General features: G+C 34.0%; 1 protein-coding gene across 7 annotated transcripts; it reads right to left on the bottom strand.

Moving 5' to 3' along the window:
- Positions 1 to 689: 689 nt before the first annotated feature.
- On the bottom strand, positions 690 to 94,681 carry LOC105219613 (transcription factor AP-2-epsilon). 7 transcript variants are annotated; one of them, XM_029045192.2, is made up of 9 exons: positions 93,997 to 94,681; positions 93,878 to 93,925; positions 23,553 to 23,783; positions 21,847 to 22,032; positions 16,726 to 16,933; positions 4,464 to 4,653; positions 3,861 to 4,125; positions 3,433 to 3,600; positions 690 to 3,356 (listed from the first exon to the last, which is right to left on the bottom strand). In XM_029045192.2, exons 2-9 carry the CDS (start codon positions 93,914 to 93,916, stop codon positions 3,246 to 3,248), a joined length of 1,398 nt encoding a protein of 465 aa, XP_028901025.1. In that variant the 5' UTR covers positions 93,917 to 93,925; positions 93,997 to 94,681; the 3' UTR covers positions 690 to 3,245. The 7 variants fall into 7 exon arrangements, with proteins under 7 accessions (XP_028901025.1, XP_028901026.1, XP_011194180.1 ...); XM_029045193.2 differs by having other exon boundaries at positions 21,847 to 22,014; positions 93,997 to 94,680; XM_011195878.3 differs by lacking the exons at positions 93,878 to 93,925; positions 93,997 to 94,681 and adding an exon at positions 62,554 to 63,423.
- Between the last annotated feature and the right edge of the window lie 27,215 nt (positions 94,682 to 121,896).

Below are 121,896 nucleotides of genomic sequence, written 5' to 3'. Positions count from 1 at the left end.
CTTTTTTTAAATGCAGATTTCTTTACAATTTCAGTTTACATTCATTATTTGAAATGCTTCATACATAATATATGGACATACTTACATTCATACATGAAAACTTCGACTTTTTTTTGGAAAACATTAATATATTTATTTTTTGTAAAATTTAATTGAAGATTAATTAAATCTAAAAAATTACTTACAGATCACTATGGTTAAGTATGTATACACGTCTCAATTTGGAAAAAGTAGCATTGTAAGCTAGTGATCCAATTATAATTTCTTATGGAATATACATACATACATATAATACGATATACATATATTATTTTTACTACTTATCAAACTATTTGAAAACTTTTAATTTAGAATTTAGCTATGCATTCACATGGACATACCTGTAGCTTAAAGCATTTTCACTAATGTGATTAGTTAAAAATATAAATATTTATACATATGTATGACATTAGATACATGATAAATGTCTGTGAAGTAACAGCATTGCATTTCTCTCGGTCTTATACCATACGTAATTAGCGAATGTACATTTGTAAACACCTTTCTGGAGAACTTCTCACAATCACTTATATATTTTCGGACATTTAAGCAGTTGATTGTCTAAAACGTTCAAAATGTTATTCTAACTATTCAAAACATATTTCCTTAATTTCTCTTTTGTTGTTTACCATAGATGTACATAGTTTCTAGCATTGGCTGTAGTCTGCCAGTGTGAAGAAAGCATAGATGAGAATAAACCTGTTAAGTGCTTTTTCGCGTTACTGAATATTTTTCTTACTAAAGAAAGTAAATGTCCAATTATTTTCTATTTATTAATATTTTTAAAACTAAAACTTATCATGATTTATCACGAAATAAAAAACATTTGATTATAAATTATTTGCGAGAATGTTTAATATATTTTCCAAATCCAAAGAGTGTTACAAAGAACTTCGAAATTGTCACTGAACTATTTTTGATAACTGTAAATATTAAGGAAATAGTATTTGTCTTTAGTGTTTTACATACTTATACATATACATATGTAGATTCATAAATATGCATCATGTTCATATGTATAATACATGTCATATACAAATGCTGGCATGTTCACGTAGTTCAGTAAATCTGTTAAAAGGAATTCCCGCCATTACGACGGTAAGAATGAATTAGTGAATTGTGCTACCGAAATCATATATTACAAGTAACTAAGGAATTCACGACACTAAGGTATTCCAAGGGATCAGTTGTTGCTGAGGGAGAACGAGAGTATTATAAATAGGAGAAAAACAAGGTTTTAAGAGGTCAAAATAGATAATTTAATTTAATAAATTATAAATTTAAACTCAAAAAGGTAATTTTTAACTTCCAAGAATCAAACCCAATTACCATTGACTCAGAGCTGGATGAGAAAAAAATCCGTGAAAAAATTGTAACTTGATTATACAGTTGAACTTCCATAACGCGAAATCTTGAACTGGCAATTGAAGTCAAATTTCATGCAAATTTCTTCCATAAATCGAACTTTTAGACCAAGGCATAATACAAAATTTAACTCTCGAGCCAACATTTGAAATCGTATAGAGGCGAACGAAAATTACAATTATGGATTGCATAAATGATGTAACAAATGCATGGGATACAGATGTCAAGAGCCAAAAAATAACAAACTGCAACAAATAAATTAAAAATCTATATTTTAGAGCTTTTTGAAAAATTTTGTGTTTTAATGAAACTTTCTATAACTCGAAGTTTTTCTGTGGGTTATGGTGATTTAAGTTAGGCAAGTTCAACTGTATTTAGAAATGTAAAGAAATTTTAAAATAAAGTGTTTAAAAAAATTAATATTTAAACAAAATGTGTTTTTAATTATGCACGGTACGCAACATAGTAATTATAAATAAGTAGTTTGTAAGTAGTGAGATAGCTGAAAGTACTGAAATAGGTTGTGAACTCTCTAGTGAATAATGTTAACTGGTTACAACCAATGATAATCGGGTGGGTAACAGTGGTGGTTACCAATAGCTAGTGAACTCACTAGTGTTTCACTGTTTCCAAAAAAGTTCAAAGGTTTTGTTGCTATATTTGTAACTTGCATTCTGACTTTTAAAACAAAATAAGCTCAAAGTGTTTAAAATTCAAAAGATTAAAACAATTCGCACATTGAACGTGAATAGTATCATAACTCAAAAATAAAACACGATTTTTAGGTGGAGTATGCAGAAATGTGGGTAATATCATTGTCCATATTGTGTAAAAATTGCGTAGAAAAATAAACAGTCGAGATAAGAATGTATCGTTATTCCACTTGTTTTTGTCGCATCATTTTTAAACACATCTCAGTTGGCCAGAATTGTCATGAGTAAAAGTTTGATTTTTTTTTTCAGGAAGAACGACGTATTTTGTGTTATAACGATATTGGTGCAAATGTAATTAAATTTTTCATGTTGATTTTTCTCAGCAATAACGACATGTTCAACTTATGACGTCTAAATTTATATATGTACATATATTTTTAACAAATAATTCAAATAAATCATAATTCAAAATGGATTGAACACTTTAAACCCCTCTCATTAAAATCGACTTTTCTGATTAATGACACTATTCATATAAATGAGAGATTTATTCTGGTTCGTAACTTTTATGGCACGAAGTAATAACCTCATAGAGTTTCAAACTCTTTCCATAGAGCCTATATTATTTCTTGAACATTTCCTTTCATTTAATATGTTACAAAAATGTTATAATTACCTTGTTGTGTCAATACCTCATATATTGTATGTAATCCTATTTTTCAGAATACATCAACAAATTTTCCAGGAATGGAACATACTTACAGATGCATCTAGATGATGCTTATTTTAATGAATATACAAATGTACATCCCCACATATATGTATAAGGGATCACTGCAAAGCTGTGTTGGCACATTTGATTGGGTTTCAAGGGAAAGTATAATATCTTGTGGCCAAATATGGGTTATGTATAATCAACCTATGCAATGGATCATACATACATAAATAGATACATGTCGGTATGTCTCTGAATTCTAAGTTTAATAAATGGATGTTATCATAGCATATGCATAATCATGTACATACATGTGTATTTATAATAAAAATAACAGATTAATAGATACATGTTATAATTAAAATTACGCTCGGTGAACTTGAATTTGTTTATTCCTTAACATAAACTTATACTTTATTTCGTTTAAAACGTTTTTGTTTTTGTGTTTAATAAAATAAAGCAAGTCCGGCCTATCATTTTTTGTCACTATCAATCTTGTTTTTGTCCAGCGAGGAGGACACCATACCTCCACTATTTGAGGGATATAATTTATCTAAATAGTTGAGTGATTCATTGAGAAAAGTCTGAAATTTGTTAAATTACTTTGTTAGAGTGCTGTTGAATTATTTTTATATTTTTATTGCAATGATAGTTAGTTACCTGGAAAGCATGCAGAACTGCCATTATAGCTGGAGATCCAAACCCATGAGTAATTAGAGAGAAGTGCGTGAGGTGACGCTGCATTGATGGTTCGAGTAAGTGCTGTGATCTCGTGCCATATTGTGTTGTACGATCTTGGCTAAGTACTTGCATTAGTTCCTTTGTAATCTATACAATACATATAAGTAGCACTCATTAGAATATATTTAATAAATAAATATAAAAGGGTGGTAAATAAAAAATAATAGCGATTAAGCTTCTCATTTTGCAAATCAAAATATAACACGAGATATGTATGTATGTACATATGTACATCATTGTATTATATATTAGGAGCCCCAGAAGATTTCAATTTGACAATTATAATTTTTAATTTAACAACTGAGAGTAAGAAGCATTTTATGCACCATTTAAAATTGTGAAATTACCTGCTGGGAATGAATAAGTAGTTCTTTTCTGCGATATGATTCTTGGGGCTCTGTTTGATGTCTAATGACGTATTCGGCTAACTGACGAGCTGGAAATTCAGTTTCACAAACGAAATGAAAATCTTTTGCCAGATGAGTAGCTTCCCCTTCTACTAACGACGTGAGTAGTGTAACATTGGCAGCCTTTCGTCTTCCCGCAGGTAAATTTAAACCAATTTTTTCAAGCTTTTCTCTTAGTAGGCGTCCGCCGTTCTTGCTCTTAGCTCTATTAGAGTTAAATAAAAAAAATATAATTATATGTAAGTACAGTGGAACTTCTCTAACTCGAATCACCATAATCAACAAAAAAACTTCGAGTTAGAGAGAGTTCGAATTACAGAAATTTTCATTAAAACATAAATTTTTCAAAAAGCTGTAAAATACCACACAGTTTTTGTTATTTACTTCGCAAAAAGTTTTATTTAAATACATTAAAACATGTAAAACACGAAGAATCATACTCATTGTTATGCCTAAGTTTTACTCGATTTATATCTAAATAAAATAAAGATCTTCGACTTATGGAAGTTCCACTGTATTTAAAAAAATATTTTAGTTACTAACCTTCGAAGAACTCCACCAAGTAGAGAAGCATTTAAGCATTCTGGAGGTGATAACCTTCGTTGAACTTCAGCTATTGTTACTTTGTATTTGGACGTACTGGAAAGAAGACTAAGTCGTCCAGGAACAGCGCAAAATACCTCACTGGGTGAACCAGATCCAATATTACCCAGCTCTTTCCCACTTTTAATACCTTTAATAAGAAATAAAGAAAACAGTTAACTTAAAATAATAACCTTTAGTAGTAATGTAGCTATTTTAAAAGGCATATATTTTTAGACTCATATTTCATTAGTAACATTTATACTCTTATGTTGCACAGAGTATAATAGTTTTGTTCGCCTAACGATTGTTTGTGCTAACTAAAACTAAATAAAAAAGTTATATATATGGTTATTTACAGTGATTCCGTATAATCGGACACCATTTTATGAAAGTAATTGTGCCATATTACTACTTACATAGAAATCAACTATATCTAATTTTTTTTGCATTTAAACATAGTTCACCTTTTTATCTAACTGATAAAATAACAAAAAATTTACATTTAATTTTATAACCTTTTTTTTGGTGAAATACTAAAATAAGTAAAAACAATTAATTAATATTAAGTTGCAAATCATTTGCTTCCAAAACAGCTTGGAAACGCCTTTGGAATGATATAACGAAGTTTTGCCACACTTCCCGATAAATGGGATTCCAGATTTCTAATAAAACCTCTTTCATCTGATTAATATTATTATATTTGGTTTTGTAGACTTTCCTGGCCAACTCTTCCCAAAGATTCACAACTAAATTGAGGTCGGGTTTCTGTGCAGTTGTTTCAAGTTGTTTTAGGCAGTTGTGAATCAACCAAAACTTTTCTATGTCTGAAATATGCTTTTAATCATTGTCCTGGATGAAAGCCAATTTCTTGGCAATCCCCAATTCCTCTGCAATATGCTTAATATTTTGCTTTAAAATATTAAGGTAGGCAATATTATTGATTTTATTATTGATAAAATTTAAATTGCTTACTCCTGCACTTGACATGTAGGCCCAAACCATGGGCCTTCATATTTTTCTGAGTAAATACAGTCTTTGGCTTATGTCACACAAATATTTGTTTATACGATATGTACAAATTAAATTGGCATCTATGAGTGAATAACCTTAAAAGGAATGTAAAATACAAAGTTTTTTATTTACTTATACCCTTGAATTACTTAATTCTAAAAATATGGTGTTTTCACTAAGCAAACCACACTCCACAGTTTTTGTTTTTATGGCTTATAAATAGTGTCCGACCAATACCTAATTTTTGGCCGAAGCCAATGCCGATTCTTTCATGAACAAATTTACTTAGTAAACTAATAAAATCACAAAATTAGTAAAAAATCAGCTCATATGGAGGTGTTTTTTTAATTCAATTAATATTCAGAATTAATAACTTATTTTTATAATATATAGATAGAAAAAAATACTTTTTTTCTTAAAACAAGACGTAGCAACAGCAATATAGCTTTTTTCCTTTATGGACAGAAAGAAAGCTTTTTTGGGAGGATCTTTTACACACACTTCATAGTCCAAATGATTATTAGCTGTTCCTGTCCTGTCTAAAGAGATACTTTTAAAAATATACTGTCCCAGTTTTTTGCCAATAGAATCAAGGTTTTCTATAAGAGTGACATTATGAAATTATCTTCAAAACCTCAACAAATTGTTGAACAAAACTGTGTATATTTCATAAATCAGATCATTCTACATAAATAATATATTGAATAATTTAATACAAAAATAATGAAGTTCTTTATACCAGACTTAATATTATCATCGTGTGGATTGTTTGGTTTATACTACGTTCGGACCGAGATTGAAAACACAATTTTTTGATTGTGGAACCAAAGTCGTTCTGATCGATTTTGTTTTCGATGCGTTTTCACTGACAATTCACAAATTTATTTGTTTGTTAGCATTTTTATACTCCCGCAACCTGTTGTTAAGAGAGTGAGTTTAGTTCTCATTTTGTTTGTAAGTCATAAAACAACGAGTTAGATATATGATCAGGATGACGAGACGAGTTAAAACCCGTCCGTACAAGCCATAACTTGAGTAAAACTTATGATATATTAATGAAACTTCAGGAATTACCATATCTTTCATATACTATATATAATATAATGATTTTTGTTTTCTAGTGGACTTTGTGCCGAATAAATGAGTCGAATTGCATGCAATTTTAAAGTGTTTTGCTTTCTCAAAAAATTTTTGCATTTATTCTGCCCTGTACTCTGGTTTCCAAATTGTGTTGATCAGCATATTAGGGTGACATTTATTTGTTCTTTTATCATGTAAAAAACGGAGCAAACGTTCAAAAAGGTAATGCAGCATGTGTATAATGTTGAAATATAAAGAGGCAGCATTCGAGAAAAGAAAAGAAAACTCATGTTTTCAATGCCGGTCCGAACATAGTAAATGGTGATTTTTTAAGAGCTTGATAACTTTTTTTAAAAAAAAAACGCATAAAATTTGCAAAATCTCATCGGTTCTTTATTTGAAACGTTAGATTGGTTCATGACATTTACTTTTTGAAGATAATTTCATTTAAATGTTGACCGCGGCTGCGTCTTAGGTGGTCCATTCGGAAAGTCCAATTTTGGGCAACTTTTTCGAGCATTTCGGCCGGAATAGCCCGAATTTCTTCGGAAATGTTGTCTTCCAAAGCTGGAATAGTTGCTGGCTTATTTCTGTAGACTTTAGACTTGACGTAGCCCCACAAAAAATAGTCTAAAGGCGTTAAATCACATGATCTTGGTGGCCAACTTACGGGTCCATTTCTTGAGATGAATTGTTCTCCGAAGTTTTCCCTCAAAATGGCCATAGAATCGCGAGCTGTGTGGCATGTAGCGCCATCTTGTTGAAACCACATGTCAACCAAGTTCAGTTCTTCCATTTTTGGCAACAAAAAGTTTGTTAGCATCGAACGATAGCGATCGCCATTCACCGTAACGTTGCGTCCAACAGCATCTTTGAAAAAATACGGTCCAATGATTCCACCAGCGTACAAACCACACCAAACAGTGCATTTTTCGGGATGCATGGGCAGTTCTTGAACGGCTTCTGGTTGCTCTTCACCCCAAATGCGGCAATTTTGCTTATTTACGTAGCCATTCAACCAGAAATGAGCCTCATCGCTGAACAAAATTTGTCGATAAAAAAGCGGATTTCACATTTCGAACCGAACACTGATTTTGGTAATAAAATTCAATGATTTGCAAGCGTTGCTCGTTAGTAAGTCTATTCATGATGAAATGTCAAAGCATACTGAGCATCTTTCTCTTTGACACCATGTCTGAAATCCCACGTGATCTGTCAAATACTAATGCATGAAAATCCTAACCTCAAAAAAATCACCCGTTATTAGGCAAATATGAATCAAACTGTGTTTTATTTTATTTTTAGGCTTTTAAGCAATCAAGAAAGTCAAAAAAAATTAATGGAAATGTAATTCAAAAGAAATAGAAAGAATCAGATAAATTTGGACGATGCCGATTCCGATGCTAAATTTTTTTGCCGATGCCAAGGCCGATTAATCGGTCGGACTCTACTTATAAATGACTTTTTTCTTACTACTCTTCGATTATATGTACTCATATTTATGCAAAATATGCGAACGGTACTTAACCATACACCCTTTCCAGTGCGACTAGATAAGGATATTATTAGTTCTTTTGCACTTTTGAACGAATATAGACTAACTCATAACACCGATCACTCTTCTCGCTAATGACAATAAATATATTTGTTACCAAAATATGCGCAAAAAATTTGGTAACATTCATGTTTATGTTGACTTATGAAGTTGAAATTATATAATATTTTGTTGTATTTATATTTATGTGATTATTCTTTATATTTAAATATATATGTATTTATAAATGTATATGTTGGCGTAATATTGGATATGAAGTTTCTAAAAAGCGTAAATTGTAAACCAATAAATACGCAAGAAATCTAATAAAAATCTGCACACTTATGTTTTCCCCTAGTGGCAACATTGTCAAATGTTATAAAAAATGCGGACTATGACAGGTCTCTCTCGAATGAAAGAGTTTCGTATCATCAGGGATAAATTATTATCTCTGGTATAATGTTATCTATGCTACTCGTTGTATCGGTTTAATCGTAGTTTGCATCCGTTTGAAGCAATTTTAATATATTTTTTTAATATTTATTAGTGCAAAGTGATATTTACATACAAAGTTCAATTCAGAGAGAAATTAATTATTCTGTGCTACCGAACATTTTATACCCTCGCAATTTATTGCTATATTTATATTAAGATAACACACAATTTGACCCATATATTCGACATAAAGTCCAATATAAAAACGATAATTCCCCATAATATATACTATTTATATAGGTTGAGGTAATTCCAGAACCGATTTCATTCATTTTCATCACAAATGGTTTTACTGTTTACTCGTATTTACTGACTTATTATCAGTACTCAAACAAGAAAAAGAGACACCACTGTAGATACATACGAACTTGTTTTAAATATATTAAAAAAATGATTTTTCTGAGGCAATACTTTTTTCGAAATCGGGCTCCAATTGTTGCAAATTCGGGCGAAAATTCAAAGTTTCGGCTTCAATTTATGCGAGCCAACTGCGGCAGTAGCTTGTCCGAAATCATTAAAAAACTCTTATATTTCTAATTAAGCCAAATTCTTTGTCATAATATTAAATTATATGCTTCATATTTTTTCTTGACCACAAGCCTTAAAGAAACTCCCTTTAAATATGTTCATTCTCACCAAGTCGTTATTCCTCTTAAGATTTTTTTTAATATATGGTATTAATCCTCTTGATAATATTGAAATATCCAAAAATCCAAAAATATTTAGCTAATAAAAAAATGAACAAACAAGATAAGCATCCGAGATTGTGTTTAAAAATTAATCAGTGCAAACTTTGTCAAAAACTTTTGTCTACATATGATTAAAGTTTAATCAAGCTTTTCGATGCACTTTCGCCGTATTCTAAGTCATTTTAATACGGGTTTGATCTCTAGTTATATAGATAAATGTGAATAAAAATTTTAAGTCTTACGGTGAAAAACGAAATACAGTATACTCTCGAAAAGTAAATTCTCAGAAAGTAAATAATCTCGGAAAAGTTAATCACCTTTAAGATTACACATACACCTCGAAAAAGTAAATTTTTTAATTTACTTTTCAGAGAATGTGATAAATAAATAAATTCGAAACGAAGCAAGCAGCGTTTTTTACGATGTTGCAAAAACACTTACTCAATTGTTTATCGCGTCTTTTTAGTAAATAAACTCTCCTACTTGATCCACTGGTTTAAAAATGAAAACGATGCAAATCAGGTGTCAGACTTTTTGAATTGTCGTACAAAAATGGTCAGAAAATATATTGTAAAAGAAAAAGAACAAAAGAATATTCAAGATTTTTTCTCTTCATAGTAAATATGTACATATGTATGTATGTAAATGTAAATATGTTTTTCATGTAAATCCATATGTTTTATTGAAGCAAATAAATGAATGAATTTTTTAAGTTTAAAAATGCATTTAATATTATAAAAACAGATAATTTATGTATATATTTGGAAAAGTAAATTACTCGAAAAAGTAAATTACCCAAAATACCAATCGATTTACTTTTCGAGAGTATACTGTAATATATAATATCTACAACAAAAGTATTATTATTAAATTATCTTTTCCAAAAAAAAAAAATAAAATGAAAAATAATATTTTAAAGATTATTAACAAGATCGATAATCAAAGTGAAGTTTTTGAAAAGTGGGGTATATATTTGCGGGAACTTAAACTTTTGTATAAAATATAGCAGACCGCTCCGGATTCGCACGGGTTTAAACAAACATTTCAAAATTAAGTTATAAGTTTTTACACACTTATACATACTCTCCCATACATATGTATTGAACAAATTCGAACATGAAATTATATTATATTTCCAATGAGCTAAAACTTGATTATGACCTCTAGTCTTTGGTGTTCGTTGTCTTTCTCTCTGATTATGAAGATGTTGGGAATGCTTAGAGTTGGACGCCATAGTGCGAGCTTGTATATTTCTAATATTTTTTACTCGACTCTCAAGCGCGTACTTGGGAGGTTTTGAAACTGTGTTCAGCAAGCAGCTGCGAGCGTTCGTTACTAGACTCTCTGGTACGCGATTGCGATGCGAAGAGAATGACTTGCACGACGATTTTCAGTTTCTGATGAACATTCTCGGAGTTTTTTGATACTCTCATCTAGGAACTATTTCCAGAAAGTTAAGTTTGTAGCAATAAATATAGCCTATGTTACTTTGGGTGAGCTTTCCAATGGTGAAAGAATTCTTGAAATCGGCACAGTAGGTTTTAGTTTATTCAAACATACAAACAAATATTTCCTTTTTATAATAGTAGTATAGATTAAAATATCTTTGATTCGAGTTTTATAAATAAATATAAAGTTTTGAGTTTCAAGTAAATTTTAAGAAGATTCGTGTTCCGTTAATTACTCAATGCGTGATTAATTTATAAGTGAGGATTTCAAATTTTCCGTCCGCGATGAAATATAAATCAACAATGTCATGTGACAATTATATTATTTCTAATATGTTTGCAGAATTCTTCAAATCCAATTATTGTTCAAACTACCCTATGAATGTGCCATATCATCAAGTGTTATGTCCGAGTACTGTAATTAATACACCAATTATTTCTGAAACAGATGTCTTAAATTATTTAGTTACGTTAAAAAATTCGTTTAAATATGGCCCTGATATGATTCCCTCAAGCTTTCTTAAAAATTGCGCAAAATATATCTATCTGCCCTTAACTAAGCTTTTTAACCTATCTCTTAAACAAGGCATTTTTCCGTCAATGTGGAAAAACTCTTTTATATTACCTTTGCATAAAAGTGGAGTTAGATCATCTGTTGAGAACTATAGGCGGATAGCTAAAATGTCAGCTATACCCAAACTTTTTGAAGCTATTGTCACTGACCAAATAACTTTCTTAATCTCTCCTTTAATTTTATTCTCTCAGCATGGATTTTGTAAAGGGAAATCTACAGTAACTAACTTGCTTGAATTTGTAAACCATGTGTCAATGGGTTTTAGGGATAATAAGAATACTGATGTTATATATACAGACTTTAGTAAAGCATTCGATAGAGTAAACCACTCAATTCTTTTGCAAAAACTGAATCTTCTTGGTTTTCAACCAAGACTTCTTGAATGGGTATCCTCATATCTTACTAACAGAAAACAACAAGTTTTATTTAATAATACATTATCCGATTCAATTAGTGTCACTTCAGGGGTTCCACAGGGTAGTCATCTCGGCCCGATTCTGTTCTTGTTGTTCATCAATGATATACCTTCAGTAATTAAGTTTTTATTATATGCGGATGATGTAAAACTTTTTAAATCATATACTTCTCATAACGAAAGGACTGAGTTGCAATCGGATTTAAATAATTTAGTTACTTGGTGTCACAAAAATGATATGCCACTGAATCTTAAAAAATGTAAAACGATGTGCTTTTCCCGTAGAACTGTTGATCTTTCCCCCTATGTAATAAATAACTTCAGTTTAGAGCAAGTTTTTAGCTTTGTTGATTTAGGAGTTAATATGGACCCTAAACTAAATTTTAATTCTCATGTAAATTCAATTGTCTTAAAAGCTAAAGGTGCTCTTAGCTTTGTTAAACGTTGGTCTAAAGAATTTAGTGATCCGTATATTACTAAAATTCTTTTTACAACATTGGTAAGGCCTATATTGGAGTATGGTTCTGTGGTATGGAATCCTAGCTATCAATCCCATTCTGATAAGCTTGAGTCCGTTCAAAAACAATTTTTACTTTTTGCTTTAGGCCACTTACATTGGGATTCAAGATTGAATCTTCCCCCGTATACTAGTCGTTTAAAACTTATAAGTCTTCCCACACTCACTAGTCGCAGAGAAATGCTAGGTATAATTTTTCTAGTAAAACTTCTGAATGGTTTAGTTTGTAGTTCATTCCTTTTGTCTGATATTAAGTTTAATGTCCCATTGCGTTCATCCAGGCAGTTTAGACCATTATTTCTAAAATCTTCTAGAACAAATGTTGAGTTAAATGAACCATTCTGCCGAATATGTCATGATTTTAATTCGCATTCCAGCACATTTGATCCATCTGACTCAATATTTAGCAGCAAAAAAACTATTTTGTTTTCTCTTAATAAATAATATTCAGAAATTTTTAACTTTTTGTTTTTATATATTTTTAAATCTCAGCTGTTGAAATGTTTCTTTCTGTAGCTGAGCAGTTTGAGAACCGGACGCTTAAAAATCTCTTGCCTTTCTAGACTCGGCAAATTCCGCTCGTATGCGGACTGCGCCCCACGCGTCGGTTGGGCGGGAGGAGGGTAATCGTTTGGGTTAATAATAAAATATAATATTTTTGGTAAATTTATTTATTTATTTTCCTTTTTTCATAGCACATTAAGTGTTTTTGTAAAGACTAATAATACACTTGTCTAGTAAAATTGATAAAATATTTCAAATGCGTAGATATTTAAGTAAATGTTCTCAATACCAAATTTTACTGGAGTAGTAGTATCAACAAAACTTTATATTTTCAGTAAACTTAAGCATTTCTAGAAAATCTATTATAGTAAAAGGAGTGGGATTAGTTTATACCTTAGAGCAAGATAAACAAATATAAATCCATTCATTTATATATAACTATTTAAGTGGTAAGTGTATGTACTTATACTAATACAGTTGTTTTCCGTAATTACGAACAGATTAATTGGAAGGTCTGTTCGTTACATCGAATTTTTCGGTAATTGAGTACTCGAATTACTTAGGGGTACGTTTTTCAATAAAAATAAAAATTAGTTAAATATCCCTAAATTGCAATTTAATAAATTGTTTTATTAAATTATTTGCTCAAAAAAGAAAAACCATAACAGTACAATTCAAATATTGCCCTAAAAAAGTAATGTGCTTAGAAAACAAATCCACATTATACGAGAAGAAAATATTTTTGTATTAGTAATGCTCGTAAATTTCTATAGCAATTTAAAAACTTGGTTAATCGGCGTTAGAACCGTTGGAATACAAAAATTATGTTTAATAGCTCTTTCCTGAAGTTCAATCAATACAATAACTTTTTCAAAGTTGATATTGTTCAACTTTGTGCCACTTAGGTTGCTGCATAAAAGCCAATCCTTTCACCACTACGGGTTGTTTCCTTTTTGTTGCAGCAGCTCATATTTGTCGAAAAGGTTTACCTTATTTTTAATGTAGTCGAAACGATGGGAACTTTTAAATTAATTTTTTTACACAATTCCGACTTTTACTTCTTGGTGCTGATCAATAATTTTAAGCTTTTATATCAAATTCAACTTTTTTTGTCGTACTCATTTTTTCAATTTGGAAATTTGTTTTGAGTTTTTTCAAGTTCTCTTTTAACTGTTTTTACCACTATTTTATTTGATTTTTAACTCTTTCTATATATGTCTTCGTTAAACCGAGTACCTACAAAACCACGATGTTCGTTATTTAACTCAGTGTAAAAAATTTACTTGTACGTTATAAGCGGTTTTCGTTAAAACGAATATTCGTTATTTCGGAAAACTACTGTACTTGCATTATATGTATATAAATTTCTGAGGATATGTTGAGTGGTAGAATGCAGTGATCACAGGGATGAATTCACGAAATTACGAACAGTAGTATAAATAAAGATCCATTGTACATAGAAACGTATAACAACAATTGAATAATATTCGGGGCGTTTGTTTAAATATAATTATGCCAATTACGAATGTGCGAAGATCGGCAGGAGTTCCATTACACAATACTTGTGAAATATGATGCAAAAGGGAATCTAACACCAGGTGTGTGTTTTTTACTGATCTTTCTTTCGTTCAAATGGCATCCAAGTTTAATGGACACTAACAACATAAATATATAAGGAAGAGAGAATGCAAGTGTGTTATTACGGACAATATATCGGATCTTATTCCATTTATATAATGATTTCGATGTGTTAAATTTTACACTCTTGGATATTTAAATGAAAATGAGATTATATGGTGTTAAATAACTTAAATTAGCATCCAAAGGTTATTAGCGGTGGAATTTCTTTATATTTCGGAATGCTAACATCCGTCTTTCTACAGAGTTTATTATTATAGAAAAAATTGTTTATTAATATTTAATATATTTAGAAAATTATGTTGAATATTTATTTATGCATAATAGAACAGTGTCGGTGTGTTTGGTTGATTAATTTTAGAATAAATTGTTTTATAACGATTCTATTTATTTATTTTATATTCAACATATGTATGTACTATGAAGTCTCACTGAATTACTCTGAACGAAACACATGTTTTCATCTTTATGCTATCATTCCCAAATACAAAAAAATTTATATTTGCAAACAAACATATCTATACTACTTATGTATATAAAGAAGAAAGATTTGTATGTATGTATGTTTGTAATGAATAAGCCCAAAAACTATTGCTAGAATCTCAACTTTCTGGAAATAGTTCCCAGATGAGGGTATCAAAAATACTCCGTGATGGAGAACCTTGATCTGAGACTGAAAATCGTCTTGCAAGTCATTCTCTTCGCATCGCAATCGCGTGCCAGAGAGTCGAGTAACAAGCGCTCGCAGCTGTTTGCTGAACAAAATTTCAAAACCTCGCAAGTATGCACTTGAGGGTCGAGTGTGGAGCGTGATCAGCGGCTTGAAGAACAAAATATTAGAAATATACAAGCTCGCACTAGTGAGTCGAACTCTGAGCGTTCCCAACGCCTACATAATCAAAGAGAAAGACAACGGACACAAAAGACTAGAGTGAAGTTGTGCGAAGCCGGAGCGGCACAATATGCGGAGCCGAAGACGTACAAATATGTATATATAAGCACTTCACTTCAGAATCGGTTACATATGTATGTATGTTTATAAGTCTCGCAGGATACTAATAGCCTCACATTTACTAATAATACACATTATCTCATAGAAACCCCCGGTCCAATTAGTGGAATAGTCGATTTTCACAAGCTTCGATTAAAGTGAAATTTTCAGCAAAATATCGGGTCAAAAATATTCGGTTATCATTGAGAGATTCCCATTCACAGCAACGTGCCGGTCTTGATCATCACGGAAGAAGTACGGCCCAACAACGTAGCCGGCCCATAAACCGCACCAAACCGTAATTTTTTTCGGGATGCAAGGGATTGTTGCCTGACCAATAACGCATATTTTATTGACGAAGCATTTAGCCAGAATTTAGCCTCATCGCTTCGTAGGACGTGGGAGAGCAGAAAAAAATATGTCGTCGTTTGCTGTCCCCATCGGTTTACTTTTGTAGCGTCCCTATAGAAAACCCCTTTATATACCCTTTATATACCTTTATATAAGTCGGTCTAGATTTTACAGCGATAAAGAGCTACAACTCTCATATCATTGGAAGTGAGAGTGGAAATCAATTCCTCACATTTACAGTTGTATGAATTTTTTTATGTTTAGCTATTGGACTAGATTGAAATGCTAGCCCCATATCCCTAATACAATAAATTTCGCGCATTTGGTAGATTTTTCCCGCATGTAGCCAATATTTATTTGTCCCTTTGGTAAATTTTATTAAATATTTGAGTTATAAATAAAATTAAGCGAAACTATTTCGATTGAAAATTTAAACATACCCTCTCACAGTACAATCCATTCACTATTCCATCAAATATTCTTTTGCAAAATTTAGTAATATGTATAACGTTTTACCATTGCCTGGAAATATGTCGTTGCCTTTAAGGGATTCAAATTGCGAGAGTATAAAATTATCAGTTATACCCGAACAGGGCTAAGTTACTTGTGTACAAAAATTTAATCTTCATAAAGTAAGCTTAAACTATAAGTATATTTATTCGTTTATGTTTTTTATATTCTTATATAATTCTCTATTACTTTTATGTACTTCATTAAAACAGACGAAAATATTTACATACATTTTCAAACTACTTAAATTTTTTTAACTTAAAAATTTAACTTTGAGATAGTCCACACCGTTTGATAAGTGTTAATATCTTTAAAGAGCTCCCTTAAGGTCCGACAGTTTATTAAATTCTATTAGGTCTTATTGCCTGATTTTGAATAACTTCACTAATTACATAAGTAGTTAATATGAGGGAATAATTGCAATTTATCAAACACTTAAGGAACGGATCATAATAATACTTACTTTTAATAAGAGGTAGATCTGACATAAACGTGACATTGTCATCTATACCGGGGTTTTGGACATCATCAACAGCATTCTGAAGTGCTTGATGTAAGGCTAAGGGGTCATGTTCGTGGGCAAGCCTACCACCATGTGCGGCCGCTCCTGATATTGTGCTACCATAATCTGCTCGTCTATCTGTATACGGGAAGCCATGAGAAAGCTGCGCCTGGAAAAAATAGGAATGTTTTCAAAATTGTAATTTAAGAAATATACTCTGCATTTAAAACAACGATATCATTTTCACAAACAACTAAACTGTATAATATAATATTTAGAAATAATCACACATTATTTTAGTTTTTTCAGATATGGTTACAACTCTTGTTATTCCATCGGTATACAAACAGGAATTCGTCCTAAACTTTGTAAATAAAAGCAGAAATCTTTTTATATGACAATTATATTATTGAAATACATAAATCTCAATTATCAAACTTTTTATCACACAAAATATGAGATTTAAAATTGTCTGCTTAAATGACTGAAGCAATAATAGATATATCAAAAGATAGTTCGGCATAAGCAGTGCTTTCTATCAAAGAACTTCTTTACAAGCCATTGCCTTTCCTAATGTGAGAATTACCATCATTTCGGATGATTTTATATCTTAATGAAATTATATGTAAATTTTTGCCGTTTTTGTCACCATTTGATATTTAAGAAACCTTCATGAAATTATTAAGCAAACTAAATGAATTTCGCGTTGAGGTACTTTTCTATTTATTAATTTGTAAGGCCGTGTAACTTTCAGTTATTTGATAAATGCAACTTATTTTCACACACATTATCATACATATATGTATGGATATATGTATATGTGCTTATTTTTATGAGTGTATATTTATTTCTAAGTTTTCATATTTGTGTAAGTAAATACCCACTTGGCGGTATTTGGTGGAGGAATTTTTCTAAAAAGTAGTATTATCAAACTTGTGCTTAAGATTAAGGGTTGCTAAAACTGATTTACCAGCCAATCCCGCTTAAGTAGCTGTGATTGTTTTGTCTTTATGAGTGTTGCAACGAAGTGGTCTCGAATCGAGGAAAGTAACTTACCCCAAAGGAAATTCCGCAAATAACTTGTTAATAAGTATGAACCTTAAAATGGAGTAGGTAAAAATATTTGAAGTATTTTGTTTGGAATGTTTTCTTCCAGCGTAAAATGCAACTCCCAAAAAAGTATAGCAGTCTTCATGCTTTGAGAATAAGCTTAAGTTCACTGCATAAATTTTTAAATATACATATGCATATACATAAAAACATATTCATACATACATATATAAGCACGCATATCTAAGCGTAACGTAACATGATTTCAAAATGGAACATATTATGACTATGAAATACATATGTAATTCCAGCAAGCGAAATTCGAGTTGAAACCCAGATGTATGTCTGCCCAATTGGCAAAATATAGAATCAATGAAAATTCTTAACATAGGTGAACGGTGCAATGAAGAGAATATTAGGTAGTGACTGAACAACGATAATGAAGAGGAAAGAGATGATAAAGAGGCTGAAATTGAGGATGTACGTCAAGTGGCATCTCACGCAGAAGCTTTTTGAAGCTCTAGATATTTAAGTGGTTTTACAGGTCGAATCGGATCCCATACAGTTTTTACAATTGAAGCACATCACGGAGTTGGCCGCACTGAAAAGATTTCATTTATTACCCCACAGATCACATGTTATATTTAACTAATTATTTTAAATTACATAGGTATTTATTTGATCCGGATAAGCGGGATTCTACCGTATTACCGATGGGCGAAATCGACTTGAGCTTGCCACCATACAGCATAAATGCAAAAAATCCGATAATAACCACGCCCGACCTCATATAAAGATTATGTTAGTAACTACTAAAAGTGCGTTAACTCAAAAAAACGAAAAAAGACAAAATCACTAAATTTTATATAAACAAGATGGTAATGGTACCTCTTTATGATCAAAACATTACCAAGAGTGGAGAGCGTGCGCGAGGTCGCTTAATTTGTTTGTTAATAACCATATCTGAGTAACTTCTCGAAAAATCCAACGGAATTTGGTACATAATCTTTTTAACACCCTGATGTTACGGATCGGTTTCCATATTTTCATATTACACAATTTTTCAATATATAACTATAATTCAAGAACAAATAAACATATAAAGTAATTTTGGGTTGCTAAAGCCGTAAATGATAATAAAACAAGTAAGGAAAGGATAAGTTCGGGTGAAACCGAACATTTTCTACTCTCGCAATTTATTTATGTAATTTTATTAAGATAACACACAATTTGACCCATATATTCGGTATAAAGTCCAATAGAATAACGAAAATCATCATATGTGGTATATGAGGGCTGATATAATTCCTAAACCGATTTCACTCATTTTCCCCACCAAGCTACGCTATATACAAGACTATATGCATACTTATTATATTATATATGATATGATTATTATACGATATATGCGGAATAATGGTCGCACATAATTAGGTATAGGTCCGATTTTAACAATTTTTGGAGCACACAATTAGGAGAAAAAAATTTCCTCTGAATCAAATTAAAATATCTGAAAAATTTGCCGGTATTTTCGGTGAAAAATTACTCTTAGGTACTGAGTTTTTCATGTAGATATCCGGGGCCTTGAAAAGTTATAATCCGATTTCGAAATTTTTTTCATAAGTGAAGCAAAAGATGATACCAGTATTTGTGTCAAGTTTTCTTCCGCTATCTTCATCGGTTCCTTATGTACATATATATTATAAAATGAACGAATCAGATGGAATTCAAAATTGAGTTATATGGGAAGTTGGCGTGATTGTGAATCGATTTCGCCCATTTTTCATCCGTGTTGTCAGGGTGTCAATAAAATATTATATACCGAATTTCATTGAAATCAGTTGAGTAGTGTCTGAGATATGGTTTTTGACCAATAAGTGGCGACGCCACGCTCATTATCAATTTTGTAAAAAAATCGATTCCATCTGCCATTTCTTATGTAAAATTTAGTGTTTCTGACGATTTTCGTTAGTGAGTTAACCCACTTTAAGTAATTTTCAACCTAACCTTTGTATGGGAGGTGGGCGTGGTTATTCTCCAATTTCTTTCATTTTTGGACTGTATAAGGAAATGGCTAAAAGAAATGACTGCAGAAAGTTTGGTTTATACAGTTTTTTTGGTTTGCAAGATATATACAAAAAACTTATTGGAACGCCCACTCTCCCACAAAAATTACATCGAAATATGTCCCTTCCTGTACGAAATTTCACTTTCATAACTTTATTTATGGCTTAGTTAGGACACTTTATGTGTTTTCGGTTTTCCCATTTTGTGGTCGTGGCAGCGGACCGATTTTGCCCATCTTCGAAAGCAAACTCCTTCTCAGGGTGACAAGGAATATGTGTTCCAAGACACGGACAGACATCCGGATTTCAACTTCACTCATCATCCTGATCATTTATTTATATATAACCCCATACCTATCTCTTTTATTACAAACAACCGTTATGTGAACAAAACCACAATACTGTGTGCAACATGTTGCGAGAGTATAAAAACAATGAAGTTATATTAAATTACAGCGTGTATCAAAATAACTTGTGTTCATAATATAATTGGGTGCTAGTATTTAAAACGCTTAAACCTGAAACAGTTCACTTTTTTCGGATCATAATCCAAGTGACGAAATTCTGTATATTAGCACTAACTGCCTTCCCTAAATAAACTTTACGTCAAATATAAAATGTTTACTTTATTTGTTGTTGTGAAATTTTATTGTACAGAGAAACTTCGTTTTTCACAGCCAACTTTACTTCTTAACGCGCTGTCAAAATAGAAATTTTCAACCGCTCAGCGTCGCAGTCTTGTTATTTAGGTATGCGCCATACAAATTGTATGGGTATGAGATTTTTTTGACAGTCATTTGACGCTGCCGCTTTTATTTAGGGAAGGCAGTAAGAAGAAGCTCGCATACCTAGTTTAAAAAAAAAAAATTAAAACGTAAATATCCCCTTTTGAAAAGTCACTCCTCATATGTAATATTTTAGTGAAGTGGACCTTTTCTTCGCCGCAATGCATAATAATATGTTGAAAACTTCTAAAAAAGCTTTAATTAAGTAAAGAAACAGTACAGAAGGGCTGCACTCAAATTTGTATACACAATTTAAATTACGTATGGCTCCGCCCACTTATGGATCAAAAACCGGCGGTTTTATAACCACGCCAGCAATCTATAAATTAAGCACCAGTGAAGATATCAGAACAAAACTTTGCACTAAAACTTTATTTCTAGTGTGGTATACTGGTATAAAAATCACATAAATCGGACTATAACTCTTCAACGCTACATATATTGAACATGAAGACCTCGAAGTGTACGGCTAATTTTTTATTGAAAATATCGGTAAATCTCTCAGATATTCCAAAGTACTTCAAAGGAGATGTGTTCATTCTAATAATGTGTGTCTATGCCAAAAATGTGCAAATCAGGCAAATAATTCCTTAGCCTCTAAATTTCCGGTGTACTTTATACTGTATATATCGGTTAAAAATTGAGTTATCTTAGCAAAATTAAGTAAACGTAAAATCTATTTATTTTTACATAAATATTTCCGATCTTCTTAGGGTTTTCCGCTATGCGAGGAGAAAATGAATTCAATGAATATACATACATATTACGTACTGCGCAACATCAGATTAAGCCCCAAGCATGCTTGGTTGGTATCAAACATTATCCATAACATTTTAGGCCCATCAATTTTTTTAAATTATTTTCCAATTTGCCTCAGATCTAGCGATGGAATCACAAACTCAATATAATGTTTTATTGTATTAACAAACAAAACAATACATTCATGAAAGGAAGGGCTAAATTCGGGAGTAACGGAACATTTTATACTATCACTATTTATTTATTTGTATTAGCATAACATAGGACTAGTCGTTAAAGGCATTAGTGTCAATACCATTTCAAAGGTATTCTGTTTACAGTAATATGTCACAGTTGCATATTTATACTATGATAAGTATAAACGATCATTTAATTTCTAAAAAATATAATATAGTAAAAAGTATGATTTACAGAAGACTTACCACATGGCCTTGTAGCTCCGCTTCCCTATGAGATCTGTGTATACCAAGCTGATCTTGAGTTGTTCGTAAACCCGCTAATTGATTATAATGATGCAAAGGAGCATGATGCAGTGATGATAACGGTTGTCCGTATGGATCTGTACCCAAATATTCTAAAGCTCCATGGTTCTGTAAATATGCAGGTACCTAATCAATATTAGATTAATTATGTGCTTTCGAATTAAATCTCATTTACTATGTATTATACTACAATATCTCTCATTATTAGTATTTTAATAAGATAAAGTAAGGCTAGGAATGTTATCACCTCTATTGCAGTAAATATGTACCATGTTTGTGTAATATACAATTAATTTGTTGCATATATACCTATGTTGCACTTATATACTTATATATACGGATATAAGTATTGAACTTTTTCATCGTCTTCTGTATTTCTATTTATCAACCGATTTCAAACCGACGTTTTAGTATTCGTATCTCACCGCTTTATATTTGTATTTAATTCTTAAGAATTGTTGACGCAAATTGAAACAAACACAAATTGGATGTATGGTATTCAACTGTGGGATACGACCTGTTCAACCCACATTGATATAATACAGGGATTCCAATCTAAAATGCTAAAAATAATCACTAGTTCACCATTGTACATGCATAATGAAAATATCCACAAAGATCTTGATTTATCTATGCTAAAAATTAAATAGGTATATTCTCCTTGGTATATTCCTGCAATCAAACACGCCTAAAAATAATAAATTAACTAATCAAATTAATAATGAAATGTTGAAAACAAAAATTATAAACAAATTTGATTAAGATGGTTAACAATTTATTACAATCTTCAGTTCAATCTTGGACCTATTGTAGAAAATTTCATTATTAGACAAATGAATTATTGTTAAGTATGATATATATAAGTACTTTATATGATAAGAAACGATTTGTTCGCAATCTTGTGGAATAAAAATATATTTGCCACTATATGTACGCATATCATTCCTTTTTTATAATAAGTATTGAAGTTTTTTTACGGATATTTACGAAATTTGTTTTGGTACCACTGAAGGGAAAAAGTAGTATTTAATTCGACTGACATTTTATGTTCTAATGTCTATTATGCAAAAAAAAAACTGAAATATCGCTAAACAATGGATTTCTGCAAAGTTTGAGACATAATCCTTAAAAAAGTAGTATGAGTATTGTTCAATACTAATTGGTATGATTTCAACAAATTTTCTAAAAAAAATACACGTTTAATTAAATTTCTTTAAAATATCTCAAATGACATATTCGACATACAGTGCGGAAGTTTACAATACATGGTAAACTGGGCTTAGGGAAGACTTGGACTTATGTTTGGTATTAAACTAATATCCCCAACTTGTAAATCTTACGAAACAATTTAATCTAAAACAGAAAAATTTTCGATCATGCGATTCAGTCTACATTCTATCGCTGAGTTAATATTTCTGAAATGATATCTTGGACTGTTCCTGACTTTTTAAAACTTTTGATCAAAATTGTTGTATAATAGTTGAGCGTATTTAGTAACAGATTTGATAATGTCCACACTAGTGTTCGTATATATAGTTCGTAAACAGTTTACATTGAACATATTAGAGTTCGGAACAATGATGTTAATTTTTTTATCTGAAAAAATACGACTACAGGCTTAAACAAATGACAATTACATGTATTACCTGTTGTTGGGGCGGACTTTGAGTTGAATGATGAAACGGTGGCGGAAAGTAGGGCGGTTGAAAGTCTGATTGAAGAGATTGGTGATGCATTGTTGCTGCAGATCCATGAGTACTGCCATGACTGCCGTGCCCAGAAGAAGGTCCTCCACGACCACTGTGGCCGCCCGTGTGTGTAGTGTAAGCAGGGCTACTGCTTGATAATCCCAAGCTGCCATGACTAGTTAGGCGTTCCTGAAAAACACATTTTGATTAGTATAATATTAAAATAATTGTTTGGTAAATAATACCATTATCATATAAAATAACACTATGTTATATGTATTTAATACAATACATAAAGATTAAATTGAATCAAGTTTATAATAAACTCAAATCAAGAGTATCTTTTTATAGCCATAAATTGGTGAAAGTTCAGCTATATGTCTGAAAAGCCCCGCAGAATAGAGGCTTTAATGTTTCTAAGGTAACATTATTGAAATAGAGAAAAATCTTGTTTTACACGGTCTTTTTTACACGATTTGGAAATAACACGGTTCGTCGAGAAGAAATTTAAAATTTTTGTAGACGTTATATTTGATTTAACACGAATTCCAAAAAAAATATAATAATTTTTTACATGATTTTCCGCATCAAATAAACTTTAACATATATTTTAGATTCAGTGGAAGAAATAAAATTTAATGTTATGGAAGTATGGATAAAGTTTAATATTTTGGATTGCATTACACATTTTCTTTTGCCATCCAACATTTGCGACATTCAATTTTAAATGCTTGTTGGGAAATACATTTTACCAACCTTCGTTCTAAGTGGAACTTCGGTGGTGCAAAGATCAGAAATTCGTTCTTATATTATAAGTCTTTCAAATAATATAGGCAGCGGTGGGTTTGCTAAGATCCAAACGACTTTCATCGATGAATTAATGCAAGAAGGTCCTATGACGATTCAATTGAAATTATGGCAATCAATGAGAATAAAGATCTCGACGAAGACGATGGTGTAGCGAAGATTATCTGTACACTTTTTCCTATTTTTTTGTACTTATGGATTGAACTTAAACTGTATTTTCTTGTAATAAATATGAATTGTTTTGTTTTATTATTACTTAATGAAGTTTGATATCACTTTTTTACACGGTTACACAAAATATTTGATAATTTTTCATTTTACACGATTTTAAAGGTTTTGGAACAGATCCCCTAATTTATATATGAATCGTGTATTTTTGACACGATTTTGATTTATACGACTTTCTTAGGAACGTAGCTACCGTGATGGAAAATGGAAATTAGGTCGTTTTTAAAGGCAAAATCAGATTATTAATGACTACTCCCAGATAATTCACTTTGGATATATTTAAACAAAGATAAATTTAATTATTTGTAAACATCCAGGACAGCCTTTTTTGTTTATTTAATGGCACGAAAATAAAATAGAAAACGTATGAATTTGTTTCTCGCCAAAATGGTTCAGCGCTATTTAAAATTGATCGATCTGTTTAATTGATATTACAATGTTCTCGCTCGACTTAAACTATCATACATGCAGACCTGTCGAAAGGAATACATTCACTGAATATACATACATATATATGTACATAAGTATATACGTGTGCATGTATATTCTTTGATTCTTGCTTTACAATTTATTAACTGTAAAGTGTGAGCTTGTCCAATGCAGCGGCTGAAATTTATATTTTTACCTTTATTCATTAAAGAAACGCAATGTAGAAACTCTAAATCGATTTTAATCTTTTAAATATATGTTATGTATAGGGAAACCCATATTTCAGTTCTATTATAGTTTTCATTCGACGTTCCTTCAAGTATGCAGAAATTTTATTACAATAAAATAAATAAAATTTGAATGCTTTTAAACTGAACAAATAATGAATTTTCTATAAATTCAAATAAACAATATATAAAATATTGTGATATGCTTGAAACTTTACAATAATTATAAAATCGACAGACGCTAATAACTTAAAATTCATCTTCGAAGTATTTTCATGAAATTCTACAAAACTTTAGCACTGGCTATTGTTGACAATTTATACGCCGGCACTAATATGCTACACGGTCTTTAATTGAATATGGAAATAATTAATTTCGTCAAAACAAAAAAAAAATATTTTACTGTCTTCGTCTGTGTTTGGTTGAGTTACCGATTCAAAACTCATACTTTAAAAACTAGAATTTTGCATTATTTTATTTATATCCATAGGTTTTGCAATTGGCTTTATTTTTACCTGGGCATTTATAACTGTTGGCATATCGATATAGGCTAAGGTCATATTCACATTTTTTATTTTGATTTCAACACTTTTTTTTAATATTTTTTTGCTTATATATTTGCATAAGTATTGGCACTTTAATAGATAAATTTATTTGCAATATAAGCTTTGTGGTTTAATAATTTAAAAATATTTTGCTCATGGCCGCATTTAATTCTAACAATTATCTTCAGTTACACTAACAACACATTAATATTTGTTTAGATCAAATTCTGCTTATAATGCGACACTATTCCACCTTCACGCATTACGCGGCAACTACGAATAAGAGTGCGTTAAAAATATTTGCCTTCTTACACCGCTCAGCATTGAAACAGGCCAAAGGTGGCCAAACGACGCAAACGCGTATTTTGCATTTTGAAAAAAAAAGTCAGCAAGCAATTCTATGTTATAGCAAAAAATTATAATAGCAACGTGGTATAAGAACCATAGAAGAATGGTGAGTTGTGAGTGCGCACACAATACACACAAAACAACACGACAGCTTGTCTGTTTATCCCGGCAGCATTGGGTTGCCAACGACCATGAGTCCCAGCTCGTTTAATGCAATAGTTCGTCGTGGCGTTCATCCACTCGTAATATTCGGGTGTTTCGTGTTGAAATTTAACTACCATTAGTTACTAACTGCGTGCGCTGCTACGTGTAATGTGACAGAGCGGCAAATGTGAATAGCGCACACTCATTTAGACACATAAATACATATATTTTATATGTTGCATACATACATACATATACTTATGTATGTACTTAGTCATTGTTTTGCTACCGTGTAGAGGTAGCAAATTGCAAGTATTAACGATATAATTCGATATATTTAAATAAAATTCGTCAATTCTGTTCCAGCTTGAACTATTAGTCTAAATTGCTATTACTGATATGTCTCTGAACAATTTTCACTGTTACTTGTACCTCATACATAATCAAAAACAAGATTGTTGATTAATTGTTTATTATTATTATTATTAACCCAAACGATTACCCTCCTCCCGCCCAACCGACGCGTGGGGCGCAGTCCGCATACGAGCGGAATTTGCCGAGTCTAGAAAGGCAAGAGATTTTTAAGCGTCCGGTTCTCAAACTGCTCAGCTACAGAAAGAAACATTTCAACAGCTGAGATTTAAAAATTTATAAAAACAAAAAGTTAAAAATTTCTGAATATTATTTATTAAGAGAAGACAAAATAGTTTTTTTGATGCTAAATATTGAGTCAGATGGATCAAATGTGCTGGAATGCGAATTAAAATCATGACATATTCGGCAGAATGGTTCATTTAACTCAAAATTTGTTCTAGAAGATTTTAGAAATAATGGTCTAAACTGCCTGGATGAACGCAATGGGACATTAAACTTAATATCAGACAAAAGGAATGAACTACAAACTAAACCATTCAGAAGTTTTACTAGAAAAATTATACCTAGCATTTCTCTGCGACTAGTGAGTGTGGGAAGATTTATAAGTTTTAAACGACTAGTATACGGGGGAAGATTCAATCTTGAATCCCAATGTAAGTGGCCTAAAGCAAAAAGTAAAAATTGTTTTTGAACGGACTCAAGCTTATCAGAATGGGATTGATAGCTAGGATTCCATACCACAGAACCATACTCCAATATAGGCCTTACCAATGTTGTAAAAAGAATTTTAGTAATATACGGATCACTAAATTCTTTAGACCAACGTTTAACAAAGCTAAGAGCACCTTTAGCTTTTAAGACAATTGAATTTACATGTCATGAATTTACATTTAAAAGTCAGAAGCTTTGATATTTATACATATACATACCTACATATGAATATTTATGTAAGAGGAGCTTGTGGACAGATCAATTACGTTAAAACGATATGGATTACTGAGTAAAACTTTTGGAAAAGTTATGCACACGAATTTTGATTTGTTTGAATCCTAGAAAAGTCTACGCTACTCTAACAGTCGTACCTAAATTAAATTTGAAAAAGTAATCGATAATAACAGAGCGCCATCGTCGAGCATATGATATTTTAAGATCTGACCACTTTCAACGCTTTGAAAATTAGCGCCGAAGACAAGAATAAGTAAGGAAGGTTTAAGTTCGAGTGTACCCAGAATTTTATGCTTTCTAAATTTCTTTAAAAAATTGTCCTTAGACTCAAAACAAAGTTTTGATCTGATTAAAGACAAAAGTTTTGATCTGATTTCTAAAGCTTTAATGTAATTTTAGTGCAAAGTTGTATGTATACCGATTTCTTCATTAGTTATTGATTTATATATTGTAAAGAGTACCAATCAGATGAAATTCAAAATTGTATTATATGAGAAGTAGACTTGGTTGAGGACCAATTTCACCCATTTTCCTAGCGTCTTTTACCACGTTTTTATACCAATTTTAGTGCAGCCTTTCTGTACCATTTTTTATGTAATATTTAGTGATTGTGACGTTTATCGTTAGTAAGTTAAGTTAACTTTTAGTAATTATCCACATATCCTTTGTAAGGGGTGTCGTGGTTATTATCCGATTTCGGCCATATTCATAGTGTTTGATGGGACACTAAACAAAAATCGACCTAAAAGTTTGGTTTATATAGCTGTGGTAGTTTTCGAAATACATACATATTTATATGCAAAAAAACTTATTGGGAGGCGTTTTTCAAAAATATTGCTTCCGTAGTATAATTCTTTCTACTTTAATAAGTCACCAAAAATTGCTAAGTAGCGTTATGAAATTGTAGGTCTTCAGAAAAAATTATTAATGCCTCATTCGAAGTCAATGATTATGCCATACTGACACAAAGAAAGTTGTGTTCTAACTTTACACTAGTAAAAAGTGTTTCACATTAGGGGCCATCCATAAATTACGTCACACCTTCAAGGGGGGGAGGGTATCATTCAGAAGTGACATTTTGTGACAAGGGGCAGGGGGGGTCAAAAGCTTTTTGATATCACATTTCAAAATTTAGGGCTATATCGTTTCCCGCTCTGCTGCGCTCCTGGTGCTAGACGATTGGCTGCTCTGTACCACGCCGCATGGCACCTCTCAGTCGCGAACTTACTGGTGTACTATTAAAACATGATGCTTTTGAGTCACATCTTGATTCAATTAATCGAACTACTGACTTAGATCTAGAAAAACGAAACTTCGAAAGTGCTGGCAATGTGTTGGGTGAGATTTGGAGCAAGTTAGTCATTGATAATTTTCCAGTCGTTGCTGAATATGTTGCACCAACTGTTACTGGACTGGATGTTGAACAGGCTATGATGTTGAAAAATAATGCTACTTGGTATGCTAAACATGTACGTGAGTCACAATATTTTTTACAAGTAGTTAAATGTAAAACTATTGCATGTTGCGGTGTAAGACGTTCTAGTCTTTGGAAATTATTAAAAGAAGGATTTTTACCACCACCTGTGTTAATTAAACAGAAAGAAGGTTATGGAGTCACAGGGAGTGATAACAACGACGCTAAGTTTGCTCCATTATTACTACAGATATTATTAAATCTCCAAGCATCATCCCATCTGAAACAAGTTCATATGATAGTTATTGTCCTAGTGTCGAGTCATACTTATTTAAAAGATCGTGTAACATATGTGGCCTATATTTTTCTTCATATAAAGCCGCTAATCAACACAAACAATCACATAAAAAACAAGAGCTGTTATCTATCGCGAAAATTCGTCCTCAAAGAATTGCGGCTAGACGTGCCCGAGATATTCTCTGTTTAATTAATGATGACGATGCTTTATGTATGGAAGAAGAAGAGGAGTATGTCAAAAGTCCATGGACACAAGATGATTAAGTTTTGTTTTTTTAATTAGCATAATTAAGTATCTATTATTTCTTGACTAGTCATTCGTTGTCTCTGTACTTTAATATTTAACTAAATGTTGATTTTATTAAAGATTATTTAATACATATTAGAATAAATAGTATAACCATTTTTTTTTTATTTAATGATAAATCCATAAAATTGGAAAATGGGTGACGTCACGTCAGTTCAAAATGTGACAAAGAGGAGGGGAGGGGTTAAAAAGTCCTTAAATTCGTGTGTTGTACTTTATGGATGGCCCCTTACATTTACATTTACGTGCCCACATACATACATATACATATATGGTTACTTGTTGCAAATGTATAAATAGTACGAAAATCCAAAGAAAATTCGGTACCTTCAACAATCTCTTATTTAACAATAGCAAACTGTGTGAAAGGAGTAGTGATAATATTATCAAAATGACATTATACATCCTGTAGGAAAGCATTAAGCGCTATTCGCTTTAAACAGTATTAAGACCAGGAAAGTGTTACACTCGCTCACTTCCGTGTTGGTGTAAACATTATGTTTTGGAATCATTGATTTTTTTGGCATATGTGCACATACACTGCATATTTACAAATATTCAATTTTTGGAAATTGTTCACTTTTTTAATTGTGTCGATTTCGGATCAAGCTACTTGTGACCAAAGTGTATTCAACAAAGTGAACTAAGTATTTGACATACCCGCTTTTGACAATATTTACTTGTTTACTTTTGAATTTCAAAATTTGAATTTTTGAATAAATGTATGGGTTAAATCAATGGCAACAAACATGTCGAATTCGGGTAAAAAAAAATGAAATGTCATATACCTGGTTCACTTTGTTGAATACACTTTGCTTGTGACATGACTGCAATGGAAAAGCTCTTACAGAAGGCTACGAAAACCGTGGACATCATTGTGTGAATATCGTCATGCTTACAGTGGGCTGACGTTTCTGCTGCATAAATTCAGTAATATGTGTTTGCCTAATCATTCATTATCATTATTCATACATATGTATATCTATTATTCGAATTTGGGAATGCACGAGTTCATTGATACTAATGAGTTCATTGATAGCGATTTTCGGCTAGAGAAATGATATTGAAAGAAATCATGTCAATTATTGGGCAATATACTCTCTGATTGTTGTCCATTAAACTCAGATTTCTTTTTGGTCTATGGTAAACTATTTCCATCTGAATTTATTGGTATTGCTCATTTCAAATTGATGATTTTGTGCGCATTAAAGTTCATTTCTTATTACCTTATTGTTCTCTAGAAATATTTGGATCCATCCGTGATCGGACTAGAAATACAAAGCTTGTCAAGCATTTTTTGTTTCATTAATTGATTTAACGCTATGATAAAGTCGGCTCCAATGGCATCTGTAAAGATATGTTATCGACAACAGTTTTTATGGGTACAGAAAGCAGCTCAGAGACTATTGAATGACGTAATGATGATCCCGATGTACTCAGACGGGCAGCGATAAATGTTTTGTTAATATGTTTTATACTAATCAAGTCAACATTTTATAATATATGTACTTATAAACACAGAATTGACAGTAGTTTGACAATGCTTCACATTTATGCCCGGTTTCACAGTTCGTACTTAAGTTGTGCCCAAATAAAATCTTAGCTAAGCATTGTTGTTGACTGAGTAGTCATTTGCGTTTCACAGTCGATGCTTATTTTCTATAAAATTCTATTTTGATATATGGCAGCACAATGAAAAACATTTGTTTACAAATACCATCTGATAAATTGAAATTATTGTTGATGAAAAATAACTTTGCGACGAATAAATTTAGAATCTGGGAAATGGATGGAAACAATAAAAGGACACCGAATTTGACCGCAAGCGAGTGGGGGCACCTATTGCAACTCGCAGGAAAGCATATAACCGTCATTGAATGCAAGAATTTCAAAATTTTTTTTTTGACAAATAAGTCAATATTCAAAACAAAAATCAGCTGTTACTTAAGCACTGCTTAAGTCTCCCATTTTCAGTACTTAAGCAGAACTTATGTATGAACTGTAAAACGCAATATTTCTGTTTTATCTTAAGCACAACCTAAGCACTGACTGTAAAACCGGGCAATAATGTATTAAATGAACTAGTTTTCACTTAAGTAATTCTCAGATGATGTTGTGTAAACTGATAATTATGTATATTATATTAAGGGGTTAGGTGGGCTTAAAAATTTCAAAAATTGAAAAAAAATGTGTTTTCTAATTAAATAGTACAACATCTTTAAAATATAATCCAAAAATAGTATATCTATATATATTATATTTATTGTAAAAGATATACACTTTGAAAGTTCCGTCCATCAGGCCACGTTTTTTATAATTTAATTACAACTATTTATTTCGAGCCAATAAATGGTGAGAACTTGAATAAAAATGTGTGTTTTTCGTTAAAATTCTGTTAAAAATTCAAATTTTAAAAATTTTTATTTCCTTTTTTCGTTTATTATCCTTATACTATTGAAATATTTTTGGTTTATTGATTTTGAATCAGCCACGGCAACAGTTTTTTTGACACGTTATGGGAGATTAGGTACCAACGGCTGAGTTTTCGGAATTTGTAAATAAAAATTTCACAAAATACTGTTTGTCTCATTGAGTAGTTATTTTAACTATAAAGTTGTTTTGCTAAATTCATTCGTAGGGAACTGATTACTATGTACTCGTACACGATACAAGCTTCTGTAGTATACATAGTATAAAATTAATATTGGTATATAAATGAATATATGTATATAGTTGGTGCCGGTTAGTAATATATGTTGTGTACTTATTTATTAATAACAAGTAAGGAAGGGCTAAGTTCGGGTGTAACCGAACATTTTATACTCTCGCAATTTATTTATTTAACTTTATTTATATTATATAATACACAATTTGACCCACATATTCGTCATATATATTGTATAAAGTCCATTGAAAGTTAGCAACCCTAATATTAGGTTAGAAGTACCGAGGTCCTCATGTTCGCTATATGGGGCCTTGACAACCTATGGTCCGATTTCGGTGATTTTTAGAATGGGGCTGCCACACTATAAACGTAGTATTTGTGCAAAGTTCTGCATCGATATCTTCACTAGTGCTTACTTTATACATTGTAAAGTTAACGATTCAGATTGTCTTTAAAGTTCTGGAATATAGGAAGTAGGCGTGGTTGTGAAGCGATTTGGCCTATTTTCACAACATATCATTGGGATGTAAAAAAACTATTACAAACCAAGTTTCATTGAAATCGGTCGAGTAGTTCCTGAGATATGGTTTTTGACCCATAAGTGGGCGACGGCACTCCCATTTTCCATTTTGTAAAAAAATCTGAGTGTATCTTCTATCTGCCATTTCTTATGTGAAATTTAGTGTTTCTGACGTTTTTGGTTAGTGAGCTAAGCCACTTTTAGTAATTTTCAGCCTAACCTTTGTATGGGAGGGGGGCGTGGTTATTATCCGATTTCTGTCATTTTTGGACTGTACAAGGAAATGGCTAAAAAAACGAGTGCAGAAAGTTTGGTTTATATAGCTCTATTGGTTTGCGAGATATATACAAAAAACCTATTTGGGGGCGGGGCCACGCCCACTTCCCCAAAAAAATTACATCCAAATATGCCTCTTCATAGTGCGATCCTTCATACCAAATTTTATTTCCATAGCTTTATTTATGGCTTAGTTATGGCACTTTATGTGTTTTCGGGTTTCGCCATTTTGTGGGCGTGGCAGTGGTCCGATTTTGCTGATTTTCGAACTTAACCTTCTTATGGTGCCAAGGAACATGTGTTCCAAGTTTCATTAAGATATCTCAATTTTTACTCAAGTTACAGCTTGCACGGACGGACGGACAGACGGACGGACAGACATACATCCGGATTTGAACTTTTCTCGTCACCCTGATCATTTTGATATATATAACCCTATATCTAACTCGTTTAGTTTTAGGACTTACAACCAACCGTTATGTGGACAAAACTATAATACTCTCGTAGCAACAAAGTTGCTAGCAACTTTGTTGCGAGAGTATAAAAATAAAAATACTAAAAGAAATTCAAAAATTATTTTTTATGACTACCTATGACTACTGTATGTGCATTCAGCACCGACGTATACAACTCTGGCCTGGTATACTAAAGCGTGGCCGCCTTTTAACTGTGCGTTAATAAGGTTGTCAACTTAGTTACAGCATCCAAATCTAAACAACTACTGAAAGATGGAAATACGTGCTCTTGCCTTATTTGGATTGGAGAAAGGATTCCTGCAAGCAACTTATTAAAATATTTCGCCTTAATACAAAGAAACTATTTTTAGTCTCTCAAATTTAAAACTTGCCGAGTGACTTATCAAGCCGTTCGTCTTATGCTTACTATACACATATGTACATATACATTCGTTCATATGTATGTATGTATGTGATTGGCGTTGCAACCGTTTAGCCGGTTATAGCCGAATCGACGATAGTGCGCCACCTCTCTCTCTCCTTCGCAGTTCGGCGCCAGTTGGAGATCCCAAGTGTAACCAGGTCGCTCTCCACCTGGTCCCTCCAACGGAGTGGAGGCCTTCCCCTTCCTCGGCTTCCTCCGGCGGGTACTGCATCGAACACTTTCAGGGCTGGAGTGTTTTCGTCCATTCGGACAACATGACCTAGCCAGCGTAGCCGCTGTCTTTTTATTCGCTGAACTATGTCAATGTCGTCGTATAACTCGTACAGCTCATCGTTCCATCGTCTGCGGTATTCGCCGTTGCCAATGTTCTGAGGACCATAAATCTTACGCAAAATTTTCCTCTCGAAAACTCCTAGTGTCGTCTCATCTGATGTTGACACCGTCAAAGCTTCTGCACCGTAAAGCAGGACGGGAATGATAAGCGACTTGTAGAGCTTGATTTTGGTTCGTCGAGAGAGGACTTTACTGTTCAATTGCCTACTCAGTCCAAAGTAGCACCTGTTGGCAAGAGTTATTCTGCGCTGGATTTCGAGGCTGACATTGTTCGTGTTGTTGATGCTAGTTCCCAGGTATACGAAATTATCTACAACCTCGAAGTTATGACTGTCAACAGTGACGTGGGAGCCAAGACGCAAATGCGCCGACTGTTTGTTTGATGACAGGAGATATTTCGTCTTGTCCTCATTCACCTTCAGACCCATTCGCTCCGCCTCCTTATCCATGCGGGAAAAAGCAGAACAAATGGCGCGGTTGTTGCTTCCGATGATATCAATATCATCGTCGTACGCCAGGAGCTGTACACTCTTGTAGAAGATTGTACCTTCTCGGTTTAGCTCTGCAGCTCTTATAATTTTTTCCAGCATCAGATTAAAGAAGTCGCACGATAGTGAGTCACCTTGTCTGAAACCTCGTTTGGTATCGAACGGCTCGAAGAGGTCCTTCCCAATCATGACGGAGCTTTTGGTGTTGTTCAACGTCAACTTACACAGCCGTATTAGTTTTGCGGGGATACCAAATTCAGACATCGCGGCGTAAAGGCAGCTCCTTTTCGTGCTGTCGAAAGCAGCTTTAAAATCGACAAAAAGGTGGTGTGTGTCGATCCTCTTTTCACGGGTCTTCTCCTAAATTTGGCGCATGGTGAATATCTGGTCAGTTGTCGATTTTCCAGGTCTAAAGCCACACTGATAAGGTCCAATCAGTTTGTTGACGGTGGGCTTTAGTCTTTCACACAGTACGTTCGATAGAACCTTGTATGCGATATTTAGGAGGCTGATCCCACGGTAATTGGCGCAGATTGTGGGATCTCCCTTTTTATGGATTGGGCAGAGCACACTGAGATTCCAATCGTCAGGCATGCTTTCTTCCGACCATATTCTGCAAAGAAGCTGATGCATGCACCTTATCAGTTCTTCGCCGCCGTATTTGAATAGTTCTGCCGGTAATCTATCGGCCCCCGCTGCTTTGTTGTTCTTCAAGCGGGTAATTGCTATTCGAATTTCTTCATGGTCGGGTAATGGAACATCTGTTCCATCGTCATCGATTGGGGGATCGGGTTCGCTATATCCAAGACTATACGCTTACTTAATTTAGCTAAGATAGCTCACATATTAACCAATACATATATACGGAATAAAGCTCACCGTATTTTTGAATAACCTATAATTAGGTATATGGGAGCTAGGAGACGATACTTTTGAAAAACCTACAATGAGGTATATGGAGATGTTATGACCCGATTTTAATAATTTTTGGAACAGAGACACACTATTAGAAGAAAACAATTTCCTCTAAATTACATTAAATTATCTGAGAGATTTACTCATATTTTCGGTTAAAATTTATCCTTATGAGTTTAACATGTTCGATATCTGGGGCCTTGAAAAGTTATAGTCCGTTTTCGACAATTTTTTCACAAGTGAAGCCAGAGATGATATGCACTATTTGTGTAAAGTTTTATTCCGCAATCTTCATTGGTTCCTTAAGTTTACATTAAAAAGTGAGGGAATAAGATGAAATTCAAAATTGAGTTATAAGGAATGTAGTCGTGGTTGTGAACTGATTTCGCCCATTTTTTACGCCCATTTTTTGTCCGGGTTATCAGGGTGTCAAGAAAATATTATATACCGAATTTCATTCGAATCGGTCGAGTAGTTCCTGAGATATGGTTTTTGACCCATAAGTAGGCGATGCCACGCCTATTTTCCATTTTGTAAAAAAATATGAGTACAGCTCCCTTCTGCTATTTCTTCTGCAAAATTTAGTGTTTCTGACGTTTTTCGTTAGTTAGTTACCCACTTTTAGTAATTTTCAACCTAACCTTAGTATGGGAGGTGGGCGTGGTTATTATCCGATTTCAACTATTTTCATGGTGTGTGGTGGGGTACGTAAGAGAACCGACTGCAGAAAGTTTGGTTTATATAGCTTTATTGGTTTGCGAGTTAAATACAAATAACCGATTTGTAGGCGGGCCACGCCCACTTCCCCAAAAAAATTACATCCAAATATGCCCCCTCCTAGTGCGATCCTTTATTCCAAATTTTACTTTTATAACTTAATTTATGGCTTAGTTATGATACTTTATGTGTTTTTGGTTTTCGCCATTTTGTGGGCGTGGCAATGGTCCGATTCCGCCCAACTTAACCTTCTTATGGTGCCAAGGAATATTTGTGCCAAGTTTCGTAAAGATATCTTAATTTTTACTCAAGTTACAGCTTGCACAGACGGATAGACGGACGGACGGACGGACAGACATCCGGATTTCAAATCTACTCGTCACCCTGATCACTTTGGTATATATGACTCTATATCTAACTCTTTTAGTTTTAGGTGTTACAAACAACCGTTATGTGAACAAAACTATAATACTCTCTTTAGCAACTTTTGTTGCGAGAGTATAAAAAGGTATGAGAATAAATAAATTACTTTACAAAAATATTTGTAAGTAACTAATATTTCGAATGTAATGGCAATTGTTATAAAATTTACTACCTCCCCCCTTTATTCTATGTGTAATCTTTTATCAATCATTTCAATTTACTGTTTGTGTAATAAAATAATAATTTAACATTGGTAATGTTAATATCCAATGTGATATATGTGCATAACATTATATTTAAATTAAACCAAAGTATAAAGTATATACATAAAATACATATGTACATATATTTACAAATAAATATAAAATAACATGCTAAAAACTGAAGTTAAAAGGCAACATGGCTTTTTTTTAAGATAATTTAACAAATAGTTTAGGATTAATAACCTCTTATTAGCTGCTTATAGCCGATAAAGCAATATGTAAATTTAATGTTTTGACCAATGCGCACGAAGATTGTCCAAAAACTAATTGATTTTTGACTCTCCAAGGAAATATCTTAATATCTATCACAGTTAAGCTCAGCTATACACATTAATATCCATACATACATATAAGTACATATATGATTTAGGGATTCACAATCTCGGTTAATATGACATATTCGAATAAGTTTCTAAATTTTTAGAATAATCAAACGTATTGTTGTTACTATCCATCTTAAAAGAACGCTAAAAAATAGTACTCCGTAAGATATTTTTGTGCAGTCTGTCACCGACAAAACAAAAGAGACTTATTCACATAAGTTGTATTAGTTGAAGTTGTACCACTAAGTGAATCCACGTACATAGTTCGTGTGGAACCTAACAAAACAAAAATACTTACATTAGGTTAACACAATTTCTTACGATATTTATGTACTGCAGAACGAAATATGGAAACACAAAATTATATATTTTTGTATTTTTTATTATTAATGATATAGACTATTTTGATAATCGTAAGAATGTATGATGGCCTGTTTAACTTGCTTGTTTTTATTTTTATTTATTGTTTATAAATTAAATTATAAGAATTTTTTTCGATTTGCAAATATATATATTTGACGCCTAAGGGGAATAGCATCGTAACTCTACTCAACTGCAAAGCACTATATACAAATATAATCTACACCGGTACACAGAGCAATAGGGTAGCCACTATTGGACCGTACAATTTGTTCACAAATGTGCGTTTTATGACCAACCTAATATATAGATTTACACAGACTTTTTTGAGTTTTTTGAGTTACTGCCTGTGCGTTTCACAAATTAAAATAATTTTGATTGATTACTTTGGATTATCTTGTCATTCACCAACATCAAATGGAATATTTATCAGCTCTAAACCTGTTTATTTTGTATGTTTATAAAAAAATCACTTGGCCGTTTTTTTCATTTCTTGGCTATATAAAGTAGAAGCTAGTGAATTACATAATTTGGTACCTAAATACTTCTACATTCGATACCTTTCTGCAAATATATATACATACATGCACGCATGTATGTAGAAGTATATGTAAAGATTTGCCGTGTAAATGGAAGCCAGAATTTTATTTGTGCCACACTCGCAATCAGAAATCGTTTTAACATCATCCAATAGTGTTGTTATCTTTTAGCTATAAGTTTACTTATAAAAGATAAAGCGTATTTTCTGTTGATTTAACTTGACCCTTCCACTTGAAATTTATTTTCTTTAACATTCAGTTCATTATTTATACAAGCTTGTGTGCATATGTATGTGTTTTGACCGACAAGTAATCGTTGTACGTATGTCGGATTTGTATTGTTTGGCATGAATATGCTGAAATTCGAAATGAAATTAAAACTGGTCAATACTCCCGTAATTTATATTGGAAGCAGAAGGTTTTGAGGTGGTCGAGCTTTTTTCTATTTCTGCAGTAATGCTTAATTTCATGAATCCAGTTTTAACGCAAAAATATTGTACACGCGCATTTACATAACAATATATACAGACTACATACTGGAATATGTACAACTACATATCCAACCTTTTTATCTATTATGCACTCACATTATGACTTTTCGTCATTTTACTGATATTCAAATGAAATTTTATCCACTTGCCAATGATCAATTGTCATTAAGAGTTCTTTGACTCTAAATCTGGTTATTTCTATATCATTGCACAAAATAAAATGTACATGTGCAAATGAATACACTCACTTACCACTTTAACACTTAAATATTTTTATTTATTTTCTTTGAATTAATATTTTTGTAATAATAAACAAACATACTTACATGTGCGCATGTTTTAAATGAAAATAAATAAATTTATTAACATTTGAATATACATATGTATGTAAATGTGCACGTACAAATTATATATAGTATATATTAATGTCCTGCAACTTATCGCGGCCGGCAGCTAATTAAGGATTATTAAAATGTTACTTACATAAATAAATAAATTTTTTATTAATTTTAAGGCCGTTTAAAAATGTTGCCATCGAGTATGCTGTTGCCTCTATCCACGCTTTATGCAGTCAACTCGGTCTTTCGCTTGGACTATGGCTTTCATTAACACTTGAAATTATTTTTAACTATTTGTTTTTTTTTTATACCGAAATACTATATATTATTCGCTTACCAATTGTCTAACATAAAACCTACAGCTGTGAAACGTTTCTTTTGAATATTTAGTGTAAACACACTCTATTAGACTCGATTCCAGTAGCGCCCTGTCATAGAACTGACAATCTCTCTAGTATATCAAAATGGTTGGTATAAAGATACGGATTACTAAATTTAATAAAATTTAATAGACATGTTCACTCCGAAAAGGATGATATCGAGCGGACGCTTCCAAAAAATGTTTGTGGATGTGAGTTCCGCAAACCGCAAGAATATAGTTATACATTCAATTGATTATTGTACATACACTACTCGCTTTATGCAATAGGGGTGTAAGTTACAATACGCGGATTTGGTATAGAGTGTGATAAATGTGAAATAAAAAAAGTATTATTCATACTTCATAAACCAGATCAAATTCAATGACAATATGTGATAATAATAATTATTACTAAATATTATTTTATAGTATAATACAATGTGAAAATGGTGGTAATCTTGTAACAACTACACCCACAATCAATTTAAGAAACTTAGTTAGAAGCTATAAAAAGTGCGATTACGTAAATGACGTTAAACATTAACGAACAAATCTTATTATATATGTATATGTTGACCTATTCGAAACTTATACAATTAGCGTAACACCGCCAATATTTAGGAGTAATTCCATAACCGACGATCTATTTTACTGATTTTAATCGGTAAGAACTTTTATACAAGATTTTCATAATTAATTCTGTTTGTAAGTGAGATCTTGTATATAAAAAGTCTCAAACTGAATTAGAACTACATTTTTTAACAAACTATGAATTTTTATTTATTTTTTTATTGAAACGTAATTAGATATATCTTTACATTTCAAATGATTGCAACTAGTGAAACAAAACAAAATTGTACTAACAAGCAAAATTTTTCTAATTTAAAAAGATAAATACAATATAAGCGTTTTTTTTTCAGAAACTAAATATTACGTAAAATACTTTTTATTTTCGTATAAGTTCGTAGAATGTTGTTCGCTTTAGTCGACGCCTGCTATTTCTAATCTCTCCTAGTCGTCGGGCTTCTGCGTTTATTTGATTTTGCAACCTCGCTGAATGTTTCAATGCCGTCTCGTGAATAACTTCCCGGACCATTTTTATATGAAGATCACGGCCCAGGTCTGAATTACGTATATACCACGGGGCATTTACAAATTTGCGTAGGACTTTATTTTGGAACCGTTATATCGCTTGAATGTATATCGTTGCAGCGCATTCCCACAGTTGAATTCCGTATGTCCAAATAGGTTTCAACGTTTAATTATATACGAGAATTTTATTTGATGTTGTTAGCTGCGATTTGTTACCGATTAACCAGCTTATTTTGCTATATCTTAGATTTAGTTCTGCAACTTTTTTTTGTATGTGCTCTTTCCATTTCAGCTTTGCATCTAGCGTTATGCCTAGATATTTCGCAGAGGTGGAGTATGGGATTGCCACATTACCAATATGTAAAGGAATATATCTAGCACTTTTGTTCGTGTAGTTTACGTGTATTGATTTCGTCTTGTTTAAAGTAATGTACCATCTCTGTGTCCATTCCACTATTTCGTAAATTCCGGATTGCATTCTGTTGGCCGATTCCACTTCGCTTTTGCCTGTCGTTATGATGCAGATATTATCAGCAAAAGTGGCAATTGTACAGTTTGTCGACGTAGGTATGATACTACCTTGGGGTACTCCTGTTTTTATTGGTTGCAATGTGGTATATGATTGTCCCTGCTTGATTCTGAAGTAGCAGTTGCTCAAGTAAGATTCCAGTAAGTCAGTTAGATATTGTGGTAAGAAACGTCTTAATTTATAAAGTAAACCATGGTACCATACTCTATCGAAAGCCCGAGATACGTCTAGAAACACAGCTGTGCAAATTGGTTTATTTTCCATCGCATCTTCTATTATGTTTGTTATGCGATGTACTTGATCGATTGTGGAATGTTGAGTCCTAAAACCGAATTGATGAATTGGTATGATATCTTTTTCTTCAATTATGTTCTCAAGTCTTTTGATAGACAAAATAGGCAACAATGAGATTGGACGATATGACGAGGCTTCATGTGCACTTTTCCCAGATTTGTGTACCATAATGATTTCGGATACCTTCCATGACATTGGGACGTATTTAAGATTTAAGCAGGCGTTTATTATCGATGTAAGCTTTGTTAATGCTAATGTTAATTAAGTCGAAGCCGGGAGCCTTTTTAGGCTTTAATCTAATTTTGATGATATTTTCCACTTCTTTTTTGGAAGTTGGTTGAATTTCGCTTACATATTGCGTTGCTTCTGGCTGCGGTAAACTATCATGGAACGAAAATGGACTAAACGTTTTAGTTAGTTTCTCTGAAAAAACTTCCACTTTTTCTTCGTCGCTTTTAGCCCAGGATCCGTTGGGCTTTCTGAGAGGAGTATTAGCCAATATTTTTTACAGCTTTCCAAAGAGAATAGTCTGTATTTTTGTTTGGCGTTAATTTCTTAATATAGCTCGAAATGTTTTGAATTGTATGAATTAATAACAGAATCCAATCGAAAAAACTATCCAAAGAATGGTGGAGAAATTCTTTAATCCGAGAAATTTTTTTTTTCAATTTCTTTGTTTTCCACACCTTACGCTTTCTTTAAACAATTATAATTAATTTCAAGTTAAAATTTATAAAAAGAAAAATTATTTGTATTGTCCTGTTTGACAATTAGTTCATAATTTCGCTTAACGAAGAATCATACTCATTGTTATGCCTAAGTTTTACTTGATTTATATCTAAATTTCAATAATATATTATTATACAGTGGAACTTCCATAACTCGAACTTTTGTATTGGCAATAGCGTTTAGAAATAAAATTTCATATAAATTTCCTTCCATAAATCGAACTTTTCGACCTGGGCATAATATAAAATTTGAAACTTTATTATGGAGGCAGAATATTAAAAGAGTTCATCTATATGGTATGGAGGCGAACAAAAAATATGATATTACCCTCATGGATTGCATAAATCATGTAACAAAGGGATGGGATACAGACGTCAAGAACCAAACAATAACAAAGTGCAACAAACAAAATTACAGAATACATGTTTTAACGTATCTACATAAAACTTTTAGCGTAGTAAATAAATAAAACTGTGCATTAATCCATATTTTAAAACTTTTGGAAAAACTTTATGTTTTAATGAAAAATTCTATAACTCGAAGTTTTTTTGTGGATTATGGTGATTCGGGTTAAAGAAGTTCCACTGTATATTGATGACTACAAAAGTGACAAGCATTCAGCTAATATTCGTCATTTTATTTATTGGAATTAAACCATAAAGTATATGCAAAATACATGCATTTACAATTTAATACAAATCCCTTCGTATGAATGTATATTATTGTTGCTAAATAGTGTAGGAGCAGCTATGTATTTGCGTAAGGATAACGTCCGAATTATCGGATATACTGCTGAACACATAGACTACGAGGAGCGACATCTTTCAAATATTAAAATACACGCGTTCTTATGGGCACAGCTTTTTAGACAACAGCACGACTTTGCGACAAAAGGGTTGAAGTCTTTGCTGTCGACAAATTAGAAAAGAAAAAAAGAAAAAAAATTTGCCGACGACAATGGCCGCTGTAGAGCTGCCAATAATATGTGAATTCTAAAATTATTCAAAGTTCTAACATGTATGACGTTATTTTGCCAGCAAAAGCGTAAAATAGCTTTGATATATCATTTATAATAACAATCGATTATTTAAAACAAATAAAGCGACCTTTTTTTCATTTTTTGCACAAATAATCGCAATATTATTGAAGGGAAAGATTTTAGTACTGCAACAATGAAATTGCTGTTTGATATGTCGCTGCCGTCTTCAAAATGTTCAAGACGCTGGCTTCAAAGCGTCATTTGTAGTCAGCCGACGTTACGTAGTGTCGTGTCGTCGTCTTTGTGTTCAGCACTTATTATTGAAGAACATCATGAGCATGAACGTCATTTATATTCTACGGATTCATTATATATCATTTGCGCAATATTTTCTCTTAAGATGTCACTGTAGTTATCGCTAAATCATCGCTAGATGGCGCATTGCATGGGTAAACTGCTATGCCGACAGATAATTTAGCAGAGCTCGAACCAAAGTACATATATATAATCATATATACATTCTTTGCTTACGATAATTGTGATTTTAACCCAATAAGCTGTATTATCGTTTTAAATACGTTGTTGACACTGAGTTTTTTTACTTACTTTGATAATCTTCTCAGTTGCCACTTTATATATATATATATGTTATGACCGTGTGTACATATGGAATGGAATGTATTTAGTGAAATTGTTATTTATTTCCACAGCGATTACTAAATTTCTTAAATAAGATTATTAAGAAGTTGTAGATTTTCGGTTTAATTAGTAAATATTTTTAAAACTTTATTACATACATATGTACTTCAATTTATATTGATAAAGGACGTATACAAAATATGTATTAACCATTGAACTCGTCATTAAGTTTCGGCAAAGTTCTTAAATTTGGTATAAGACTCAATGTTTATTAATAAAGACGCCATATTAACTTAATTACTATTAAGTTAACCAAGAGGAGTAAAATATTTAAATGAATGGGGCTATAAAATACTCATCAAAAAGTTATCATAACACCATTAGAGATTTTGGCAAGCAAACCGAATCTCCAAAAGTATTTGTAGATAAGTGTGTAAATTTAGTCAAGATATCAAAGTTTTTACTTGCCTTTAGACGAAGGGACGGAAGTCGATTCCCTTCGGTTTTTATACTCTCGCAACAAAAGTTGCTAAGAGAGTATTATAGTTTTGTTCACAAACTAATCGAGTTAGGTATGGAGTCATATATACCAAAGTGATCAGGGTGACGAGTAGATATCTGTCCGTCATAGAGATAGCTTAATTTAATTCAGAGGAAATGTTTTTCTTCTAATAGTGTGTCTCTATATCCGAAATCAGGTCATAACTTCCCCTAGCTCTCATATACCTAATTATAGGATTTTCTAAAAATACGATGGGCTTAATAACTTATAAATCGGTTAATATGTGAAATATCTTAGCCAAATAAAATGAGCATATAGTCTTAGATATAATGTATGTATCAGAGAACTGCAAAAATCACTATTTTCTTGATTTACTCATACGCGAACTTTTTCATTCAACTCAACTCACTGAAAAAAACAGAGTAATGAGTAAAAATCAACTCAATTTGCCGTACACATCATTCTTTGGATTTTGAGTCCTCGGTTCAAAATTTCTCACTCAATTCAACTCACTGAACAAAAGTCAGCGTTCAATAAAATGAGCCTGTGTTGACGAAAGCATCATTCGGTTCAATTTGAGTTGATCGATTATGAGTAAACAATTAGCGACAAGACGACACGATGTGAGCGTTACGACTGCATGTACCGTAACAATTTCTATGCAGTTGTTGTTGTAGCTTGCCTTGTTCTTCTTCTCACATTTCATCTGTGCAGAAAAAGTGCCGCTTGCTGCGCGCATGAGTAAAATCATACTTGTTGATTTTTGCGAGTTGAGTGTTGTTCTTGTTCAAAACAATGATTGTTGAACCGAATGAGCAAGCGCCCGAAATCATTATATTGAACACGAGCCGAACAAACTCGGAGTGAAACAAAAAATCGCACACACACGAGTGAATTTAAAATCAACAACGAAAATGTGAGCTCAGGCAAGTTTGATCGGCTGATCCGAACACTGTGATTATTCGGCTGTTGAGCGCGTACGAATGTTTTTCATTCAGCAAATGCCGTTCTCTGGTATGTATGTTGGTGGAGGATGGGATCATGTGTGAAAAGTTCACGCAAGTGAGGAAAGTTTTTGATTGTCACTCACTTGGGAGTGGCCAGAAACGATTCTTCTCCACATGGTTCAAGCAGCTCACGACTTCCGGTTTTAGACTAAGTATCCTCTGGGTAGCCAACAGACATCCGTTTGAAGGCGAGCTAAAGTGAGAAGGCGAAGCCCGCTTATGCGGTTGTGCGTACGGTTTGGGACCCACCACATAAAAACACCCCCCAATGAAAAATCTACGAAAGCCTCGGATGAGACACCCCCCTTTTTATGACGACCCCTGCAAACGTTTTAAGGATAATGACATAAGGGCATGCACCTGGAATGTCCGGACCCTTAATTGGGAAGGTGCCTCTGCCCAGCTGGTTGATGTCCTCATATGACTTAAGGCTGACATCGCCGCCATCCAAGAAGTGCGATGGACGGGACAAGGACGGAAGAAGGTGGGTCCTTGTGACATCTACTACAGCGGCCATATAAAGGAGCGCAAATTTGGTGTTGGATTTGTGGTGGGAGAGAGACTCCGTCGCAGAGTCCTGGCATTCACCCCGGTGGATGAACGGCTAGCCACAATCCGCATCAAAGCGAGGTTCTTCAACATATCACTGATTTGCGCCCACGCCCCAACGGAAGAGAAGGACGATGTGACCAAAGATTCTTTCTATGAGCGCCTGGAACGCACCTATGAGCGCTGCCCCTGCACCGATGTCAAAATCGTGCTTGGCGATAAGGTGTAAGAAAGAAGGTGCCTTTGGCACAACAGTCGGAAAATTCAGCCTCCATGACGAAACATCGCCAAACGGCCTTCGCTGGGGCCCGAAATGTGGTCGTCTGTGGTACCAGATTCCAGCATAAGAAAATACATCAAGCTACTTGGCTGTCTCCTGATCGAAACACGCGGAACCAAATCGATCACGTTGTGATAGACGGAAGACATGTCTCCAGTGTTTTAGACGTGCGTACGCTCCGAGGACCAAATATAGACTCGGACCATTATCTGGTCGCTGCGAAGATACGCACCCGCCTCTGTGCAGCAAATAACGAACGTCTACAAACACAAGGAAGGTTCGACGTCGAAAAGCTGCAATCGCAACAGACAGCCACGAAATACTCTACTCGACTTGCACTCCTGCTCTCTGAGAGCACTCATCAGCATCTCGGTATAAGGGAACTGTGGAACGGCATCTCAAACTCACTGCGTACCGCTGCAGCCGAAACAATTGGTTTTCGGCAACGACAAAAAACAAGCTGGTACGATGAGGAGTACCGTCTCGCAGCGGAGAGAAAACAGACTGCCTACCTCGCAACGTTGCAAACGACCACAACACGTGCGGGATGGGATAGATACCGAGAGCTGAAGAGGGAAGCGAGACGCATCTGCAGACAAAAAAAGAAAGAGGCCGAAATGCGTGAGTACGAAGAGCTTGAGAAGCTGGCAGACAGAGGGAATGCTCGAAAATTTTATGAAAAAATGAAGCGACTTAACGAAGGTTTCAAGACCGGAGCATCCTCATGTAGAGACCAAGGTGGTAATCTGGTAACCGATGTCCAGGGCATACTGGGATTGTGGAGGGAACACTTCTCCGACCTGCTGAATGGCAGTGAGAGTACAACACCAGGAGATGGCGAACCCGATCCCCCAATCGATGACGATGGAACAGATGTTCCATTACCCGACCATGAAGAAATTCGAATAGCAATTACCCGCTTGAAGAACAACAAAGCAGCGGGGGCCGATAGATTACCGGCAGAACTATTCAAATACGGCGGCGAAGAACTGATAAGGTGCATGCATCAGCTTCTTTGCAGAATATGGTCGGAAGAAAGCATGCCTGACGATTGGAATCTCAGTGTGCTCTGCCCAATCCATAAAAAGGGAGATCCCACAATCTGCGCCAATTACCGTGGGATCAGCCTCCTAAATATCGCATACAAGGTTCTATCGAACGTACTGTGTGAAAGACTAAAGCCCACCGTCAACAAACTGATTGGACCTTATCAGTGTGGCTTTAGACCTGGAAAATCGACAACTGACCAGATATTCACCATGCCCCAAATCTTGGAGAAGACCCGTGAAAAGAGGATCGACACACACCACCTTTTTGTCGATTTTAAAGCTGCTTTCGACAGCACGAAAAGGAGCTGCCTTTACGCCGCGATGTCTGAATTTGGTATCCCCGCAAAACTAATACGGCTGTGTAAGTTGACGTTGAACAACACCAAAAGCTCCGTCATGATTGGGAAGGACCTCTCCGAGCCGTACGATACCAAACGAGGTTTCAGACAAGGTGGCTCACTATCGTGCGACTTCTTTAATCTGATGCTGGAAAAAATTATAAGAGCTGCAGAGCTAAACCGAGAAGGTACAATCTTCTACAAGAGTGTACAGCTCCTGGCGTACGACGATGATATTGATATCATCGGAAGCAACAACCGCGCCATTTGTTCTGCTTTTTCCCGCATGGATAAGGAGGCGAAGCGAATGGGTCTGGAGGTGAATGAGGACAAGACGAAATATCTCCTGTCATCAAACAAACAGTCGGCGCATTCGCGTCTTGGCTCCCACGTCACTGTTGACAGTCATAACTTCGAGGTCGTAGATAATTTCGTATACCTGGGAACCAGCATCAACAACACGAACAATGTCAGCCTCGAAATCCAGCGCAGAATAACTCTTGCCAACAGGTGCTACTTTGGACTGAGTAGGCAATTGAACAGTAAAGTTCTCTCTCGACGAACCAAAATCAAGCTCTACAAGTCGCTTATCATTCCCGTCCTGCTTTACGGTGCAGAAGCTTGGACGATGTCAACATCAGATGAGACGACACTAGTAGTTTTCGAGAGGAAAATTTTGCGCAAGATTTATGGTCCTCAGAACATTGGCAACGGCGAATACCGCAGACGATGGAACGATGAGCTGTACGAGTTATACGACGACATTGACATAGTTCAGCGAATAAAAAGACAGCGGCTACGCTGGCTAGGTCATGTTGTCCGAATGGACGAAAACACTCCAGCCCTGAAAGTGTTCGATGCAGTACCCGCCGGAGGAAGCCGAGGAAGGGGAAGGCCTCCACTCCGTTGGAGGGACCAGGTGGAGAGCGACCTGGTTACACTTGGGATCTCCAACTGGCGCCGAACTGCGAAGGAGAGAGAGAGGTGGCGCACTATCGTCGATTCGGCTATAACCGGCTAAACGGTTGCAACGCCAATCACATACATGTTGGTGTTGAAAATGAGTGAAATCGGTTCAGGAATTACCCCAGCCTACATAATATATGTACTGATTTTCGTTTTTCTATTGGACTTTATACTTCATAAATTGTGTGTTATCTTAATAAACATGTAGCAATAAATTGCGAGAGTATAAAGTGTTCGGTTGCACCTGAACTTAGCCTTTCCTTACTTGTTATTTTTATAATTAAAAAAATTACGAGTATACCACAGAAAGATGATGCATGGTCCTCATTTTCAGAATTGTCAAATGGAAAACGGAAATGTAAAACATAGTGAACCACATTGAATAATATGTAGACAAAAATCATAATGAACGAGTTTCATAACATGATCTAATATATTTTAAATTTAGAATTTTAGATAATAATAATGCACAGCCGTTCACTTTTACTATTTGTCTTGGTTTTATTGTTTTGTACTACCGTGCACTTCAGCAGTTTTTCTTTCGTTTGCTTGTTTTGCTCGCGTTTCTGGCGATAGTGACGCCACAGGAAATTAAAACACAAAAAAATCATAATCCATCATTCTTGGGCTATATGTATATATGTATGTATATCAAAATTTTAAATCGGGATGTAAAGAAATAATTAGAGTTAAAATAGTACATAAAGGCAAAATCAGACCATTTCCACGTCGAAGAAATGCCGTTGTTGGGGAAAATATAGAGTACTATAACAAAGTCACAAATCTTGAATTTCGTTTTGGGTAAGACATCAGATATCAGAGTTCGTTCGTGTCATCGAACATAACACATCGGATTAACGGCGCTTTTAATCAATTCCAAATATGTAGGTGACAGCAGCAAAGCGAGATATAAACTCTCATAACAGCTGATTGGCAATAATATTTCCATTTTGGCAAAATAAAATTGGATAGCGGATAGCGGTTGTTAGCCGCACAATTAGTACAAAAGCACTAATTACTGAAAAAATATACATAAATACGTTATTATTAGAACTTCCATTTTAGAAACAAATTAGCTATTGCATTGCATGTGTGTTTTTGTTTACATTTAATCGAAAAACAGCTATCAGTATTGCATATTTTCATTCACAATAGGTTAAAAGCGGCCATGTTTAACAACTGAAATTAACTCTCTAAAACTTTGAGGATTAAATGGGAGTTAAAAAACGGAGTTAACTAAGACAACTCTCGAATTAATCCCGATTAATCCGAATTAACGCCTCCGTCTGTCAGTGGTATTAAGCACGTCAATTCCCTTGACGTTGAAAAAAAAATAACTGTAGACAACATAGCTAATTTAAAATTTCATCTAAAATCAAAATAAATGACTAGATATTGTTGTTTCAAAATGTGTGCAAAATGTGAACAAAATCGCTTCAGAACTTTTCGTGAAATCGTGTCCACTGACTTAAAAAGATGAGTTTTGAGATATGCTTCCATATGCCTACGCTTTCAAGTAATAGGGTAAAGACAATGCCCAAACGTTGTCTCCTCTCCTCTTCTATTGCTTTCATATCGTGCTATAAATTAAAAGAACTTTTGCAAGTTTTAAATCTGCAATACTTCTCTTATGTTACAATACACAAAATCACGAATATATATATACTTGCATATTATGACATATGTATATATGAAAACAATATTCATAACAAAAGTAATGAATTAAACTAAGAATACCTCAGACGAGGACGATAATCGATTTTCATATACATTTGTATGTATTATGATTTTACTGTGCTGTGTTGTCCAGTCTGGAGTTTTACGAATGGATGCAAATTGAAGAATTTTTAATGAAGTAGTAAAATTCATTCATAAACGCATTCACTGTCTCTGGTAGCATGCCTGAACCAAATTGCCTATAGAAGGAAATCTCAGTGAGACACTCAGAGATACCAATGCATTATTGTGCATATGTACATATGTATATGTTTATTTCTCGCTTCTGTATGCATGTAATATGTATGTATGTGCTCTGTATAAATATGTTGTATGTATGTACATATGTGTACACCCATAAGAGTTGCATCGTGCTACTACTGCACTTGGCTTATACCTTTAAGCTTGTGTCAGATCAGAAAGTTTACAGGCTATTTTTTTGGAATATGAGTCTTGTATGTAAGTATATATTCATGTATGTATATTTGCTCAGTTTTGTACGCACTTGTATATATCGGTATATGTGTAGATATGTATGTGTATATCCCTGCTGGTATTTTGTAACACTTCAAATTGCAAATACAACCTCTAATTTAATTTGATGTCAAAGGTAATAACACATACACACTATTAGAAGAAAACAATTTCCTCTGAATTACATTAAATTATCTGAGAGATTTACCCATATTTTCGGTTAAAATTTACCCTTAGGCTCTGAGTTCAACATGTTCGATATCTGGGGCCTTGAAAAGTTATAGTCCGTTTTCGACAATTTTTTCACAAGTTAAGCCAGAGATGATATGCACTATTTGTGTAAAGTTTTACTTTGCTACCTTCATTGGTTCCTTATGTATACATTATAAAATGAAGGGAATCAGATGGAATTCAAAATAGAGTTATAAGGAAAGTAGTCGTGGTTGTGTACCGATTTCGCCCATTTTTATCCGTGTTATCTGGGTGTCAAGAAAATATTATATACCAAATTTCATTCGAATCGGTCGAGTAGTTCCAGAGATATGGTTTTTGACCCATAAGTAGCCGATGCCACGCCCATTTTCCATTTTGTAAAAAAAGCTGAGTGCAGCTTCCTTCTGTTAATTTTAGTGCTTCTGATGTTTTTGGTTAGTGATTTAGTACACTTTTAATAATTTTCAACCTAACCTTTGTATGGGAGGTGGGCGTGGTTATTATCTGATTTCAACTATTTTTATAGATTTATATTTATACAGAAAATTTGGTTTATATACCTTCATTGGTTTCCGAGATATATACAAATAACCGATTTGGAGGGGAGGCCACGACCACTTCCCCAAAAAAAAATATCCAAATATGCGCCTTCCTAGTGCGATCATTTCTTGCAAATTTTACTTTTATAACTTTATTTAGGGTTTAGTTATGACAGTTTATGTGTTTTTGGTTTTCGCCATTTTGTGGGCGTGGCAATTGTCCGATTACGCCCATTTTCAATACCAACCTCCTCAGGGTCCCAAGGAATACGTGTTCCAAGTTTAGTTAAGATATATCAATTTTTACTCAAGTTATTCGTTGCACGGACAGACGGACAGACGGACGGACGGACGAACAGACAGACATCCGGATTGCAACTCGTCTCGTCATCCTGATCATATTGATATGCATAACCCTATTATTATTAGTAAGAGGCTCCATTTGTTTTGTTGTTTGTACGGAAATCTCTCACTAAAACAAATTATTGTACTACCTATCAAGTAAATAATCACAACGACATGCATATATATTAGCATCTCTTATATATTTGTAGCCTCTTTCCTACAGGGATATCTTCCCTGCATTCATGGACGCAAATGCGTATGAAAGGCACGAGCTCAACACACGTTTATGTTTTGAGTGCGATTAATTAAATTTCATCGTAGTGCTTCAACTGATTCGGCAAATGGATATGCGTATGAATGCATTGGCATCTTCAAAAACCAAATTTATTTTTGTAATTAGAAACGATTCTAAAATATATTCATTTATGACGGCAGGAAATTACAATTTAGTTTATAGAATTGGAGTGTCAAACCACATTAAAGATGCACATATTGATTAAAATTGAAATTATATTTTAAATAATCATGGAATCTATGCTTACATATATTAAAACATTTATTTATGCATAAATCATGTATAATGAAAATATCATAACTTATAGATTTTTTAATGCATTTTTAATCAATTGAATTCAATTTAAAAAAAATTACGTTCTAGTGTTTAATTTATTAATTTATACACTATTGTTCCACAAAAATGAATAAATTCCCGAACAAACTTTCTCTCTATGAAAGTATTTACGCGAATTTAATGCTTCAATTAAATATGACTTTAAAAAAACCGAATAAATAACTGTTATTGAAGATAAAATTCCTTTCATTTGACGTAAATTGCATCCTAAATACTGTTGTACACAGAATAAGAAATATGTAGTTCAGGCGCTAAATGAGGCGGATGTGATATGTTGATTTTACTTCAGTTTTGTACTAATTTAGAGGACCCTAAATCATCAGGATATATCACAATTTACATGAACATGACATTGCATTGCATTGATCAGTCAGCCTTTCCCAATTATTGACTGGATTTTACAACACGATAATGGTCCAAATCATAAAGGATCGTTACCTACGAAACTTTTAAGTGAAGCAAATCAAGTTGGTCTCCGCATAGACCTAACCAAAACTATAGTCAAATATAAAAGGACAATTGGTAATGACCAATCTATTGTCTTAAAAATTTAAATATAAAATAAATTTAAATATCAAATAAGGTAAATTTTTGTGTGTTATATAAATAACATTTCATACTAAACATTTACTTTCTTGCAATAAACGCAAATTACAGTAAAACTACTCTGAGTTTATTTATTCAGGTGCTAATGAATAAATGTATTAAATATGTATGCATGGATATACATCAACCTTTACGCAAATTGAACTTATGCGGTTCACTGGGTAAAGCGTGTGTGCGAGTATCATCCACCCCCATTCAATTAGTCAAATTATAAGGTAACAACCTTTTTGGTTCTCAGAAAGTGGTTAAGAATTCGAACTATATAACGCATCGAAACTTCGGTCTAAGCAGGTACTTCGACAAAAAGAAGTTTTAAAGGAGAGCACAACGAGGTAAAGTCATCGCCTACAAACTTAATAAATAAGCAGTTACTACAAAATAAAAACAAAACCAACATGTTACTAAAAACTATTATACTGTGCGCAACATGTTGCGAGAGAATAAAATAAAAAGTGGCAATCGAAAGATTGAGTCGCGTGATGCGTTGCTAAATTTAATTTATGGGAATTGAGCGTATACGGTTTGCGTGCAGTGGCATTATGTGGGATGCAAAAGCAAATTGCCGAAAAAAAGTAAAAAAAGGATCGGAATTTGCTTAGCAAAAAACGGACACAGTTCGGCTTGATTATTTTAGGGAGTACGCATACCCTTTATTATTAGTGCAATTTTCCCATAAAGTTCCCTCACATCACATTAATATGCAAAATTATTCAAATTACAGCTGTGGGCAGTCCGATGCATCAACTGCACCAAACACTGTAAAACATCAAACACCGTCGCTCAACACAACATATCACTACTAATAATAACCATAAATAATAGCTGTGCTAGAACTTTATTACATAATTCATTTGACGAATATTTATATTTGCAAGACCTTTTTTCATAATTCAAATAATTAATAATAAACTCAATCAACGCTTATTTATTATAAAGGAAAAAGAAATAAAGAATACTAAATATGCCCTTAAACAAATTTATAAAAATTAATTTTGCCGAAAGTGACTATACACATAGTTATGCTGAACACCTATGTATACAAATTATTGTAGTGTTAAATTATTTTCATAAGGAAATTTATTTTTCAAATGGTTTAATGATATGTTGTGAAAATAGGCCAAATCGCTTCACAACCACGCCTACTTTTTATATACCAGAACTTTGAAGACGATCTGAATCGTTTACATTACAATATATAAAGTAAGCACTAGTGAAGATATCGGATCAAATACTATGTTAATAGTGTGGCAGCCCCATTCTAAAAATCGCCGAAATCGGACCATAGGTTTTTAAGGCCCCATATATCGACCACGAGGACCTCGGTGCTTCTAACCTAATATTATGGTTTTCAACTTTCAATGGACTTTATACAATACATATGACGAATATGTGAGTCAAATTGTGTATTATATAATATAAATAAAGTTAAATAAATAAATTGCGAGAGTACAAAATGTTCGGTTACACCCGAACTTAGCCCTTCCTTACTTGTTTCATATTATTTTTCTTGGTGTGCTGTTATTTTTATACTTATGTTATCACAAATTTTTGTTATGTGCGTCTTTGCATTTTCAATTCCCGCATCTTTTTGCTGAGTCACCCTTTTTATCGTGTTTTTTGGCACTATAGTTTGTTAGTATTGTAAATTGGCGAAATCGAACCACTGCCACGTTCAAAAATGGCGTTAACAGAAAAGCTATTAGATCACTATACAAAGGGCATATGTGATAATTTTTTTTTAAATAGTGGGTGTGACCCTGTCGACTAATACAATCGCAAATTACAAAAGCTATATCAACAAAGTTTAGAGAACACAATAATCTTTGGAACCATCATTTTAGATCAAGAAAGTAGGATAAATCGACTAATAACCACGCCAACGTCCCATACAAAGTTTATGTTGAAAAATATGTTCTAAAAATGTGTTAAATCGCTAAAAAAATAACAGAAGAACTAACTTTTATAGTGAAAATGGAGACTGGGCGTGACACTGCACACTAATGAGTCAAATACCACATATTAGGAACTCCTCGACCAATTTGTTACGGTGATGTTCACATACATATAACACAATTTTGGATCCCATCTGAATCATTCACTGAACAATATATAAACCAAGCATCTGTGAAGATATTAAAATATAACTTTACACAAATACAATAAGGACACATTTATCGGACTTTGGGACCAGATTGCCTGTGATTAATTTTTACCAAAAATAGCAGTAAATATCCAAGATATCCTTGATATGTGAGAAATCTTAATTAAATACAATACGTTCATTTAATTGTATAGTCTTGGATATAATAGCTTGTTGAAGAAATTTAGTGAAATCAATCCATGTATTACCCCAGCCCTCATATACTGTATACATATAATGAGGACTTTATGCCGAATATATGGGCAACATTGTATGTTATCTTAATTAAATTAAATATATAAATTGCAATAGAATTAGCACTGATTCTAATTCTAATAAAAAAATTATAAATCCTAATATGACCTATATTTATGTAGTTATGTAAATGAGTCAATTTATAAGTAAATAAGTGTAATAAAACTAAATAGGCTCTAACAAAAAAAAGAAGAAAACAAAATTCTAAAATTGCAGACAAATATACTCAGTACGCATAATATTTTATTCTTCCGGAGACAAAATATCTTAAACACTTGAATATATCCTTTATTGTCAAAATTTGCTCATGTCTTATTAATCAATCATTTTATTGTTTATTCATATTTTATAATTTTGATTTAATTATTGAGGTTGAGCTAACTACTCAAAATCGATTACATACATATTTCATACCTACTGAAGGAAAATCTAGAGCTACAGTAGGTTGGCTTCCCGGTCAAAATAATTAACTAAAACTGTAAAAACTAACGGAGGACACAAATTAAAAAGACTATACGCATAAACGTTGGTTATTTAAAATAATTTGAACCAATACGAGTATATATATTCTAATCAGGGACCGTAATCATTATAAGTTTTATAATAAAAATCACAAAATAATCATTATATATTGATTTTTATGATTTTCTTCACCGTTAATGACTAATTTTGAGTAATTTGAAAAAATCATAAATAATCATTATTTTTGAGCAAAAAATATATAAATCATAAATAATCATTATAAATGATTTTTATTTTTTTTTGCTCAAAATAAAACTCACTTTTGGATTACAGGTTTATTATTAAGTTTTTTGATACTACTTTCTCATGTCCTTTTATAACATATCTGACTATTTGGATGCCAAAAAATTTTATTCGAATTTCGTTGAAATTGGTCCAGTAGTTCCTGAGATATAGTCCACTTAGAGCGGCGTCACTTTGTCTACAATAACTCTCTTTTGAATAACTTCCATATTTTGGACCTGATAGAGATAAAATTTGCAAGGTATGTGCAAAACGGTTATCCAAAAAGGAGTTTTATTTTGAGCAAAAAAAAAATAAAAATCATTTATAATGATTATTTATGATTTATATATTTTTTGCTCAAAAATAATGATTATTTATGATTTTTTACAAATTAGTCAAAATTAACCATTAACGGTGAAGAAAATCGTAAAAATCTGAATTTTAAAAATCATGGGGGAAATGGATAGATCGTCCAAAAAGGATTACAATGACATTATCCTTTTGTTTGTGTGACGATTCTAAGTGATTGATTTTTTTATTTACAAATCGGAACGATAATCATTATTTACGGTCCCTGATTCTAATTGAGTTGCACCACTGCACTTTTAACTCATTGAGCATCGAGTTGAAAATGTCACCATATATCAATCATCCAAACTTCTTAAATAATACAACTGTTAAATACTGATTTTTAATCATGGTTGAGACACATTTCATTAACATTTCCATATAAAGACGGGGTACTGGTGTTCATTTGGTCTAGCAAATCCAAAATTATAATTAGGTATAAGCGAAAACTCATTCGTCTCGGCTCTATTGCCAAATTAAACCCGTTTTGGCGGCGCAAAGAGGCATGTTCCGATAAGTTTTGTGGAATCGCAAACATTACAAAGGACATAGAATAAATTATTAAATCGATTATCCGGATTTTCGATTATCCGGAATATCCCTGTTTTTATTTGATTTTCAGAAAATTTGGTTCCATTTAGATAAAATCATAGTAAACAAATACTCAAAAATTTCAAAACTTTTTGTGAAATTTGGAGTAGTACTATATGTATATTCCACATTTTAACTACTTTACTACTATATAGCTTCTTAATACAATATATATTTTACTATTCTTAACTGATACATATTATTTTATCTTAATTTTTATACAATTGATATATACTATGACCAAAATACAGTGCTAAAATGTGTATGTCAATAAAATATTTGCTTAATTGAATGCTCTCTAAACTTTAAATTTAATAAAATATTCCAATAAATATTATTAAAATTTTTGTAAAAACAGGATTAGGATACGATTTTTTAAAATTGCATGTAGATTTTCCGTAAATTAAATAAATGTGAATGAACTAACAACACTTTAATTAAAAAATGTATTATTTTAATAATAGTTAGAATAAATAAAGGAAAACTCGTAACACACTAAACTAATCTTTTAATAAACTAGCTGAATGGCTGTTTTAAATATTCCATGTCATTTTTTTCTTGCGTTATATTGTACATGCATAATTGGTATAATTTATGTTTTAATGCCTGAAAAAGCAAGAAATCATTAATTGACACATCGTTGAGTTTTTGTCCTCAGAAGAACCAAATCTTTATTCTCTAAAGTTGATAAATATAGTTAATAAGTAAGTTAAAAGGATACGACCCGCTTAATTACCCCATAAGAATTGTTTTTTTAGTCAATCAAACATATACAATTTCGTTGAATCCCCAATAATTTTTAGAATTAAGAAAAAATTATATGTGCAGAAAAAATATAAATTACAAAGAGCGAATTTAAAGACTTTTTTGGAACGCTAGGTCATAGATTTCTAGTAGATGGAGATTACAATGTAAAACATTGTGTGTTGAAAAGAAAGTGGGCCTAACATCTCATAAAACGAACTGGGTAAAATACAAAAAATACGTGAGTGGCCACATTAATATTGAATCCAAAATAAATACAGAAGGAGATATTAAAAGTATAAGGGAACTCAATGATATAATTATTAACGCAGCGGTCTTAGCAACACCAAAGAAAAACTATAAGCCACTTGGTCTCAGAAGAATCAGTAATAGAGAAACAGCTTGTAAATGAAAAAAGACTTGTACTTGTTTTGCAAATCACCTAGAAAAGGTATTTCAACAAAATTGCCCAAAGAATAACTTTAAGTTGTCAATCTTACCTAACAAAGCAAATGAGTCGCCCGAGTCCTTTCAGACTTCTTCTGAAATTATTAACATCATAAGAACTTATTCCAAAATAGTCGCCAGGACATGATAATATCACTCCAAAATTGCTAATTGAGTTACCAAATATTGCTGTAGAGGTGCTCTCTTTGCTCTTCAATGCAATTCTAAATTTTGGATACTATCCAGTTTCGTGGGAAAGACTTGACACAACCGTCTTCATACAGACCAATCAGTCTTCTACCCTGCCTCTCTAAAATATGTGAAAAGGTGATACTATCAAAGATGTCTTCTTTCCTCCACGAAAATAATGTAATACCAACGCACCAATTCGGGTTTCGTGCAAAACATAGTACAATAGAACAAGTAAATAGAATAACTAACGAAATAAGAAAAGCATTCGAGCACAGATAGTACTGTTCAGCTATATTTCTAGACGTGGCTCAGGCGTTTGATAAAGTGTGGCGTGAAGGCCTTTTATATAAGATTAAAAAGATTCTACCTTTAGAATTGTATAAAATATTGGAGTCTTATCTAAAAAATAGACAATTTTTGGTTAAAGTAGGAGATTTCATATCTGATGAACGACAGATAAGGGCTGGAGTACCACAGGGCAGTGTTTTAGGCCCAACTCTATACATCATATATACAGCTGATCTTCCAACTGCTAATAATGTCTTGACATCAACTTTTGCGGATGACACAGCTTTAGTGAGTCGTAACAAATTCCCCATTATAGCATCAAGAATATTAGCGGAGCACTTAAGTTCTGTCGAAGAATGGCTAGCAAACTGGCGTATAATAGTAAATGAACAAAAGTGCAAGCATGTTACATTTTCCCCAAGACCAAAAATGTGCCCGGCAGTAAAAATGAACAATATTCTAGTGCCTCAAGCGAATGAAGTTACCTATCTTGGTATTCACCTAGATAGAAGGCTTACGTGGAGAAAACATATATCTAGTAAAATAACGTGCATGAAGATAAGAGCTTCAAATTTAAATTGGCTTTTAAATAAAAACTCTAAACTTAGCCTAGACAACAAAGTGCTTTTATACAATGCGGTCATAAAGCCGATTTGGATGTATGACATTCAACTGTGGGGTAAGACCTGTGCAACTAATATTAATATAATACAAAGGTTCCAATCGAAAATGCTTAGATCAATTAAGTGCTCACCGTGGTACATTCGCAATGAAAATATCCATAAAGATCTTGGTATCCGTATGGTAAAGAAAGAAGTAGATTACAGCAGATTGAAATATATATCTAAACTCCGTGATCACCCAAACCCATTGGCTAATGCTTTAGTACATTCCTGCGATCAAACACGCCTAAAAAGAAGGGATATGCCTGCGTACTAAAAAGCAACATTTCACCAATACAGCTGAATCACTTGTTTGAGCTTGTCTAGTTTTTAAATAGATTTAAGATTTTATAACTTATTGTTAGGCTTAAAAACAAGCAGATTCAATAAATAAGGAAATATTGAAAAAAAATATATATAGTAAAATGCAGATAAAACATCCTTAAAAAACGAATGCCAAAAACTTGTCTTAAAATGTGATAAACAGTCTTACTCTGCAATATATTTTTCATTATGTACTTATGTATTTGTACGTATTTAAACTAAATTTAAATACAGTGGAACTTCTCCAACTCGAATCACCATAATCCACAGAAAAACTTCGAGTTAGAGAGACTTCGAGTTATAGAATTTTCATTAAAATATACAATTTTTCAAAAAGCTAGAAAATATAGATTTATACACATTCTTGGCTCTGGCCGTCTGTATTACATGCCTTTGTTACATGATTTATGCAATCCATAAGTGTAATATCATATTTTTTGTTCGCCTCCATACGATATAGAGGGACTCTTTTAAAATTCTACATCGATAGTAAAATTTTAAATTTTGTATTATGCCTAGTAAAAGTTCGATTTATAGAAGGAAATTTGTATGGAATTTGCCTTCTATTACCACTTCAAGAGTTCGAGTTATGGAGAACTTCGAGTTAAAGAAGTTCGAGTTATGGAAGGAAATTTGTATGAAATTTGGTGTCTAAACGCTATTGCCAACTCAAAAGTTCAAGTTATGGAGATCTTCGAGTTATAGAAGTTCGAGTTATGGAAGTTCCACTGTATACATACTATGTATTATATTATATATATGTAAGTATAGTTGAATATATCCTTTAAGTGGCAGTAATTGTTTTTGCGTGAATTGAGCTAATAGACTGTGTACATATCCATTTACATCCGAATTTAAGTGTCAATCATTGGCATTGACGTTCATATATGGTTAATTTGAACGAAATCGTCTACGAGTGATGTGTGCAATGAGTTCTGTTGAAAGATAATTGCAATTGGTTTGCGTAGAATGTATGCATATTTATTACATATTCTCAGAGGTAAATGCTCAGTCCTCACTGTAATAGTTTTATTCATCTCGGATGTTTTACTAATCGTTCGTTCGTCTTTCCAGACAAGTGATAACTTCAACTTTGCACAGAGTGACCCAAACTGGTGTGAGTGTAAATTTGCATTTCACATAAAGTGGTTTGAAAAATTTAATATACCAAGCATGCTGATCCGGCTAATTAAATTGTAAATATATGGAGTATGAAAGATATCTTAATAAAATTATTTGAGAACATATTTTACGGAATATTTCGTATTTTATATGATACAATCTCAACAGAAACATCAACTCAGATGAAATGCAAGAGTCTTAATATGGAATAGGATTTTTCGCAATAAATCAAAATGAAAAAAGTAGGCTATCTTGATGTACTCGAGAAACTACTGGACCGCATCGAGTCGGACTCGTTATTCGGAATACAAATCCAATATTCTCATCTTTGATAATACAGTGGAACTTCTCTAACTCGAATCACCATACTCCACAGAAAAACTTCGAGTTAGAGAGACTTCGAGTTTTAGAATTTTCATTAAAACATACAATTTTTCAAAAAGCTAGAAAATATAGATTCATACATAAAATTTATGTTCATACGTTAAAACATGTATTGTAATTTTGTTGGTTGTAGTTGGCTATTGTTTGGCTCTTGACGTCTGTATCACATGCCTTTGATACATGGTTTATGCAATCCATAAGTGTAATATCATATTTTTTATTCGTCTCCATACGATATAGAGGGACTCTTTTAAAGTTCTACCTCGATAGTAAAATTTTAATTTTTTGCCTAGTAGAAAAGTTCGATTTATGGAATGAAATTTGTATGGAACTGCCTTCTATTGCCACTTCAAGAGTTCGAGTTATGGAGAACTTCGAGTTAAAGAAGTTCGAGTTATGGAAGGAAAATTGTATGTAATTTGGTTTCTAAATGCTATTGCCAACTCAAAAGTTCAAGTTATGTAGATCTTCGAGTTATAGAAGTTCCACTGTATTATAAAAATTGGAGCGTTGAGAATTGGAAGCGGGAAAATTTGGTCAAGTGAAAACTAATCGATTTCAGTCCGACGGTATAAGTTACTACTGGCATAGATCTATCGATTAAGACGAGCCGGTTATCCCAACAAAGTTTTTAGTTAATGGAGTGGTTCGCACAATCCCATGAATTTGTGTGAAAATTAATCGATTTCAGTCCGACGGTATAAGCTACTACTGGCATAGATCTAACGATTAAGATGAGCCGGTTATCCCAACAAAGTTTTTAAATAATGGAGTGTTCCACACAATCCCACGAATTTGTGGGCGATATTGAAAATGCGGTTAGGAAAACACTGCTCTTGGCAGAGTGTTCAATACGAGGGAAGCAAATTCCTGACAATTTACTTTTAAATCTAGTTGAAAGCATGAGTAAACGTGTTAAAAGTCTCATTAAAAATAAATGACTGCGGTATAAATGCTAAAAATGATGAACTAATTTTTGCGGGGTGTGCAAAACTGAGACAATGAAGTACATATTTCTAAAGTTTCTTACTTATTATCCAATTATATTTCAGTTTTTAAGTTATATTGTAAAATATTTGTTTTAAAATTAAATAAAGAATAAAATACTCCAAATTTCATTGAATTTGATTGCATTTTATGATTTTTGTATAGCTTTGAAATAAAACTTTAATTGAACATTCGCATAGTTTTGCAGTTCTCTAGTTATTATTTATTAAAAATAATGTTATACAAGGACTATTCAGATAGTTCTTCACTCACCATCATGAATTTCTGGTCCTCAAACTGGTGATCACTGGTTCGATGTAGGATATGCATTTGTAAATAGGTTTAATCTTCAATAACAGGATGAAGTCGATTAATGCACTTTTACAATATTACGAGTGTAAACAATAATTACAGGTACGAAGAATATATTCTCTTAAGTTTTATGATACACTAATGGCACTAAAAAAGGCAACTATATGATTATTCATATTGTGAATTAAATGAAGATTGCACATTCATTTTCAGATATCATTCAGTTACCAATGCAAAAGGAATCTTATTTCACACAAATTATAACTGGAAATCAGGTTTTGCACTTCACACTATCGGTATCGACGGCTTTCACACAAATTGATATCTGTTTGTAAATATAATAACACAAAATAACATCCTTAGGTGACTGGTGCTAGTTGAAACTTTAAAACTTTACCAGTCTATATTGAAAGACTTTGTTCGCTCCTTATGTTTATAAAATTATGTGTGTACATATAGAATTTATGTTTTGACTTGCAGTTGCGTATTCCGATTTTGTCACATGCTTGAAAGTTTACTTGATAACGATTTTTTATGCATCCTTTTAGGAAAAGCGAAAGAAAACAAAAACAAAACGCGCCACACTTGAATAGGTTGGCGTTGAATATCAGCAACAACCCGAAAACAACATTTACCCTTGTGCAGTCAGAGACGGTAGTTTTCGACTGAAACTAAATTTTCTGGTTGGACGTAAAAACCTTTAGGGTATATAGGTAAACAACTACTCCTTCTGTTGCGTTGATGCCATAGTAGCAGTCGGGCAGAGAACACAGATGCTGTTGCGTTGCTTTTGGCTGCATGCCGCAGTTGTTGTATATATATTGTTTTACTGGCCAGTAGATCTCCATCCACGAGCAACTTCAACAATGCCACTGGGGTGAACATTAATTCGCATGGCTTGTTCGTAGCAGCTTCAAGCTGACACACAATGAGTCAGATAAGGCACGCGTACAGTTGTCTCGCTTTCGGCCGTTTCCATAAAATGTACAACTGTAGCCTGAAAGCGCATTCGCTCTTTCGACTGCATGGTTTTGCCTGAGGCAAAATCTCATTTGTTGAAACCATCTCTTTACAGTTTCCTTGCCTTGTACTATTGCACATTATGCTTTTCATTTACTTTGCCAGGTGCGGATGCTTCGCTATATAACCTAAAGAGGCCGTCATTCGCTCTCTTTCTAAGATTATAAAAGAGCATAACAGTTTATATATGACAATACATAAGAGAAACCTGAAAGCTTTACAATGTAGATAAAGTATGTATGTATTTAAGTATGTATCCTGCTTTTACCATAAAACTTTAAACATTTTAGAACTTAGAATTTCAAAATGGTAAGATACATATACAGTAGTTTTCCGAAATAACATATATTCGTTTTAACGAAAACCTCTTATAACGAACACCCAAAATTTTACGTTTAGTACCTTAAATAACCAAATTTTTGGCCGATGCCGATGCCCATTCTTTCATCAATAACTTCATTTAGTAAATTAGTATAGTAACAAAGAAAAAAAAAGACAAATAACATTAGAAAATAAGTAAATAACTAGTTCATATGTAAATATGAAGTTGTTTATTCTTTTAATTAATATTCAAAACTAAATAAATTATTATTATAATATATTTGTACATATGTTGATAGAAAAAATAAGGTATTCACGTTTTTTCAAAGCGAATCAGCAATATAGTTTTTTTCCTTTAAGGGGTTACAAGGGTCTCGTGGATTAAAAAAATCTTTTTTTTTTTGCTTATTAATTTATAATATATCCTAAATTTTCTAGTCGATCCGAATAATAGTTTCGGAAATATAGCCTTTGGAAGGTGTGCGCTCCAAGTCAGTTATTATTGTTCCTCAAACCTTAAACGATGTTTTCAAAGTCGGTTGTCAAGTGTTCTCGAAAACTATTCAACCGATATTGATGAAATTTTGCATATTGTGTTGGAAATACAATTTACTCGTGCTTGAACGAAGAATTTCTTCTTTTTTCAATTACATCTATTAAAAAAAAAAGTCAAGCAAAACAAAATGCTCTTTTTTGGAACTACCGATATCGGACCACTATATCATATAGCTGCCATACAAACTGAACGATCGGAATCAAGGGCTTATATGGAAAACTTCCGCATTTTACTACATATCTTCACGAAATCTGGTGTGAGTTATTGCTCATAGAAATAATTTAATCTCCGAAGAAATTGTTCAGATCGGTTAACTATATAACCTTAATGTTTCTAGCAAACAACCCGACTAAAAAGAATTAGTAAAATTATTTCTTTATTTTTTACTTACTTTTTCTTACGTCTTTAGATTTGCTTAAACACATAGTTACTAAAAGAAATGCACCTGTGAAGGGTATATTAGCTTCGGTACAGCCAAAGTTAATGTTTTTTCTTGTTTTGTCTTTCCATCGTTCAAGCACGAGTTTGTAATGTTACCTAGAACATTTATTTTTGTTTTTTAATTTTGTATGATCTTGTCAGGAGTTATGCTGACAACGCGGACGCACCTTTTTTCCGAGGGGTCACCGAAAATGATGCCTCAATGGAGGAGTTTTAATTTTTTTTTTTAATTTCAGAAATTATTCTTTAAATATGTGTCTATAAGACAGAAAAAAGTTTGAATTCTATAAATAATTGTTTATAAAAAATATTGAAAATAAGCCATTTAATCCCTTAAGGACAAATATGGCATTAAGGCCAATATTCGAAAATAGTAGGTCTAGTAAAAATAATCCATTATTTTCAAAGAGATGATTTTTGTCATTTATATCTCGCATTGTGAAAGGCGTCACATAGTGATGACTCGATAGAAACTTGTTTGGAAGCTTGTTTAGCGTGTTCTTTTGCATGCACTTTATGGTCCAGGACAGCACCAAGTGATTATTACGTGATCCTGTCTATGACGAACTTTTAAAAATAGACTCTCCAAGTTACGAATGCTTCTATAATAGTGGCTTTATGACATTATCTTCAAAATCTCAACAAGTTGTTAAACAAAACTGTGAATATTTGACATAAATCTAATCTTTCTAGCAGTGCTAAATAAAAATTCAATTTAATGCAAAATTGAATTTCTTTATACTAGACTTAAATTATCATCGTGGTGATTTATTACTTTAGTCAACTGTGTTTTATATGGTAAATAGAAGAATTCAAATTGTATGCTTTAAAGAAATCAAAAAAGGAAAAAAAAATGTATTTTAGTGTAAACCGAAAAAAGTAGAGAGAATCGGCCAAATACGGCCGATGCCGATACCGATACCGATACCGATACCGATACCGATGACGATGCAGACGGACATCGGTGATTTGTAGGTACTCGGTTTAACGAACAACATGAAGAAGACATATGGAGAAAGAGAAATCAAATTACATCGAACCATAAATAAAAATAAAACATGAAAAAATTCAAAAGAAAAGTGCAAATTGAAAATATGTTGAATTTTAAAAAAAAAGCTTAAAATTATTGATCAGCACCAAATAGAAGTGTAAGTGTCAGAATTGGTCCATTTTGGAAGAATTTATTGGATTTAAAATGTTTGTTATGGTTTTTATTTTTTTAACAAATAATTAATAAAACAATTTATTAAACTGCAATTTACGGATATTTAACTCATTTTTATTGATAAACGTACCTCTAAGTGAGTACTCGAATTAACGAAAAATTCAATGTAACGAACAGGCCTGACTATTAATGTGTTCGTTATTTCGGAATTCTTCTGCATGTTGCCTTTTTTAATATGAAAATTTAATATTTTTAATGAAATTTTGTCGGGTACTGACTGTTTTAAAATTTTAATTAACATTTATTGCATTATGTTCAAGTTTTGTAATACACCACTGAGAAAGTATGATCTATTATTTAAATTTAATTTAATTTTTAACCTCTCTGATTGTTTAAATTGGTATATACAGCTGGTGGCAGCTAAATAGAAATAGATAGGCGCTAGATGAGAATAATAATAAAATAAATTTTTTTAAAATTATCGTTATGTACATTATTCTATTCATTCTATTTACTACTCAATGAATTACTATTAATTAATTGAATTACTATTAATATTTTCCAAAACAGTAAGCTAATTAGAAACAATTATTCAATGACAAAATTTTCGACACGTTGCGCTTCTTTATACCTTGAATTTCATTTTTGATTTGTATAAAAATTATTTTCCTGAAGTGTCCACTGAGAAAAAAATGTTCTACCGCAAAAGTCAATATGAATATAATGTCCGTCAGGATAGCATGACAGAGCAGCATTGAAGAATCCCATTCTACTTATGATGCAACGAACACGATGCATATACTCTGTGGTATTGCAAATCAATGAAAGCATGTCATTTGGAGCGGTTAACCACACAGGGTCTGATAGTTGAAGTACATACATATGTTGATATCCAATAGCTACTTCGCTTTGTTTCACGTGTAGTGAAGAATGGTGGTGGATGTGTTACACCAGCATACATCATCTAAGTTAATAAATATTATCCATTAACTTTTATTCATATTAGACGTTGCTTAATTTCTCCACTTTTATATGCACCTACATTAACAGGCATTAGTTTGAATGTCAATCCAAATTACATAATTAAATATTAATTTTAAAGCTTTACAACGAAATATATGTATGTTTATTATACGTATGTATGTATATAATGAATTATTAAAATCACTATTTTGATCAAAATGTTTCTACTGCAAAATTTATTCATATGTATACATACATACATACATATTTATGTTATTTCATAAGTTTCGAAAGAAAAATCTTTGACACATGTTCACAGATATTTATTAAGAGAAAATGAAATAAGAGAAAAACGAGAGAGAATTTGTAATCTCTTAATATTTCATACGTACGTAAATGCTGGTTGGACAATTCATATTGGTACAAATAAAAGTTTGAGTTTCTCTCCAACCATTCGAGGTTGATCTCAAGCCACGCCCTACTTACTATTTTCTGCTGAAGAAGGCTGGACGTTTGTGTTGGCTGCGAAGTGTGCTTACAGCATTTAAAACATTGAAGGCCTACGGAGTCATACACATACAGGGGAGAATCACTAAACCACTAACGGCCACGGCTACGAGTGATTTTGCGCCGGCTACCGATCAATATAAACCGACCCGAACATGAGGTATGTAGATGCATATGTAGGTATACAGAAGAGATGCACACAAACCTATCTGGCTTACCAACCATTATGTGTGTATGTATGTGTTTATGAAGGCATACATATACTTCATCTGCTCATGGCTTGGTGTGTGCTCTACAGGCGTAGTATTACAGCGATTTTGCCCTAAAGGGAGGTGGTGGCATTGGCTTGCGCTACTGGCAGGGTTGTAGCAATGGGCAGGCAACTTGGGCGTTATTTTCGTTTTGTTTCACTTGTTTTGAGCGATGATTACACCTAAGTATCATTCGTAAGCTTCATCTTTAGATTTTCGACAGCGAATCAACAACGCAGAGCAGTTCTATCTATTGTGTGGACAATATGCTAACCGTGAAAGGGCTGTTTTGTTAATTTAATATACATATATATGTATGTAATCTCAGACGTATAAATATTTAAATTAATATAAATAAATAAACGAAAACGATATCTACATATAATAGTTGAAAGTTGTATACGTATAGAAACTTATGTACTTACATACATATGTATATGGAAGCCGCAATAAGATTTTTAAGTAAATTTTTACAGCAAAAACTATCAAAGTGAAGACAATATTTTAAAACTTAGATGAGACCTAAACATACGCAATACTCAAGAAGTTCCTCAATAACATGTCACATATATGAGAAAATTTGAGCTTTCTGAAAGCGCCATTATAGTACGAAGCTACTAAAAAAATAAAAATATGGGCATAATCAACCTTTTCTTCTCATTTCAATGGTTTATAATATTTTTCGACCAAGCTGTCATATAGATCATACAATAAAATGTATGTATCAAAAAAATACTGGCACAAATTTTATTAAATTTTTGTATATAGCGTAAACACGCTATTCGTATGCATATTTCTTCTCATTTAGAAATTTATTTTTTTATTTACACAATTGTTTCTCTCTGAAATATTTATACTGAAATTACTTACAAATGAATATTCACATAACAGGAGAAATGTGGTGTCAAAGTTCAACAATAAAATGTATGTATCAAAAAAATACTGGCACAAATTTTATTAAATTTTGGTATATAGCGTAAACACGCTATTCGTATGCATATTTCTTCTCATTTAGAAATTTATTTTTTTATTTACACAATTGTTTCTCTCTGAAATATTTATACTGAAATTACTTACAAATGAATATTCACATAACAGGAGAAATGTCGCTAAAGCACATACATAAATACAAAAAAAAAAAACAAAATTGGTCCAGTATTTTTTGAAATATCAAGTATTCTTTTGTTTTTAGAATCTGTCATATAACCTTTATATAAGAGTAATATAATAAGTAAAATCATTCGGATTCTAATAGATTTTCGCAAGAAATGAAACACGTATTTTCTATTTTTTTATTTTTTCTTTTATATCATTAAATTTCCGTTTTGTCTAATAGAAGTGCGCATTTAATATTATGTGCTCCAGATTAATTCGATTTAATCGATTTCTAAACAAAAGGGTTTTATGAGCACAAAAATATGTTCATTACCTTAAACAAAAATCTCGGAACTTTTTTTAAGCGGAATAGTGCACTTGTGTTCACTAACTTCACCGATATTTAAATTGTATAACGGAATCCTACGTGTTATAAAAATAATTAAGCTGCAATTGTATAAAACGCTTAGTACGAATGATGTCACAAAAAGTAAAAATTAAAAAACTTAATTTTTCACCGAATTGAGTGCTCGGAAGAGGTTTGTAACATATCTGTAACATGATGTACTCAATCTTCTTGTTATGTTTCAATCTTCGGAAAAAAATTAGTTATGTCCAATGCACATCCCAGTGTTGTTCAATCAAATCAAAGGAGTCGCATCAGCATCCTCTTAAGCAATATTCAACCGTCTGTTGTATTTCTATACTTTTAGAAGCGTTTAAGTTCCACTGTTCATGTTTTTCTATTCACTAATCATCAATAAAAGAAAATATAATATTCAATGTGGAGTTTAAACTGATAAGTCATACGTTGGGGTACGGATTTCCTTGTTACCTACTGTATATTAGTAAGCTGAGATTAAATTTTTTTTTACTAGTGTATATTTTTACAAATAAGATAGCTCATACAATTATCAACGTGCGGCATAAGTTAAAATAAAGCAACAATATTTAAAAAGACTTTTTATTGGCACCCACAAGGAGTATGTAAGTACACATGTATGTTTACATGTGAGTTCATATAGTAAGCAACATTTATATAGACACATACATACAGATTTATACAAACTAGTTTTACCTTTAATCTGGTTTATATACATACATATACATGTGTACATATATATGTCTTCCACAACAAATCTTACGAAAGTAGATGCAAACTTATTACGGTGAAAATAATTTGAGAAACCACACTAATTTTAAGTTAGCTTGGGAATACCAAATTTGTATTTCTCTTATAATAATCACGATATCAGTACCTCAATGAGTGCGGCCTGTAATCTTATCTGCGAAAGTCTGATTGAATACGAATGCTCGTACACGAAGTTGCTACTTTAGTGGGAGCTATGAAGGCCCGCGGTATATCACGAGTTTAGCTGCCGGGTAAGACAACAATATACTTAAAATCGTATTAAACAGGTTCATGCACGAACAATCGAATAGCAGAAATCCTGACAGTTTACCCTAATAAAAATTCTACTTCTGGCTATTTCAAAAAGTTGAAGAACTTACAGACTATACATACATACATGGAATTTAAGTACATGTTCTCCGTATAGTAATTATTATCAATGTATGGACATATGCATGTATGCAGATTATGTGTAGGGCATTGTTATGTATGTACACACATAAAATAAAATGACTCTTTATGTGTAGAATAAATATATTCGTTGTTTTGAAAACAACAAATTTTACAGAGAATCATGATTCATGAAACTTTCAATTATTTATTATTGTATACAGCTATTACAATGTATTTGATAATAACCAAGTCGCGACATGGTGATATGTGTATTTGTATGGGATTTTCCTTGCGGAATTTTCAAATGCTGGATATATTATCCAAAATAGATTTTAAAATATCCCTGCAAATGTATAATATACCTCAGCAATATTGATGTTTGTGTACTGTTATTTTTCTCAATTTTATTCAACCTTTGCATATTTTTCCATGTTTAATTATTTTTGTTAGATGTTAGTAAGTAGCATTTAAAAAAACGAAAACATATACCATACTAAAAGAAAAAGTAACCAAATTAATAAAACTTCTTTTTATACCATAGAAAAGCACTATTTGTGCAAATATAAATTTTTAATTAGGTATTAACTTTTAAATAGGTAAACAATTTGAATGAAATGTTTTCGATTTATTACGATTTATTTCTGGCCTAGGCAACACTAAGTGTTGCTAGGTGCAATCTGACATTTCCATTGGAAAGTTTGACATTTTTTAGCATAACATCACTCAGAACGTTTTGTCATTTAATCGTGAATTGTTTTATTTACAGGGAATTAAAAAATTCATCTCGGCCAAAAAATGGAATTAACTCGTGAACATTTTCGTGCGATCATTTTTCACAACTTTCGACGTGGATTATCGCGACAAGAGTGCATCGATGAACTAAAATCTTTGTATGGCTATGAAGCACCATCCTATAGCACTGTGAAAAACTGGTACAACGAATTCAATCGTGGCCGACGCTCGCTCAAAACAACAAACAAACGAAGGTCGTCCAAAAACAGCCGTTGTGCCAGAAAACATCGATGCCGTACGTGAACTGATAATGCAAGACCGTCATGTAACATACTTTCAGATAGAGGCATGCCTATGCATTTCTCCCACCAGCATACATTCGATATTGCATGAACACTTGGCCGTAAAAAAGGTTTGTTCTCGTTGGATCCCGCACAATTCGACAATCGCTCAAAAAAAGGATAAAAAAATGCTTCGAAAATTGGTTTGAGCGCATGCAAAACTGTATAAATCTTGATGGAGAATATTTTGAAAAACAATAAAACCATTTTCGTTGATAAATATTCCTATTTTCATTATTAGGCCAGAAATATATATAGCAGCCCTCGTAATATGAAATTGAGCTCCCGTTCTTGTTTTTTTTCAAAAGTTTTAGCCAATTTCGTGGAATTGGCCAACTTTTACAGTACTGAAATGTTTATCTTCACCCATTCCTTCTCCACTCGGGACAAGGCAAATGGGAGACTTATCTCTGGCGCTAAGTGCATTAGAGATGTACCACCATGTTTGCGCTTATATTAAGTATGGCGGGGGTGCCGTATATCCCTACAAAACTTATGATCCATCTAAATTTAAAGTTTCCTCATCGCTAAATATCAAATTTTGAAACTCTACTTCTTAGAATTTGTATTTTTCGAAAAAGGATACACGCGTTTTTGTGGAGATTACAAACGCGGGTTTAGACACTTTGGATTCATTTAAGTCTCCTTTCAAATTTGTTGTAGACGTTATCTTGACACTTTTAGATCAAATTCGCCATTTGGTACGTTTATTTGTAGAAGATTTTGGTCCTGTACGCTTTTGTTTTTTGTATTCATCGGTGTTTCTAAAAAGTTTCATATGGGTTTTCGATACCACATTACTTCAGCAGTATTTACATAATTTTTTAAAACATATTCATAATCTCAGTCTTAATCCGTTCCTCAGACCACATTCGATTCCAAGTCGCATTTTTAACTAAAATTAAAGTTTGTAGTTGTTTTTATATATGTACATGAAATTATTTTTCATCCTCGTTAGTTGTTATTAATACACTTTTATTAGCTTCAAATGTATGTATGTATGTTTTTAACTTTTTCCAGTGGTACTGATACTGGAAGAAGCCGATCAAAAGTGTGAGCAACTCAGCAAGAAAATGCGCTTAAAATTATGCAACATATGTATGTGATTGGTGTTGAACCGTTTAGCCGGTTATAGCCGAATCGATGAGAGCACGCCACTCGTATCTTTCCTTCGCAGTTCGGCGCCAGTTGGAGATCCCAAGTGTAACCAGGTCGCTCTCCACCTGGTCCCTCCAACGGAGTGGAGGCCTTCCCCTTCCTCGGCTTCCTCCGGCGGGTACTGCATCGAACACTTTCAGAGCTGGAGTGTTTTCGTTCATTCGGACAACATGAACTAGCCAGCGTATGTCAATGTCGTCGTATAGCTCGTACAGCTAATCGTTCCACCGTCTGCGGTATTCGCCGTTGCCTATGTTCTGAGTACCATAAATCTTAAAGCAGAAATGACTGTTTGTTTGATGGCAGGAGATATTTTGTCTTGTCCTCATTCACCTCCAGACCCATTCGCTTCGCTTCCCTTTCCAGGGGGGAAAAAGCAGAAATAACAGCGCGGTTGTTGCTTGCACGCCAGCAGCTGTACACTCTTATAGAAGATTGTACCTTCTCTATTTAGCTATACAGCTCGTATTATTTTTTCCAGCATCAAGTTAAAGAAGTCGCACGATAGTGAGTCACCTTGTCTGAAACCTCGTTTGGTATCGAACGGCTCGGAGAGGTCCTTCCCAATCATGACGGTGCTTTTGGTGTTGTTCAGCGTCAACTTGCACAGCCGTATTAGTTTTGCGTGGATACCAAATTCAGACATCGCGGCGTAAAGGCAGCTCCTTTTCGTGCTGTCGAAAGCAGCTTTAAAATCGACAAAAAGGTGGTGTGTGTCGATCCTCTTTTCACCGGCCTTCTCCAAGATTTGGTGCATGATGAATATCTGGTCAGTTGTCGATTTTCCAGGTCTAAAGCTACACTGATAAGGTCTAATCAGTTTGTTGACGGTGGGCTTTAGTCTTTCACACAGTACGCTCGATAGAACCTTTTATGCGATATTTAGGAGGCTTATCCCACGGTAATTTGCTCAGATTGTGGGATCTTCCTTTTAATGGATTGAGCAGAGCACACTGAGATTCCAATCGTCAGGCATGCTTTCTTCCGACCAGTTCTTCGCCGCCGTATTTGAATAGCTCGGCCGGTAATCTATCGGCCCCCGCCGCTTTGTTGTTCTTTAGACGGGTAATTGCTATTCGAATTTCCTCATGGTAGGGTAATGGAACATCTGTTCCATCGTCATCGATTGGGGAATCGGGTTCGCTATATCCTGGTGTTGTACTCTCACTGCCATTCAGCAGGTCGGAGAAGTGTTCTCTCCATAATCCCAAACCGCACCTTGGTCTCTACATGAGGATGCTCCGGTCTTGAAACCTTCATTAAGTCGCTTAATTTTTTCATAAAACTTTCGAGTATTACCTCTGTCTGCCGGCTTCTCAAGCTCTTCGTACTCACGCATTTCGGCCTCTTTCTTTTTTTATCTGCAGATGCGTCTCGCTTCCCTCTTCAGCTCTCGGTATCTATCCCAGCCCGCACGTGTTGTGGTCGTTTGCAACGTTGCGATGTAGGCAGTATGTTTTCTCTCCGCTGCGAGACGGCATTCCTCATCGTAACAGCTTGTTTTTTGTCGTTGCCGAAATCCAATTGTTTCGGCTGCAGCGGTACGCAGTGAGTTTGAGATGCCGTTCCACAGTTCCCTTATACCGAGATGCTGATGAGTGCTCTCAGAGAGCAGGAGTGCAAGTCGAGTAGAGTATTTCGTGGCTGTCAGCTTTTCGACGTCGAACCTTCCTTGTGTTTGTTGACGTGTTGACTTTGCGGCACAGAGGCGGGTGCGTATCTTCGCTGCGACCAGATAGTGGTCCGAGTCTATATTTGGTCCTCGGAGCGTACTCACGTCTAAAACACAGGAGACATGTCTTCCGTCTATCACAACGTGATCGATTTGGTTCCGCGTGTTTCGATCAGGAGACAGCCAAGTAGCTTGATGTATTTTCTTATGCTGGAATCTGGTACTACAGACGACCATATTTCGGGCCCCAGCGAAATCGATCAGCCTCAGGCCGTTTGGCGCTGTTTCGTCATGGAGGCTGAATTTTCCGACTGTTGTGCCAAAGACACCTTCTTTACCCACCCTAGCGTTGAAATCGCCAAGGACGATTTTGACATCGGGGGCAGCGCTCATTTGTATATACTCAAATACATATCCTTAAAGAAAGTATACTTTTATAGAAAATCTGTGCATACTTACATATATAGCGGGCAATTTAAAATCCAAAGACGCACATAACAAAAATGTGTGATAACATAAATATAAAAATGAAAGCACACCAAGAGAAATAATACTATGAAATTATTCAAAACTATTAGCTTTCAGGTAATAAAATTTAGTTTTGTAATTGCAAAGCTAGTTTTATAATTGGAAGAACTTTTGGTGATCATCAAAACAAGAGCTACATTAAACACTTCTGAAAAGCAACTGCAATAGAAAAGTCGTTTTTATACGTTTTTCCACTTGTATCTTTAAATGGTTGTAACTTTTTTTAGTGATACTGAAACTTAAAATATTTGAGCGGCACTGTAAGGAAGTGCCCTAAAAGTATGTAACGCCTACCTATAAGTTACTTGAATAACATATCGCTCATTTACTTGAATAGTGTCATAACTCAAAAAACGCATTTTTTTGAGTTGAGTATACAGAATTGTGCGTAATTTCATCGTCCATATTGTATAAAAATTTCATTCCGATGCGTAGAAAAATAAATCGTGATATAAGAATGTGCCGTACTTAAACTTGTTAGTTGTATTAGTTTTTAACCATAATAACGACACATTTCAGTTGTTCCAGAATTAGTTATAATTTTTTTACGAAGTAACGACATATTTTGTGTTCCAACACATATTGTGAAAAGGTGAATTTGATTTAATTTCAGAAAGAACGACACATTTTGTATTACAACGATATTAGTGAAAACTTTAATAAATTTTTCATATTGATTTTTTCAACAAAAACGACATATTTGACTTATGACGGAGAAATTTATTTATATTTTTCATAAATAATGACATAATTCAAAGTGGGTCACATTTATGTCCAAGAAAAAGCATTAGTTCACTCTATTTGGTCAATTTATGCTCAACATTATTTTTAATATATTACAGGCCACTAGATTTGTCAATAAACTATTTCTATTATTATTTCTATATTTTCTAAATAAGAGACAATTGAAAACTTTAAATCGCTCTCCTGAAAAATCGACTTTTTTGAGTTGTGACACTATTCAAATATATGAGCGATATGCTCATATGTTCCAAAACATCTCTATAAAAGCCAATTAGTAACAGAAAGAAGTAAAAACTTAATTCTGCCTAATTATCGATTTTGACATTTCCCCTTTTAGCAGAACTGTTTACAGCTTAACATCAAACTAAAAATTTGAAAATAAATACAGTTTAAAAAAATCTAGAAAACACGCTTTTAAACCACATCCAGCTAAAAAATTAAAAATAATTCTTAATATAACTGACAAAAATAATTAACGAAACATATTTGTATTTTTGGTTAAATAGCGTGGGTGCTTTGTATTATATTTTTCTCATATTGAGCAACTCACGATTTTAAACCTAAAATACAAATATTTTTCGTTAATTATTTTTGTAAGCATATACAGTGGAACTTCCTTAACTTAAACTTCTATAACTCGAAATTCTCCATAACTCGAACTCTTAAATTGCCAATAAAAGTTAAATTTCGTACAAATTTCCTTCCATAAGTCGAACTTTTCGACCAGGGCATAATACAAAATTTAAAATTTTACTATCGAGGCACAATTTGAAAATTGTTTCTCTATATCGTATGGTGGAGAACAAAAAATATGATATTACTCTAATGAATTTCATAAATCATGTAACAAAAGCATAGGATACAGACGTCGAGAGCCATACAATAACAAAGAGCAACAAACAAAATTACAGAATGCATGTTTTAACGTCTTTAAATAAAACTTTATGCGAAGTGAATAAGTAAAACCATGTATAAACAGCTTTTTGAAAAATTTATGTTTTATTGAAAATATCTATAACTCGAAGTCTCTCTAACTCGAAGTTTTTTTGTGGATTATGGTGATTCGAGTTAGAGAAGTTTCACTGTATTAAGAATTTAGTTTGATGTGGTTTAAAAGCGTGTTTTTTGGTATTTTTAAACTATATTTATTATAATTCTAATAGTCGACTAATACTAACTGTATTATGAGCAAGGTGTTGCGTCGATTTTTTGTGCGGCAAACAGAAATAAAGCATTAATAAACATAAATGCATACTCAGAAGGATCGCACTATGAAGGGCCATATTTGGATGTAATTTTTGTAAGTGGGAGTGAAATAATAGGATTATCAATGGAATTCGGTATATAATATTATCTTGACACCCAGATGATACGTGTGGAAAATTGATGAAATCGGTTTACAACACCGACAACTTCCCATATAACTCAATTTTGAATTCCATCTTATTCCTTCACTTTATAATATATACATAAGGAACCAATGAAGATAGCGAAATAAAACTTTGCACAAATACTCTAGCGCCCATAGATCATAGTGGCATCACTTATGAAAAAATTGTCGAAATCGGACTATAACTTTTCAATGCCCGGATATCGAATATGAAGAACTCCGTGCCTTATGGTAATTTTTCACCGAAAATGTCGGTAAATCTCTCAGATATCTTAATTTAATTCATAGCAAATATTTTTCTTCGAATAGTGTGTCTCTGTACCAGAAATCGGGTCATAACTTCCCCTAGCTCCCATATACCTAATATTAGGGGTTTTAGACTTTCAATGGACTTTACACTATATATGTATATGCCGAATATGTGAGTCAAATTGTGTGTTATTTTAATAAAAATATAGCAATAAATTGCGAGAGTATAAAATTTTCGGGTGCACATGAATTTAGCTTTTCCTTACTTGTTTTCTTTTGAGAATTACAAAAAAATGTTTTGCACAAATCTCAATTTTTCTGATGTTATACATATGAACAATATAGCAATATTACTGTTGACAAATCAATGTGAATAACAGATTGTACTCAGATCAGCAAACTTATTAGTAATTGCCTTTTTTTATTATACTATATATTTCTATAGCAATAAAGTTGTATATGAGAAAATCTTTCATATCGCTCATATTTACATTTATTTCATTCATTATTAGTTTTTAACTAGTATATACATATTTTTCCACAATTGGGTGTGACGTTATCCGACAATTGGAGACATCTTCATACTTTAGGCCGACTTCGAACTTGTAATTTACTTTATGAGAAGATTTCCATGTGAATAATTTATTATATTATACAAATTAGGTTTCTTCAAAATTGTTTGTATAATTTTTCATGTCTATGGTAACACAAGTAATGAATTAGTAGCACACCATTTACATATCTTAGTATTCCGATGGTATATAACTGAAGGTGAGCAGAATAGAAAACGATAATAAAAGCATAACTTTTAAGTACAAAATTTTTAAAAATTCTAATAGGCGTTTGTGAAGTTTGCTTCAACTAATTTATTTGCAATTGTCTGGCTCATTGTTTAGGGAGCAACAGTGAAACAAAGTTTCTGAAATTATGGTACTCAAATTGAATAAATAATGTAACCAAAGAATTTCCAGCATGAGAAAGTTTAAATATTCTATGAGTAGTGGATAAAAAAATGTATTCACATAATATTTTGTGAAATCTCGTGCTGTTGCCAATGAAGTTCCCGTTGGAGAGCGGAACGCCTCTTTAAAAAGAAACCCATCCATAATATTATCTTTTCAGCCAGTTGATATGCTAAGTACATAATATCTAATTTTCCATATTAGTCTCTACCGTGGTAGTCCATACTAGAATCGAAATTCACTTACGCACAAATAATTATCAGCAACCGTGATTTTACAAAAATAACTCTTGCTCGAGTATCCGCACTTGCTGAAAGATAAATTCAAACCAAGTTTGTGCGAATAGACGAAGAAATCAAACGACAATAACTGAGGACAGCAACTGCAATTCAAAATAACTGGGTGGTCCATATTACCCACGTGGTCCACATTTGCCTACTTTACCCTATACATAAGTGGTCAAAATTTACCACAAGCCCAATCTATTTGTTGTTGTTTTTAAACGAATATTTCAAATAACAAGTTTCGGTGCTGAATTATGCACTTGTGTTTAATCCATTCATCCTATTACACATGAGAGTCCTGTTTGATAGTAAAAGTGTAAAATTGCCCTTATTAGTCTACAAAATTGGGGTGTAATTTATTGAGAATCTAGGATCAGTCAAGGATACTCCTATAAATTAAATATAAAGTTATAATTAAATTAAAATCACTAAAATATATCGGATTGTGTAAGTGTTTAACAGTTTAATGCTCTAATTATTATCAAGGTAAGGCAAAATTGCTATTGATCCAATTTATATTAAGGATTCTATAATTGCAATTTGTAGAGAATAGGATCTAAATGAAGGGAAATGTGTATAAGCCATTGCGGCGAATGACGCATGAGACGAATGTTAACCGTTTGTAGTAAAAATGTATTTAAATACAATAGTTTTCCGAAATAACGAATATTCGTTATAACGAAAACCGCTTATAACGAACAAGCAAATTTCTTACATTGAGTACCTTAAATAACGAACATCGGTGATTTGTAAGTACTCGGTTTAACGAACAACATGAAGAAGATATGAAGAAAGAGAAAAAAATCAAATATCATCGACCCAGAATTCAAATAAAATTGAAATAATGTTGAATATTATAAAAAAGCTTAAAATTATTGATCAGCACCAAATAGAAGTATAAGTGTCAGATTGGTGCATTTTGGAAGAATTTATTGGATTTGAATTGTTTTGTTATGGTTTTTCAACATACCTCTAAGTGAGTACTCGAATTAAGGAAAAATACGATGTGACGAACTGTCAGGCCTGTTAATGTGTTCGTTATTTCGGAAAACCACTGTACCTACATATAAATTATAATACAGTTTTTGATTATATGTGTATTCATTTGTATATAATCACTTTTGTGCCTATGTGTGTAAGCATACTGTTATCTGTTAATGTATGTACATACATGTATACATATATACATGGGTACCCGTATGTAACATTGTATTTATGTACATATGTATATACGTGTGCTTGTATGGGAACAATAAAAAATCCTTTTGGGTGCTGGTTTGTGCCTCTTTAATCCGTTTGCTCTATTTTCACATGCGAAAATAAAAAGCAAAGTTCAAGCCGCAACTAGTAGGCGCATATTGCATCCGCTCGTATCTTTGTATGCAGCAAACTCATATAAAAATATATTGCTATTTTTTTAGAAACGGTGGCTTTTGCATTCTTTCGTTCGATCGGTTTCAGATGCGGTTCATGCCTCGGGCTTGAATGCGATCAGCGGAAACATCTGCATCTGCTCGTTATTAATACATATGAAGTTAATTCTTTTCTTCCACAAAATCGGGTTTGCATATTTTAATTTAAACATATGAACTTATATATATATATGTATGTATAATATCAATATATTTGCAAGTTTGAATACATACATGCATGTGGTACCTATTGTTTTTGAAACGTACATATGCTTTTATATATGTACATTTATTCATGGTATAACTCGAGGATTGTGTATAATGTACATAGGCCATTTTAAAATATATAAAATTTGTTTCTTACATCTATTATTTTATTATTTTGTTTCACTTGGAACAGCACTGCGGTCAATAAACCTTTGCGAAAAATTTGATAATTTTACATGTTTAATTACCAAGTACTTTGAAAAGTCCACATATTTTTATATTGTTAACGTGGGTGCATCTAAATTAGTAGGAGAAATATTTTCAAGATTATTTTTCAAAAGCTGATTATTTACATCAAAAAGTGACATACATAAATAAATGAACATAAATAAATTCAGCTGGGATATTAGGAATTTAGCTTACTATAAAGTAAAATGTTTGCCATTAGTCTTAGAAATAAATAATAAATTCCAGCCAACCACCTTTTGCAGCAATTGGGGCCGTTGGTCAACAGTAAACATTGTTCGGGAGTAAGTCTCTTCATTATGAAATCGCAAACCAAACGAGTATGAATCAAGTGCATTCGATCAAGTGCACACGTTATTATTTACGGAAATATATTTTAGACGTCAAATAGTAGTTTCGGATATATTTCTCTTGCCCATCATGTGTTTTAACTAACTGTGAATCCTGATACGCCCCTGAAAGTGCGTTAACATCAGCATTTTAATGCACCCGCTTTAGTCGTGAATTCAAAGCGGATGTATTCCAATATCAAGATTGTGAAGAAAGTTATGCGTGGGTGAGCAATGGTAAATGCATACAAAGGCATAAGTATCAGCACTTTACAATCGGTTGCATATTGTTAAAGTTGCATATTTTCACACATTTAATTAGCTTCCTCTGCGTTTAGGCTTAAGTCCTACGGAAAGCATTCATTAAATAACTAGCGTAATTTTTTTTAACTTGTAGCCTTAAAGTATAATAGTTTTATTCGCTGAAAGGTTGGTTGTAACACCTAAAACTAATCGAGATATTTATATAGTTATATACAAGAAAGTGATGAGGATCACGTGCCGAGTTGCAAATGTTATGTTGAAAACTACTAAAAGTGCGTTAAATCGTTAACGTTAATCGGCAGAAACATTAAACCTCGTACATCTCAAGAGTTACTCCACTAATTTAAAAAAATATATAAAATCAGTTCAATATTTCCCCTAGCTCCGGTTGACTTTATACCATAAATTTCGGTCAATATGTAGGATATTTTAGTAAAATTATGTGAATGTACTAATGTACATGCGAAAATAACGGAAGCTAATGAACGAATTATACAAACATTTTCGTTATATAGGATATTAGAGTCAAATTGTGAGTTATGTTTATATAATTGCGTGGCTATATCTTTTAATTCATTGTTTTGCACCTGACCGATTCCCTCCCCATTCCTTACTTGTTTAAAATAAAACGTTTTATAGTAATAACTGTATGTATGTGATTGGCGTTCAACCGCTTAGCCGGTTATAGCCGAATCAATAAGAGCGCGCCATTCCTCTCTTTCCTTCGCAGTTCGGCGCCAGTTGGAGATTCCAAGTGTGGTACACACTTGGAGGAGTGGAGGCCTTTTCCTTCCTCGGCTTCCTCCGGCGGGTACTGCATCGAACACTTTCAGAGCTGGAGTGTTTTCGTCCATTCGGACAACATGACCTAGCCAGCGTAGCCGCTGTTTATTCGCTGAACCATGTCAATGTCGTCGTATAACCTGTACAGCTCATCGTTCCATCGTCTGCGGTATTCGCCGTTGCCAATGTTCTGAGAACCATAAATCTTGCGCAAAATTTTCCTCTCGAAAACTCCTAGTGTCGTCTCATCTGATGTTGATATCGTCCAAGCTTCTGCACCATAAAGCAGGACAGGAATGATAAGCGACTTGTAGAGTTTGATTTTGGTACGTCGAGAGAGGACTTTGCTGTTCAATTGCCTACTCAGTCCAAAGTAGCACCTGTTGGCAAAAGTGATTCTGCGCTGGATTTCGAGGCTGACATTGTTGGTGTTGTGGTGTTGTTGATACTGGTTCCCAGGTATACGAAATTATCTACAACTTCGAAGTTATGACTGTCAACAATGACGTGGGAGCCAAGATGCGAATGCGCCGACTGTTTGCTTGATAACAGGAGATATTTCGTCTTGTCCTCATTCACCTCCAGACCCATTCGCTTCGTCTCCTTATCCATGCGGGAAAAAGCAGAACAAACGGCGCGGTTGTTGCTTCCGATGATATCAATATCATCGGCGTACGCCAACAGCTATACACTCTTGTAGAAGATTGTACCTTCTCTATTTAGCTCTGCAGCTTATTAACATTAACATTATTATTTTTTTCAACATCAAATTAAAGAAGTCGCACGATAGTGAGTCACCTTGTCTGAAACCTCGTTTGGTATCGAACGGCTCGGAGAGGTCCTTCCCAATCATAACGGAGCTTTTGGTGTTGCTCAACGTCAACTTACACAGCCGTAAATAACTAACTAGACTAATAATTAACTAGATTAACATTTAATAAACGTCTATTGTATTGTAAAGATGTCATTTTAGTATCTCATAAAGATGAAAAATTTATAAATGATTAGTTAGAGTTCGCTTAGTGCGCTATTACATGGGTCAACTCCTGTTGCGGCAATTCCTATTTTATAGAAGAGGAAGACGAGGAGAGAAGAATCGCGCCGAGACTGCTGGATTCGGCACCACGCTTTGCGTTCTTATTCGTAACAGTTCGCTGCTACGTACAGTGTTGCATTTGCGCGCAGTTTAAAATTAATGTGTACAATATATTTTAAAATTTGAATGTAATAATTTATAATAAAAATAAGTTAGAAAATTTTTTTATTTTTTTGTTTGGAAACGATGCGTACAGGAATTTGAGAAAATAATATGAAAGATAATGAGAGAAAACCCTGAACAGAGTTGTCGAACACAAATTCCTCCCAATGGGCGACAGTAAAAGAGAATCGCCCGAGAATTTGCATCAGGAGTTGATGCGTGTAATTGCGCACTTAAAAAAAATTGTAATTCTTATCTAAACTTTCTTAACTACAGCTTGTTTGCAACATATACACATACAGTCACCAAGAAAGAAATTCTGCGCTAATTGTTTTAGCTAAATAAATTGGAAATAAGGTAATATGAACTTTAGTGTTCAACTTGATAAATAAAACAAAGTATCGATTGACCATCAAGCATAACGAAAAATACTAGACATAAAAAAATGTTGTCTTGATGGTATTATATAATTAGTACATCAAGTAAAATTTTACCCTTCTAGTAAAATTCTAATAAGGTTGATTACGAGATTTACGATTCTATTGATCTGAAAGCTAATAAATCCTTGGCTCTCCTTATTTTGATATAATTATATATACATATTTAATTTTCTTAAAACTCCGAGTTCTTATAATTATGGATACGATTAGAACACAAATGCGAAATTATATAATACGTGCATAAGTATGTCAGTTTGTATGTTCTCATTTGCGCAAATTGATATGTTGATTACTTCACAAATAATTATGTACACACACTTGCCGACATTTTATTGAATACATTTGACTAACGCTCGTTACGGCTGTGCTAAAATTGTTATTAAACAAGTGTTTAAGCATTTCAGCAAGCATTCCAAACGTATGCGAACACCGCTGTGGAGACTGAACACTATACATATTTACTTTGTGGACTCTTTAACAACTGAACATGGCACTCGGCGGGATGCTATTCAGCAACCATGGGGGTTCGTCGTACTGCCACCTAGACACTTACGTTCATACTAAATACACATATCGCTGTGAGTTCATCTCTGCGCATGCCTATTCTGTTTGCCGGCGCACTATCAGTTGCGAGTTCCATTTGCATTGGACGCAGTATTTAGAACGAAAAGCGAACTAACTCTTAGTTTAACTTGAAGATTTATTGCTGTTACTTTTAATGTAGTCTACTTCGCATGTCTGTCGGTATATTGGTCGAACCATCGGCTGGCCACCGTCACCATATTCACTGAATCATCGGAACATTAACTACAGCGCATGCGAACTGAAAGAATTTGTATGAAGTTGTGTCTGCAATTGCAGCGCGTGCCGACCCCCACTGACAAATTTGGTTTACATACAGCCAAAACGAGCTCAGAATACGCGTGAAACATGATATGCATCCATTAATATAAATCATTTACAAAGATCACACAATATTTGGACCGAACTTTTGGCACACGCCAATTTTGTATAGGAAGTGGACATGGAATATAATGCACCGAATAGTTTTCATTGACAAAATTAGGTGTTGATTTATAGAATCTCGATTTGAAGCTCTTTATAAAATTATATACACACAATTTGTAATTATTGCACTTCTTTGTATTTACAATCACTTAGTATGATGATAAATATGTGATGAAATATACAATTTATTTTAATAATATACATATGTACATATATATTTTGATATTTGTATTCAATGGTTTGAATACATAGAACGTTTGTAAGTCATAATCGCTCAATTGCATAATGGCATTTCAATGTGTGCAATCAATTAAATGTGCATTTCTCATTTGGAAAACCGGTTTGTAGTTATGGTATGTATGGTACACATAATTATGAGCATGCTGTCTTTATTTACGTGCATTATTCCTTCACTATTGAGACGTCATGCTGCAAAAGAATATCCCACTAACAAGAAGTCCTGGCGAGTTAAAAGCCGACATGCGGTTTTGAACGTGACAATTTCTTAATTTTATCGAAATTTTACCTTAACTCAATTGGTTAAAAAATGCATCGGTTAACTTTGTAAAGGCAACTTATTTCAAGCTTGTATGAAATATATTTTTTGCTGCGATTTATTGAATTGATATTTTTTAAAAGTTATATAGTACGCAGTTTTATTCCTACTGAGTTATATGTTGCCCAAGTAGTAGACTGTGTCAAGAAGGGAAGATTTAAATTGGTTTTACATATATTCCATAATTTTACAAAAATTTGGTTCAAATTAATTTAGAAGAATTTCAATATAAATATTCAAGTAGCAGTATAAGCACAATGACAATCACCATCTTTAAGCAGCAGCTTGGACGGACATAAATCATATTAGGGCTATGTCCATTTTCTTATAAGTTTTGAAGTACAGATGTTCCTACCTAGTATTATCTTCTGTAGCGCTTTAAAAGAATAATTTGTGGTATGGTTTTATGTACATTACCCATATAAAATGCTAATCTCTTCAGAGTGTGAATGAGAGCGTGCATCAAGCTTTTTCGAGCCCCACGTCACACATGTCCCATGGACGTTTGGACTTAGATTTCTTCGCTCTCCTGAGCAGTCGACCGTTAGTTTCAAATAAAGCGAGGAACAAGGCGATGGTAGGGATGTGTAAGAGGGCGAGCCGAAAAACACACGTTTTTTTGATACGCTATTGGTATAGTCTTTAAAAGGTACTATTTTGGTCACTTATGATAGGAAAAAAACCTGTCTCTTTGCAATAATATCTTCAGTCTGCGGAATCTGCTTAAATGATTGAAAATTAAAAGGAAAATGTCATATTCTAAAATTTTTAAAAATACTTGTAAAAGTTGAGTTTCAGTATTTATCTGTATGTATTAAAAACATGCGACAAAAATGTTTATTGACGAAAAATTCAATTTGGTGGCAAAACCGCCTCCGAAATTGTTACCGCTGTTTCAAAATCTTAACAAGGCTTATCTTCAAAATACGCAAAAGACTTCTGCATATTTTCAACATAAAATTTACGCTTTCTTAGATGCGGCCTAAGGTATTCGTGATATTTTTCATGTAAGTGCCTTAATTTTGTTAAATGTTAGTGCAAAACGAAAATACCACCTATGGAGCATACGTTTAGATTTTAAAACCACTTGTGGCAATAGGTGGAAGATCTATACCAAAGAGAGAAGGTTAAAAAGCTTATAAAAACGAAGAGATCTTGGAAATTTTGATATGCCGTCAAGTAGAGACGCCAATAAAAATCTGCTGGATGATGAAGATTTTGCTATAAGAGTACCTGGAAATATTATCACAGAAGAGAAGATAAGGGGCAATCCGGTCCTTCGATCTATTCAAATCTCTCGGCACAGAAGGAATGCAGCAAAAGACACTATCGTTAGTAGTGTCGAGGCTAAAAACGATTAAAATAATGGTTGCGCATATTAGGGGCGTAGTGCTTTTCAGATCCGTAGAGAATATACTCCTTTCACTGGTATTCAACTTCAAAAAGGCTCCAAAATATAAGGAATATGCTCTGGGATTATTACTGGATCATTCAACAAAGTGTCTACAGAAGTCTGCAACACAATGGTTTGTCAAAATGCTCTTGATCTCCAGAAGGATAAAAGCAGACTGAAACGATGCCAGAATGACTTAGGAGACACCCCGCAAGGTGGAGTGTTATCTGTGCTCCTATGGACATTAGTGATGAACAACTTGTTAAAGAACCTGGACGGCAAAGTCGCCAAGATAGTAGCATATGCGGATGATATTGCCATTTTAATAACGTAAATGAGTCTACTCACCATTAACAATATCATGAAAAACACTCTTAATTTAGTCCAAAATTTGACAATGCAAGCGTGATTGGGGTTGAATGCGGAGAAAACTGATTTTCATGTCCAAGTCCCTACAAGTACCTACCTGTTCTTGTCTATGGTGAATCGTTTTTAAATATGTTTCCAAGACAATATTTTTAACGCATTTCATTCGTCTCGAAATATTTCACACGCCTTTAACTCATACAAATTGCAAAAATGGTCCACGCAACGTACTACATTACACATTTTTATTCAGACCATCAACCACACATATGTACATACATAAGTGCAATAGCAATATATTTGGTATCTTAATAAATTCTCAGTGTTTCCCACCAACGAATGCTAATTTTTCTAGTATTCAGATGTCATAATCTTGCGGAAATGATTTCATTATTGGATAATGTAATTACCTGCACTATCGCGCTCCGTGACAGCCATACTTAACACATATACATACGTACATATGTATGTACATTTATATCTCATATTTACATTTAGATATACAAATTGAACAATATGATGTCCATACGCTTCGAAACTGAGCATCGAGTTGGTTATAACATCCTTAAAGGTTATTTAAATGCCAATTATGCACGCCTAAAAGGATTTTCGCTTATGAAATATCATACTATGCAGCGATATCTGCTTATCCAATGTTCTGGTTAGGCTAATAATTCGCTATGTTAATATTAAGCGCACTGACATGGCGATGAGGTGAAACGCTAGTGTGCAGATACGAGTTTCAGTGCGACGGCATCACGTTGCACGCCATATATTATCAACCACTAAGAGGCAGCAGCTTACCCAGCACGTGACCTTGTTTATATCCTTTGAAAGCATTCAAGAGCCCTATTGCCGTGCTAAGTGATGAATTGTGTTCACTGAACTTGAGGCCGAGGTTATTAGAGAGGATGTCATCGTATTTAAAAGCGAAAAGCTAAGACATGTTAGTGGCATCGAGCGCCGTTTGGACGTGATGCTGGTGTTTTTTTATGATCTTCCGTCGATACGTTGAAAGGACAAACAACGCCGCTTGTTAGTACAAGTATCATGTACGACCGCGTCAGAAAAAACCGACGACGTAGGAGACACCTGAATTGGTGGGCCATAATGAAATTCCATCCATTGTCAGATATTTAATGCAATTCTTGCGCGAGTGTTTATTTTAGGGTTGTATGATGTACTTTTCATATTACTAAACTAAAAAAGTTACCACATTCATAAACGGATACATTACGTTGGTCACGTGCTCGTTGTTTGTACAATATTTAATTAATTCCATAAAAAACGAAGAAAACACTTCACTATTACTACCTGGATGCATGCATGCATAGATGTACATATACTTATACATATGTATTAGTGATGTACATATGTGTGCATGCGTTTATACAGATTTATATTATTTTTTCCTGAAGAAATATTCGCCTGTTTTGGGTCAGCGCACACGGCCCACATACACAGATTTAACACAATTCAGTATTACTAACTATTAGAACACTACAACAACAACAACTTTTCAAAATATAAAATGGCGAACCAATATGTTGGACATATATTTAAAATTCGCTATATTGCTACCGCCATTTTGAATTTTGAAAAATCGATACCGGTTTCGTAATTATACCGGCCCCGAAAACCCCCGAATGAAGAGTTCCAAGCGAATTCAATGAAGCTTTAAAAACTCTGTCCGCCATATTGGTTATCTCGGGTTATGTCAAAACCCTGATCAGATTAGGTTAAATAGACCTCGGATTCGGATCCGAGACCCCAAAATCATAGGGACCCATAGTAAGACCCCCAAGTCATGACACATGTTTCTTGTGGGTGTGTTATTGTTATAGCTCATGTTTTTATATCGTATTATCTAAACGACGCATGTAACCCATTCCAGAACAAAAATTTATTAAAATAAAAATATGTACGTATTATGTTAAAATTTAGATGACACCAGGAATTATTTAGGATCCTTAAAATCTTGCATATTGTCGGACCATATTATGCTCACCCGAACTTAGTGTTACAATAATTTATTTTGCTGCATACTTTTTAATTGGAATTTATGAAGATGTATTTTATATATGCATATATACGTATCAAAAAGAAATAATCAGCAGACAAGTTAGATTTTCATTTCATACTAGCTGGAAAGCTTTTATTAAACTTGACCCGTAATATGAAAATCACTTTGACATGCAGTTGCAGTTGTATCGCCACGTAGGCTTTACTTGCCCGTTTCATTAAAGCCTTGAGAAACTGATTAATAATTCTTGACAAAACAAGCAGAAAATAATGTTCAGTTTTGATTACACATCGACAAACAAGAGCTGGTAAAATACACAAACACACTTGCATACATAGCTCTGCTTATGAAAGCTATGAATTTGTAAAACAGTGCGGTTGAAAGTGTTGAATGGAAAAGAGTAATCAACTGTTGTGGATTTGTCACCCCCAGTTAAGGGCGTTTGATGTATTATTCGGTTCATTTGGTCGACAGGTCTAGACAAACATTACACGACTACGGGAGTACTCTTAATAGGGGAAGAACATAAGTGGCAAATGTACAAACAGACCGAATTCAATGCCACACTGTCGCTTTTGTAGAAACGATGAACTCTGCTTCTTATTTACAATAGAAATCTTACTACTCTTCCTTTTTTCGATATGATGCAGATGTAAGTATGTAGGATTATTTGTCACATATGTATGTGTGTATATAGTTTTTTCTGGCCCATTTCTTATCAAGCAACTCTAAAATTGCTGTATCTGCTACATATAATATGTGCGAGTTATGATTAACAATCATATTTCCGTAAATTCTGGAATTATTATCTCAATTAAAGGGTTAGGTGGGTTTCAAAATTTCAAAATTTGAAAAACTTTTTATTTTGTTATTAAATAGTGCAATGTGTTTAAAATTATCCAAAAATATCAAATTCATCTGAGTAATATTCCAAGACTAACTTTCTTTGGAAGTTTCGTCCATCAAGCCACGTCAGTATGAATGGAAAACTTTAAACGCATTTATCTCAAAACTCAATTTTTCAAGTCGGTGGACACGATATCTCGAAAAGTTATGAAGCAATTTTGATAAAAATTTGCACACTTCATTAGAATAACATTATCTATTTAATAAACGAAGAATTTTTATACTCTCGCAACAAAGTTGCTACGAGAGTATTATAGTTTTGTCCACATAACGGTTGGTTGTAAGTCCTAATATTAAACGAGTTAGATATAGGGTTATGTATGTCAAAATGATCAGGGTGACGAGAAAAGTTCAAATCCGGATGTCTGTCTGTCCGTCCGTCTGTCCGTCCGTCCGTGCAAACTGTAACTTGAGTAAAAATTGAGATATCTTGATGAAACTTGGAAGACGTATTTATTTAGAAGGTTAAGTTCGAAAATGGGCGTAATCGGACCACTGCCACGCCCACAAATTGTCGAAAACCGAAAAAACATAAAGTGCCATAACTAAGCTATAAATAAAGCTATGGAAGTAAAATTTGGTATGAAGGATCGCACTATGAAGGGGCATATGTGGATGTATTTTTTTTGTGGAAGTGGGCGTGGCCCCGCCCCCCTAGGTACTACCTTATACAGTCCAAAAATGGAGGAAATTGGATTATAACCACGCCCACCTCCCATACAAAGGTTATGTTGAAAACTAATAAAAATGCTTTAATTCAGTAAGGAAAACCAACAGAACCCTTAAATTTTATTACAAAGAAGGTGCAAAAGAGGTGCATTCAAAATGGTACACAAAATTTTAAATGGGCGTGGTTCCGCCCTCTTATGGTTAAAAGACCATATCTCCGAAACTACTCGACCAATTTCAATGAAATTCGGTTCATAATATCTTCCTACCTTCCCAATGATATGTTGTGAAAATAGTCTAAATCGGTTCACAAACACGCCTACTTCCTATATATCTGAAGTCGGTTGAATAGTTTACTTTAGAATATATAAAGTTAGTAGTAGTGAAGATATCGGAACAGAACTTTGCATAAATACTGCATATATTTTCTACCTATATATTTTCAAGGCCCCTATATATCGTTCATGAGGACCTCGGTGCATTTAACCTAATATGCTTTCAACGGACTGTATTCCATATATATGTCGAATATGTGGGTCAAATTGTGTATTATATAATATTAATAAAATTAAACAAATAAATTGCGAGAGTATAAAATGTTCGGCCACAACTGAACTTAGCCCTTCCTTACTTGTTTATATTGCTATTATAACTACTTTTTCAAGCCAAATATATGCCGAAATTTTACAAAGAAAGTGAATTTTTTGGTTTAAATTGTGTTCGTTCGTTAACTAGATTTATCCATGTACTATCGAAATATTTTTGGTTTGTTGTTTCTAGATGAACCAACCATGAGTTATGGTGTTCACCGCAAGACCTTTTATTTGGACACGTAATGGGAGATGTGGTGCCAACGGCTGAACGTTTTCGGAATTTTAAAATAATAATTTTACAAAATATTGTCACAATATGTCAATTGTTTAAATGAAATATATGATTATATATCTAAACTACTATTATAAAGAGGAAAGATTTGTATGTATGTTTGTAATGTATAAACTCGAAAACTACTGTGCCGACTTCAAAAACCTTTCACAATTGGAAAGCTACATTCACCCCGAGTAACATAGGCTATATTTTTTTGCTAGAATCTCAACTTTCTGGAAATAGTTACCAGGAATGGAATAGTTAGCAGGGTATCCAAAAGACTCCGTTATGGAGAATCTCAATCTGAAACTGAAAATCGTTTTGCAAGTCAATACATATAAAATATAATTTCATGTTCGAATTTTCTTCATTTTACTTTTTTTATATGAACCCACGCAAGAAACGAAAAAGTGCATACATATGTAATGTGTGTATAAGTGTGTAAACACGTATAACTTTTGAAATGTTTGTTTAAACCCTTGCGAAGCCGGAGCGGTCTGCTAGTATTAAAATAAAATTGTAAAAATACCCTTGTTTTTAGCCACCGAAACCCACCTAACCCCTTAAGACAAATAGAAAAACTTTTAACAAAATTGGTTTAAATTGTACTGAATATTTCGCAAAACTTTGTTGTAAAATCTGTTTTCACCACACAACCACTTCGTCATCTTATATTCTTCTTCTTCTATTCAAATTAATTTTGAAATCACCATTGGGGTTAAAATTTAGCCACACATTTCTGATCTTCAATTTGCTATGTAACTCTATTATTCCGCCTAAACGATAACGTTAATGACAAAAATATAACCCCCAAACATGCGTTTTAAAGCGAAAGGGCATTTTCACTTCAATCGAGACTAAATTTTACAAGTAAATTGTTGCTGAGATGTACATACATACATACGTATATATGTATGTATATATACAAATGTATGCATATTAATATACAAAGCTTATATAATTTCGCATAAGTAACTGAAATTACTCAATTGAGACTGTTGCTAAGCACAAGAAGAGATCGCAGAATATTTGGGAGTCACTCAAGTAGCATTTGAAAATATTAAAGGAAGCCGCTATACATTCAAAATCAAGGAAATTCCATGCTATATGAATTTAAGACAAAAAACGTACCAATATAGTTATAAACTTAATACCTAAATGACACAAGTGCATGCATTCTTTTAGAAGTTCATAAAGATAGCTGAATAGTTAAAAAATAGCATTTGTTAAAGTAATGCATAACGTTTCGAAAAAATAAAAATTATCATGACCTCAAGTGTATAAATAACTAGACTAATATTTATATACCTACAATTTGAAACAGAATAAGAAGAAGGGGAGAAATTTTCATTTGAATCATATCCTCAAAATTATGAAGAATTAAAATTTATTAAACACCCGTTTTATTTAGAATACAAATTTTCTTTTTGATTTATATAAAATTAAAATCAAAGTCTTCTTCTTCACCTTCTTAAACATATTCATATTTGACTGATGTCAAGTATAAAGTAATATCTTATTTTTGCTTTAAATTGGAGGTTAAATTTAGCATTCATTCAGAATGATACGATTAAATTTTGTATTATATTGAAGATAATTCCATAACTCTCATAGAACCCCTCGTTATTATTGCAAAAAACAGACGGACGATTTTTAAACATTTCTCTTGAGGCAAATTTTTCACAAGCAACATCATTCGGCATAAACAGGAACTTGAAAGTAAACCCGATCTATAAGGGAGTTGCAAAAGAACGTCAAATGCTTGCCTGGTAAATGGTATCGCCATCGACCAAAAATTGGGAATCGGTCGGACACTACATAATCCCCAGATGTATATTATAGAATATAAACTATTGACCATTTGATGATATTATAATCTCGAATGGTACCATATGACAGTAGAATTGAAAACCAGATGTCGGTCTGTCCATACGTTCATGCATGCCATAACTTAAATACAAATTGTGCAATCTTAATAAAACTTAGTACACATGTATATTAACACCATAACAAGGTTGGTATTGTTGGAAATCGGACCCTTTTGTCCTTAAAGTACAGTGATCCCCGCTTAAGTGACTTCCCGCTTATGTGCCTATATTTTAAGTGTATATTTTAGTATTTTTGTTATTAATAAGAAATAAATGAATTTCATTCAAAAATAAAAAAAAGTTGGAGATCGAGGTATTTGAGAAAAAGTTTGGTAAGTACCTCGTGGCACTTAAGCGGAATTAATTTAAGTGCCTTCTCCGCTTTTGTGCCTCAAAAGTGTTACAGTTTTAGCAGTGGGTCTTGCGCGGGGGTTACTGTATATAATTTCCTCATAGTATAAAATAAACGGATTGTATGATCAAAATGATTGTAGCGTTCGCCACTCAGTATACATTATCAAGCTCTATGGCATATCACATTTCACGCAGACTTCAAATATATAACTCGCAAATAATTATTGGCTGTTGTTATTAAGTATCTGATACCTTTGTTGTCATAATTTATATTTTAAAATCAGAATTGGTTTTATTTGGATGTATCCCACAAAAGTACACACATTTGTATTCGTTTTGACACCGCTAAAATATTCCGTTATAACCAAAACCCGTCGGAAATTGGTATATAACTTCGAACACATTCCATTACATACAATAATAACGGAAATCGTCTGTTATTCGGTTATTTGAACACGTTGCACATTAAAAGTGTTTTTTATATAATTTTACCTGCCAAGCGTTAGCATCCAATGTTGCAAGGAATGACATGTCCAATTCCTGCAATAAATACCATTAATTGTGATTAATACCCATATAACAGGTTTTAGTATTTGTATTTTAAAGTTCACCTTTCTTCGAAAATTGCTCGGGAAATCCAGAGTGGAAATTTGTAATGAACTGGGAGTATTATTTTAATGTTTTTCCTTGGTAAGCACGAGTGTTCGTTCATAAAACGGTATATGTATCACAAGCACTTACACTTCATTGATTTGACGTTTCCACCGACGGAAATCTTTCTGATTTATGTGTATCTGTATACTAAAAATGGCTGTTAAGTTTTCACAAAAATTTAATTAAACGTTTATGTGCATACATATAAATCATGCACTATTTTCGAAAGTCGTAAAAGATGGACAGTATATTTCAGAATTGAGTTACACAAATTTGAAAAGGCCCTCATCCGGTGAGTTAATTTCCGTATTGTTTTACCGTCCGGTTCACTTTGTCTTTTCAGCAATTTTTTTACTTATGCATACTCCAGTTATACTAGATATTCCCTGCAAAATAATGCGCCGAAAAACAACAAAAACTTCCGAATCCCCCTTGTGGTTTCGACCACAGACTCCAGCAAACTTGCAAGCGTGATGATATTCCTGGGTGATTGCAGCGAAGACCCAGCCTTTGGCTATGTACTACCTGGGGGTGTACACTTCGCAGCTTCTGTGATCGACTGTGTTGTACCATATTGGGTTGATGTTGTTGTTGCTGCTGCGGCTCTTGGTAACCATTTTCATGCGTATGAGCATGAATGCTGACTATCATCGTGCGAGTACACCTACTCGTGCCGTAAGATAGCGAAGGCTTCCCAAAACGGAAATCTCTTGTAGTTACGTTGCGTATGTACACCGTGTATATATTGCACATACATGCATATGTGTTTGAGATGGCAGCGTGCATGCACTTAAATGCCAGGGGGTTCGCAAGTTTTGTAGTGGTCGCGCACTGGCTACACATGTGAATCTCGGCGTTTTCCCCACCCTCACCTGATGAGGTAGTCAACGTCGTAGAAAAGATACGAATATGCCGGCCATGTCAAGTAACCATGTACAGTACATAAAGTACATAGTACATGTGTACTCGGGGCTAAAGAGATCAATATATACGCACATACATATATGTATAGCTTAGCCACATAAAAGTACATACGCCATGGGCCATCCTGCAAATGGATTTGCATGTAATCTTATGCTCGTTTAAGTGTAACGGTATATGTGTGTGTACATAAGTATATTCACATGAATCCTCTACCTTGATTTAATATTTGCAGCTGGAGCAGAAACAGAGCGCAAGCAGGAACTTTGCTTTTTTAAGCCTCAAGGCAGGCAAACTTTCATTCAAATACCCCTCGCAGACTCAAACATACATTCCTATATACTGTACCTTGGCAATTACAACTATTGTATATACATACATACGTACATTTGTATAGGATATGCTATATAAAAAAGCATACAGTAGAGAGAAATTCAAGTACGTTGTTCTTTAAATATTGCCTTTTTGAATGACAAATCATAATTATCGATTTCAGTATCACTATAAAATTTAATAATAAGGAGAGTTTGAACATGTCCTCACAAAAACTACATTTTTTCCAATTAAAACAATATTTGTAATCGAATATTTAGTATTGTACAAAATTTACATATATTAGCAAATATCTATCCCCATCTGATGCGTAAATATCTATGTATGTGTTTGAAGAGCTAACATTTTTAAATGACATTTTAAATTGTTTTTTCAACTGAATTAATTCTAAAAATATTCCGTGGAGCTAATATTCGATTATAATTGGTTATTCCTTCACAGTTGGCCCCTAGCTTTAAAATCTTTCCCGTAAAATCGTATATATCTAATCAAATTTTATATACTGTTTTGTTTACTGATGGGTGTATAGTTTTTAAACACATTTTTCTCCCTAGCATTACAACTTACTCCACGTGGAATTTTCCGACTTAGATCATAGCAGTAATTTATAGTTTAAAAATGTCTCACACAAGGATTCCCCAAATTAGCAGTTAGTTAAACAAATTTAATTGACACAACTTATCTACTAGGTTTTAAAAAACGTTTTTTAAACGTTTTATTTTTAAATATTTTATATTCCGAAAGTGGCTAATAGTTTTAAAACATAATTGGATCAAATCTGTCACTGCACATCAGTTAATTTTAGAGTACTTATTGCCTCATGTGGAGTACATTTTCCATGACATGGAGAACTCGCAATTCTCGCAGGATCTACACAAACGCATACAATCACAAGTTGAGTACATAGGCGCACATACACATGAACTCACTGATATGGCGTTTATGTACTGGTAAATCGTACTCCCACTACATCATGAAGTGCCAAAATAATGCTTTTTCTGCCCGAGTACATTTTGCTTTGGGGATGATTCTGCATTTTTATTCCGCTGCCCTTCGTGGAGCGACATCATTGGTACTGTAGCTTATGAACTTTCCTACCTTGCAATCTATATATGTAGTTATATACAAGTATATCACACAATTCAGTATGTAACAAATTGTACATAAATATATATGTATATAACAACAACGATTATCCCAAAGCAAAACTTGAGATGGCGAACCAGTTCACTTCTGGGGCATTAATCTACTATTTGCACATACCATGGGAGTAGCTGCGGACTTACGCCGGTAGCATTCAGCTATGTCCAATGTTAAAATGCTCTCCAGAATTCAGCAAACCTTTCAGCGCATGTACGGTAGTTTTCTCTTTAATAAAATGATTTTTCAAAGCTTTTACTCGTGTATTCTCAAATAAATAAAGTGAGATTTTTGAAATGATGTGGATGGAACTGCATCATCATTCAAACGTGATGCTAGCAGTGCGGAAAAACTATTCTTAATAAAAGTAAGCACAGTTCCCTATTTATAGAACGGTAAAGTGCAATCCAGATAATCGAAATTATAGTAAAAACGTAACCTAACATTTATTACACGGCAGTTCGAACATGTGAAAATAAAAAGTAAACGGAAATATGAATGGAACTTTTAATTTTAACTGCATAAAAATGATTTCAAAAGTTCCAAATAAAATTAACAAATTAACAATTAAAATTATATTACATAAATAAATTTATTTAATACGGATTCATTTACTTATCTGATTTCATATGTGCAGAAGTGAAAAGTTGTAAGAAAAACTATTACGATACGCCCCCTCAATCGGCACAACTTTTGAAATCTTAACATATTAAAAACTATTAATAAATAGGATATAAAATATTTAAAACATAAAAATAGCGGATTATGTGTTTAAAAGTATCATTTAAGGGAAATTATTGTATGTGATTGGCGTTGCAACCGTTTAGCCGGTTATATCCGAATCGACGATAGTGCGCCACCTCTTTCTCTCCTTCGCAGTTCGGCGCCAGTTGGAGATCCCAAGTGTAACCAGGTCGCTCTCCACCTGGTCCCTCCAACGGAGTGGAGGCCTTCCCCTTCCTCGGCTTCCTCCGGCGGGTACTGCATCGAACACTTTCAGGGCTGGAGTGTTTTCGTCCATTCGGACAACATGACCTAGCCAGCGTAGCCGCTGTCTTTTTATTCGCTGAACTATGTCAATGTCGTCGTATAACTCGTACAGCTCATCGTTCCATCGTCTGCGGTATTCGCCGTTGCCAATGTTCTGAGGGCCATAAATCTTACGCAAAATTTTCCTCTCGAAAACTCTTAGTGTCGTCTCATCTGATGTTGACATCGTCCAAGCTTCTGCACCGTAAAGCAGGACGGGAATGATAAGCGACTTGTAGGGCTTGATTTTGGTTCGTCGAGAGAGGACTTTACTGTTCAATTGCCTACTCAGTCCAAAGTAGCACCTGTTGGCAAGAGTTATTCTGCGCTGGATTTCGAGGCTGGCATTGTTCGTGTTGTTGATGCTGGTTCCCAGGTATACGAAATTATCTACGACCTCGAAGTTATGACTGTCAACAGTGACGTGGGAGCCAAGACGCGAATGCGCCGACTGTTTGTTTGATGACAGGAGATATTTCGTCTTGTCCTCATTCACCTCCAGACCCATTCGCTTCGCCTCCTTATCCATGCGGGAAAAAGCAGAACAAACGGCGCGGTTGTTGCTTCCGATGATATCAATATCATCGGCGTACGCCAGGAGCTGTACACTCTTGTAGAAGATTGTACCTTCTCGGTGTATCTCTGCAGCTCTTATAATTTTTTCCAGCATCAGGTTAAAGAAGTCGCACGATAGTGAGTCACCTTGTCTGAAACCTCGTTTGGTATCGAACGGCGCGGAGAGGTCCTTCCCAATCATGACGGAGCTTTTGGTGTTGCTCAACGTCAATTTACACAGCCGTATTAGTTTTGCGGGGATACCAAATTCAGCAACTCCTTTTTGTGCTGTCGAAAGCAGCTTTAAAATCGACAAAAAGATCGACGGTGGACTTTAGTCTTTCACACAGTACGCTCGATAGAACCTTGTATGCGATATTTAGGAGGCTGATCCCACGGTAATTGGCGCAGATTGTGGGATCTCCCTTTTTATGGATTGGGCAGAGCACACTGAGATTCCAATCGTCAGGCATGCTTTCTTCCGACCATATTCTGCAAAGAAGCTGATGCATCCACCTTATCAGTTCTTCGCCGCCGTATTTGAATAGTTCTGCCGGTAATCTATCGGCCCCCGCTGCTTTGTTGTTCTTCAAGCGGGTAATTGCTATTCGAATTTCTTCATGGTCGGGTAATGGAACATCTGTTCCATCGTCATCGATTGGGGGATCGGGTTCGCCATCTCCTGGTGTTGTACTCTCACTGCCATTCAGCAGGTCGGAGAAGTGTTCCCTCCATAATCCCAGTATGCCCTGGACATCGGTTACCAGATTACCACCTTGGTCTCTACATGAGGATGCTCCGGTCTTGAAACCTTCGTTAAGTCGCTTCATTTTTTCATAAAATTTTCGAGCATTCCCTCGGTCTGCCAGCTTTTCAAGCTCTTCGTACTCACGCATTTCGGCCTCTTTCTTTTTTTGTCTGCAGATGCGTCTCGCTTCCCTCTTCAGCTCTCGGTATCTAACCCATCCCGCACGTGTTGTGGTCGTTTGCAACGTTGCGAGGTAGGCAGTCTGTTTTCTCTCCGCTGCGAGACGGCACTCCTCATCGTACCAGCTTGTTTTTTGTCGTTGCCGAAAACCAATTGTTTCGGCTGCAGCGGTACGCAGTGAGTTTGAGATGCCGTTCCACAATTCCCTTATACCGAGATGCTGATGAGTGCTCTCAGAGAGCAGGAGTGCAAGTCGAGTAGAGTATTTCGTGGCTGTCTGTTGCGATTGCAGCTTTTCGACGTCGAACCTTCCTTGTGTTTGTTGACGGGCGTTCTTTGCTGCACAGAGGCAGGTGCGTATCTTCGCTGCAATCAGATAATGGTCCGAGTCTATATTTGGTCCTCGGAGCGTACGCACGTCTTAAACACTGGATACATGTCTTCCGTCTATCACAACGTGATCGATTTGGTTACGCGTGTTTCGATCAGGAGATAGCCAAGTAGCTTGATGTATTTTCTTATGCTGGAATCTGGTACTACAGACGACCATATTTCGGGCCCCAGCGAAGTCGATAAGCCTCAGGCCGTTTGGCGATGTTTCGTCATGGAGGCTGAATTTTCCGACTGTTGTGCCAAAGACACCTTCCTTACCCACCCTGGCGTTAAAATCGCCAAGCACGACTTTTACATCGTGGCGGGGGCAGCGCTCATAGGTGCGTTCTAGGCGCTCATAGAAAGCAGCTTTGGTCACATCGTCCTTCTCTTCCGTTGGGGCGTGGGCGCAAATCAGCGATATGTTGAAGAACCTCGCTTTGATGCGGATTGTGGCAAGACGTTCATCCACCGGGGTGAATGCCAGGACTCTGCGACCGAGTCTCTCTCCCACCACAAATCCAACACCAAATTTGCGCTCCTTTATATGGCCGCTGTAGTAGATGTCACAAGGACCCACCTTCTTCCGTCCTTGTCCCGTCCATCGCACTTCTTGGATGGCGGTGATGTCAGCCTTGAGTCGTATGAGGACATCAACCAGCTGGGCAGAGGCACCTTCCCAATTAAGGGTCCGGACATTCCAGGTGCATGCCCTTATATCATTATCCTTAAAACGTTTGCAGGGGTCGTCATCAAAAGGGGGGAGGGGGGGGGTCTCACCAGAGGCTTTCGTAGATTTTTCATTTGGGGGTGTTTTTATGTGGTGGGTCCCAAGCCCTACGCACAACCGCATAAGCGGGCTTCGCCTTCTCACTTTAGCTCGCCTTCAAACGGATGTCTGTTGGCTACCCAGAGGATACTTGGTCTAAAACCGGAAGTCGTGAGCTGCTTGAACCATGTGGAGAAGAATCGTTTCTGGCCACTCCCAAGTGAATGACAATCAAAAACTTTCCTTACTTGCGTGAACTTCTACACATGAAATTAATAAGTCTACTTTTTATTTTGCTTCCGCCGTTTTTTTGTAAATTTAAGCGGATGAATATACAAAAATTATGAAAAAATACTAATATTTGATACAAGTATATACCCAGCAAATTAATAATATTTGAGTCTTCCGAAAACCAACGTGACATTTGTGACAAGCACTAAATAAGATAACATGTCTTGCTGAACGAACCTTATATTTCGTAGTATTAAGTAAAATATTCTGTAACAAGCTGGCAAAAATGTCCTGAGGTCTGAGAGCATATTCCGGATATCAATTATTACTGCCTTCTAACGTTACAATAACTTGATTCTTCGTCAGAACGCCACAACTGCTGATTGTTACCTTCCTCCGTCTTTGGTTCGTTTCATTATGTGCATTCCACTCAGATGAGTTCTCTCAAACCCAATGAAGATATGTCCAACATGTTGCTTTGGTACCCTTATATTGTCAGCTAAGTTTCTCGATCAAATACATTTTACGGTCATCTAAAACCGTTCAAACTTAGTACCTCTCATAGAAATTATACCAGCTTTCCTGGTATTTAACGCTCAACAGTAAAACAGTATATAGTACATAACATAGAATTCTCTATAGAACGGTAATATTGAGAACCTTTCGAATTCAATTTATTTAAAGGTTCATTAATAGCTAATTTGTTAGAATCTTAAGTTTGTTTATTGGATATGCCATGTGATATATGACAAGATTAGAAAAGTGTTAAATACCATTGTTGCTCAAACTTTCCAATGTCTCCATTGTTTGGTTTGGTATGACATTGCCCAGAAAGTATTGATGCAGGTAGGTGAGGCGATAATTTCATAAAAAAATCGTTGACAATTTATCACAACAGTTATTTTCTTCACTATTTGGTAACGATTTCTTTCCATTCAAATATCGGAACTCATCTGATTCTACAACAAATTCTCTTATAAGTATAATTTCATACCTTTATTTTTTTAGCATTGATCTTGTCCACAATATCTATGCAATTGGTATTGAACATTTTTGAATCACATTTAGGAGAACAATAAAAAGGAGCAGAAGGACAAAGAAATTTTAGCGGAAAGAGCGGAATATAATTCTAAAAGATCTCTCAGAGGGGAGAGAAAGTCTATTCAGCTTAATCAAAATGTGACAGCTCACTCAGCACAGCTTCAGATTGAAGAGAGCTTTTCCAAATCGGTCTCCGAGGATACGGTACGTCGTGATATAAAAAGGCGGACTACCATAGCACAGTCGCACGTAAGAAACCCATGATTTCATAAGTCAAAAGGCAAAAGCGTCTACATATCTTTTACTAATGAGTTCATCACAAAGCCAACAGATTCTGGAATCATGTTATATTTTCTGAAGAAAATAAATTCTATGTGTTTAGAATCAAGGGGAAAAGATTTGGTATACAGGAAATTCGGAGAAGAATTAAAAAAGGAAAATCTAGTTGTCTAGAGTGTAAGTCTACGAAATGTTAGTGGATGCCTCGCAACTTACGATCTTCTGCTTTCATATTACTAAAAATAATTCAATTTTCTTTTTAGAATCATCTATTTATATAAGAAATTATTTTAGAATTAAACTGCCAAGACTGGCGGAAGATTGTGATTATTTACTTTTGCGCAAATGAGTTCGAAATATTCGAGTTTTAAACAGTATCCAAACACGAAAAATTACATCAATGGCAGCACAAAATATTGATATTTTAAGAATAAAAGTAAAATACAATTTTCCCGTATTTATTTGTTTAATTTTTCACAATATTTTGTTTGTGTATCTATTCAAGTGCAGCAATAAATCAAGTGGTGGTTTTACAGTTGTAAAATACCGTTTACTAAAATATTATTTCGTAGTGTGCATATTTTTTACATAATAAAAGAGCCATTTGCTGCTAAATCAAATATAGTAGTTGTAAACGACATTTTCTTCCAAAAAAATTAGTACCTCTAGTCAAGTGAACCGCACTGTACATACTTATCTGTAGAATTATGCACTATAAGTAGTGTATGTGTATGAATGAATACTTGAGTCTGTTTTCGAAATTTATGTTATTAGAAAAAGGTATACCGCACGCCCCTTCAGCAATTGAAAACGATTAATATTAATGCAATTGTATTTTTGTTCAAAACACATAATTAACAATTGACCAATAAGTTTAAATGTTGCATTATGTGACTGCAACGCTTCTCTTGTCGATGCTCCTACACACATGCATGCATATATATTGCACATTTGTATATGTGTACTACAAATTGAAGTCTTCAATGCCGTTGGCTCTGGGACTGCTTCCAAACAGTCTCGGCACAATCACTCGATTTAACAACGATTGATACAATGTATGTACATACATACATACAGTACGCAGTATAGGTAGTTTTGAACATAAACAAAAAATGACTATTTTAGGTATTCTGAGTCATTAAACTTACTGAAATTTTGAAAAATTGATAATAGATTGGAATTTAATGGCTTTTCTATTTTCAGGAGGTTCAAAATCTGAAACATTGTAAATCCGCATCTACCTTCAAGCACGTGCGCCTTTGCCTCTTTGATTATTACACCAAACAAACACAACAGCAGTATACACCATATAATTTATGCTTTTCGGATAATTTGTTCATTTTTACTAATTTATTTTTAATAATTTATTTTGAAGGCGCTTAATTATTCATATTGATTGCTACCAAAATGGATGAACCTACATATGTACATCGATCATATGTAGACGTTGAGCTGTGAGACAGAATTGCCAAAATCTCTATTCCAGCCTAACAAAGTGAACAAGTTCACCAATACTGTGGCATGCGCATTGTTTGTTGGTTTACTTTGATTCATTTTGAACACATTTTTATATTCTCGCAACAAAAGTTGCTAGAGAGTATTATAGTTTTGTTCACATAACGGTTGCTTGTAAGTCATAAAACTAAACGAGTTAGATATAGGGATATTGACGAGATTAGTTAAAATTCGGATGTCTGTCTGTCCGTGCAACGGATAACTTGTGTAAAAATTAAGATGTCTTGACGAAACTTGATACATATATTCCTTGACACCCTGAGTAGCTTGGTATTGAAAATGGGCGAAATCGGACAATTGCCACGCCTATAAAATGGCGAAAACCAAAAACCTATAAAGTGTCACACCTTAGCCTTAAATAAAGTTATAAAAGTAAAATTTAGTATAAAGGATCACACTAGGAAGGGGAATATTTGGATGTAATTTTTTTGGAGAAGTGGGCGTAGCCCCGCCCCCAAATCGGTTATTTTTATTTTTTTTGCAAACCAGTAAAGCTATAGAAACCGTTGGTATCGGATATTAGCCACGCCATACAAAGGTTAGATTGACAAGTAAGGAAGGGCTAAGTTCGGGTGTAACCGAACATTTTATACTCTCGCAATTTATTGATGTAATTTTATAAAGATAACACAAGTCGACCCATATATTTGGTATAAAGTTCAATAGAATAACGAAAATCATCATAAATAGTATATGGGGACTGAGGTAATTTCTAAACCGATTTCACTCGTTTTCACCACCAAGATACGATATATCGAAGACTATACGCTCACTTAATTTAATATTACTTATAATTAGGTATATGGGATCTGGGAGAAGTTATGACCCGATTTTTACCATTTCAGGTACAGAGATAAACTGTTATAAGAAAAAAATTCAGAGGGAATAAATTACATTAAAATATCTGAGGGATTTACCAATATTTTCGGTGAAAAATTAACCTTAGGCACTGAGTTCTTCATGTTCGATATCAGGGGCCTTGAAAAGTCATGGTCCGATTTTGACAATTTTTCCACAAGTGATGTCACAGCTCAAATACAGTATTTGTGTATAGTTTTATTCCGCTAGCTTCATTGGTTCCTTATGAATAGATTATAAAGTGAACGAATCAGATGGAATTCAAAATTCAGTTATATGGGAAGCAGACGTAGTTGTGAACCGATTTCGCCCATATTCATCAGGGTGTCAAGAAAGTGTTATATACCGAAATTCATTGAAATCGGTCGAATAGTTCTTGAGATATGGTTTTTGACCCATAAGTGGGCGACGCCACGCCCATTTTCCATTTTGTAAAAAAATCGTAGTGCAGCTTCCTTCTGCCATTTCTTACGGCAGATTTGGTGTTTTTGACGTTTTTCGTTAGTGAGTTAACCCACTTTTAGTAATTTTCAACCTAACCTTTGTATGGGAGGTGGACGTGGTTATTATCAGATTTCTTTCATTTTTGGACTGTATAAGGAAATGGCTAAAAGAAACGACTGCAGAAAGTTTGGTTTATATTGCTTTATTGGTTTGCGAGTTATATACAAAAAACCTATTTGGGGGCGGGGTCACGCCCACTTTTCCAAAAAAATTACATCCAAATGTGCCCCTCCCTAATGGGATCCTATTTTCCAAATTTCATTTTCATAACTTTATTTATGGCTTAGTTATGACACTGTATAGATTTTCGGTTTCCACCATTTTGTGGGCGTGGCAGTGGACCGATTTTGCCCATTTTCGAAAGCAACCTCCTCAGGGTGCCAAGGAACATGTGTTCCAAGTTTCATTAAGATATCTTAATTTTTACTCAAGTTATCGCTTGCACGGACAGACGGACAGACGGACGGACAGACATCCGGATTTCAAATCCACTCGTCATCCTGATCATTTATGTATATATAACCCCATATCTAACTCTTATATTTCTTGGTGACACAAACAACCGTTATGTGAACAAAACTATGATACTCTGTGCAACAGGTTGCGAGAGTATAAAAATGACTAAAAGTGGGTTAACTCACTAACGGAAAACGCCAGAAACACTACATTTTGCGGAAGAAATGGCAGAAGGAAACTGCACTCAGATTTTTTTAAAAAATGGAAAATGGGCGTGGCATCGCCCACTTATAGGTCAAAACCATAACTCAGGAACTACTCGACCGATTTCAATGAAATCCGGAAAATATTACAATTTTCTTGACACTATGGGCGAAATCGCCACTACTACTTCACATATAACTCAATTTTGAATTCCTTATGATTCCTTCACATTATAATGTATACATAAGGAACCAATGAAGATAGTATAATAAAACTTTACACAAATACTATATATCATTCACTTCTGGAAAAATTGCCCTCGGCCCTCATATACCATATATGATGATTTTCGTTATTCTATTGGACTTTATGCCGAATATATGGGTCACATTGTGTGTTATCTGAATAAAATTACATCAATAAATTGCGAGAGTGTGAAATGTTCGGTTGCACCTGAACTTAGCCTTTCCTTACTTGTTGTCTTTTTATAATTTACATTGAACGCTGGTCGACAAAGATAACCGAATGGTACAAGTACGTAAATACATTATCATATAATCATATATGTTTGTAAGTATATCGAAATGTTCTTATGCGACTAAAATCACATATATATATGTATGTAGTTAGAGGATTGTATTTGTAGGCTGAATTGTTGCAGTTCATTAATATGTTCAGACGATCGAATACGCTTTGGGTTACCGTTTGTTTGTGCTTTTATTGTTATTGTAGTACACGCTTAAGTTTATGTTGGCGCTGATGCTCATACCGATGCCGAAGCCGTTGCAACGCAATCCACTAATGTTAGATATAAGTGCACACTTTCCACAGGTTATTGCGCTCAGACCTGCCGTCGGCACGCGATGCTTGGCTGCATGAATGGATATGGTAGATGGATGGTGATGCTGCAAATCGACCTGACGGTGCGCAAAGCGTGTGCATTGCCTCACAAATGACGTGTCTACGGGAATTCCTCGAACGCGACGCATAATTGCTATTTGCATTAAGGCAACCGTAATAGGGGATCTATATAATTACGACCAAAGGTGGATATGGAAGGCTGAAAGAGTTTTTTGTTTTTTTGCCTGCGAATGGGTCGGTGATTTTAATAGTACTTTATAACCGCTAAGCGCTCACTTGTGTTTGCGGGGGCTGCAATGTGGCTGTATGCCACATAACCTTAAGAAGACCAGTCTTGTGAATGTTGGCATAGATATTAACAGCAGTTTTACAACTTTGAGGTATTTTAACCTTAAATTATGCACACATACATACAAAGCTATGCAGATACTTATACGAATAGATTGTGCACGCACACTCATTTGTTTATAGCGTCGCTAACAAATTCGGAGACAAGTAGGAATGCCAGCGTCGAGCTACATGCACCAAAAAAAGGGCAACAGGTGGGGAGGTCCCAACATATTGCGCTAATGTGCAATTTGAAGTTGAGCTACAGACGTGGTGTCGGGCAAAGTCGGTTTGTCAAACATGCCAACCAGTGAAGAAGACGGAGGTGGTGCATAAGCTGTTACCTCATGCCTGAGCCGCCGCATTTGCTAAATTCTGATGTACACGTCAATGTGGTGGAAACGGTTAATCGTTCCTTAGCTCTTGTTGTGTTGTTGTTGTGGCAAACATAGCTCTTGTGATCGCGTTTCTCTGATCCCGAAAAGGAGGAGTAGCGCACATAGCGTAAGGACTGTCCCATCGAATGCCACAAGCAAAAAGTGGGAGTTGCAATAATTGTTTAATTATAGGATTTGGCGCACACGGTCTACTCTCTTTTCAGTCCCTCCTTGTTTCGATCTTTGTTCCACATTGACCGCACATGCTGTTGTTGCATTCTATGGCTGCACATCATTATGTACAGCTAACAGCCATTCGCATTACGATTGTGCAGGAGTAAACGCCAAGTTGGGGTGGCACCGCAAAGCGCGCTCTTGTTTATGCATGGGCTATGCACGTACATACCATTGCATTCATATACATGCGCACTTATGTATTCGGTCATCAAGTTTATAATGCTTCCACAGCAGCCAGTCAGCAACCGCCTCAGCAGACGGCAAAAGACACGACCGAACCTCACCATTTTTTTGTTTTGCTATTTTGTCATGTGCAATAAGTAAGAGTTTGCATAATGCCACGCTTTAATTTAGTTCGAGGACGAGTGGATGCCATGCGCCTGTATAATACACTACGCTCTGTCTTTGCACTCCCTTTCGCGCAATAATGCTCGCATAGAGAAGACGAGGTCGTTCATAAAGATAAATCCGTCGAAGTTATCTTTATATAATCTATATTCCATATTTAGAATTAAAAATTGTATCTAAAGCATTCAACTATGTCCTAAAATGGTTTGAAATAAATGGGCATTAAAATCAAATCGTATCTTAAAGTTACAATTTTTCATAATTTACTACTGCATTTATTATGTGAAAGTACATTTTCGATGCCTGAATTTTTTAGAAGCCTTCAAGAAAACTTTTACCCAAGTCATATTTCATTAAAAGTTAGAGGCATTGTAATTTGTAGATTTAAAGAATATACAAAAATATTTTTTTTTTATTTTAGTAATTTATAATAATGTAAGTAAATATTATTAATTACTGTAAAAGTATGGAGCTAATTTCGGGTGTCACCGAACATTTTATACTTTCGCAATTTATTTATTTAAATTTATTAATATAACAGGCAAATCCTCACATATCCGGCATATATATGGTATAAAGTCCATTGAAAGTTTGAAAACCGTAATATTATAGTATATTATATAGTCTTTCACACAGTACGCTCGATAGAACCTTATAGACGATATTTAGGAGGCTTATCCCACGGTAATTGGCACAGTTTGTGGAATCTCCCTTTTTATGGATTGGGCAGAGCACACTGAGATTCCAATCGTCAGGCATGCTTTCTTCCGACCATATTCTGCAAAGAAGCTGATGCATGCACCTTATCAGTTCTTCGCCGCCGTATTTGAATAGTTCTGCCGGTAATCTATCGGCCCCCGCTGCTTTGTTGTTCTTCAAGCGGGTAATTGCTATTCGAATTTCTTCATGGTCGGGTAATGGAACATCTATTCCATCTTCATCGATTGGGGAATCGGGTTCGCCAACGCCTGGTACTTTCTGTCAGTTACCAGAATACCACCTTGGTCTCTACATGAGGATGCTCCGGTCTTGAAACCTTCGTTAAGTCGCTTCATAAAATTTTCGAGCATTCCCTCTGTCTGCCAGCTTCTCAAGCTCTTCGTACTCACGCATTTCGGCCTCTTTCTTTTTTTGTCTGCAGATGCGTCTCGCTTCCCTCTTCAGCTCTCGGTATCTATCCCATCCCGCACGTGTTGTGGTCGTTTGCAACGTTGCGAGGTAGGCAGTATGTTTTCTCTCCGAAGCGAGACGGCATTCCTCATCGTAACAGCTTGTTTTTTGTCGTTGCCAAAATCCAATTGTTTCGGCTGCAGCAGTACGCAGTGAGTTTGAGATGCCGTTCCACAGTTCCCTTATACCGAGATGCTGATGAGTGCTCTCAGAGAGCAGGAGTGCAAGTCGAGTAGAGTATTTCGTGGCTGTCTGTTGTGTTTGCAGCTTCTCGGCGTCGAAACTTCCTTGTGTTTGTTGACGGACGTTCTTTGCTGCACAGAGGGGGGTGCGTATTTTCGCTGCAATCAGATAATGGTCCGAGTCTATATTTGGTCCTCGGAGCGTACGCACGTCTTAAACACTGGATACATGTCTTCCGTCTATCACAACGTGATCGATTTGGTTACGCGTGTTTCGATCAGGAGACAGCCAAGTAGCTTGATGTATTTTCTTATGCTGGAATCTGGTACCACAGACGACCACATTTCGGGCCCCAGCGAAGGCCGTTTGGCGATGTTTCGTCATGGAGGCTGAATTTTCCGACTGTTGTGCCAAAGGCACCTTCTTTCTTACACCTTATCGCCAAGCACGATTTTGACATCGGTGCAGGGGCAGCGCTCATAGGTGCGTTCCAGGCGCTCATAGAAAGAATCTTTGGTCACATCGTCCTTCTCTTCCGTTGGGGCGTGGGCGCAAATAAGCGATATGTTGAAGAACCTCGCTTTTATGCGGATTGTGGCTAGACGTTCATCCACCGGGGTGAATGCTAGGACTCGGCGTCGGAGTCTCTCTCCCACCACAAATCCAACACCAAATTTGCGCTCCTTTATATGGCCGCTGTAATAGATATCACAAGGACCCACCTTCTTCCGTCCTTATCCCGTCCATTGCATTTCTTGGATGGCGGTTATGTCAGCCTTTAGTCGTATGAGGACATCAACAAGCTGGGCAGTGGCACCTTCCCAATTAAGGGTCCGGACATTCCAGCTGCATGCCCTTATATCATTATCCTTAAAACGTTTGCAGGGGTCGTCATCAAAAGGGGGGTGTCTCATCCGAGGCTTTCTTTTTCGATTTTTCATTGGTACTCCGTTTTTATGGGTTGGGTCCCAAGCCCTACGCACAACCGCAGAAGCGGATTCGCCTTCTCACTTTAGCTCGCCTTCAAACGGATGTTTGTTAGCTACCCAGAGGATACTTGGTCTAAAACCGGAAGTCGTGAGCTGCTTGAATCATGTGGAGAAGAATCGTTTCTGACCACTCCCAAGTGAATGACGATCAAAAACTTTCCTCACTTACGTGAACTTTTGCACATGATCCCATCCTCCTATGCTTTAATTGAGTAAGGAAAACCACCAGAAACCTTAAATTTCATTATAAAGATGGCACAGAAATGCTGCACTCAAAATGGTATACACAATTTTAACAATTTGCCTCACATATTCCGCCCATTGCATTTAAAGAGTGGCATCGCCCTTCTAAAAATCGTCGAAATCGATCAATAAGTTTTCAAGACCCTATATATCTTATATAAGTACCTTAGTGTTTCTAACAAATTTTTTACCGAAAATATAGGTAAGTCTCTCAGATATTTTAAACGAATTCAGAGAGAATATGTTTCTTCTAATAATATGTCTCCGTGCCAAAAATTAGTGAAATCGGGTCATAACTTCCCCTAGCTCCCATATACTTAAACTTTCTCAAACTTTCAATGGACTTTATACCATTTATATGCCGAATATGTGAGTCAAATTGTTTGTTATATTAATAAAAATAAATAAATAAATTGCGAGAGTATAAAATCTTCGGCGGCACACGAACTTAGCCCCTCGTTACTTGTTTATATGTTGAATAACATTTGGAAAATTGTAATTTTCTTTAAAGCATGCATTTTGTGAATATATATATATATATATATATATATATATATATCGACACAAAATCAACTAGTGTATCTATACGCCTTATTTAATTAAGATAGGCTTAAACAGAGCGTACTAATTTTATAGCGACAGCACTGCGAAATGCAATTAAAATCTATTGGGGAAAACCGAACTACATATATACACTCTTCGAATATGCTTACATTTCTGTTACATGCTTATCCGAGCTTATCCTTTCATTTGTCGTGTGCACATTGAGAATATATTATAACAAACATACAAATTTATAACCGATTTACGGATTTTATGAGAGAATCTTTCATTAGTAACAATATACACTTCGGCCTGTTGTTATATACAGAGGAGAGTCGCATTTTGGAAAAAATTATTTATGTTGATCGAAACTGAGATCGAACTCAACTATAGGCGATTATATTAACATAATATCGCTATATGTTGAGGTGCGGGAAAATTGTGAAAATTTTGAATTTCTGTAGAGGTATGTCCCCATATTTTAATTCAATACTTGGTATACGTCGATTTTTTTTCGACAATTGAAATTGGAAAGTAAAGTTCTCTCTCGACGAATCAAAATCTAACTCTACAAGTCGCTTATCATTCCCGTCTTGCTTTATAGTGCAGAAGCGTGGACGATGTCAACAACCGATGAGACGACACTTTGAGTTTTCAAGAGGAAAATTTTGCGCAAGATTTATGGTCCTCAGAACATTGGCAACGGCGAATACCGCAGACGATGGAACGATGAGCTGTACGAATTATATTATTGTGGTGTACTTGAATGATTCATTGAAAGGAGAAAACATTTTCTGCAAACGGGGACAATTTTCTCAAGAAAACTGCTTTTTTCATCTAATGAAATGTATTGAAAAATGCATAACATTGATATGAAAATTTAAACGAAAAAATTACGAACAATTTGAAAAATTAAATCGGTTGAAAACTCTTTCGGCAATCCAAATCACCGCAACGAAGTTTTGGGAAAAGATGATTTCGAAATAATCGCGTTTAAAGTTTCAAGTACACTGTAATGGAGAAGCAAAATGAAAAACTATAACTTCGCTTCTTCTGCTTAATTATCTATAAAAATTTGAGATGGCATTCTTAAGAAGGTATACCTTACGATAAAATAATAAACAAATTTTCGATTTTTGACCGACTTCAACATATATAATCTCTTATGAATGTATGAATTTAGTTTGTGCTACAATATTTACCATTATAAGAAATCCTGCAATCACTAGCATCATCTGCAGCAAACATTACCAAAAGCTCGCATACAAATTCTTAACATTTTTCAGTGAATATAGGCGGCATTGTAGCAATCGACTTTAAAAATTATGAGTGATATTATGAAGCTTCCTCCGGCTTCGTTCACCAACATGTGCGTCCGGTAACATCCTTTAAAGTGTTCACTGCAGTTGCATTTTGGTCGTTCCCGGTTGCCGATCGCTTTAGGGCAATCGTGTTTGATCTCGCGACTTTGTTATATCGATAGAATAAGACCGCTTATAATGGTAGTAATATTTTACGCAGTGTCCACTGTACTGTACTGTTCTAAATTGTAGCCACGTCAGAAGCCATAATCACGGCCGAGAATCTACACTTGGCTTAATGTAGCGACGTAATCGAAGGTAAGGCATTATCATAGCGTTGGAGTGTTTGTTACCATCATTTACGAGTTCATCTTTGAATCAACGGCAAATGCATTGCAGAGCAACAAAAGCGGCGTAACAAATGAATTCAACATGCCACGTAAAGGCTCCATATGCACTAACATAGATACACACGAGCAAATGTTTGGGTGTATGTGTGTATAAGAAGATACTTATATATAGCGTTTGAAACATTTTATTTAAGAAATTAATAGAACAATCTATTGAAAGCAGATTGATCTTGCCAAATGTCAAACGAATTCACTAAATTTACTAATTTGTTTGCGAAAAAACCTATTTACAATTAAAAAGTACATCAATTCATGCATTTGATGGTATTTATTTCAGTGTAACCAACTTAACACCTGATTCTCGTTGTTCATAATATTTATACATATATTTATGTAGAATTGGTGTACCTTAAGACTATCGCAACCAACAACACATATAATTCTCTGGGGTTTCCTTTTCATTGGACGGCCTTTAGTACGGCCGTCTTATTCTCTTGTAGGTGAACTCCAATTTAGTAGCGTCCGCAACATGCAACCCCTCTTCCTCCTTCAAGCAGACGTGATAAGAATAATAAATCTGTTGAATATCTGTAACCCAATGAATTTGACGCGGATGCAAATTTTCGAGATTACACTGTGATTACGTGTGGTTAAGAGGTCTTTATCCAATTTGCTTGTAGATTCTAACATTTTATTTATTGAAGAAGCCAAAGCACTCAACTCTCCTTGCCTCTCGTGAATAAAATTATGAATCCGTGTCTGTATACTTGTTTTGCACAAGTTCAGGAAGATGTATGCGAGTTAGTTTGCCATGTGCCATACAGAAACATAGGGCCACCATTGAAAATGCAAATTTTTAAACACGATGTTATGGCCGATTAATTTTAAAATTTACTGCTTATCAATATTTCTTTCAATCTTAAATCTTTTATGTGATTAAAAATGCATTTGTAGATAAATATGTCTGTGTGCATATGAACCTTAGAAATTTGTTTTAAACACGAACTGCAGAATCACTATTAATTTAACTTAAAAGTAGTTCGTGAATTAGTTGCAAATAACGACATGTAATAACATACTAGCCAGTTCTTTATTGCCAGCATCGAATTGTGGTAAAAGTCTTCCTAGAAGAATTTTTTTTATAAATTTGTATAAATATATAAATAAAAAATAATAGCTGTCATCACCACATTACGATCTTCCTGCTAGTTACAGTTTTATTATAACAATTTTATTTTTTTCCACACAAAAAATTGAAGGTTCATTGGGATTATGAAGTGGATATTTGCATATAAAAGATCATTCCAATATATATATGGAATTAATTGACAAAACGTAAAGAGATATATGTATGTAACTCAATCAGCAATTAAGCTACGAAACGAATATAGTAAAAAAAGACCCCGGTGGGGAGGGGCAAGTGGGGTTTTTAAAGGCTTTTAAAATTGGCGGATATTTTGATTTTGGAAGCTTCTTTTTTTCTAATTCAAACTCGGGAAAAATTATTTGATTCAATACCCAGAAAAACGGGACAAAGAGTCAAGATGTGGAGATGCTTCTGTGATTTAAATATTTTGGGAGCTTTGTGTATCCTCCAATCCTAGTATATTTTATTGTCAACAAAAAATAAATGAAATCAGAACCGGTTTTAAAACGTCCGGTTTTCAACTCTGTTTACAGTTTTACTTTAAAAATAAAAGAAATCGGCCCAGACTTTAATCTCACCACACATTTAGTATAGTAACCCCGCATCCGCTTCGATCCTGGAAATTGATGAAATCGGTTCATACATTTCTCCACTTTTCATTGACGTTGATATGGACTACTGGGTTAGTTGTTGTCATTAGTATCTACCTTACTTATTTGCAAATGTTTAAGATACTATTATGTATTTATTTTATTGATAAAGTTTAGAGCTGTTATTGCACTTTTAGCATACCAAATACTGATATCGTATGTATATGTAGGTCAGTATGTAATGCGTCAAAACCGTTTACGATGACCGAAATGTTATCTTAACTCAGATGAGTCAAAATTAAACCTCTTTTGTAGCAACTGCATGTCCTATATAAGAAGGAGAACTTGTGAGCGGTTCAAGGGCGAATATTTTCAAACAACAAATACTTTGAACCGTCAACTGAACCCTGAATTGGGAACCATTTTTCACGAGCCGATGTCCTTATTTTTGCTAAGATACCTCACATTTTCCAATATATGCTGTATAAAGCCCATCGTATTTTTGAAAAACCTATAATTAGGTTTGCCTTTATGCCGCGATGTCTGAATTTGGTATCGCCGCAAAACTAATACGACTGCGCAAGTTGACGTTGAGCAACACCAAAAGCTACGTAATGAATGAGGAAGACCTCTGCGTTCGATACCAAACGAGGTTTCAGACAAGGTGACTCACTATTGTGTGACTTCTTTAATTTGATGTTGGCAAAAATAATACGAGCAGCAGAGCTAAATAGAGAAGGTACAATCTTCTATAAGAGTGTACAGCTACTGGCGTACGCCGATGATATTGATATCATCGGAAGCAACAACCGCGCTGTTAATTCTGCTTTTCCCCCCTGAAAAGGGAAGCGAAGCGAATGGGTCTGGAGGTGAATGAGGACAAGACGAAATATCTCCTGCCATCAAACAAACAGTCATTTAGGCGCAAGATTTATGGTCCCCAGGACATAGGCAACGGCGAATACCGCAGACGGTGAAACGATGAGCTGTATGAGCTATACGACGACATTGACATAGTTCAGCGAATAAAAAGACAGCGGCTACGCTGGCTAGGTCATGTTGTCCGAATGGACGAAAACACTTCAGCTCTGAAAGTGTTCGATGCAGAACCCGCCGGAGGAAGCCGAGGAAGGGGAAGGCCTCCACTCCGTTGGAGGGACCAAGTGGAGAGCGACCTGGTTACACTTGGGATCTCCAACTGGCGCCAAACTACGAAGGATAGAGAGAAGTGGCGCGCTATCGATTCGGCTATAACCGGCTAAACGGTTGCAACGCCAATCACATACATACAAACATATGTAGCTAGGGGAAGTTATGGCCCGATTTAACCATTTTTGGATTCTCACTGAATAACACTAAAATATCTGAGAGATTTAATGATTAACCTTAAGCACTGAGTTCTTCATTTGACAAGTTGAAATTGACAAGTTATCCACAAGCTGAAATCAGAATTTTATACATTACAAAGTGAAAGAATCAGTTGGAATCAAAATTCTATTATATATATCAGTTGTGAACCGAATAATTTATCGTTTCTTATGTTTTCCTTTAGTAAGTTAACGCACTAAATTTTCAACATAACCTTCGTATGGGATGTGTGTAACGGAGTATTAACCCTCTCATGCCCGATGTTGCCTATAGGCAACATTGTCTTTATGAGCGCATAAGTACCGCAATTTGAATTTTTTTAGTGTGAGATCTTTTGCAAAAATGTCGGTGTATGGGTTTTAGATCATTTTAGTTCTCATGTACGTTATAATTTTCGCGCGTGTTCATGCAGTGATCGATCTCCGTAAACGAAAATAAAAAAAAAATAAGTAAGGAAGGGCTAAGTTCGGGTGTAACCGAACATTTTATACTCTCGCAATTTATTTATTTAACTTTATTCATATTATATAATACACAATTTGACCCACATATTCGTCATATATATGATATAAAGTCCATTGAAAGTTGGAAACCCTAATATTAGGTTAGAAGTACCGAGGTCCTCATGTTCGATATATGGGGCCTTGACAACCTATGGTCCGATTTCGGTGATTTTTAGAATGGGGCTGCCACACTATAAACGTAGTATTTGTGCAAAGTTCTGCATCGATATCTTTACTAGTGCTTACTTTATATATTGTAAAGTAAACGATTCAGATGGTCTTAAAATTCTGGTATATAGGAAGTAGGCCTGGTTGTGAAGCGATTTGGCCTATTTTCACAACATATCATTGGGATGTAAAGAAACTATTACAAAGTTTCATTGAAATCGGTGGAGTAGTTCCTGAGATATGGTTTTTGACCCATAAGTGGGCGATGCCACGCCCATTTTCCATTTTGTAAAAATATCTAAGTGCAGCTTCCAACTGCCATTTCTTATGTGAAATTTCCCAGATCTAAATGTAGCAAATGCAACGTTTATTTGTGCTGCAATCCACAAAAAAATTGCTTCGTATCATACCATACATAATTTGTAATGTGTTTGTGTCCTATCATACACAATTTTCAATAAAAGACGTCAATTAAAAAAAAATATATATATTATAACCAATAAGAGCTGGTGTACCGCAGGGCAGTGTCTTAGGGCCAACTCTATACATAATATATACAGCAGACATTCCAACAGCTAGTAAAGTTTTGACATCAACTTTTGCGGATGACACAGCTTTAGTAAGCCGAAACAAATGCCCAATTATAGCATCAAGAGTATTAGAAGATCATTTGATTTTTGTCGAAGAATGGCTAGCAAACTGGCGTATAAAAGTAAATAAACAAAAGTGCAAGCATGTTACATTTTCCCTAAGAGCAAAAATGTGCCCGGCAGTAAAAATGAACAATATTCTAGTGCCTCAAGCGAATGAAGTTACCTATCTTGGTATTCACCTAGATAGAAGGCTTACGTGGAGCAAACATATATCTAGTAAAATAACGTGCATGAAGATAAGAGCTGCAAATTTAAATTGGCTTTTAAATAGAAACTCTAAACTTAGCTTAGACAACAAAGTGCTTTTATACAATGCGGTCATAAAGCCGATTTGGATGTATGGCATTCAACTGTGGGTACGACCTGTGCAACCAATATCGATATAATTCAGAGGTTTCAATCAAAAATGCTTAGAACAATCACGTGCTCACCATGGTACATGCGTAATGAAAATATCCATAAAGATCTTGGTATTCTCATGGTAAAGAAAGAAGTAGAGAACAGCAGACACAAATATTTATCCAAACGCCGAGATCATCCAAACCCATTGGCTAACGCTTTAGCACATTCTTGCAATCAATCGCGTCTAAAAAGAAGAGATATGCCAGCACACTGATGAGCAACGTTTCACCAAAACAACTCAATCACTTGGTTGAGCTTGTCTAGTTTTAATTAGAATTAAGATTTTATAACTTATTGTTAGGCTCCAAAGAGCAGATTCAATAAATAAACAAATATTGAAAAAAAAATATATATATATATTATACACTGTTGCCCAATTTTGCCTATAGGCAACATCCTGTAACTCCCAAACCAGGACACCTAGGACTATGAAATTTTGGTCAGTTCATATTCAGGTCGCGATTAAAACATATTTGTACTCAAATATTTTTTAGCCCCACCAATTCGGGCATGAGAGGGTTAAAAGGAAATGTGAATAGTAAGTTTGGTTCCTATAGCTTAAGTACTTAAGTGGGGCAGACACCAATTGCACCAAAATTTGCCCTCCCTAGTGTGATCTTCTGAACAAAATTTTAATTTTATAAATATATTTATGGCTTAGTTATAGCTCTTTATAAGTTTTCAGGTTTCGCCATTTTGTAGGCGTAGCAATGGGCTGATTACGCCCATATGAAATACCAAAGAATATGTGTACCAAGTTTCATTAAGATATCTCAATTTTTACTCAAGTTATTGCTTGCATGGGCAGACAGACTGACGTACAGACATCAGGAATTCGAATCCACTCGTCATCCTGATCATTTATATATATAACACTATATTTAACTCTTTTTTTTTTGGCTGATACAAACAACCTTTATGTGAACAAAACTGTAATACCCCTGTAGTTCGGCTGGTGTCAAGCAATTAGCAGAACGCTGAACCTACTAGCGATTTCATGCATTACTAATGATTCGCTAATGATTTGTAATGCAACGAGGAATTACTAGAAAAATGAATTGGGAAAGCCCACCCCTAAAAAGAGTATTCTTGATTGTTCTTGCTCGGTTGCGCTCGCTCTCTCTCATATATCTTTTGTCGCACAATTTGTTTTTCAAAACTTTGACGCATAATTTCACATTTATCCGAATAAAAAGAAAATGCGTAATTTTTGTTCCGGAAATATACATAAATAATTATAAAATATATATTTATATAATTTATATATATACATATATATATTTGGCGTACGAAACGCTTTAAGCTATTATAGCCGAATCCACCAGAGCGCACCACTCATTCCGCCTTTTTGCTTTTTGGCGCCAACTGGAAATACCAAGCGACGCCAAGCCACTTTCCACTTGGTCTTTCCATCGCAGTGGAGGTCGTCCTCTTCCGTGGCTTCATCCAGCGGGTACTGCATCGACCACTTTCAGAGCTGGAGTGTTTTCATTCATTCGTACAACATGACCTAGCCAACGTAGCCGCTGTCTTTTTATTCGCTGAACTATGTCAATGTCGTCGTATAAATCGTACAGCTCATCGTTCCATCGTCTGCGGTATTCACCGTTGCCAATGTTAAGAGGACCATAAATCTTGCACAGAACCTTTCTTTTGAAAACCCCAAGAGTCCTCTCATCGGATGTTGTCATCAAAGATAACATGATACGAAACTCTTTCATTCGAGAGAGAGCTGTGAAGTTCGCATTTTTTATAACATTTGGCAGTGGTGCCACTGAGGGAAAACATAAGTTAGGAGATTGTTATTCGATTTCTTTGGTATTTATTGGTTTGCAATTTACGCTTAATAGAGACTTCTTAACCAATATTACGCCAACACATACATTTATAAATATATATTTTAAGATAAACAATAAACATATACACATAAAAATAATAGAATATTATAATAATTGAAAATTGTACGTATTATAAGTCAACATAAACAAAAATGTAGCTTAGTTTTCTGCAAATATTTTAGTAACATATATTTATTTATATTTTATAAACAAATAAACACCTTAATATATTCTCTAAAAGTTTAAGAGAAAATTTCTACCCAGATATGTATTTACGTAAATGACATTTAACGCTGCTAAAGAATAATATACAGATATTAACTCCATTTAATTAAAAGTTAATAGTAATTCAAAAATCACAAGAAAACTTATCGTACAAAAACCGAACTATTACATCATTTATTTCTGCGGGATTCTTAGTGGTAAGTGCCTTGGAGACGATCAAATAATTGCGTCAAACAACACATATGTGTTAGTGATGTTCAATCATGTGTTGCCCGCAAACGTTCAAATTAACACGTCAAACATCAGTTTAGTTTTGAGCTCGTAACGAACGGTCATCATGTCATCGTCGGATGATGATGATCTATTATTGGCATGTGCTGCAATTCTTATGAAAAAAAAATTCTCAATTTTTGTATTATTTAGTTTATTTTATTATATTTGATTTTACTTTATTTTATTTTATTATTTTAATTTATTTTATTATTTTATTTTATTTTATTTTATTTTATTTTATTTTATTTTATTTTATTTATTTATTTTATTTATTTTATTTTATTTTATTTTATTTTATTTTATTTATTTATTTTTATTTAAATTAATTTAATTTAATTTAATTTAATTTAATTTATTTATTTTATTTTATTTTATTTTTTTGTTTATTTTATTTTATTTTATTTTATATTGTTTTATATTATTTTATTTTATTTAATTTATTTATTTTATTTTTATTTAATTTATTTTATTTTATTTATTTATTTTATTTTATATTATTTTATTTTATTTTTTTATTTTATTTTATTTTTTATTTTATTTATTTTTTATTTTATTTTATTTATTTTATTTTTTTTTTTTATTTTATTTTATTTTATTTTTTTATTTTATTTTATTTTATTTTTTTATTTTATTTTATTTTTTATTTTATTTTATTTTTTCCGCTTCGCTTTACTTCACATATATATGCCCTCTCAGCTTGAAATCTTCCCTGCAAATGAGCTCATGCTTGTCAAACATGAGTGGAGACGATCAAATTATCGTCCGTCAAATAGAAATATCAAAAATTTTTGATTTTCATCAAACAGAGCCGACAACAGGTCGGTGTAGCGTACGTGTAGCTGACGAGAGCCGACGACACCAACACACTTAAAGTGTTTGACGCAATTATTTGATCGTCTCCAGGGCACTGTAGCTCGTCATTTTGACTGTCAGCTGTTCAGTAGCCCATGATCTGGCTTTGTTGCCAACATCAAAAATGAGTCATGGGTTATCCACTAAAGATCAGGATATACTTTTAATATAATTGAAAACATATTATTGCATAATATGTACATTTAATTATAAGTACTCAAACTTAATTTGTATAATCCACTAGCTAATATTATTATACCAAAAACTAATAATCTTTTTTATTTGAAACACATATGTATATCAAATAATGAATAAAAATTAAATAACCAATAATAAAGAAGTAATATTAATAAAGATTTAAAACAACTTAAAAACAAATTGTAGGTAAGAGAATTAATAAAAAAATGATTTAGTAAATAAAGAAAATAAATAGTCAAATAACATTTCGAGTAATCGGGTGGGACCGGTACTAATGATTAGGAAGTAGTTAAATCGTTAGCTCTGGGCAAAACATTACACAAATACTGTATTTCTAGTGTGACATCGCCTGCTTAAATTTATCGAAATCGGACAATAAATTTCAAGGGCCCAGATGTCGAACATGAAAAACTGAAAATATCGATAAAGCTCTCAAATATTTTAAAGTAATTCAGAGGAAATATTTTTTTTCTAATAGTGTGTCTCTGTACCAGAAATTGTTATAATCGGGCCAGAACAAGCATACGGGGGCCTTATACCGCATATATCGGTTAATTAATACATATATTACGTACATATTTTTAGTTCTGTATGAGTCTATTTATTTGAATTGCGCTTACGGATAAATAAACGTGAAACCCTTACTTATTTCTTGTGTATCGCGGTTTATGAATTAGGCAGATGGCGCTATAGTTCTGTATCTTCATTAAATACATAAGTAAACAGTCGCAAAAGAGAATTTAATTTAAGATTGACAGGTTCATTTGTTAATACCCTTATTGTTGTCGACTGTTCACTTTGTTGCCGGCGGTGCTCTTTTGGTAGTGTGTCCATAGTATATGCATTTATAACATTTGCACTTATGTTTGTACATATTGTACATATGAAAGTATGAAAATTCAATCGGCCAAGCAGAAGAGGGCGGAAAACAATATACGGATTATGCTTTTGAGACTACTGAAGCTACATTTCCTGCATCGACCGACTATTAAATTGTGGAAACGCACTGTATGTACATATGTGTGTTACTGCATTATTATCATTTTTATCCTGTTATGCAGCCGCTGCGGTTGTTATCCGCTGGTCCGAAATTGCATAAGGATATGTTCTTTTATGAATTTATTACTTCCACTTGATTATGCCTATACATACATACATACATATATATGTATATATAGAAGTAGATGTGTTTGTGCATTGTTTACATTTATAAGTGCTAAGCACACTCAAATAGAATTGCATCTGTGAATTGTATAAACTATATGAATGTCTTTTATTGTATTTTTTACCATCCAAACAAATTAAGGATACATCTCGTGGGAATGAATGACATCAATTGACTGCTAATACTAAAGCTGAGCTTCCATAGCAAATATAATTGACTGTCAATAGTTAGCCGAGTTACTGCTCAAAAGCTTTTGAACCCATAAACTAGCAAAAGGGAGTTGTTTTGCTCCGTCCATTCTAGTCAAATATTTAATGCTCTTATATTCACCGCCGACCTAACTTTTCTCGTATTGAAGATCACATCGTTTGTTTTTCCACCATCAGTAGGGCTATCATCATCGGCACAGTG

Source organism: Zeugodacus cucurbitae, chromosome 4 (genome assembly GCF_028554725.1).
Source record: "Zeugodacus cucurbitae isolate PBARC_wt_2022May chromosome 4, idZeuCucr1.2, whole genome shotgun sequence".
NCBI classification, from domain to species: domain Eukaryota; kingdom Metazoa; phylum Arthropoda; class Insecta; order Diptera; family Tephritidae; genus Zeugodacus; species Zeugodacus cucurbitae.
The sequence above is the reverse complement of the archived record's forward strand: the minus strand, read 5'-3'. Positions and strand labels throughout refer to the sequence as shown.

Excerpts from the sequence above, each read along its gene's own strand:
- LOC105219613 (XM_011195878.3), bottom strand. The coding sequence starts at position 62,610 with ATGCATATCCTACATCGAACCAGTGATCACCAGTTTGAGGACCAGAAA. Across the intron at positions 22,033-23,552 it reads AAAGTCCGCCCCAACAACAG|GTACCTGCATATTTACAGAA; the intron begins GTAATACATGTA and ends AATATTGATTAG. Across the intron at positions 3,357-3,432 it reads CAGTTCTGCATGCTTTCCAG|ACTTTTCTCAATGAATCACT; the intron begins GTAACTAACTAT and ends AACAAATTTCAG.